General features: G+C 42.6%; 4 protein-coding genes across 8 annotated transcripts in view; 2 read left to right on the forward strand and 2 right to left on the reverse strand.

Moving 5' to 3' along the window:
* The first annotated feature begins 719 nt into the window (after positions 1–719).
* ankrd22 (ankyrin repeat domain 22) lies at positions 720–37,296 on the forward strand. The gene is made up of 6 exons (XM_069900635.1): positions 720–857; positions 13,119–13,304; positions 18,103–18,210; positions 29,209–29,286; positions 30,794–30,892; positions 34,680–37,296. The coding sequence occupies exons 1-6, from the start codon at positions 837–839 to the stop codon at positions 34,755–34,757; spliced, it is 570 nt and encodes a 189-aa protein (XP_069756736.1). The 5' UTR covers positions 720–836; the 3' UTR covers positions 34,758–37,296.
* Positions 37,104–84,329, reverse strand: lipf (lipase, gastric). Of its 3 annotated transcripts, none has more exons than XM_069900632.1 (11): positions 84,135–84,329; positions 78,999–79,054; positions 76,454–76,574; positions 74,760–74,901; positions 62,026–62,224; positions 61,019–61,128; positions 48,661–48,797; positions 46,674–46,820; positions 44,805–44,876; positions 42,064–42,135; positions 37,104–38,899 (listed from the first exon to the last, which is right to left on the reverse strand). In XM_069900632.1, the coding sequence occupies exons 3-11, from the start codon at positions 76,565–76,567 to the stop codon at positions 38,666–38,668; spliced, it is 1,227 nt and encodes a 408-aa protein (XP_069756733.1). In that variant the 5' UTR covers positions 76,568–76,574; positions 78,999–79,054; positions 84,135–84,329; the 3' UTR covers positions 37,104–38,665. The 3 variants fall into 3 exon arrangements, with proteins under 3 accessions (XP_069756733.1, XP_069756735.1, XP_069756734.1); XM_069900634.1 differs by having other exon boundaries at positions 74,781–74,901; positions 84,135–84,328; XM_069900633.1 differs by lacking the exon at positions 84,135–84,329 and adding an exon at positions 84,048–84,068.
* On the reverse strand, positions 83,185–84,280 carry LOC138743793 (uncharacterized). The gene is made up of 2 exons (XM_069899398.1): positions 84,257–84,280; positions 83,185–84,219 (listed from the first exon to the last, which is right to left on the reverse strand). The coding sequence occupies exons 1-2, from the start codon at positions 84,278–84,280 to the stop codon at positions 83,185–83,187; spliced, it is 1,059 nt and encodes a 352-aa protein (XP_069755499.1).
* Positions 84,330–124,692: 40,363 nt separating the features above from the next.
* Positions 124,693–144,179, forward strand: part of rnls (renalase, FAD-dependent amine oxidase) — a 157,212-nt gene continuing 137,725 nt past the window's right edge. Inside the window, exon 1 of one of the 3 annotated variants that reach the window (XM_069900638.1) lies at positions 124,693–124,748. Coding sequence is in view for 1 of the 3 variants with exons in the window: in XM_069900636.1 (XP_069756737.1) it covers positions 128,537–128,654 (118 nt within the window). In the remaining 2 variants the exon portion in view is untranslated. Of the gene's footprint in view, positions 124,749–128,487; positions 128,655–138,846; positions 138,934–144,179 lie in introns of those variants that run through there. The other 2 variants (XM_069900636.1, XM_069900637.1) reach the window with 2 other exon arrangements.

The raw sequence follows: 144,179 nt of genomic DNA on the forward strand, positions 1-144,179 counted from the left end.
GGGATCAAGCCCCACCCGGTCGGGTGTCAATCACCCTCCGGGATAGAAGCCTGCTCTGGCCTCCCGAGGCCTCACACAGAGTTGCTGCAGCCACAGCCAGCCTGGCTCTGCGGAAGTCTTTGTGGATTAAAGCCTGTTGTACAGTCTTTACCTTGTGTGTGTCTGATTCTGGCTAACAGTGCACCACAGTGGGGTCATGTGAAAGGCCATGGGTGGTGAGCTTGAGAGTGTGACTCAGAGTGGAAAGGGTTGGCTACGGGGAGGTTGCTTTTGTTGCAGACGGAGAGGAGGAGCTGGGCGAAGCGGCCGGTCTCTGGGACGGAGAGAAGGCCCACAGGGGATGGACCGGATGCAGTAAACGAGTTCTTTGGAGGCACAGGTGAAGTGTTGCTTCACCTGAAAGGTGTGTTTGGGACCGTGGCGAGGGAGGAGATGCGGGCACAGGTGTGACACCTCCTGACAGCCACAGTTCTGAAGGTTCCCATTGTTGTCATTTCAGATCCATTGGCTGCAAATGTTATTGACAAGAGTTCAGTCTGGTCGGAAGATCCGGGGCGAGGTTCATGATGCAAAAAAATCGAGGAGGCCAATGAACGGAATGAAGCTCGTCCCTTCGCATTCCCATTCCCAAACGAACCCTGCTCAGCTCTCCGGAACCTGAACTAGAACCAGGGTCCAATAGACGAGCTGCGAGCTCACAGGTACTCCTCCCTCCCTCCCTCCCTCCCCCACTTTCTGGTTGCCTCCCACGCTGGGACGAAGCGCACAGGACGGGTGTGGGCGAAGGGGGGAGCAGTGCCCATCCGTCTCTTCCCCACAGCCAGTCCGGGACACAGATGGGAATCCTCTACTCGGAGGTAAGTGCTGAAGGACGGGACCGGACCGGACCGGGCGGGTGCCGAAAGGTGCGAGCGTCTGATGCTGGAAAATGACGGGAGCAAGACATTGATGGACGGTTTTTACTTTCCCAACTTTTTCACGGTGCTTGCTGGAAGTTGGGCACTTTGGTCGCGTCGGTAGACCTGTATCAATTGGGTGTCATCGCTCTCCTGGGCGTGGGCCGGCGGGGAGAGAGACCGGACCTTGTGGGTGGTTCCCAGGTTAACGCTGGAAGGAGAAGTGACGGCGTTGTTTCTTCTGCTGGGTTCGGAAGCAGGTGGGGGGGAAAACAAGGTGTGACCAAGTTGGGGGGGGGGAGGAGGGGGAACAAGTGTGACCAAGTTGGGGGGGGGGGAGAGGGGGAACAAGTGTGACCAAGTTGGGGGGGGGGAGAGGGGGAACAAGTGTGACCAAGTTGGGGGGGGGAGGAGGGGGAACAAGTGTGACCAAGTTGGGGGGGGGGAGAGGGGGAACAAGTGTGACCAAGTTGGGGGGGGGGAGAGGGGGAACAAGGTGTGACCAAGTTGGGGGGGGGGAGGAGGGGGAACAAGTGTGACCAAGTTGGGGGGGGGGGAGAGGGGGAACAAGGTGTGACCAAGTTGGGGGGTGAGGAGGGGGAACAAGTGTGACCAAGTTGGGGGGGGGGAGAGGGGGAACAAGTGTGACCAAGTTGGGGGGGAGAGGGGGAACAAGGTGTGACCAAGTTGGGGGGGGGAGAGGGGGAACAAGTGTGACCAAGTTGGGGGGGGAGAGGGGGAACAAGGTGTGACCAAGTTGGGGGGGGGGAGAGGAGGAGGGGGAACAAGTGTGACCAAGTTGGGGGGGGGGAGGAGGGGGAACAAGTGTGACCAAGTTGGGGGGGGGAGAGGGGGAACAAGTGTGACCAAGTTGGGGGGGGGGGAGAGGGGGAACAAGTGTGACCAAGTTGGGGGGGGGGAGAGGGGGAACAAGGTGTGACCAAGTTGGGGGGGGAGGGGGAACAAGGTGTGACCAAGTTTGGGAGGGGGAGAGGGGGAACAAGGTGTGACCAAGTTGGGGGGAGAGGGGAGAACAAGGTGCGACCGGGGGGAGGGGGAGAACAAGGTGCGACCGGGGGGAGGGGGAGAACAAGGTGCGACCGGGGGGAGGGGGAGAACAAGGTGCGACCGGGGGGAGGGGGAGAACAAGGTGCGACCGGGGGGAGGGGGAGAACAAGGTGCGACCGGGGGGAGGGGGAGAACAAGGTGCGACCGGGGGGAGGGGGAGAACAAGGTGCGACCGGGGGGAGGGGGAGAACAAGGTGCGACCGGGGGGAGGGGGAGAACAAGGTGCGACCGGGGGGAGGGGGAGAACAAGGTGCGACCGGGGGGAGGGGGAGAACAAGGTGCGACCGGGGGGAGGGGGAGAACAAGGTGCGACCGGGGGGAGGGGGAGAACAAGGTGCGACCGGGGGGAGGGGGAGAACAAGGTGCGACCGGGGGGAGGGGGAGAACAAGGTGCGACCGGGGGGAGGGGGAGAACAAGGTGCGACCGGGGGGAGGGGGAGAACAAGGTGCGACCGGGGGGAGGGGGAGAACAAGGTGCGACCGGGGGGAGGGGGAGAACAAGGTGCGACCGGGGGGAGGGGGAGAACAAGGTGCGACCGGGGGGAGGGGGAGAACAAGGTGCGACCGGGGGGAGGGGGAGAACAAGGTGCGACCGGGGGGAGGGGGAGAACAAGGTGCGACCGGGGGGAGGGGGAGAACAAGGTGCGACCGGGGGGAGGGGGAGAACAAGGTGCGACCGGGGGGAGGGGGAGAACAAGGTGCGACCGGGGGGAGGGGGAGAACAAGGTGCGACCGGGGGGAGGGGGAGAACAAGGTGCGACCGGGGGGAGGGGGAGAACAAGGTGCGACCGGGGGGAGGGGGAGAACAAGGTGCGACCGGGGGGAGGGGGAGAACAAGGTGCGACCGGGGGGAGGGGGAGAACAAGGTGCGACCGGGGGGAGGGGGAGAACAAGGTGCGACCGGGGGGAGGGGGAGAACAAGGTGCGACCGGGGGGAGGGGGAGAACATGGTGCGACCGGGGGGAGGGGGAGAACAAGGTGCGACCGGGGGGAGGGGGAGAACAAGGTGCGACCGGGGGGAGGGGGAGAACAAGGTGCGACCGGGGGGAGGGGGAGAACAAGGTGCGACCAAGGGGAGGGGGGGGGGGAAACAAGGTGCGACCAGGGGGAGGGGGGGAAACAAGGTGCGACCAGGGGAGGGGGGGAAAACAAGGTGCGACCAGGAGGAGGGGCAAACCAAGGTGTGACCAGGGGGAGGGGAAACCATGGTGTGACCAAGGGGAGGCGGTAACAAGGTGTGACCAGAATGAGGAACTATGCATTATTCAGAAAATGGCCCCATCAGCGATTTCGGGTGAAATTGAACATACTGTGTTGGGGAATAACGTGTTGTTGGGGCAGAAAATCACTACAGAGGGTCAATTGCCCAGCCTTCAAATTCCTCTGACCTACGATAATGGTTCCCAACCTTTTTCTTTCTGTTCACATTCCACTTTAAGTAATCCCTATGTAGTAAGTGGTCTGTGACGAGTAAGGGATTGCTTAAGGTGGGATGTGAGTGGGAGGGGAAGGTTGGGAATCACTGCTCTGACCCAATTGTTACTGAAATATTTTGCTTGAGAAAAATTGTCATTGGCCCATTTCCTTTGGAGTCATGAAACTGTGCACATAACGAGTCAATTAGGTAAGATTAAAACAGTGGTTTTCAAACTTTTTCTTTCCACCCACATACCACTTTAAACAATCCCTCACTAATCACAGAGCACTAATGGCATAGGGAATACTTAAAGTGGTATGTGAGTAGATTTTGCTGACATGGCCAGTATTTTCATTGGTTTGTGAGGACCCTGGTGAATTGGTGCCTTGGGCCACTGCTGTTCTTCTGCTGAAGGGGCTGGCTGGGCAAGGAAAATGTACAACTAAAATTTTGTGATGCTGTGAGTATTTCCAGGATCTCAGTGAGGTGTGAGTGGATGTGGAGTATTCTGGTTCCAGTTCACCTGCTGCTTGTGTGCTTCTTGGCAGCCATGATCATGGGTTGGTGGGTGTGGAGTTGAGCACTGTAGATGACAAGATGCTACAAAGTTGGAGGGAGTGGATGTTTATGGTGGTGAATTCTCCAGGATAGATATTCATCCAGGCATATAGAAAGTACTTTGTAAAAACACAATTCTGGAGAAACTCAGTGGGTCAAGCAGTGTACTTTATATAGCAAAGATAAAGATTCATAATCAATGTTTTGAACTTGAGCCCTTCAGCAAGGTATGACAAAGTGTAACCAGGCACCCGAACAAAATGGTTGGTGGGGGGGTGGGTGGTAGAGGTGCTCAAGTTTGAAATTTTGGTATGAATCTTTACCTTTGCTATATAGAGTACTGTTTGACCTGCTAAGCTTCTCCAACATTGCAGACATGAATGAAGTGAAAACACAGACTTTCATGTTTTAATCGTGTAGAGTACTTCGTCAATTTCCCAGCTCGTGTATTCTAGCCACTGGATTTGGTGATCTGAACATGCTGCAAGCTTGTCCAAATAAGTGTCTGGATAATGGTGATGCTTTCCCATTCCAAACCACTTGATGTTCGTGGTTTGGAGTGGGGAAACAATTGGTTACAATGGTGCAACTGATGTCAAGGATAGGTGGTGGGTGAAAGTAGTCATTGTCTGCCACTGGTGCGGTGTGAATGGTACTTTAGATTAATGAGCAAGTAGTTTGATTGAAGGCCTTTGTTAAGAGCATATGAAGCAAGAGTAGAAGATCTGGCCCATTGAGTCTGCTCGGCCATCCAGTAAAATCAGATCCATTTGCCTGCCTGTTCCAATAACCTTAATACTCATTCAAAAACCAATCTATTGTAATTAATATTTAACATGTTGCGCTCTCTCTCTCTCTTTTGCTAAAGATCTGATTCTTTCAGTCAGTAGAGGGATTTGTTGGGGGATATGAGTGTTGGTGACCTTGAGTATTTTTATCACTGTCGTCTTGTGTAATAATAGTTTGTTGTGGTTCACAAGCAGGAGACTACTAAGCCTCTTCAGGGTACTAAACCTGGCCAATCTGTGCCTCAGCATGTTTCATAACTCTTGAAGCTAATTTTTCTTGCACTCTTCCATTTTTGTTGATTTTTTTTTTTAGTTGAGAGGAGAGCATTGCTCAAGTCATCTCCATGTAATCTGTAACTTCTGCCCTAAATTGTCCAATGCACAACATCTCCCTCACATGACGCTTTGACTCATTTCTGTGAGATTCTCCCTTTCCAGTTGGAGCCTGCTCCTGCAATCCTCTGACTTTAAGGTAGGAATGCTATGAAGTCATTTTACCTCAGGAATATCCTTCAGCCCACTGAGCTGGTCATTGTAAATATGTCCAGTGCTGAGAGGTGAGAGTATTCTTAAATGTTGAAGGCTTTGTTTTCAATGTTCATTTAACATGTGTGGATGGGTCACGTCTCCAGAATGGAGGACCATCGCCTTCCCAAGATCGTGTTCTATGGCAAGCTCTCCGAGAGAGAGGTGCACCAAAGAAGAGGTACAAGGACTGCTTAAAGAAATCTCTTGGTGGCTGCCACATTGACCACCGCCAGTGGGCTGATAACGCCTCAAACCGTGCATCTTGGCGCCTCACAGTTCGGCGGGCAGCAACCTCCTTTGAAGAAGACCGCAGAGCCCACCTCACTGACAAAAGGCAAAGGAGGAAACACCCAACCCCAACCAACCAATTTTCCCTTGCAACCGCTGCAATCGTGTCTGCCTGTCCCGCATCGGACTTGTCAGCCACAAACGAGCCTGCAGCTGACATGGACTTTTTACCCCCTCCATAAATCTTCGTCCGCGAAGCCAAGCCAAAGAAGAAAGAAGAAAAAAGATAACTTCCCTCAACCCATAACTTTTTTAATTCAGCAAAGCCTTTAGATTTTAAACTATTAAATGTTGATAAATGGAGAGAGGTGTTGGTGAACTGCCCACTTGCTTGAGCTTTGTGTAAAGGTGCCCAGTGAGCAAAAGCTGTGAGAAATGATACTTGTGCACAAAATTGCAGTTGTGGATTGAAATGTGATGTGTTAGTTTAATTTTGCATAATAGCTGATGATGTGTCACTTGCTACTAGGAAATATCAAGATGTAGCTTGCAAAATAGCAACATGTCTCAGAATGGTTACTTAACAATCATAATCCTACAACTGGGGGCCCATCATTTAAATAAATGTTTTGAATTAATTCTCGAGGCAAAGAGTTGTTAGCATAGAGTCCACAGCTGGTCACTTTTGATGTTGAACTTTTGACCACTTGCAGACTGGAGTTTTGAGCATTTCTAACAATAGTGCTAAATGGATTGTTGACTGTACAATTTTGTCTGAGGTGCCCTTTGTTTTGGATTACCGGAGAAGGTATAAAGGAATGAATGGAGCAAACTCATTGAATTGAACCAGTCTCAAAAACCTCCCTAAAAGCACATGATGTGCCACTCAGTGGCATAGCTAGGGGGAGCAACCACTTACCCCCCCACCCCCACCGGCACATTCTTTGGAGGTGCCACCTTTTTGAGTTGTGTGCTTGCGGCTCTCTCTCTGTGGTGCACTTGCACTGGTGGCCCACCGAGTGGTGTGTCGCGGGAGGAAGGGCAGTGAGTGCACAGTTCGGGGGGGAGGGGGTGCCACTTTTGGGAAATGTACTCGGGGGGAGCGGTCTGGCCACTGGCATCTGGGGAGGAATCGCTCTGAATCTATTTATTTCTCCTTGGCTTTCAAAATTATGATATGTTAGTGATAAAGGGTGTAAGTGTAAATTGTTTTTTAATAAATAATACGTTGGAAGAGTGGACAGAACAAAAATTATAAGCTACCCACGAATTTTGTGTTGTTTACAAGCAAACAAAACTTGGCACAGAGTAACATATTTTGTTAAGATTTTATTCTCTACATTGAAGTACATTACTTTAAGTAACTGGTCTTTTGTGCGCACGTAAATTCACTGCGTTCACACACAAACAGGGAAGAGTGGTTGCGTGCCTTTTTATGTGCTCACTTCCCCTAATGCCAGAATCTGGCAATGCCCATGGTGCCACTAACTTATTGAAGGGGAAGAAAATTGCTCGTTGGCTAACATGGTCACAAACACTTTGTAAGTTTATAAACTCAGACAAGCAGTCTTTGGATATTGTGAACAAGGAAAAATATTAATTAATTCAATGCCGATGCAATCCTGAAGAAGGTTCGCCAGTAGCTATAGTTTGTGAGGAGTTTGAGGAGACTTGGTCTGTTATCAAAGACTCTCAAAAAATTTCTGCAGGTGCATCATGGAAAGCATTCTGTCTGGTTGCATCACTGTCTGGTATGGAGGCGCCAATGCACAGGACAGGAAAAAAAAACTCCAGAGAGTTGTTAACTCATGGGCTCCAGACTTTACTCCATCGAGGACATTGACAAGAGGTGGTGTCCTGAGAAAGCAGCCTCTATCTTCAAGGACCCCCACCACCCAGGCCATGTCCTCTTCACTCTGCTACTATCAGGAAGCGGTTACAGGAGCCTGAGGACGTGCGCTCAGTGGCACAAGGACAGTATTTTCCCCATGGCCTTCAGATTTCTGAATGGACCTCTGACACTACCTCACTTTATCTTGTTGCACTTAAGATCTTTAATCCATTCACCATGCAATAGACACCTAGTTATTTGAATTGTAGCAGAGGATATGTTCAAATTGCTTCGTGTTCCCATGTAGCTTATTCCTCTCTATACCAAAGATCCTTCTTATGGAGGAGTAAAACATGATTTACTTCAATCACAGTGACTGCAGGCTTTCATGTTTTTCTCCTGTCTACTGCATAACTCCTGGAGAGATGCCGACCCTGAAGTTTTCCTTTGCTCCCCAAAGGGAGTTCTGTGGGGTTCGCTCTCTCACTACTCCCCAGCTGTAATCCCTGCTGCTCTCAAGCTCTTCCTCTATGCCCACTTCTACAGTCTCCCCGTCCCGTTCAAGACCCCTTCTCTGGCGTGCCCTTCCTCCCTTATCCACCTATTGCCTTCTGCCTGTGGGGCCCTGCCTCTCACCCCCCCCCCCTACTATTTTGTTCAGGTGACAGCTCACATTTTCATCATGCCTTGATGAGGGACTCAAACCCAAAACATTGATATTGGTTAGGCATCTCTACATTTGCTACATAAACTACAGTGTTTGATCTGAGTTTCTCCAGCATTGTGTTTTTCACATTCTTATTCTTATGACTGTTCTCAATTCTGTTTCCCAAGCCTTTTCAATCCTGCTTTGGAGAAGTACAGGATTCTTGCCCTTATTTAAGGGCAAGGGTTCAAACTTCACCAAAGCCTTGTGTAATACTGATGAAAGTGAGGCTCATTCTTGTAATAAGACTCTAAACCAGCCTGCCTTCCTGCTTAGATGTTTACATGGTTAAGACAAATTTAGACGTACATACAGCGCAGTAACAGGCCATTTTGCCCCAGGAGTCCGTGGCGCCCAATTTAGACCTATTTAACCTACACCCCTGGTGTGTTTCAAACAATGCTAGAAAACCTGAGCCCCGGGGAAAGACACAGGGAGAACATACAAACTACTTTCAGACAGCGTGGGATTCAAATGCAGTTCCTGATTGCTGGCACTGTAAAGGCATTGTGCCAACTGGGCCATCCTATTATTACTTGGAGAGCAGAACATGCTCTGACCAGTCAGTCGCCCCTCAACCAAATTCTTCTAACCCAGGGTTCTCAACCTTTTTCTTTCCACTCACATACCACTTTAATGCTCCCTATGCTATAGGTGCTCTGTGATTAGTAAGGGATTGATTAAGGTGGTATGTGATGGAAAGAAAAAGTTTGAAAAATCACCCCATTGACTCGTTATGTGCACGGTTTCATAACTCCAAAGGAAATGAGCCAATGACAATTTTTCTCAAGCAAAATATTTTAGTAACAATTGGGTCTAGAGCAGTGGTTCTCATCCTACCCTTTCCACTCACATATCACCTTAAGCAATCCCTGATTAATTACAGAGCACCGATTACTTAAAGGTGTGTGTGAGTGGAAAGAAAAAAGGTTGAAAACCACTGGTCTAACCGTAAACTACCCCAGGACCTCCAAAAATTATGTCTGCATTTCTATTAACATTTCACTTTTTCTCTTGTATTAACTGCAACTATTTACTTACCTATCTTTTGTATTTATTACCCTTTTTCTGTCCTGGAATCCTGTGGTAATTTAACTTGTACTGTTGTAGTTGGTGAATCCTGAGTGGCTGCAGAAGGTAATCATTTCAGTACATCTGCACTTTGAATTTGTGTATCTGACAATAAACTTGCCATCCCTCGAAATAACTATGAATCTCTCTGCTGATTTTGTGAGCAAATTGGCCTCTGCATTTGCGACAAAACAGTGTTTTATTTTTCAAAAAGCATTTTGCTGCCCTTTTGAAATTGCCCAGGGACAACTTTAGAATATTCAAGGACTTCCATTTCACCAAGCTGCCCTTGACTTTTCCCACTGGGCCTTTTTTTTTTGGTAACTTCCTATTTGTGGTACTTTTTGTAATTGTGAATCAGCTTTTGGCCACATTTGTCTGCTTAGATGTAATTGGGTGTGTTAAACATTGTATTTCTAACTGTCTTGATTTTCTTTGTCAATCTTTTTATTGGTTTTAATACATAGGTACATATAGTAGTAATAAAGTAAGTTAATATCAAGTTACAAGTATTAATAACGATAAATAAGGTGCATAATGAACCCATGAGTATTCAATGAAAAAAAGTAAAAGGGAAAAAAAAATTATTAACTAATAATCAAACCCTCCTCTGAGGGTTTCTGGCCAAGTTAAGGAATCCACAATTATGGGGTCATTTTCTTTTTTTTAAGAAAAACAGATGAATAATCTACAAATTTTGAAAGTAATTGAGCAAAGGACCCCAAAGAGAGAGAGAGAGAGAGAGTTAAGATTTGTTGCAGTAGCAGAACATGTAATTATTTTCTAGAGAAGGACATGCCATCACATCTGATAACCATAGAGTATGAGTAGGATGGACATCTCGGCAAAATGGCCCTTCTAGCAATGAGGGGAACAAAAGCCACTACATGGGATTGTGGAAAAAGTCAGTATTAAATCCACTGGCCCCACTCACTCCATAAATAGCAATGAAAGGTCCAGGAGTCAAACTAATATTAAGAACTAACAATAAAGTGAAAAATGCGCCTTGCCAAAAATTAAAGAGAGAAGGACAAAGCCAAAACACATGACACAACATGCCTTCTTACACATTTTTCACATTTAGAGGTAATATTAGGATAAAATTTATCTAACTGAACCTTTGAAAAGTGGGCTTGATGGACTGCTTTAAATTGAATTAGTGCCTAGCACAAGGAGATGATGAGTGAACATGTTTCAAAATAGAATCCGATGTAGTTTTGGCAAGTGGTGGTTGAAAGCCTTGTTCCCATAATTTCTTAATAGCACCCAGGGAACTATCCCTAGATCTTCCCTAGAGGAGTTCGTAAACGGCAGAAAGCAATGTTATATGATTAGGTTTAAAGTTATATACTTCCCAAATCAAGTTAAAATCTAAATCCTGGGGAAGCCTCAATGTAAAGAATTTAAGAAGGTCCTAATCCATAAATAACAAAACAAAATGATGTTTGGGTATTTTAAAATTTAATAGATAATTGTTCAACAGAAGCCAAGTGTTGGTCGATTATACAAATCTAGAAAAAAAGATTGGATAGCTAAGCTTAGCCATTGAGTATAACCAGTATCTTAGACCGAAGGTAGGAAAAAGGAAATGTGTAGAATAGGGCGGATACTTTGGAATCAATGGTAATGTGCTTTTCCCTTGCTTTGTGTGGTACCTTCAGGTTATTGTTTCTGCCCTATGTACTTTACCAAGACTTGTAATTTTTCAGTTTCCATTTCACTTCCTTGCCTTGTTCTGCATTGTTAACTTTTTTAATTGAGCCTCTGAATCTAATAACATTTATGTTCATTGTTTTGTTTAGATGATGGTTAATTGATACAAACAGTGACTATGGATATTCTCCAACTGATTTTTAACAAAGCCCTTGCCCTACCTTTGCATTCCCCTTTTATGAGGAGACCAATTACCTCCCAGTATAGACTTTTTCAAAATACTTCCACTTGAAGTATACTAGTTGCTATTTTTCTTGTTCCAACTTTAATTTTTGATTCCTCTACCATTAACCTGCAGCTTGGTATAAAACTTCGATGGCACATAATGCCTAGCAAATAACTTGTTCTTTATCATCTATTTCCTCCTCCTCAAGTGACATTTCCGTACACTGTAAAACTCTAATCGGGCACGCTTGTAACTTTATCAGACTAGAAGATTTTCTGGACCATCAACACTCTCTTTAAATTAACAGTATTGTATAATTCAGTGTTTTTTTAAATTTTAATGAAGCACGGGAAGTGGAACTCCCAGAAATGGGAAGAGACCACGGCCAGTGAGTCAGATGCCAGTGGCATTGAGTGTATAATTCTAATTCTAGATGTTGTCAGAGTGTTCTCTCTTCACTTTGCCAGTAAAATGTGACTCTGGTTAATATTTTTCATATTTTTATTTGTACCAATGGCCTTTAAGATATTAAAACATCCTAACCTATTCTATTATAATCTGTATTGAATGTGTATAATAAAACATGGATTCAATTTAATCTGAGGCTTAACAGTCATAACCCAACCCCTGTGATAGTACAGATCTATCACCAATGTACATAGTGTATATAGTTACTGTATCTAGACTGTGCTTACAGCGATTGGCTGAGAGCTAAGCCACACCTATTGTTTGGGCCTTAAAGGGTTGTGTCCCTAGCCAGGTCGGATCATTCCGGACTGGTCGGCCACCTGTGAAGAGCTCCGGTCTTTTGCTAATAAAAGCCTTGGTTTGGATCAACAAGTCTTTGGTTCTTTCGACGAGCTCTACAACCCCTTAAAACACTTTTTTTTCCAGTTGGGTGTGTCTGTATTGAGAAACAATGGAAAACGTTTTCCTTGATATTTGAATCGTTGCTGTGATAAATGAATTTGAATCAGTAAAGGAAATTGAACTTAATGGAGCATTGTTGGGAGAGCTGAAATGAATTTACTTGATCTACGCCAGATTCTATAGTATTACCCAATTTCTAGACCATGTGATTTTTTTTTTTGGTCTGAGGAATTATTCTGGTTTCTGAATGAAGACGGCCAATAGAGTTAAAATAGGGAACAATTGTTGTAATGCTGTGTCTGTTCCTAGGATTGTGGAAATGGATAAGAGGAACAGAAGTCAAAAGAGCTTTTTATTGCCTCTGGATTTTGCAACACGGTGGATTTAAGACGAACTTTTTCATGAATAGCAAAGACAATTGAATGTTGTGCTTTCTTGTTTAAAGAACAGACCCATCTTGTATTTCTTCTTTGGCTTGGCTTCGCGGACGAAGATTTATGGAGGGTGCACAAATGCTCTATAGTTAAACTGATTTAGATGTCAATTTGCAAGTTGGAAGGGCTCCAGATCCCCCATCTTCTGGTGAGAGGAATGGACCTTGGGGTGGTGGGGGGGCAAGGGGAGAGAAAAGGAAGGACACAAGAACCAGTGATCAACTGTGGTTCATAACTTGTGCTGCTTCCTATTGCTTTTTTAAAGTTTCATAACTTTTTTTGTTTCCCGTAGTAAAAGTAGAAAATAAAATCAGAATGCTGGAAATCTGCAATAGCTTCTGTGGAGGGGTGAGGGTATGATAATGTTTCAGGCAAAACATTTTTAAATGAAACCTTTATCTTTTTTCATACAAACATGATCTGGCTGGCAGTTTCCCAACACTATAATCTGCATAATTTTGAGATTCATACCAATACATTTACACTTTAATGCTGCAGGTTATTGCCTTTACTTTCTGGAGGAAGAGAATTGGCAAGAATGTTTACTTACTCTTGCCACAGATACCTTCTGACCTGAATATTTCTAGTATTTGCATTTTTTAAATTTCAGCTTTCAAGCATTCTGCATGTGTCTTGCTTTTTTTTTAAAAAAACTCAGTTGCAACTTCAAGAGGAAAATGAAAGTATTTGTAATCTTCTTTGGCTTGGCTTCGCGGACGAAGATTTATGGAGGGGTAATGTCCACGTCAGCTGCAGGCTCGTTTGTGGCTGACAAGTCATGAAATACATGTGAACAAAACAATAGCACAGTGATGCTAATCTGTTTTTCTGTACTGCTCCACAGCCCATCTGCCAAGCAGCATATCAGAATGATTTTAGAGAGCTGAAGGAACTGCTGCTAGTAAACGATGTGAACCAACAAGATGCACGCTATGGAGACACCCCACTAATTGCTGCTTGCAGGGCAGGCAGGGTTGAAATTGTGCGATATCTACTGAGAAAAGAAGCTGATGTCAATCTCAGGAACAAGGTGATTTGTCTGTATGTGTCTGGACTTGTAAATGCTTTTGCACATTCTCGCTGCTGTAGGCTCTGTGGAATGTTTCTTGTTAACCCAATAAGATACATATCTTACATAGTTTTACCTGCAGATTCCTTTGCTTGGGCTAGTTTGTGTGTGTTGACCTGATTTCAGGTGCACACTTGATGAACTCTTCATTTTAGATTTCCTTAACCATTATGTAATTTTCAACCTTTTTTTCTCACCTCACATGTTTTTTTTTTGGACGGGGGAAACAATGGGATTCTTCATCAAATCCATCAATTCTTTCATAGTTGTTTCTCTGGCCTCAGCAGGTTGCTCATTAAGCTATGTGTAGGAGCTCCCACAATCCTGAGATAAACTGCTATAAACATTGTTTACAGCAAAGAAATTTAATAGCAGCTCCCATACACCTCCCCTACTTGATTAAAGAAAAAAAAAATCACACCATTTGCAACATTTCACTTAAAAGTGTGCATAAGAAGTCATTTTACTCTGTCCCTTCCTGGTGTGTGCGATCAACTCAAAATTGGTGTCTGTCAAAGATTGGGCCGTAACACTAAGATAACTCCTCCATTTACAATGGCCCCCTGATAGCTCCAAGCAAAACTAAGTGCAGTTCAAGTACCCCTTATCCGAAATACTTGGGACCAGAAATTTCTATTGGATTTTGTTTTTTTTATGGAGTTTGGAACAATTGAACTAAGCAGGACAATAGCAACAGCAGAATAAACAACAACGATTAAACCACAACAGCAGGCTTTTTAAGTGCCAACTTGAAGCAACAAGTGGAAAATTCACGTGAGATAATGTTTAGTACGGCTAAAAAAAGCCTTGCTCTCTGCTTACAAAAGAAGACCACCTCCCTACTGCTGCCGCCGGTCCCCGACCACCTCTGGTCCCCAACCACCTCCCCCACCGCAAGTCTGAGGTGACCTCCAATTTGGATGGCACCACACCAGATGCTGAGAATGGAGTTGCCTTCACCGACTCTGGCAGCAGCAGATGCTGAAGGATTTGGACCCGATTCCGTTTTGCATCTTTCTGGCCAGGAGGAAAGATTTCATTTAAAAAAAAACTATTATTGTAATCAAACTGGTGCCAACAGAGCGTCAGAGCCCCACATAGGCAAGTCAGGTGTTGAGTTCTTTTTCCACTTGGCGCTAAACAAAAAAATGTCAGTTTTTGGATCTTCTCTGTTTTCTTTAGATAAGGGGTACTTGGTCTGTACATGCAGGTTAATTGGATGTAAATTGGGCCGCATGGACACGTGGGCTGAAATGGGTTGTTATATGCTAAAGGTCTAAATTTTTTTTTAAACTACTTGGGCCAAGGAAAGGATTAGTTGGGAAGCTTAGGCTTTGCTAACATCGAGCATATTCTTTGCACTCCTTTTGTCTTTGTGGCCACTCTTTCAAATCCCTTAAGCCTATTTTAAAATATTTTTTTCCAAATGTGGCCTGCAAAATTTGGCTCTGCTTTTGTTTATGGGTGAATAATAGGCATCTGATGGATGGGTGCACAATTGTGATAGGAACCATGGCAGTGATTCCGGGGATGTGGGTAGATTACACCCACCAGAAGAATGGGGAGTAGACCAAGAGTGAAATTGGTCTGATATGAAACTCCTTTGTCACCAGTGCTGGCAAACTTCAATCCAGTTCTCCCAGCAGGTCCTTGATCTCTCTACTGAACAATCACTTGCTGATTTAATTTCTGCAGACTTCTGTTACAATTTTGGGAACACTTTCTAAGATAATTTTTAAAGTTGTTGATGTCCACAGGGAGTGTTCTGGCAGCTGCTGAGGCACTTTGGCCCAATTTCAACACTTCTACACAGAGCAGATTCTCTCCAGCATGAATGGATATTCCTCTGGGGGTGTTTTGTTGAAATGAGGAAAGGGAGTACATGATGGAGGAGTAAGCAAGCTCCCAGCAGGGGTCTAGATATTAACCAAGTGCTGGGGTCAATTGTTCAGATAGGGGAAGAGCAATATTCATGCTTCAATAAGAAATTCTTTGCTGAATTCTCACCAGTGCATGCATGTGTATAGGTTTATGAGAGGGCGTAGACAGTGGCAGCCAGCATCTCTCTTTTCCCCCCCAGGGAAGGAAAGTTTAGGGGAGATCTAGAAGAAAGTTTTCCTCCCGCCCACGCCCAGGCCCACGCCCACACAGAGTGGTGGGTGCCAGGAATGCATTACCAGGAGTAGTGGTGGAGGCTGGTACAATAGGGAGATTTGAAAGACTTGAAGGTGGGCACATGAATTGTAAGCAAAATAGAGGCTTGTGAGGTGGGGAAGAGGTAGATGAATGGTGAAGTAGTTAGTGTGCAGGTCGGCACAACATTGACTGTACAGTTCTATGTTTTAACAAGGATCATATTGCCCATAGTTATTAGGTGCCCATGAACCTTGGTGGTTATGGCTGCTTGCAATCTGAAGCCATTTTCATTGCCATTTCCTGCTCACTGCTCGACCTGCCTTTCCTTGGCAAGGGAGAATGAAGTCGGGTCTGAATAGGGAGCAAGCAGAGGGGTGGCTCAGTGTCCCTGCCTCCTGATGAGCCCACTCGGGACTAGGCAGAGAGCACTGAGGCAGGTGTGGAGAGCGAGAGGAGCGGTTTTGACGGTGGTGGGCAGTGTGAGCAAGGAGCGAGGGGACCCAGATTGGAGCCAGGTCAGTTACAGGATTATGAGTGGAGCATTGGTCATGCCAGATTCCCATCAAGATCCCACTGTTGTGTTGGAATTACATTTTAAATTTTGTTTGCTTGTAATATCAGTGCTAAAGTTGATTAAACATGCTGGTGTTTTCTGTGAATATTTTTTTCGTATGGATTCACAAAAGGACTGGGGCATAGTGACTTTTATTGGCAAGCTGTGTGTATGGCATGCAAAACTAAGTTTTCCACTGTAACTCTGCACCTGTGTCAATAAACATTTTAATCTGGGTGACATCAAAAGGGGCCTTTTGAATGTATCCACACCATTTTCAGTTGCTCGATGTCAATTCTGCTGTGCATCAAAACCAAAGGGCTTTCCCTACCTCCATAGTACTGTCTGTGTGTGGCCACTGGTAGCATGTGCTTTAGATCATGGAGAGGAGGTAGATATGTACCTGGCCTTTCAGACCTGTTCCACCCTTTGTGTTCCCGACTGACCGTTTACCTCAGTACCATTTCTCTGCAAAATCCCCTTATTACTTGGAGGGTGGAGTGCTGCTTTGCAACATCCTGCAGGCTCTTGAACACTGGCACCTAAAGCAAAAAGACTGAGTTTCATTGGAGCACTTGAATGCAATGGAAGTTGCGCTGGCCATCGGACTCAGCATAATTGTGTCTGAATCGATTTGAAAGGCCTACCACTTATTGAAAAGGAATGCTTATGGAATTTTTGCAATATCTTGTGTCAACTTGAGGTTCTTGTTTTATGTTACACAGGACTTTGAGCAAGCATGTAAATTCCCTGTTGCTCATATCCAAGTGCCTCTCCTTTGACTACCTTACTTCAGAGGAGAGTAAAGTTGGGTGTGGTTTTTTAAAACCTTAACAGCACTGCTGTACCCTTTACCCAGGTGTCTATTAAAATGAAGATTCTGCCTCCAACCTAACTTCACTATGATGTAAGGTGTCAGTATCTGAGCTGTTAGCTTTGAACATCAAATCAAATGACATTTTGCCTTCCTCTTAATTATCTTGACATATAACCCCAGCCTGACCTGATGGTAGAACTTACTTGATTTAAAGGAGGGAGGGAGAGCGGGAGAGAAAGCCATGCAAAAACAAGGTTGCAATGAGTGCGGTGCTGGTGATGAGGTGGCATTGGAGAAGTGTGCTTCTGGCAGCTTGAAGGCCTGAGAGGTTGTGCGATGTAAGGAAGAGATCTGCGTGCCTAGCACCTGCAATCACGTCAACCCCTCAGTTGGCTTCGACGCTGTTTTGTCTGGTAGGTCTCACTGCTACAGTAGATTGGCTGGTCGTTGAACAATGACACGCAGAATTTGTGCATTTGGTGGGAGATGGGATTTGACAATGCATTGATCATGTGCATGAGATTATTGAATGTCCTGTAATGCTATTTTTATGTCCTTGATCACACTCCATGTATTTAGCTATCACAGCTGTCTCACTGCAATGAACAGAAAACAAAAGTAGGTATCCTGTTCACATCAGAAACAATGGATGCAGTTAACTGTGATATTGAGTTTATCATATGCATTATACAATGTACACGTACACCAAAATCCAAACTGGTACTTGATACGTGTGCGTAAAACCTACAAAAATAGATTTAAAAAAAACTAGAACGCAATGCATAATTTAATTAAAAAGGGATAATAAATATGAACAATTGATTATTAATATTTGCTGTTCTCCAAGTGCAAAACAAAGTGCCTTGATTCCCAAAGCCTATTTTCAGGGGTCAGTAGGGGTTTGTGTTAATTTGTCCCTTGATTTCCTCATCCCACTCCTGAGTTCTTTCTGAACAGGAATCTCTTCCTGCACTCTGCAGAATACTTTGCATTACAATGACCAACTTGGTCCTAGTGTGTGGGGGGAGTGGGGGGGGAAATGTTTAGCACAGCTCAGGCCTGTGTATCAATAAGACTTCCACATCAACCCTCTGACCCTACTACTCTGCAATTTTCCATAATTACATGAAATTCGATGCTAATTGTGGAAAGCTGCCTGCAGTGTTAGAAAATCAAATAAAATGATATGCATGTATATTTTTTACTAAGTTTTTGTTTCCTCACTGACTTGACTTTCTTTTTTAATTTTAAAGAAGGAACGAACGTGTTTGCATTATGCCGTAAGGAGAAGATTAATTTTTCTGGACTATCTGCTAATTATCATCTTGATGCCTGTTTTGCTTCTGGGCTACATTATAATGGTGAGTATTAGGATGACTTTTCTTTGTAGTAATAATTAGTGTTGTCTCTATTTAAGTTGCAGCGTATCTACCTTCCAACTTCCAGTGCATTAATTTGCTGTGGTGGTGCATGTAGCATAGGGGTTCTCAACCATTTTCTTTCCACTCACATTCCACTTTACGTATTCCCTACTGCCATAGGTGCTCGGTGATTAGTAAGGGATTGCTTAAAGTGTATGTGAGTGGAATGAAAAAGTTTGAAAACCTGTTTTAATCGTACCTCATTGACTCGTTATGTGCACGGATTCATAACGCCAAAGGAAATGGGCCAATGACAATTTTTCTCAAGCAAAATATTTCAGTAACCATTGGGCCTCGAGCAGTGAATCTCAGCCTTCCCTTCCCACTCATATCTTCTTCTTTGGCTTGGCTTCGCAGATGAAGATTTATGGAGGGGTATGTCCACGTCTGCTGCAGGCTCGTTGGTGACTGACAAGTCTGATGCGGGGCAGGCAGGCACGGTTGCAAGGGAAAATTGGTTGGTTGGGTGTTGGGTTTTTCCTCCTTTGTCTTTTGTCAGTGAGGTGGGCTCTGCGGTCTTCTTCAAAGGAGGTTGGTGCCCGCCGAACTGTGAGGCACCAAGATGCACGGTTGGAGGCGAGATCAGCTCACTGGCGGTGGTCAATGTGGGAGGCACCAAGAGATTTCTTTAAGCAGTCCTTGTACCTCTTCTTTGGTGCACCTCTGTCTCAGTGGCCAGTGGAGAGCTCGCCATAGAACACGATCTTAGGAAGGCGATGGTCCTCCATTCTGGAGACGTGACCCACCCAGCGCAGTTGGGTCTTCAGCAGGATAATTACAGAGCACCGATGACATAGGGATCACTGAAAAGTGGTATGTGAGTGGAAAGATAAAGGATGAAAACCACTGATGTATCAGGCACTATGCAGCAAGGCACATATATGAATGCTTTTCACTTGAGGTTTTTTTTTTCTTGCATAAACTACTTTGCAAGGTCTTTGTTATAATGTATATATAAAAAAAAAATCTGCAATATGACTATTCGGAAATCCTGATGTTCAGGCATTTGACTCACCTCTCGTGTGGTATTACCATAAAACACAAACCTTTCACTTTTTTTTTCTCTTCCTTTTTTTTCAATTTTTTATTTTTCACACCATAAATCACATTAACCATGATACACACTTTTTCCTTTTCACACATATACAGTGTCATTTTCTCCCCCCCCCCTCCCTCCTCCCATCCCACCCTCCCTACCTCCCCCCTCCCGTCCATTTAAGGTACAAAATCTAGGATACATTAAACCAGTCAAACAATGTTGTCATTCAATAAAAATACACAAGAAATTCCACTGAGTCCATTCTTTTAATTTCCTTTTCCTTCCGTTAACTTAGGTAGTGATTGTCCCCGGTAGATTTTCGCTATTGTGTTTCATGTAGGGCTCCCATATTTGTTCGAATATTTCAATATTATTTCTTAAACTATATGTTATTTTTTCTAATGGAATTCTTTGGCTTGGCTTCGCGGACGAAGATTTATGGAGGGGGTAAAAAGTCCACGTCAGCTGCAGGCTCGTTTGTGGCTGACAAGTCCGATGCGGGACAGGCAGACACGATTGCAGCGGTTGCAGGGGAAAATTGGTTGGTTGGGGTTGGGTGTTGGGTTTTTCCTCCTTTGCCTTTTGTCAGTGAGGTGGGCTCTGCGGTCTTCTTCAAAGGAGGTTGCTGCCCGCCAAACTGTGAGGCGCCAAGATGCACGGTTTGAGGTGTTATCAGCCCACTGGCGGTGGTCAATGTGGCAGGCACCAAGAGATTTCTTTAGGCAGTCCTTGTACCTTTTCTTTGGTGCACCTCTGTCACGGTGGCCAGTGGAGAGCTCGCCATATAACACGATCTTGGGAAGGCGATGGTCCTCCATTCTGGAGACGTGACCCATCCAGCGCAGCTGGATCTTCAGCAGCGTGGACTCGATGCTGTCGACATCTGCCATCTCGAGTACTTCGACGTTAGGGATGTAAGCGCTCCAATGGATGTTGAGGATGGAGCGGAGACAACGCTGGTGGAAGCGTTCTAGGAGCCGTAGGTGGTGCCGGTAGAGGACCCATGATTCGGAGCCGAACAGGAGTGTGGGTATGACAACGGCTCTGTATACGCTTATCTTTGTGAGGTTTTTCAGTTGGTTGTTTTTCCAGACTCTTTTGTGTAGTCTTCCAAAGGCGCTATTTGCCTTGGCGAGTCTGTTGTCTATCTCATTGTCGATCCTTGCATCTGATGAAATGGTGCAGCCGAGATAGGTAAACTGGTTGACCGTTTTGAGTTTTGTGTGCCTGATGGAGATGTGGGGGGGCTGGTAGTCATGGTGGGGAGCTGGCTGATGGAGGACCTCAGTTTTCTTCAGGCTGACTTCCAGGCCAAACATTTTGGCAAAGCAGGACGTCAAGCGCTGAAGAGCTGGCTCTGAATGGGCAACTAAAGCGGCATCGTCTGCAAAGAGTAGTTCACGGACAAGTTTCTCTTGTGTCTTGGTGTGAGCTTGCAGGCGCCTCAGATTGAAGAGACTGCCATCCGTGCGGTACCAGATGTAAACAGCGTCTTCATTGTTGGGGTCTTTCATGGCTTGGTTCAGCATCATGCTGAAGAAGATTGAAAAGAGGGTTGGTGCGAGAACACAGCCTTGCTTCACGCCATTGTTAATGGAGAATGGTTGAGAGAGCTCATTGCTGTATCTGACCCGACCTTGTTGGTTTTCGTGCAGTTGGATAATCATGTTGAGGAACTTTGGGGGACATCCGATGCGCTCTAGTATTTGCCAAAGCCCTTTCCTGCTCACGGTGTCGAAGGCTTTGGTGAGGTCAACAAAGGTGATGTAGAGTCCTTTGTTTTGTTCTCTGCACTTTTCTTGGAGCTGTCTGAGGGCAAAGACCATGTCAGTGGTTCCTCTGTTTGCGCGAAAGCAAACCCCAGAAAGAGGTTCAATGTTGGAAACCTGCAGTCAGACGAAGCGAGAGGAAACTTCCAGGCAAACCTCAAAGCAAAGCTCGACGATGCAACCCGCCTCACGGACCCGTCCCCTGAAACCCTCTGGGATCAGTTGAAGACTACCATACTGCAATCCACTGAAGAGGTACTGGGCTTCTCCTCCAGGAAAAACAAGGACTGGTTTGACGGAAACAGCCAGGAAATCCAGGAGCTGCTGGCAAAGAAGCGAGCTGCCCACCAGGCTCACCTTACAAAGCCGTCCTGTCCAGAGAAGAAACAAGCCTTCCGTCGCGCATGCAGCCATCTTCAGCACAAACTCCGGGAGATCCAAAATGAGTGGTGGACTAGCCTCGCCAAACGAACCCAGCTCAGTGCGGACAATGGCGACTTCAGGGGTTTCTACAAGGCTCTAAAGGCTGTGTACGGCCCCTCACCCCAAGTCCAAAGCCCGCTGCGCAGCTCAGACAGCAAAGTCCTCCTCAGCGACAAGATCTCCATCCTCAACCGATGGTCAGAACACTTCCAATCTCATTTCAGTGCCAACCGCTCAGTCCAAGATTCCGCCCTGCTCCAGCTCCCTCAACAGCCCCTAAGGCTAGAGCTGGATGAGGTTCCCACCCTGGATGAGACATATAAGGCAATCGAACAACTGAAAAGTGGCAAAGCAGCAGGTATGGATGGACTCCCCCCAGAAGTCTGGAAGGCTGGCGGCAAAACTCTGCATGCCAAACTGCATGAGTTTTTCATGCTTTGTTGGGACCAAGGTAAACTGCCTCAGGATCTTCGTGATGCCACCATCATCACCCTGTACAAAAACAAAGGCGAGAAATCAGACTGCTCAAACTACAGGGGAATCACGTTGCTCTCCATTGCAGGCAAAATCTTCGCTAGGATTCTACTAAATAGAATAATACCTAGTGTCGCCGAGAATATTCTCCCAGAATCACAGTGCGGCTAATGGAATACATTTATTCATTTCTATATACCATTGTTGTATTTTCAAATTATCTTCCAATTTCCAGGTTGACATAATACATTTTTTTGCTACGGCTAGAGCTATCTTAACAAATCTTTTTTGTGCATCCTCCAAATCAATTCCAAATTCTTTGTTTTTTATGTTACTTAGGAGGAAGATCTCTGGATTCTTTGGTATATTGTTTTCTGTTATTTTATTTAATATCTGATTTAGATCTTCCCAAAATTTTTCTACTTTCTCACATGTCCAGATTGCATGAATTGTTGTTCCCATTTCTTTTTTACATCGAAAACATCTATCAGATACTATTGGGTCCCATTTATTTAACTTTTGAGGTGTAATGTATAGCCTGTGTATCCAGTTATATTGTATCATACGTAACCTCGTATTTATTGTATTTCTCATCGTTCCAGAGCATAACTTCTCCCATGTTTCCTTTTTTATCTTTATATTTAAATCTTGTTCCCATTTTTGTTTAGTTTTACCATTTGTTTCCTCATTCTCCTTTTCTTGGAGTTTAATATACATATTTGTTATAAATCTTTTGATTATCATTGTATCTGTAATCACATATTCAAAGTTACTTCCCTCTGGCAAACTCAAACTGCTTCCTAATTTATCCTTCAAGTAGGATCTCAATTGGTAATATGCCAGTGCTGTATCTTGAGTTATGTTGTATTTATCTTTCATTTGTTCAAAGGATAATAATCTATTTCCTGAAAAACAATTTTCTATTCTTTTAATCCCTTTTTTCTCCCATTCTCTAAAGGAACAAACCTTTCACTTTGAAGCAATTGTCAATATTCTGAATTTTGGCAGTGGGAGAAAGATCATTCTATATATATATATCTTGACAATGGCAGCTGTACAAAATGTTGATTGGAACTGGGAGAGTTGGAAGAAATAATGTAAATATTCTAAATATAATGAAAAGAGAAATGGTCCAAATGGGATCCAATAAACAGTAGGTGGAAGGAGAATTCTGCCTAATGGCACCTTTGTTCACACACTCAGCACCTGGCATTTTAATTTTTAAATTAATTTTAAAATATTAAAAATGTGCAGCATGGTAGAAGCCAATTCCAGCCATTTAAATCTGAGCCACCCAATTACACCTAATTTAATCTATAACCCCATGTGTTTTGGAGGGTGAGAGGAAACCAGAGCACCTGGGACAGACCCTCGCGGAGGCTGGGAGAACATACAAGCTCCTTGCACACAGCGTCAGATTCGAACCTGGGTTGCTGGCACTGTAATAATGTCACGCTATCCGCCACTCTAACCTCATTATTGCTACCTCCCTTAAACTGAGTGAGATCTTGACTGCTCTAATGAGATGGACATTTCTTAAATTATATCAACCAAAAATAAAATGATATTGGATCTGGTATCTGTCCCACCCAGCTGTGTTGATGGGTTCCACCTGCAGCTGTTGCCTTGTTGATAGAATCACCAAGAGGCAATGGCAGATTAACCACCACCCGAGACCCTAGGCTGAATTTTAGTAAGGCCCGCACCTCCAGGATCAGCGTCATGGTGGGGGTATTCGTGACCATGCCTCTACTCACCAACTTCTAATCCTCTTGCTCTCTCACACGCACTTGGAGTTGTGCGTGCCACAGCTTGTTGTTTGGTTTAGTGGAATTTTTCTATGCTCTGTAAACTTGAGGACAAATATGTGTTGTGGTGGTAAATGTAATTTTGGAAGAAAATAGGGCGGGTGGCGTGGGGAGGGGTAATGACTTATAATCAGTTGTAGTTCCAATGCTTGTGTTTTAAATGGAAGATTCGGCTATTTAAATTGAAGCTTATGCCCACTCACATCTTAAGATGATTTTGTGTGGGTGTGCGTCATGTCAGTTTCAATCTTTAAAGCTGTCCTATGCGTTATCGCCCTTTTTGGGTTAGTCTTTTCGCTGTTCATGTTGGAGATGTCATTATTCTCCATGGACGCTCTCTGAGCCACGAGGCCCCTCCAGCTTTTCCCAGGCAGCGGACTGACTGAGCTCCCCCTCCCTTCCTGCCCATGACAAGCCGAGAACCTCTGACCCCGGACGGCACGAGCCTTGACTGAGCGACTAGAGGAGAAGTTCAACTTCACTAATATGTACTTAGTACTATATAACATCCATAAATAAAAAATATCACGAAGACAAGTTCGATGAATCGATGATAACAGATCTTGTATTCCACATTATTATCCATCATAATTTGGTCACATCGTGCTCTTTCTTTGCTGCACAGATTATTTCGATTAAGTTGTTGAGGTGTTCACTTCGTTTATGGAAAAACAAGTGACTTGTTGGGACAGGAGAGGGGTCAGGTGGATGCTGGAATATAACAAGGAAGAGTTTAGGAGTCTGGCCCCCTCGAGTCCCAACGAGCACGACCCGGGCTGGCAGCAGGCACTGAACTAGCCTTGTAACCTATCCCAGAAGTGGCACTGGTAGTTTGATGCCTCAGTTGCTGGCCCGGCGTCATGTCATGCTCGTCGGGACTCTTTCCCCACCTCCTCCACCTTCCCGAGCACCAAACTATTAGATTTTTAACATCTCTCTGAGTGAATTGGATGTTGAAAATCTAATAGTTTGGTGGTGGGAGGAACTGAGGAAGGTGGAGGATTGGGGAGTGTGTGCTGGTCTGCCACTGTGACCTCAGTGAGGTGACCTCTCAGTCAATCACAGCGGTGCCCACCAGAGTGCCGCTAAATACTTAAGTGTCTGCCTCCGAATGCTCTCGAGGGGCAAGTTGAGCTGCTTTTCAACCTGTGGCCCCCTCCCCAATCATCCTCGATTCCTCCACCTTCCCACCAAACTATTAGATTTTTAACATCCAATTCGATTGGAGTCTGGTCATCCATTCGCAATCATCTCACACACTGGACACATCACCCATCGAAATGCCGCAAAAAAAATGCAAATCTTCATCATGATCCTGCCAGCAGCTCCCATGAGCCACTGCGCGCACCTCACCCCGGCAATGGCGCAGCGCGGACTCTGGCCACGGCCACATTTCCGCCGGCTTCTTCTGCGCAGGTGGCGATGCATTAAGTAGAGACCAGGCAGCAGGTGTCTACCCTTAAATGAACAGCTGAAGCCTAGGGGCTTACCCTTACCCTTCAGGCCCCAAGGCTTCAGCACCTACTCAGCCTAATGGTTTATCTGCCACTGCTAAGAGCCACAGCTGTTGGCACCTGCAGTGTGCTCAATATCAGGCAGAATGAACATTCTGGAAAACTGCACCAGTGGCATCACTTGGGTTGGTGTCACCCAGTGCAGTTACCACCCTGGACTTCCTCCTGTACAAGATCATACCCAATCCTTAGTCATGTTTTTTGAACCGATGTTACTCAGGAAATCGTCGTTCCCATGCATCACTGAATGTAATGGCAATAGTAGTGAGATAAACAACTAGCAAAATTAAAATTACATCTTTAAATTACAATATCTTATGCACAACCTAAATTTATTTCAAATACTAATGATCACAATATTGTAGCTAAAACACCAGAAATTTTGACAAAAGTAGCGACTATAAGAATACCAGCAACAACGAAAACAACAGCGCATGCTTGTAGCGTGTGCAGACAAAACCATGTGATTTAAAGCGTCATTGTAATTGGGTAATAATAACAGCTCTGACCAGAGTGCATTAAAAGGTTTAAAAAGCAAATTAACATCGAGTTTTCGTCTTGTAGGTATATTGATACATGTAAGCTGGGCTAACGAAAAATGTTTTTGTTAGTTCTACAGGGATATTTTTATAAAAATAAGAAATTTTTGCTGAAACACTGCACAAAAATTTTATAGACATTCACTTTGGTGTCACCCCCTCCGATGGTGTCACCTGATGCGGTCCACACCCCCTAGTGACGCCAGTAAAATGCACCATTAAAATTATAAATTTAGACCTACAACAGAGCAACATGCCCTAACAGCCCACAAGCTTGTGATGTCCAATTAACCTACACAGCTGCAGAGCACAAAGCTATATCCAGCGGATGGACAACATGCTTCAGGCATATAAAATCATGAAGTGCACCATGTCGATGAAAATTCATTTTCTGCATTATTCGCACTTGGACATCTGCCCTGCTAATCTTGGTGCAGTCACTGACAAACATGGTGAAGGGTTTCTCCAGGACATTGTGATCATGGAAAAGAAGCATCATGGCAACTAGAATCCATCAATGCTGGCTGACTATCGTTGGACACTGACATGAGAGGCATCTGATGCAGAGTGCAAACTAAAATCAATGGTAAAACATTTTTAAGTCAGTTGAACTAACACAATGTGTCAGCATCATTATGCAAAATGTTTCTCCAAATTACTATGCGATACAAAGATAATTTCAGATTTGCTGTATCAGTTTGAAGTTGTCTATCATAATCCCTATTTTTTTCCCCCAGGAAGAAAACCCTTTGTGGGAGAAAAAAATTGTTGTCCAGTGTAATTTACAAAATTGCTTCAATTAAGGTTGAGAATCAATTTAGATATTAGAGAATTACACACACAAAAAAGAATCTACATGGCAGCTTTAAACAGAAGTGTCACCGTGAGTTCAATAGTTGAGCCACAGTGATATCTTGGGGTAGATGACCAAGAGATGTGTCGAGGAGGCTGTATTGACATTTCTCCAGAGGGGAAATGAAAGTGGAGCAGTTTAGGGAGGCCTTCTATAGATTGGGGTTTTGGAACCTGAAACTTAACAATGAAAAAGGAAGGATATGGGGATCATTGGATGGCCTGAATTCAAAGAGCATGGAGATTTCTTGGGTGGGGGAATCCCAAGTCAGAAACAAACTAACCAGCTGTACACTTCACAATGTTACGTACATGTGCTGTATAATGCTCTCCCATGCAATCAGGAAGGCAAAGTGTGAGTATGCACAGTGAAGCAACAGACAACTGTGTGACACCAGCAACGTGAGGCGTATGTGACGGGGTATACAAATCATAACTGACTACAAGTCGGTGACGATGATTACCTATGTTGTCAGGTTGAATACCTTCTATGCTTGATTTGATGAGGAAAAACAATGTGACCCCCCCCCCAAAAAAAAAATAGCCTCTCCTTCCCCTGAAGGAGATCTGCATAGCACCCCGCATAGCAGCTGAAGTTAGAAGGATCCTATCTAGGATGAGAGCCCGCGCAAAGCAGCTAAACCAGACAGCCTCCCTGGTAAGGTACTGAAGGTCCTAACTGACATCTTTAACATTTCAATGCAGCAGTCCATTGTCCCTGCAGGATTCAAGGCAGCCATCATCATCCTGGTGTCTCAGAGAGCATCATTAACTGGTCTAAACAACTACTGGCCAGTGGTACTGAGCTCTGCAATCATGAAGTGCTTTGAGTGAGTGGTAATGGATCGCTTCAAATCATTACCTTCCAGCGACAGTGGACCTTTTCCAGTTTGCATACTGTCCAAACCGGTCCATAGCTGATGCTAAAATAAGAACATAATGTTGGAGAAACTCCTCAGGTCAAAAAGTGCCCTTGATGAAGGGCTCAAGCCCAAAATGTCATATCTTGATGAAGGGTCCAGCTTGAATGGTCAGTTATGTAATTTTATCTTGCTACATAAAGGACTCTGTTTGACCTGAGTTTCTCCAGCATTTTGTTTTACTTCAACTCTGGTGTCTGCAGACTTTCGTGTTTTACTTCCCATAGATGATGTATTGACCTTCCATTCCATCCTGACCTATCTAGAAAATGGTGCCTCATGCTGTCGTTCATTGACTTCTGCTCAGCATTCAACACAGTCTTCGCTTTGGCCCACTGTCCCTCTCGGCAACTGGATTCCTTGACAAAAGACCATAGTCAGTCCGGGTTGGTAGCGGAACCTCAAGTCCCATCACCTCAGTGGCCTTCTACCATTCATGTCGCTGACTCACAACTGAGCTGCCAGATTATGTTCTAACAGAATCAGCAAGTTTGTAGATGATAGCAGTTGGCCTCCTCGGCAACAGTGATGAGTCTGCTTACAGAGAGGTTGACTGGTTTGTAAAATGGTGCAAGATCAATGACCTGTCTCAATGTTGACAAGGCAAAGGAGATGATTGTGGACTTCAGGAGGATGAAGGTCAATCACTCTCCATTACATATACTTAGTTCTGTTGTGGCCATAGTGGAGAGCACAAAGTTCCTTGATGGACCTATGTCCTGCACCCACGCCACCCCATTAGTCAGAAAGGCACAACAGCACCGACACTTACAAAGGAGGTTGAGGGGAGTAAGGCTACTGACCCCCTCTTGACAGCCTTTTACAGGAGCATAATTGAACATGTCTAGCTGCATCTTTGTGTAGTTTGGTGGCTGCAAAGCATCAAGCAGGGAGTGGATATGTTCTTTGGAAAGGAAAATCACAATCAAAACTGCTCTGCTAAAGAACATCCCTATCCTACCCCCTGGAATCAATGAATGTATCATGGAGTTCATTTCCCTCTTAAGTCCCAGCATATCACCATTGCCAGTGTCTGCTTCAACTGTCATGAGTTCAGACAAAGACGAGGAAAGTTTCTTTGAGCACCTGGCCTAGACTATTCAGAAACCAGCGACAAACTTGTCATCTTGGGAGACTTCAATGCGGGTGGGGATAGATAGCGACAACTGGGAGACATGGAGTGGGAAAATCAACAGTAATGGCCTGCTGGCTTTTGAGTAAGTGTGCTGAACACGACCCGTGCATCATTAACACGATGTTCAGACTTGCAAACAAGTACAAAACCACTTGGATAATAAACTTCAAATAGTTAACTTAAAAATAGTTTGGGCTTTTTAACTGGGGGCACTTCTTTTCTGTGTACTCTAAGTTAATGCAGGTATTTAAGAATCAAAGCTAGCCACATGTGGTCTACAAACGCAACGAGTGGGTTCCCTTTTATTGAAATGGGACCTCCGTATTTTCAACATTGCAGTCACGACTAAGGAGAAAGTTGTTGATTCATCCTGAGAAGTAACAAGGTGGTAAATAAATTTTTGCATATAGGTAGAGCAAGTACAAATTGTATTGATCATTATTTGCTTAATTTTCTTTTGCACAGGAATCAAAGAAAAGACGCAATGAAACATTGATCAAGATATTGCTGAACGCTAAAGTGGATGTAAATGCAACAGACCATGTAAGGAATAGTTCATTTTGGCATATTATGTTCATTTGAATTGGTTTCACCCAATTCCATCGCGCTGGCTCTTGGACAATCATCTAGTCCTTTCATTGGGTCTTTAGTTCCAATTTATTTTTTAAATGTAAGTAGGCTTGTACCTTGATGCCTTGCAGAAGGGGAAAAAGGAATGATTCGAACTGATCTGAAGCCCATTTGAGAAAATCTTGGAAGAAATGTTAATTCTGAGAAACAATTTTCTTCGAAATGTAGCTTCCACTCTGTCGGCAAAATTGGGACTGTTCTCTCTTTTGAAATTGTTCTCCCCAGCACCAAGGTCACTGGCTTTTCCCCTTCCTCCAGTCCCTCTGGCATTTAACTTTTTTCTTGCCTCCAGGCATTGCTTTCTTTTTGCTCTCCTAAATTGTACTTCTGCTGTAGTTCCTTCAATTTGCAAAAACCCTCATCTCTGATTCCCATATTGCAACTGGTTATTATTGAAATGGGGCCTCCCTATTTCCAATGTTATTGCTTGGTGGTCAGGACAAAGCAGAAAGCTGCTTTTTCATTCTGAGTTGTAACAAAGTGGTAATAAAGATTTGGGTCTTGTTTGCAGATGCAGTAAGTACAAATTACCACATATCTTCCTTGTTCAGTGGCCTCAGTTACTGGTTCTTCCTGTGGTGTTTCCCAACACTTCTGTGCATTTGATTTTTTTTGTTCTAAAGGGTTAATTTCTAAAGTGTGACCTATCATAAACACACATCTCCTCACTTGTCAGATAGACTGCATCTCCTGAGAAAACTGAAGAGGGCAAGGCTACCAGCCACTTTCACATCAATCTTCTCCAGGAACTCTATCACTGCAGAGAATTGATTTGGAGGTCAATCCACACGACCAAAAGAGTAGTAGAGGGGATCAATGGGGGTTCCCTCCCCCCCCCCCCCCACCCCAATCGATGTGATCAACCAGAATTATTGTCTGAAGACAGCGTGAAAAGACCCTTATCACCCCACACACAGCATCTTTCAACTACTCTCATCAGGAGTATCACCAGCAGGAATAGCTTCTTCCCAAAGGCAGTCAGAGTGCTGAATAGCTAAAGAACTGCTCACACTAACCATCTGAAGCACTAATCTTACTAAACAATATTTATTTTTATACATGTATATTTGTCCTGCGTATGCATTGTTTGTCTGTATGTGGTTTATGTCTGGTTGTGTGCCTGCAAATTTTGCACCAAGGACCAGAGAATGCGGTTTCGTAGGGTTGTACTTGTGCAGTTGGATAATTTTAAAAGTGTGGAATTGAACTTGAACTTCATTCCAAAATTTGTCTCCATCAAAATCTATTGTACGTGTGTGTGTGTGTGTGTGTGTGTGTGTGTGTGTGTGTGTGTGTGTGTGTGTGTGTGTGTGTGTGTGTGTGTGTGTGTGTGTGTGTGTGTGTGTGTGTGTGTGTGTGCGTGCGTGCGTGCGTGCGCGCGTGTATTTGTATTTAACATTAGCTCTCAATCTCATTACAGCAAGGTAACTCAGCTCTTCATTATGCTTGCCAAATGAAAAATCAACGGATTGTTTCCATTCTCATTAAAGCAAATGCAGATGCATCCATTGCCAATAAGGTAAGTATTTTATACATTCCATGCTGCACCATTGAATTCTAATATTAGATCACAAGTTTAATTGTTGTGTATATTTTAACGGAGGATGCAGAGTTGGGAAACCTCTTACTCTTTCTTCCCCACCCCACCTTCTCTACACTATCTTGCCCAATATGAAGATCCATTTAATTAAATTTGGGGGTAAAAACCTAGAAAATTTCATTCAGATACATTGTGCTTAGAATTGAACTTGGCCAACTAGGGCACCAATATCAATCAAAGCCAATTTTTTACCCCATATTAGATGCCATAGGAGCTTCTGAAATAATTGATAAACCCAAAAGTCATTGATGTGCAATTTTAGAACATTATAGGAAGACTGGGTCTTTGGCCACCTCATCCATGCCAAGTAATTTTCCTAGAACATTATGGCACTGAAACAGGCCTCTTTGGTCCTTCTAGTCTGTGCCAAATCATTTATTTCTGCTTAGTCCCACTGATCTGCACCCAGTCCATTAGCCTTCCAAACCTCTCCCATCCATGGACTTGTCCAAATGCCTCTTAAATGTTAAAATTGAGCCTGCATTCACCACTTCAGCTGGAAGCTCATTCCCCACCCCCACCACACTCTGTAAAGAAAGTATCCCCTCACAATCCCCTAAACCTTTCCCCTTTCACTCTTAAACCATGTCCTTTGGTTTGTATCTCACCTATCCTCAGTGGGAAGCCTATCTACACTTTCTGTCTATCCCCCTCATAATTTTAAAGACCTCAATCAAATCTCCCCTCATTCTGCTATGTTTCAGGCTATAAAATTCTAATCAGTTTAACCTGTCCCTGTAAATCAGTCCCTGATGTCCAGGCAACACCCTGGTAAATAAACTCTGCACTCTTTCTTGTATCTTTCCTGTAGTGAAGTGACCAAAACTGCACATAATACTCCAAATGTGGCCTCACCAATGTCTTGTACAATTTTAACATAACATCCCAATTCCTGTAATCAATACTTTATGATTCAATCCATAGCTATTCAAGTAATTGAATATCCATTCTCTTAGAACACCTTCCAATAATTTACCTACTACTGACGTCAAGGTCACCGGCCTATAATTCCTAGGGTTACTTTTGAAGGCTTTTTTAAACAACAGAACAACGTGAGCTACCTTCCCATCCTCTGGCACCACATCTGTAGCTAAGGACATTTTAAATATTTCTGCCAGAGCTCCTGCAATTTTTACACTAACCTCCCTCAAAGCCCGAGGTAATATCTTGTCAGGTTCTGAGGATTTATCCACCTTTATTTGCTTTAAGCCAACAGGCACTTCCTCCTCTTTAACCTGTATTGGTTCCATAAGCTCTCTGCTTATTTTCCTTACTTTCCACAACTCTGTGCCCTTTTCCAGAGTGAATACTGATGGGGGGGGGGGGGGGAGGCATTTAAGACCTCTCATATCTCTTTGTCTCCATACAAAGCTGACCACTCTGACCTTCAAGGGGATCTATTTTGTCCCTTTTGCTCTTAATATACCTGTAGAAACCCTTAGGATTTTCCTCCACATTGTCTGCCAAAGCAACCTCATGCCTTCCTGATTCTTTTGAGGTTTTTCTTGCATTTTTTTGTACTCCTCAAGTACCTCATTTGCTCCATGTTGCCTATACTGTTATACACCTTGCAAAACAGTTCCCCAATATTCCTTGAAAACCGAGGTTCCCTATGCCTTCTAATTATTCCTTTGATCCTGACCAGAACGTACAAACTCTGTACTCTCAATCTTTCACCTTTGAACGTCCTCTACTTACCCCACACAGAAATAATTTATCCAGATCCACGCATTCTAGATCCTTTCTCATTTCTTCAAAATTGGCCTTTCTCCAATTTAGAATCACACCCAATGCCCAGACCTAGCCTTTCTCCATAAATAGCTGGCATTATGATCACAGGACCCAAAATGTTCCCCAACACATACTTCTGTCACCTCACCTGTCTCATTCCCTTGTCTTTAGCCACGTGTTAAGCTGCACTATCCTCCTATTTCTAACCTCACTAGCATGTAGCACAGATGGCAATCCTGAGATCACAACCCAGGAGGTCCTGTCCTTCAACTAGGTGCTCAACCCCCCCTGAAATCACCTTGCAGGACCTCTTCACCCTTCCTACCCACGTCATTACTCCCCACATGGACCACAACATCTGACTGCTCACCCTTCCTCCTGAGAATGCCATGAACTCTATCTGAGATACCTCGGACCCTGGCACCAGGGAGGCCACATACTATTCGCGATACCCGATCTCTCTTCCACTGTACCTCTTATCTGTCCCCAAAACTACAGCTCACCTCTTCTCCTCCCTCCCCTTCTTAGCCACAGGACCAGAATTTGTGCTAGAGAACTGATCTGTGGTTTGTCCCTGGTAGGTTTCCCCCACCAACAGTATCCAAAATGGTATACTTGTTACTGAGGGGGGCAGCCACATGGGGTGCCCTGCACTGCCTGCCTGTTCACTTTCCCTCTCCTGTCACCCATCTACCCTCCTCCTGCTCTCCTATCACCCTCTCTGCCTCCCGAATGATTTGGAGTTCTTCCAACTCCACCTCCAATTCCTTAACTTGGATGGTCAGGAGGCAGCAGCTGGATTCTCTTCTCGCTGATGAAGTTGTCAGGGATACTGACAACCCACATTAGGAAAATTGTTGAGAGGTAAATCCTTGTTTATGTACCTGTTAATAAAATAGACACAGCATATAGTGTGGTATATAAATTCTGTGGTCATGTTTCTGGTGTTTAAGGCTTGCAAGGGAAATTGGACACATTTTGCATATGTAAATATCCTACTACCAATTTTGAAATATTTCACCAAGTTCTCTGCATTGAGGGTAGATGTCTCTTTTGGCATAACCATGGCTACCTTCAGCTCCCTGGATTCTTTTGAGGTAAATGTTGCGTGTGTGTGGAGAGAGGAACTTCTTAATATGAAAGCAGAAAGGCCCTTCCTAGGTTGTTGACTGGCAATTCTGTGGATTGTCACAAGTCATTTACCAGCCAGCACCTGAATGTTACCCTTGCATCATTGTCTGCTGAGCTGCCGATCGAATTGAACATACTCATTTTGGTGTGTCCCTTCACTTAACTGGGGAAACAACACTTTTTTTGAACTCCAAGTTATTGTGTATTGTGTTAACATAATTTATACTCATGGTGTATTAATGTACCTCTGAAGCTGCAGCAAACTAGAAGTTTGCAACTCTATGTTGTACTTGTGTATGTGACAAGCTCTTATCAGTTTTGACCTTTTTCTAACTGAAGGTTATAGAAACATCTGAGGATTGTTAGCCTCCACTCTCAGGAAGTGTTCAATGAACTTTAATCTCCAATAAACTATCCTGTTGAGGAAGAACTTTCTCTACCAGGGCTGCTAAAACGTTTTCAAACATGATCTTTTGGATGAACTCAGTGGGTAAGACAGCATCAGTGCATGCAAAAGAATGGTTGAGGAGTCTTGGCTTCAAAATGGCGACCATACTTTTTCTCCCACTGATGCTGCTTGACCTGCCAAGGTTCTCTAGCAGTTTGTACTTGGGTTTTGATACCTGCCTTTGCAGTGTCCTGTGTAAAGCTAAAATTGAAACACTTAAATAGAGTCCTCAGAATACTAAGTATAAATCAAGTACGTTTTCATTGGGTCTTTTAATTCAAGCACTGTGAATCATTACACTGCCCTTTTTGGAATAAGTGTCATGAATTATCTGTAGAGTTGCTTACTGGTTCATTAAGTAAACTGTTGGAAATATTGATTGGATTTCTTTTCTAGAATGGAGAAACTCCTCTGGATATTGCTACAAAATTGAAGTTTCCAAAAATTGTGGCTGAGCTGCGGAAAGAATCCTAGAGGTTTTTGAAATCTGTTTGTACGCAGCAGATGAATAACTCTTTTTTACATCTTTACATAAGTGGAGATTCTGACTTTACATGCAATTGAATTTGATGCAGTGTTAACTGACACCACGTGGAGCCAAGTGATTATGTATTCTTTTCCCACTCCAGAGATTTGAACACAAACTAGACATATTTTGGAGCAATCCTGAAGGACTATTACTAACTTTTAGATAAGACACTAAACCTATCCTCTTGGGTGGACAAAGATACAAGGGAACCATTTTAAAAATGAGGATTTCCATGGAGCAGTAATAGTTTTTTTTAAACAACTTCATAGCAATTTCTTTCTTCACTTCATTGCTGTTTAATTGAGCAACGATGTGGCTGCAAAATATTTTAAAAAAAATAAAAGCATTCATAATGAGTCCTGGGATAGTTTAGGTGCCACACCAGTGAAACATCTTTCAGGGTGCCTCTTGGTTTATTCAGTTGAAAAATTATGGCTGATATCTAAAGCTGAACCATCTCAATCATGTGGCACCAATAACTAAATTTGTCAAACCTGTCAGTTACTTATGAATGCTTTCACCTTAGAAGTGAAAATATAAGGGGAACTGGCCAGCTTTAATTTCATTGCAATAAATTCTTGTTATATCAAGACTAAATGATCAAAAATTTATTATCCTGTCATTTTCAAAAAACTATTTCATGTCTATTTCTAACATTGAAAGACCTTTCCATTTGTAGAGTGTTAACTATACTTCTGTCAGTGTGAAACTTTGTTTCTAGTGTGTCCAAACTGTGTGGAGCAATTGCAATGTTAGGAAATTTGAGTCTTTCTTTTGCATTACTAGAGTTAAATTCTAATTTATAATGCTACTTGAGAACCTGTTCGAGAAGGTGCACATGGCATCATGAAAAGTTGTAAATTCATTTGTGGGGTTGACTGGGATGCTGCGCAGAAATTTAACTTTCTGGCTTTGAGAAAAAATGACGGCAAGAATTAGCAAAGGGCTGTTTGGCAACTATATACTGAATTACTGGTCATCACTCATCTTTTACCTTTCACCACTTTCCTAACCCCATAATCCTTTGATTAGCATACCATCCACAATCATTTGTCAGAAGTATACTGAAACTCTTCAGCTCTTTTGACGAGTGAACTCCTAAAGGTTTTGTCCCCTGCGTGTCAGATTGCAATTTCCAGAAACAAGGCATCATCATCCCTGCATCTGTCTGGTGAAGCCCTGTCAGAAATAATTATTATAATCTCAAGTGCCTCAATTTTAGAATGTAGAAGAGAATATAAATCCAGTCTGCTGAATCTATATGCTTTCTACCATCGCAGAGTCAATCAGGTGATCTTTGGTAACTGTACAGCACTCACAAGTCTGTCCTCCTTTATCCTGGGGATCCAGACCTATACATTATGTGTAAAGGTTGTCTCACCAAAGGCACATATAAATGATCTCTACGCTTGAAACCAAATCCTTTATTGCAAAGGCAAGTAGACCATTTGCCTCCTTAATTCACATATGCACAACTTGTGTACAAAGATACCATGTTTCTCAACTTTAGGAAAAAAAAAGCATGAAATATTTAAAAATAAATTACCTCATTTTGCTGCAGTGTTGTTAAGGCAGGACTGTTGGAATAGCAGTTAGCGCAATACCTTTACTGCTCCAGTGATTGGGACTGGGGTTCAAATCCCGCTGTCTGTAAGGAGTTTGTATTTCCTTCCCATGTCTGCATGGGTTTCCCCCGGGGGGCTCTGATTTCCTCCATTGTTCAAAACTTACCAGAGGATGTAGGTTAATTGGGTGTAAACATTGGCAGCACAGACTTGTGGGTTGAGATGGCCTGATACTGTGCTGGATGTCTAAATTTAAATTTTTAATTTGTTTGACCTATCACGATCTCCCTCAACCCTCCCTGCATCCTCTTTACAGCACTTGGCATTTGATCTTCTCTAGCCAAAATCAATGATTATAGATTGTGAACTGGGACCTTGAACAGTCCATTTTGTCAAGGTTTCTCAACTTTTTTTGTTCATTAATTTTCCATTCATGTTATTGCAACACTCTCTAGTGTTTTCTAATTTAACAGTCTCATTTAGCACACTGTCTCCTGAATGCCCAGATACACAACTAAGTAGGTCATGGTGAATCAGTTGTAATGTACAACTTCAAACACCAACTGATTTTTAACAAGCATAGATTCTTAAATTTTATAAATAGAAAGCACATCAACTCCCAAATATTGCTCAATTTTTGTTCAAAGTGTAATACATTGTAACAGCAAGAAGACAGTGACAAGCCAAGTTGCATAAATGTTTCAAATGAGAAGCAGTCACTTTCAGAACGGTCAAAATTCAGATTTATTGTGTGGTCATTCATCTGCTTTTAACCACTTCATTCAACACCATAACAATTATACTCAAGGTATTGTGACTATTCAAAATTTACCTTTGCTTTGAACTTTGGCTGAGTGCCGACAGATACTCTAGCCCTGAATGTTCCAATGTAAATAAAATAAATTATACACAATTACAATGTCCTGGCAATTGGAGTTCACAGTTAATCCACAAGCATTAAAAATTACAAAATTGTCACTGTAGCTGATTTTATAAAATAATGTCATTAGTGAACATTAAAAAAAAACACCACATTCCAGTCAGTTCACTTCACATATATATTAGTTTACATGGTTTTGTAAATATCGGTAAACCCAAATGAGGCTGTGTTCCCTGGATGTTGGATTATCAATCTGTAAAATACTCTATTCCATTTTCCTGCAATGTGTTCACAGAAGCACAAACTCAGCATTGCTCATGGATTCACATCGCTATGAATTCAAATGGTGTCATTAAAAATAGATTTAAAATTAGACTCAAATCAGCAACTGTACAATCCCACACACCTTTTACATTTAGGACATTAACTAAACCTGGGCTCAACCCCACTCAAGTGTTTGTGGAAATTCCAATATTTTAATTGAACAATATTAGTAAACTGATTTTTAAATTTTACCATTTACTGACTTTAAACGAGGTGTGGATTGTCCCATGCCACCAGTTGACATCAAACATGAAGACCAAATTCAATAATCGAAAATAAATTTAGCCAAATTTAAACTTGTGACACAAGTTTCAAAACGCAGAATTGGTTTTAAAAAAATTTAGTGAACACTGTTTCATCACTGTGCTATCTCAAAGGAAGAGAAACAATAATTATATCTGAAATTAAGGCCTCTCAGGAATTCAGTGCTTTGATTTGCACATCTGAAACGCTTAATGCCTCATGGCAGACGTACCATTATGAGCCCTGCTTTGATTCAGAGAGCTATTCAGTCTGGACCAGAAAAGAACATTTACCAGAATGTGGTGTTTTTAAAGAATATTTACCAGGAGAAAACTTTTTTTTTTTAAAAAAGGGCTATATTTAACACAATTAGTCTAAAGTCTCAGTAGAACAGCTTGGCTGCATAAAAATAAAAACTTTTAAAAATTCATTTTGTCAGTTTCTACAACTAATAGTAAAGATTTTTATTCCCTCTGGGATCATTTCCAGATAACATTATCTGCCAGTGATGAATCACATCATAGCCTAATATTATCCCCATGACCATCAGGTTACCTGGACATAGGATTGGACACACATTCACCTCTTGCTTAAACACAGCCACAGTCTCTTTGGCTTGGCTTCGCGGACGAAGATTTATGGAGGGGGTACACAGCCACAATTTGGGCATTAAATTACCAAAGCTTTAATTAAAAATCTAGTATAGTCTCTTTTAAAAAAAAAAAATTATCGAAGACCAATCAATAGTCCAAGTGTTGCAATTGGAATGTAAAAAAAATACACAAAACATCAAATAGAGTGATTCCAGTTTTAAAGTGGTTTATCGCACACTGTTTTGCGTTCATTGATACTTTCTCATGATATCAATGATTTCCTTGTACAAACGATTTGGAGCATCCAGGCCCCAGATGAAATCCAGATGTTCCCAATCTGGGATTTGCTTGTGGAAGAGAAGTTTGGGGATTTTCCTCAGTAACATTTTCACATCACTGGGATCAGCCAGCCAATCGTGGCCTCCTGACCAGAGAGCAGTGGGAATATCCATCTGTTTTATGTTGTACAGAGGTGGCATTGTCTGTTCAAAAGAAGTGAAAGATTAGAATTAAGTCATTCTGGTTAAAACACAGAATTTGTACCGTTAATTTCTAGCACAAGTGCACTACATTGGCAGGCGATACAGCTGAGACAAGGTGATGCCCCTCATGGTGAATCAAAGTATTTGTGTAACTCTCCAGAGGACAATTAAACTGATGAAGTTGGAAGCAATCTGCACATCCCAACCTTCTCGGGTGCAGGAAACGGATGAACCGAGATAAAGATGATTAAAATCAACAAGAAAACTCAGTGTTTTCATGGTAAAATTCATAAATGTTAAATGCAAGGATACTCAGATTGCTTGTTTAATCCTTTGTTCTGGTTCTTAAGATTTTAAAGTTTATAATTTTATGACCTACAGCATCTAGGTTTGCTTGAGTTGCTTAACTGAGACTCTAAACACAAAACAGCTATATTATCCTGCAGATAAGAAGCTGTACACTAAAGGCCAATTTGTGAAGCGTGTGGGCAGAGTTCGGAGGACAAGATAACATGAAATAGATCCCAATCTTTCCCTCCCTACACAGTTCGACTGTTCCATCTATCAGGGTTTTAATACTAGTTAAAATTAAAAGCCATCACATTTTTCACACATTACAGCAAGCTGGTGTGTCACTGCAACGGACACAAATCTCTGAACAATGCCACTGATAAGCTCGTCTCCAGATGACTGACTAATGTGTCACATGATCTGGTATTAAGGGCCAGATGCAAAGACAATGACTTCAAATTAGATGAATCCCCAGACTCCAGCATTTGCAGAGGTTGAGAGGCTGGGCTTGTGGAGGGCCTTGTGCCACTGGATTATGGGATTGGTCACCACCTGAGCTGGTAACATGCACTGCTGTGGTTATTGACTGGATGCACCTGTACTTCTTTCCAGTTGGGATAATCCCTAACACCACCTCCACCCCCATACAAGGACACATGGTTTTCCAACTCAATCACTCGGGAGAATAGGTATCCTTTTTAAAAAAAAATTAAACCTGTAATCACTAAGAACGCATGAAATATCAAGGGACAAAATTAATAGTTGTTTATCACTTAGTCATTAAGAGAGTAGGGATGACTTGCATAAAGTATGGAAAAAAAAACATTAATGACTTAACATTAAACTGGCTTGTCAAGAAGAAAGTAATTACAGATATGTTGGATTGGATTCAACCAGATTTTGATCTAAAGAATGACTTCTAGCAACATAAAGGACAACTGATTCAGGCACAATGGGATATCACCATCTACATGTTGTCTTCCATATCATACTCTATCCTTGCTTGGAAATGTATCATCGGCTCCTCATTGTTGCTAGGTATAAATCTTGGAACTGCATATTCAATAGCTCCGTACAGTTGCTTCATAAAAAGGACTCCAACAGTGCAGACTGAGAGCGTACCACCACCTTCTCAAAGTTAAATTGGGAAAGGCACTAAATGCTGGCCAAGCCTGTGATACCCAGATCCTAAAAGATGACAATCAAATGATGCCAAACATATCAGAAAACTGATGACCAGTTTCATTCTGGTTAGAAATTTATTTTAACTATTATACAAAAAAAAAGTTGCATGTGTGAGCGGGGTTGACTCCATATACCAAGAAATTCTACTCCACCAGTAAAGTTACTATAGAATGGTGCAGATAAAGGACCCTTTGACTATTTTGGCTGGTATTGCACAAGTTTAGTTACATCCAAGTCCTGAATATTTCAGATGGCAAATAGGTGTCCTTCAGATAGCCTTTCTCAGGGATGGACGAAGGCGGTGACAGCCCCGATTTGGGTGAAGAGAGATCAGAACAACTGATGTTGGGAGAGAAATTGAGGGGTGGGAGTTTGTGGGGAGGGATAGGAATTGCAGTTCAGAAAAGGCAGCAGTGTCTACAAGTTTTGGTGAAGAGAAGGCCCAAGGTCAAAGGTAAGTAATTTACAAACCTGCAAGTCTCTTCAGTTTGACAGAGATAAGACCATGCTATTCCAGAAGGACCATAACAATGTCTTAATAGGGATTTAAGGTGCTGAATTTCAGATTGTGCGATCCTGATATCAAATTTATGCTGGTGTTAAAACAGTGACGATGGCAGGCGGTGGTCAGAAATCACCCGTACCTGGTCATCAAGCCTATTCTACTCCCTCTCCATGAAAATTCAAATACATTTCACAGCGAGTTAACAGCATGCGAAATTTGTATCAATTCAACTGATTTGCCAGTCTGTGGAGGTATGTTGGTCAGCAACATTCCTGGGATTTGTTAAATCATACATGTGTGGATATTCTGACAGTGATGTCAATTTTGAAGAATAATAAATGTTATAGATTAGTTTTTATGACATCGGCTGAAATCAGATAAATCTTTCAGGTACTTTTTTTTTAAGAAAAAAAAGCATTCCACCTGGTCAGGTTTTAAATTAAAACCATTTGGATGGAACAGAGTATTTTTAGAACTGGAGTTAAATTCCTTCAAGATTCTATGCTTTTCTTATTAGATAATTTATTAGGAGTAAGACCAAAAATTAAATTTAACTAGTTTCAAAAGGAATTTACACTTGCAAGAAAATATGTGGCAGTAACATGGAAATCCAATACATATTTGGGATTGGACAGATGGCATGTTGAAATACGTAGTTGTATACCTTTCGAGATTACATAATTTTAGAAATAGATATGATTTATTGAAGATTTGGAGCAATTTGTAGGTATTAATTTATAAAAGATATCTCCCTAGACCTCTGAGAACTTTATCAGCTCCTTGGAGTTAATTAATTAATATGTATTTGGTCAAGGTACAAGTTTGCTAAAATTATGGGAAATTTAATAACGAGACGTGTTCTTCTAACTTCTAACTTTTCTCTTAATTTCTTACTTTTTAAGTTACTCTTTCCTTTTCTGGGGTTATTATGGGGGGTGGGTGTGGGAAAGGGGAATATATATGGATGCATTTTAGTTACAAGATTGATATATTCAGTACTTTATATATGTACTTGATATATGTGTGGAATGGAAATAAAATATTTTGGAGAATAATGCTGCCTTCACTGTTATAATTGTAAAGTCTAGTGTTTGTATAAATGACCAGAACATGCAGGAAACAGAATGCAACATACATAAAGGCATCACTTTTTTTCCTCCATGAGTAGTTTCTGGTACAGTACCTCATTATAGTGAGCCATATTTTTATCTTCAGAACCCCAGTCATAAGCCTGAAATTGTCCAGTTTTCACATCCTGAAAAACAAATGAAGATTGTTCATAACCCAGATGCCAGGAATTTCAAATGCAGAAAGGCTCATCTTATGCAAACAGATAATTAATATTTTCTGGTGTGAAATGGACAATAACTATTGTAGGTCATTTGACTTTGCTTTAGAAATTTCTCCAAGATGTGAATCACCCCTGTTTCATAATATGCGCAGTGCAGGGTGAAAAAGTGTTGATATCTTCTCCCATGAGCATTTGTAGGACCCGTGCTCTTCCAGCTTGAAACTGAGTCATGCCAGATAAGGCAGTCAATCAGCTTTCGTTCTTCCAGTAATGATAACCCCTCACTCCAGTTCTGTAATCCATTGTACTCCCATTATTCCTTCCCCAAACTTGTAATTGCCCCAATGCTGCAACACCCCATCAGAAGATCCAAGCCTAAACCCCCCCGCCCCCTGATCTGTGCATCGACCCTCTGACCATTCATTACAGCACATCCCATCAGTGAACAATCACAGGGTCACAGCACTGGCTGGATTGGACCCACATGATCTTCAGTGACATCCTTTCAGAAGATTGCAGATTAATCTGAAAATAAAAAGGCATCTTTTCATGCCAAAGTGTGCAAAAGCTCACTAATTTGAATTTTGGTCCTCAATAACCAAACTGGCCTTGGCAGCCAAAGACTTTCCCAATCCTCTGCGCATATATTTTTAAAAAAATATTGGGACAAAAAAAAAGCACGTCGTCTATGTCACATCCCACCTCTTTAATCCCAATCCTTTCCCTGCTGGGGCAGATTGTTTCATTTCCTTTATTCCGAAGGGGTGAAATTATATCTGTGTACCTATAGGTTTCAGATAGGGTTGCCACACTCTTAACAAATGCATCATATTTCCTCCTTATATTGTACGCGATTTTCTCCAGGGGAATGCAACTCTGCATCCCCATCGTGTGGTATTTAGTTGGGAGTCGGACTTCCACGTGCCCGCTATACACTTCCTGGCTACGACAAGTCAACTTTCATGAACTGAATTTGGTATTTGGACAGTTTAAAACTTAGGTTCCCAATATCTCCCAGAAGTTACAACTCCAGATCCTGTGGAAATTTCACCTTTGTAAATTTTTTTCAGAATGTCCCCCAGAAGGACCTCACCTTTGATCTCCAGGTTGAATGGATAAAGGTTCTAATCTCCACACCGCACCTAAAGCACATTTCCAAGATTTCTGATTTAGATGTATGTAATTTTTTGTGGTGTGAGGTACAGTTGATGCAGGAAATTGTATTGCACCAAGTTGTACCTGGCATTAATAACTGCTGTCATGCTGTCCAGACATAGGTCTGGCCACCATTGCTTATGGATTGTTGGGGCCAAGTTAGATTCCAACCTTTCCCTCGACCTGTGTAAGCCTGGTTTCGGGCCCTCACTTTGGAATACGAAATACATTATAGAGATAAAATTACACATATTCCACCTTTGAATTAGAATCTCCATGTCACTACACATGGGCAGGGTCATAGATGGTCCAAATTTGTCCCTTAAAAAAGATCTTTCTTGCAGATAGCAGAAGAATGTCCCCGATAGACAAATCATATTTATCCCTCAATTGCTTGAATGACATGAGCTGCCCTCGCTTGTAACAATCCTCAATACCACCTGATCCCTTTCTGGCACCAGGTGTCCAGGATCTTATCGTCCAGAGTCATGCATATTAAGTTGTTCTGGGGACCCCTGCATTGTTGAGGGGGAAGGATGTTTTTAAAATCTTTCTCCTGCTGTTGATGGCTTCATTGCCAAACATCACTGGATAAGGCAGAGCTGAAATCCTCATTGAATCAGGCTTGATAGTATTCGTGGGGCAGCAGTCACTATTATATAGATTGTGGAGACTCCTGCTGACAGTCTACAATGCTTCACGGATGCCTTGCTTTCAGCTGACTATCTCACTGGACACAATTGTAATGCTATGGAATATAATGAAGGCCACCCTCAATGTAAAGATGGCACTTTGTCCATTAGAGGTCAGTGCAGTGATCACTCCTACCAAAGTTCACATGGAGAAATTAACCTATAACAAGTGTATTGGTGAGGTCGTGACTAAAGGGGTCCATTCACTATGTGCTAGAGAGCCAATGCAGCACACATGTTGGTCTCATCTTGGCCAGCTGAATCACTGTCATGGAGTCCGAGACACGTCATTTTGCAGGTAGGTTCTTGGTTTTCAAATCATCTTCACTGCCAATATCTTCAGAGTCTATTCAAGCACATCCAATCACCTCTCCCTTCTCCCACAATCTAATGTCCGACACCTCGTACCTGCCTGCTTTGTAATGCTCCTCCATTGCCTCAGAGCCTAACCCAATTGTTGGTTCACTCTTCCCAACACACACATTTGCCCTTAAAACATGCATTAAAGTCCCCAAACCAACTAGATTCCTCCCTACGTAATGCAGCCATCCCACCACCTCCCTTCCCACTCAACCCTAATAATCCATGACCTCTGTGCAAAGCTTGGCCTAATTATAGAGGATGAATTGTTACTCGGGGCAGGCAAGATCTTTGCTACTCGCAAGGAAACAAGTGCAGCCTCCACAATATCTCTTCTTCAGGCAACATGGAACTTCTAGGCCATTGTCTTCATGCACCAACAATTGCAATAAATAAGAATAATGATGAGACATTCCGAGTTTGTACCTGGCTCCAGTGGATAATATTTTGGACAGAGGTTCCAGCCGGACAGTGTGCTGAATAGATTGGGATTCTGCTCTGGAAAACATACGAAATACCAAGAAGTGAATCCACTAAACATGTAGGATACATACTTTGAATTATGATAATAGAAACAGGTCGAAATCAAAGAATGTGCTTTTCATCTGATGGTTGCTCTAGTATCCAGCAGTCATTGGGAGAGAAAAAAAAACTCCAAACAGGATACACGCAAACTCAGCTCCACTGATTGCCATGCCAGCACCATCTTAAAATCACTGCAAATTGTGTATGTATATAGATATGGTAAATTGCCAAACTTGTAAGATTTTATACTTTTGTGTTTGGCAGACACTTCATCATTATAGAAGGGGCAGATGTACTTTTATTTAGAGCATCTCTACAACAGTGTTAGAGCACTGCATGGTGAATCAGTAATTGGGTGCATTTTAGGCACAAGTCATGAGCACTTCCTGGTTTAAACCAGGATGCAAGACAGGCAAGTAAAATTATCAACTCCAAAAAAGTGTTGTTTATTATTAAAGAGCTGCATAGTAACAATGCAATCCAACTGTTATGAAATCCCTATGGCTTGGCATCTGACTCACTGTGCCTTGCTACCTTTTCACTCATGAGAACCACTGCTCCCTGACCCATCCTATTCCCTTGCCGACACGTCTGTCCATGGTTTCATGCACTGCTGGACTAAGGCCATCTGCAATTGGAGGAACAACACCTCATCTTCTGCCTGGGTATTCTCCAACCAGATGGCATTATTATCAACTTTTCCATTTCCGTTAAGCCACCCCTCCCTTCTTCCCCCTGTCACCTTTCCCCCAGCTCTGACTCTCCTTTTCCCCCTCTCTTTTCACAGAGCCAAAATCAATTCTCATCTTTCCTCATCATATTTAATTAACATCTTTTGATTGTTGGTCTGGACTCCTCCTTCCCCTCCCATTCTTCTTCCTATCACTCCCAATCTTTATTCAGGCACCTGCCTGATTTTTGCTTATTCCCTGAAGAAGGGTTCAGATCCAAAATGTCAGTAATATATCTTTACCTCCTATGGACGCTGCAAGACCGGATGAGTTCTTCCATCGCTTACTGTGTATTTTTACCACCATCACAGCGTCTTCAGACTTCAGTGTTTCACTGCATTCACTGGGGCCACTGTTCCTATGTTCACCTTCCACTCCACTCACTCGGGCCCATTTCTGCACCCCCTTTCCTGTCCCTGGGGTCCCTGTTCCGTGCTCCCTTTCCACTCATTGTCCCCTGTTCCTGCATTTCCCTTCCACCATCTAGGGTTCCTATTTTTGCCCTCCCTTTCCACTTCCTAGGGCACTGTTCCTGTGCTCCCTTTCCACTCACTGGGGCCCATTTTCCCACCTTCTCTTTAAATATTCCAATTTTAAAATAATTTTCTCATACATTTAAAAAAATATATTACACAGTATTTACGGAAATAGCATCCAATAGATTAGAAAATCTTCCGGACCAGCATCTGAGCTTGTTTATTTAAAATTTAAATTTAGACATATAGCTCGGTAAAAGGCCCTTTCAGTCCACAAGCCCAATGACACCCAATCGACCTACATCCCCTTGTACATTTTTTTTTTTGAACGGTGAGAGAAAACCGGAGCCCCTGGAGAAAACCCACGCAGGCACGGGGAAAACGTACAAACTCCTTATTAACAGCGCAGGAATTGAACCCCAGTCCCAATTGTTGGCACTGTAACAGTGTTGTGCTAACCGTACAGCCCCATTTATGTTAACGGTAAATGATAAAAATGTAAAGATTTTGCTTATTTTCAGATTCAACATTTATTCCAGCTTTCAAACTTCTGTCATGCTTACCATGTTGAGGTTCTTCACATTGAATCCACTTATTAAAAAGAATACATTGCCACACAGCTCCTCAATCACAAAACGATTACATATGTGCGTAGCAAGCCACGTTATTATCTCAGTCTGCGGAAGGAAATCCCGAGTTCCAAATATTTCCTGAAAACCAAAACAAATGACAAAAAAAAAATTTATCACCAACAACATCTGTTAGGCATGTTCAGTGGCGACAATAGAGAGGGGTGCCATTCCTACTGGGGACCTTCTTCCAATCATTTACATAGATTTCAGCACAGTGCTCTGAGAAAGCGGGTGTAAGTGAATCCATGCGAAGTCATTCACTTGAATGACTGCTGGACAGATAGATCATCATGATGTTGCCCTTTTCTTTTCACTGAAACTGGTGGAGTTCAGCAGTACCTTTACCACATGTTTTGTGGCCATAACTTTGTTTTTTTTCCCCCCCACGGGATTTGCGGAGAATCAGTGTCCAAGGCCTCACAGCTGCAAACCCACCAATCCCTTCCCCTATCTTTAATCATCCCACAGATTAGGTTAATTGGACAGTGAAAAGGGCAGAAGATGGACAAACAGAGCCAGAGGTTCTCAATCTTTTTCTTTCCACTCACGTACCACTAAGTAATCCCGATGCTCTGCGATGAGTAAGGGAGTGTTTAAGGTGGGATGTGGGTGGGAAGAATCACTGCTCTAGACCCAATTGTCGCTGAAATATTTTGCTCGAGAAAAACTGGCATTGGCTGAGTACTACTACCATTTTCTAGCTTTGAATTAGGACCATCAAATATGCAGGATTTTTAAAAAAGCATTTACTGTGTAACTCAAAGGGAAGAGAATAAAAGTGAAATATTTATAATTGTCCAGATATTTTTGGATCTTGCACAAAATTACTTCAGTCTGAATTGACCACCGTCCATTTCTGGAACTCTGACGTTAACCCCAACTGATTCCATCTGCTCCAAATCCCTCAGGCAACTTTCTACATCATCTTAAGGGTGACTGTCCCCTCCTAGACTTCCCAATAAATCCTCAGTCCAATTTTTCTCATGCTCAGTGGCTTTCCCCACTTCGCAGAAGCATCAATGCAATTTCACGGGCTCCACTGGTCTCTGCCACCCATCTTGGGACAACTGGAGGGCAGGCCAATGAGCTTGTACTTTAACTCGATTAATAAGTCAAATCTGCAACAATCTCAGCCAAGGTTACCTCGAGTCCTTCTGGCAAATCTGTAGTGATGGTCCTCCACGTGGATTGGATTGGTATGAGGCAAGAAGAGGATGGAAAGTGATGAGGGTTGTTTTGATTGGTAGGTTAATTGAGAAACTGTAAATTTGCAAGAGCAGGAGAATTGTGTGGAGAAGTTAATGACATGAGAGGGGGTAAAAAAAATCAATGGGATTAGCATAGTTTCAATGCTTGAAGGTGTGTGGAGATACAATACACAATAGGTGGTGGAGTAGGCCAATTGGCCCGTCGAGCCAGCATTGCCATTTATCTGATCATGGCTGATCTTTCTCTTTCAATAACCAATCCAAACCCTCAACTCCCCTGCCCACAAGAGCCTAATCCAACTCTTTTAAATCTATCCAGTGAATCTGCCCCCCACAACGCTCTGAGTCAATGCATTCCACAGATCCACAACTCTCTGGGTAAAAAAAAATTCTCCTAATTTCTGTCTTAAATGGCCTTCCCTACAGTGAGCTGAAGAGCCTATTTCTGTGCTTTATGACTCTATGAACCCGTAATTTAACCACAATCATCAAGCCCTGTGCATAATATCAAATGAACAGCAAATAATAGTTTTTAGGCTTTATTCAGGCATGCTCTGGTTGCAACTAGATGACCTCTCCCCTTTCTCCACAGAACCTGTGAAATGGCAAGTTTAATTGCCTCAAAAATTGTCAAGGTGCATTCAAAACCCAAGAACCCCTCTTTCCCAGTCACGAATACTCTCTTAGCAAGACGAAAAGTAAACACTTACTCTAATAAGAAATTCTGGAAATTCACCAAGTTTTACCAATGGGCTGGTAGCATATTTAACTGTAGCGACAGGGGCCAGGCCAAAAAATACTTTAATCTTCTTTGCTAGCTCAGGCATTTTAGAGAAGGCAATAAAACCTGCGTGAGGGAGAACAGAATATTATGAGATAACTGAATAGCATTGCTAAAACTCTCAGTTTTTTTTCCGGGATTTGTGCACAAACTGAAGGCACCCATTTTAAGAGTTCCAAAAGCATGTAGTTGCAGAATTGGCAATGAGGTTAGCAGCAGTCATCATTATAGTGGAAGATATCTGACAGTAATGCCTGGATTATGTATTGTGCATGGTAAGATGCTGAAATCAGTAACTGCTTCAGTTGTTCCACACTCCTCACATGAAGCATTATTGCAGCCATGTGCAACATAATCTGCAGAAAACACACAAACACCAAGCTTTTCTTGTTGAAGAACCGCAAACTGCCATTTTTCATTCCAGCAGATGTAAAAAAAACTTTTAATGATGTAGTAAGACATCTTGACAATTTTTTGCTCAATGAAGTCCAATTCTGTACGTCTGGATTCTCAATCCCACAGAATCTTTAGTGGACTAACTGATTCACAAGTAATGAGAATTACACACAGGTCAGAGAGAAGAGTTTAAAAAGGAGTGTTTGCGGGCTTGTCATTTTAGAGGACCAATTGATTTGCAAGGAAAGAGTTATTCACAGGTTGGGGAGAAGAGACTAAAAACAAATGTTCACAGGGCTTGGCACTTTAGTGGACTAATCAAAATCGCGCATTATTATCACGGACAAGTGAAAGTAAAGCGGAGCAGTGATTGTTGGTGGCCAAGGTGTGAATGGCCCACTGTGGAAGTGGAGAGTTAGAGGCCCTGGCTCGAGAGGCTTCAGCGAGCAGAGGCCGAGGACATGCAATAGGTAAGGTCAAGTAAAATCTCTTTGCAATAACCCAAAGTAGGTAGTGCAGATGGCAGCGGTGTGCTTCATTGCTGCCTGCAGGAAATCTGGGACAGTGTAAGAGGTGCATCCAACCACAGTTCTTTACAGATTGCGTTAGGGAGCAGATGCTGGGTGAACCTGTGCCACATGCCAGTGAAGGCAGTTAAGGTTGAAGAGTTGGTAAAGGGAGCACGGGTTCAATTTCGTGGATCATTGGGATCTCTTCTGGAGTCTAGTACAAAAAGGATGGGTTGCACCTGAATGGGAGGGTGACTAATACCCTGGTGGGCAGAATTGCTAGAGCTGTTGGGGATGTTTAAACTAGTTTGGAAAAAGGATGGGTATCAAAATGAGGGGGCAGTAAATAGGGAAGAAGATGCATAAGATGGGACCAAGACAGGTCAGATCAGATGACCTGAGAAATGACAGCAGTTCGAATTTAAAAAGGGGCAAGGTAGCAGCAAGAAGTTGATCGGAGGGAGAAACTGAGTATCCCTATAAAAGTGTCAGGCTGTGTAGCAGAGCGGTCATCGAGGGAGCGGTAAGGCTTTGGTTCAACAGGCTTCGGCGAGAACAAGTAAGAGGTGAGGAATAGTCCTATTTGAGGAACAAAAAGGATTCAGCAGGTAGGCACAGGTAAGAGCCGGTTTATTTAAGTTGGGGAATATTTTGGGACCGGTGATCATAATGCCATTAGTTTAAGTTAATTATGGAGAAGGATAGGAGTCCGAGCCTCAGGTTGAGATTCTAAATTGGAGAACGGCCAATTTTGAGAAAATGAGAAAGCATCTAGAATGCGTGGATTGGGACGTTGTTTTCGGGCAAAGATGTGCGAGGTAAGTAGAGGACCTTCAAAGGGTGAAATTGAGAGTACAGAGTTTGTATGTTCCTGTCAGATTAGCAGGTTAGCCTTAGGTTCCAAGGGATATTGGGGATCTGGTTTGTAAGGTGTATAACAGGTACAGGCAACATGAAGCAAATGAGGTACTTGAGGAGTATTAAAAAAATGCAAGAAAAACCTCAAGAAATAAATCAGGACGACTAAAAGAAGATACGAAGTTGCTTTGGCAGACAATATACAGGTATATTAAGAGCAAAAGGACAGGAGGGACAAAATTGGCCCCGTTAAGATCAGTGGTCAGCTTTGTATGGAGCCAAAAGAGATGGGAGAGGTCCTTAATGTTTTTCTCTATTAATTCAGGAAAAGGGCACACAGTTGTGAGAAGTAATGAAAACAAGCAGAGAGCGCATGGAACCTACACAGATTAAAGAGGAGGAGATGCTTAATGTCTTAAAACAAATAAAGGTAGATAAATCCCCAGGGCCTGACAAGATATTCCCTCAGACTTTGAGAGAGGTTAGTGTAAAAATTGCAGGGGCTCTGGCAGAAATATTCCTTAGCTACAAATGTGGTGCCATAGGATGGGAGGGGAGCTCACGTTGTTTCGTTGTTTAAAAAAAGGCTTCAAAAGTAACCCTGGGAATTATAGGTCAGTGAGACTGACATCAGTAGCAGATAAATTATTGGAATGATATACAATTATTTGTATAGCCATGGAATGATTAGGATAGTCAACGTGGCTTGGTGCATGAAAGGTTGTGTTTATCCAATCTTACAGAAGTTTTCGAGTTTACCTGGAAAGTTGACGAAGGAAAGGCTAGGGATTTTGTCTACAAGGACTTTAGTAAAGCCTTTGACAAGGTCCTGCATGGGAGTTGTCAGGAAGGTTCAGATGCTAGATATTCACGGTGAAGTAGTGAACTGGATTGATAGTGGCTGGAAGGGAGAAGCCAGAGAGCAGTGGAAGATTAACGATTAGGCTCACTCAGCTAAAGCCAAGGGGCCCAGAAGGGAAGGAGCCCCAAGAGCAAAAAAAGTTTTAATTGAGTGTTACACGTGAAGGATATTTCAGTACTTTTGCCAATATTTTTATCCATATCTGGCATATTACAAAAATTGCAAATATTATTTTGTTTTCTAAATTAGGCTCCAAACAAATAAACATTCAGATGTTTTTAGGACTTCATACTGCAGCCGTGACATTGTATTTACCATGACAATGTTATCATGAGTTGGCATTAGCATGCACTTATACTGGTTAAAGAAGCCTGTTAGAACACGAATGCCAGTACTAAGAAATCTATAAAATATGACTAAACGGAAACGTTCCTTTACTAAGTCCATGTTTTACCGCACCCTTACAAATGGCAAGAAAATCAGAAGTTGGATGTGCTATTCTCCAAGAACAGGTAAAGCATTGTTTTAACTGTAAACTGTTTGCAAGTGAAGACAATGCTTGATTACTCAACAGTACCAGTTAGAGAATGATTACGTGAATGCATTTCTGGAGTGGATTGTTACTACAATTAAATTTCTTGTTTATGCATGTTGTACATTACACAAAATACGATACAAGTTGATTAACGTAACTTAATGTCTCTTTATTCTATTCAACGAAGGGTGGGGCAGGGGTGGGGCAAGGTCAGGAGGAGCCCTACTAAAGATCAGCCTAGGGGCCTGGGTGGTAGTTAATCTGTCACTTCCAGAGAGTAGTGGTGGGTAATTGCTTCCAAGACTGGAGGCCTGTGACTAGTGATGTGCCTTGGGGATTGGTGCTGGAACCATTGTTGTTTGCCATCTATATCGATGTTAAACTGGATCAGCACGTTTGCAGATGACACTAAGATTGGTGGTGTTGTGGACGGTGAAGGAGGTTTTCAAAACTTGCAGAGGGATCTGGACCTATTGGGAAAATGGGCTGGAAAAATGGCAGATGGAATTTAATCCAGACAAGTGTGAGATGTTGCATTTTGGAAAGACATACATATTAAATATTAAGGCACTGTGGAATGCTATAAAAGAGGGATCTGAGAATACAGATACATAATTCCCTGAAAGTGGCTTACAGAAGGAAACTATGAAGGTCATTAGGAGGGAAAATGTGAAGTTGGAAAGGAAGGTAGCAAATAATATCAAAAAGGATACCAAAAACTTTTTGTTTTGAAAGTACATGAAGAGGAAAAATGAATCAATAGTGGATATGGACTGACAGAAAATAACACTGGAGAAATTGTAAAATAAGAGACAAGGAGGGGCCAGGGGAATTGAATGAATACTGTGGGCAACATTAGCAGTATTACCGGACTTTCGAAGGTGTCAGGCAAGAGAAGCGAGTGCAGTCACGATCATCAGAGAGAAATCGCTTGCGAAGCTGAAATGTCTAGGGCTAGATAATTCTCCTAGACTAGATAGAGTGCACCCTCAGGTTCTGAAAAAGTAGCTGTAGAGATTGTGGAGGCATTGGAAATGATCGTCCAAGAATCAATAGATTCTGGCATGGTTCCAGAGGACAGGAAAATTGCAAAGGATACTCACAATTTAAAATGGGAGGGAGGTAGCAGAAAAGAAATTACAGACCTGTAAGCCTAACATAGGTGGGTGGGAAGTTGTAGGAGTCGATAGTCAATAATGAGATTATGGATTACCTGAGAGGTACTCCTCTACCATGGTAAGATAGGCCAAAGTCAGTATGGTTTCCTTAAGGGAAAACCTTGACTGATAAACCTACTGCAATTTTTTTTGTTGCGGAAACCAGGCTAAACAAAGGAGGTGCAGTGGATGTTGTATATTTGGATTTTCAAGGATTTTGACAAAGTGCCGCACACGAGGCTGCTTAACAAGATGAGAAAGTCTGGAATTATATGAAAGATACTAGCATGGGTAGAGCATTGGATGACCAGCAGAAAACAGAGGGATTCTATTCTAGTTAGCTACTGGTTACCAGTGGTATTCCATGTGGGTCCATGTTGGGGGCCACTTCTTTTTCTGTCGTACGTTAATGAATTGGATTGTGGAATAAATGGATTTGTGGCTATGTTTGCAGATCCTAAAAAGATAGGTGGAGGTAGTGAGGAGAAAATGGAGAGGCTGCAGAGAGACTTCAATAGCTTAGCAGAATGGCCAAAGAAGTGGTAAATGACATACAATGTTGGAAAGTGTCCAGTCATGTACTTTGGTGGAAGGAACAAAAGGGCCGACTATTATCTGGATGGGGAGAAAATTCAAAGGCACAATACCAGAAAGGTTAACCTCCCGATTGTCAGTGGTGAAGAAGGCATTAAATATAATGCTGGCATTTATATCTAGAGGAATGGAATACAAGAGCAGGGGTGTGATGTTGAGGCTTTATGTGGCACTGGTGAGGCCTCATTTGCAGTACAGTTTTGGGCTCCTTGTTTAAAACAGGATGCTCTGGCATTGGAGGGAGTTCAGAGAAGATCCACAAGAATGATTCCTGAAATGAAGGGATTAGCATATGAGGAACATTTGACGGCTCCTGAACTTGTTCCTTGGAGTTCAGAAGAATACGGGGGTGGGGGAGCCCCATAGAATAATTTCTAATGTTGAAAGGCCTGGACAGGATAGTTTTTCCCATGGTAGAGGAGCCCAGGAAATGAGGGCACAACTTCAGGACTGAAGTTGCTAACTAGAATAGAATCCCAATGAAAATGCAGAGAAATTTCTTTATCTAGAAAGTGGCGAACCTCTGGAATTTGCTATCATGGTCACTGTGGAGGCCAAGCCATTGGGTGTATTTAAGAAAGAGATAGCTAGATATCCGAATGATCAGGGATCAAAGGTTATGGGAAGAAGGCAGGAGGTGAGTGGGAAGATGGATCAGACTCGATGAGCCAAATAGCCTACTCCGCCACCTTCCGGTCTAAAAATCCATTTCAAAATTCTTCATCTATTGAGAATAATTAAAATTCAATTTATTTAATTTTCAAATATATTTTTGTTTCTGTCTTAATCCTATATCCTTTATTTCACAGTCTGCAAAATATTTTATATATAAAAAGGGAATATTGTGCCCTCTATTTTGATGTCTGTGACAAATCTTTAATAAGGTTGGTTTCTCACCCTGCTTGATCATAAACACTGATACAACTCTAATAAAACAACTTTCTTTGTGGTCAGGAGCTAGTTCAGCAAAAGGCTCGGTTTCACTTATTTTAAATAATGGGCAATGGATGTCCATTAGCAACCAAATTTCTTCCTGTTAGTCCTCCATACAAAATTATGAGCTTAGATTATATTCACACCATCTACCATATCTTCAAGGGTATTGTACAGTATCTATTTTTTTTTTTTTTAGAACTCGTTCCTCCATGGTATGTTTTATAGAGTGAGCAGTGTCAATATTAATTTTGGTAGTTGATAATTTGTTTTATTCCTTTCTACGTGAATCTTCTTCCAAATGTTGAGCAGATGGTGCAGTTCTGGTGAATTCCTATGTTGCACCAGCTTTTCATCCCACTTATATAGTATATGTTCAGGTACCTTCTCCCCTATTTTATCTAGCTCTAATCTGGTCCAATCTGATTTTTCCCTTGTTTGATAAAAATCTGATAGGTATCTTAATTGTGCTGCTCTATAATAATTCTTAAAGTTTGGTAGCTGTAAGCCCCCTTGTTTGTACCATTCTGTTAATTTATCTAGTGCTATCCTCGGTTTCCCCCCTTTCCATAAGAATTTCCTTATTATTTTCTTTAGCTCCTTGAAGAATTTCTCTGTTAGGTGAATTGGTAATGATTGAAATAGGTATTTTATCCTTGGGAAGATATTCATTTTAATGAAATTTACCCTTCCTATCAGCGTTAGTGGTAAGTCTTTCCAATGCTCTAAGTCGTCTTGTAATTTCTTCATTAATGGCTGATAATTTAGTTTGTATAGATGGCCTAGATTATTATCTAGTTAAATACCTAGGTATCGGATTGCTTGTGTTTGCCATCTAAATGGTGATTCTTTCTTAAACTTTGTGAAATCCACATTATTCACTGGCATTGCTTCACTTTTATTTGTGTTGATCTTGTACCCCGATACTTCTCCATATTCCTTCAATTTCTTATGTAATTCTTTTATTGATATTTCCGGTTCTGTTAAGTATACTATTACGTCATCTGCAAATAGACCGATTTTATATTCCTCTCTTTTATTTTTATCCCATTTATTTTATTTTCTGTTCTTATCAGTTCTGCCAGTGGTTCCATAGCTAACACGAACAGTGAGGGAGATAGTGGACATCCCTGCCTAGTTGACCTGCTTAATTTAAATTGATTTGATATATATCCATTTACTGTCACCTTCGCCATTGGTCCCTTATATAATGCTTTAATCCAATTAATATATTTCTCTGGTAGGTTGAACCTCTGTAGTACTTTGAATAAATAATTCTATTCTACTCTGTCAAAGGTTTTCTCTGCGTCTAAGGCAACTACCACTGTTGCCGTCTTGTTTCCTTGTACTGCATAGTTTAAGTTAATTAACTTACAGATATTGTCCTTTGTTCGTCTTTTCTTAAATCCAGTTTGATCTAGTTTTACTATTTTTGGTACACAGTCGGCCAATCTGCTAATAGTTTAGCTATTATCTTATAATCTGTGTTAAGTAGAGATATTGGTCTATATGATGTTGGTGTTAGTGGATCTTTCCCCATCTTTGGTATTACTGTAATTATTGCTGTTTTGCATGAATCTGGCATGTTTTGTGTTTCTTCAATCTGGTTCATTACTTCCAGGAGAGGAGGAATTAATAAGTCTTTAAATGTTTTATAGAATTCTATTGGGAGTCCATCCTCTCCCGGTGTTTTATTGTTCGGTAGTTTTTTTAATATATCCTGTATTTCCTCTATTTCAAATGATTTTATTAATTTATTTTGCACCTCTTCTTGCAATTTTGGATAACCTTTCCTTTAGAGAATGGGAGAGAAAAGGGATCAGAAGAATAGAAAATTGTTTTTCGGAAAATAAATTATTATCTTTTGAACAAATGAAGGACAAATATGGCATAACTCACAGTACAATGTTTGCATACCACCAACTGAAAACCTACTTGAAGGACAAACTGGATTGGAAAGAGCTCATAGAGCCTTAAGAAGAAGGCCTCTGCCTGGTCAATCACCGAGACCCGTGATAATTCAATGCTTGAATTATTTGGACAGAGAAACAATACTTCGTCTAGCAGTGCAAAATGCGAGACAACGACAAGCTCCATTAATGATTCAGAATAGTAGTTTTTTTTAAATCCCGATTTGAGCCAAGAGGTTATTCAGCGTCGGCATCGATTTAATTCAGTTAAAGAAGTTTTGTGGTGTAAAGGCTATAAGTCTACTTTTCGCTATCCAGCAGTGTTGAAGGTGTTTTGTGGAGACTTTCAATCTCGGTTTTTGGAGAATGAGCGTGAGGCAATGATTTTTGCTGATTTGTTACCAGATGTACGAGGACAAAGATGTAGTCCACCATTGTCTCCTAAAGAAAAATCTGGTTGTTCTGGAAATGGAAGAAATGGTAGAAATGGGAATGGAAAGAGTCTAGTTTCTCCTGAAATGGGGTCGCCGAGTTTGGAATCTCTTGGATGAATAGAAGAACTTTCTTATTCTTACTTTATTTTTATGTTAATATGATATTTTGTTGTTATTCTTTGTTTGGCTGGGGAGGGAGAGATTTGCTCTATGTTCTATTAGTCATCAACCACTGGTGGGTGATCCACACCCAAGATTGGTTTAGGGATTACTACCTTTTGGTAGTTTTTTTATGGTTTTTTTTTTTACTTTATCTTTTTTTCTATTTTTTTCATTTTTATTTTATTTAGCCTTTAATTTGTGGTTTCTTATTATCCTATTGGAGTTGTTTTGAGTTTTTATATATAGATATTATTAGTTCTTAGTAATATTAGTAGATATGTCAAAGTTGAGGTTTGCTACTTTTAATGTTCAAGATTTAAATCAATCAATTTTTGTTTAGATGGAATGTAAATTTGTTACAGCAATATAATGTGCCTATATTAAAACATTTAATAAAGTTATGGACAAAGAAAAAGAAAATGATAGATATTAGTGGTGAATTGTCGGCCTTGACTCCATTGTATAATAATCAACTTATTTCTTTCTCAATACATAATCGAAGTTTATTACATTGGAGATTTAAAGGTGTGGAAAATTTGGGAGATTATTTTAAAGGTAAATTTTTTATCTTTTGATCAGATGAGGGACAGTTATGGTATTGATAAGAATTCTTTGTTTCTTTATTATCAAATTCGATCTTTGGTAAAGCATGTGTTTGGCTGAGATATGATTTTACCTGAAGGGTTATATTTCAGTTATGTATTAAATATTACAGGATATAAATTTCAATTTGCTTTTGTATATTTAGCATTATCTGTAGCGAAAAAATGTAAGTGGAAAGATACGAATGATTGATATTAATAGATGGCATAATGAGATGAAATATTGTTTAATAATGAAAAATCATATGTTTTGCGTGATAATTATAGTTTTTTTAATTAATAAGTGGTTGTTATATTCAGAATATTTACATTTTGATTTACATTGATTAGATCTTAATATGTATGCATAATTTTTCTTTATTTTTTTTCTCTTTTTATGGCTCTCCTTAGGAGAGTTGGCTGAAGGGGGGGGGTTCTCTTTTTTCTTTTATATATATAAAATTTATCATTCATGTTTAAGTTTATTGTTATGTATGTTACTGAAGATCCAGCTGCGCTGGATGGGTCACGTCCCCAGAATGGAGGACCATCGCCTTCCCAAGATCGTATTATATGGCGAGCTCTCCACTGGCCACCGTGACAGAGGTGCACCAGGGAAAAGGTACAAGGACTGCCTAAAGAGATCTCTTGGTGCCTGCCACATTGACCACCGCCAGTGGGCTGATAACGCCTCAAACCGTGCATCTTGGCGCCTCACAGTTTGGCGGGCAGCAGCCTCCTTTGAAGAAGACCGCAGAGCCCACCTCACTGACAAAAGGCAAAGGAGGAAAAACCCAACACCCAACCCCAACCAACCAATTTTCCCTTGCAACCGCTGCAATCGTGTCTGCCTGTCCCGCATCGGACTGGTCAGCCACAAACGAGCCTGCAGCTGACGTGGACTTTTTACCCCCTCCATAAATCTTCGTCCGCGAAGCCAAGCCAAAGAAAAAAAATATTTTGAACGAATAAATAAAGTTTTAAAAGGACAAATTGGGAAGCAGGCTGAGGTTACCAGAAGGAAGCAATTTTGAATATGTGATTACAGACACAATGATAATTAAAAGATTTGTAACAAACATGTACATCAAACTGCAAGAGAAAGAGAACGACGAAACAAGCTGTAAACCCAAACAAAAATAGGAACAAGATCTAAACATAAAGATAAAGAATGAAATGTGGGAAAAGTTATGGTCCGGAACTATGAGAAATACAATAAACATGAGGTTACGCATGATTCAATATAATTGGTGACACAGGCTACACGCCATGCCCCAAAAGTTAAATAAATGGGACCCAACAGTATCAGACAGATGTATTCGCTGTAAGAAGGAAACGGGAACAACAGAACATGCAATTTGGGCATGTGAGAAAGTGGAAAAGTTTTGGGAAGATCTAAACCAGGTATTAAATAAAATCACAAAAAGCAACATACCAAAAAATCCAGAGATCTTTCTTCTAAGTAATATAAGAAGTAAAGAACTTGGACTCGATTTGTATGGAGCACAAAAAAGATTTATTATGATAGCCTTCGCGATAGCAAAAAAATGTATAATGTCAACTTGGAAATTAGAAGATAGCCTGAGAATACAGCAATGGTACATAGAAATGAATAGATGTACTCCATTGGAAAAAATAACATATAAGAAATAACATCACAGTATTTGAACAAATTTGGGAACCGTACATGGAACACAACAGAGGACCTCCACCACCTAAAATGACAGAAGGAGAAGACGACGAAATGAACTGTCCCAGTATGTAAAAGTAGAATGACACAAATTTCTTGTTTATTTTCATTGTGTGATGACATTGTTTAATAGGTTTAATGTATCGTATATGTTGAACGTTTACTGGGTGGGGAGGGGGGTGTGAAGGAGGGAGGGAAGGGAGGGGGTGTGAAGGAGGGAGGGAAGGGAGGGGGGAAAAGGGGAGAAAATGACACTGTGTATATTCAAGAGGGAAATGTTTGTGTGTATTTTGGTCAGTATGGTTCATAGTGTGAAAAATTTAAAAAATTTAAAAAAGAGTGAGCAGTGAAAACCATGGGAGTGGCCTTGTTCCTATTCACTCATGCACCGATGCAGTGCAATAGCATCGAGTTTCCTTTCTTCTCATTTCGCATGGAACCACTGAAGCAGCGGCTGAATTTCAAAACATAACTTTGTCCATACACAAGGCAGATTTCCTGTCAGATTCCCACCACTATAAGGATGAGAATCAACAGTCTCACTGCAATTCCTGGACCTAGATGCTTAAAACAATCCAATCAATGTTGCTCTTGCTTACAGCCTACATGTCCATAGTTTTTCCCTTGGATTCTTTTGCCACTTGTACAACATGGCAAATTTACGATAGCCAATTAGCTTATCGGCATGGCTTTCAAATGTGGAGGAAACAGGAGAGCCTGTGGGGAAAAAAACCACCCAATCATAGGGTGAATGTGTTTCCTCTATGCCACCAACACCCAAGTTCAGGATTAAAACTGGGTGCCTGGAGCGGAAGCAGCAGAAATAACTGCCATGCTACCAAACCTGAACCACAGAGGCCACAAACACCTATGCTGTGATCGGAATTAAAGCCATTACACACCAGCTTGCTAGTGGTGCCAAAACTTTATGGAACTCCTAAAAATCCATAGCTGTCCTACATGGCCACTGGTATTGATTTAGAGGAGATGAATAAATTTAAAAATAAAAGCAATTTTAAAAGAGAGATTTGGAAAAAGATAGAACTGGATTAAATGAGAACAAGTGGGCCTTTGAGGTTGTCAAAGTGATTTTTAAAGTAAGAGGATTTGGTTGTTTCGATTTTTGAAGTGTAAGGTACTTAAAAATTCCTTGTTCATGTTGATCTTTTTTTAAATAAGCTTTTGTCATTTACAGACTTTAACCAAACTTTAGCTTGGCATTTTTCTTTTAGATTTTTTTGGACTGCTTGAATGTTTTAACTCATGGCAGCTGTGACACTTCTCTTAAGATAGGGCTTACACAAATAGAAAAATGCCTTATTTCTTTCACCAAGGAAATGTTGTCTGACCTGCTTCCATCTCCAGCAGTTTGTCTTTATTTAAAATTTCCAGTCACTGAAGTTCTTGCTGCTATTTTGGCCCAGGTAACGATCAATAACATTTCTTTTGATGGGCAGGACTTAAGGAACCAAATCCCTTCCTACTCAACTCAAAGACAGATCAATGCCCTTCCAAGTTTCCAAAGGTTTTGATAAATGTAATGTCATTATGCATCCAACTTTACTTCTTTTGAACTTAACTAATTCAATTCAAACCTGTGCTCCTTTGCACATAATAATATAAAATGTAGACAAAATGTATCGACCAACTTGGGCAAACAACTTACCAATTGTTGTTCCTTGAGAATGACCAACATAATACAATTGATCTTCCTTCGTCTTTTTGAGGATGAAGTCTATCACTGCTGGTAAATCCTTGGTGGCCATTTCATCAAAGCTTAAGACACAATCCAACATTACATAGAATTAACACACATATACGCATCCTTTGATGGGAAAATCTAAAAATCAGGCACAATTTTAATCAAATCACAATGTATCAATGACAATACAAATTTTGACAGGAGTCTTAATGGCAGGCCCACACGATCCCATTACAAAGTATCTTTGCATGGCAAAGGGCCTTGCCATCAAGGATTTCCCCAGAAGCATCATTCAACGGAAGCTCAAGTTTATTTTGGGTTGCAGTAGCACTTGCAGACAACTCGTTGCTGTCTGCAAATTATGTCCAAATAAATAATTTGGATTGTGGTGAATATTTGCAGTGGGTCAGCAGAGCACAGAATAGCAGTGCAGCACAGCAACAGTAGTTGGATTGTGGCCAAGATGGTGGGATCTCACCTCACGATGGGATGAGACCACATAATTAAACTGAACAGCAAACTGTGAAAAATCTTGAAAATAAGATGTCAAACCAAGACCAAGCCAGTCTTTTCAAGTGGGATGTAAATGGTTCTCTGGTCCTGATCCAAGAAAAACACAAATTCTCTTGTGATTCCAGAATATAGTCACCATTTCCACTGTAGAAAATGGCTGCGTTTTTTTTGCCTCCACTACACATCTGCTACCAGATTCTGAACAATATTTTATAGAAGTATTTGTATAAAAGATCAGACAATAAGAAGTTAGTTTTGAGATAGCTGTAAATAAGGTGCTTTGTTATATAAACCTGAACAAGTGAAGCTCAAAAGTACTAAAAATACTCATGCATTTCAATTTTCTTTTTTTTAAAATGGAAAACCTATTCAAATACACAATACAAACCAGTTATCTATCAAGTCACATACGGTTAGAAAGCATGCAGAGATGAAAGTTAATCAAAAATATTTGTTACCTAAACTTCCAGAAGGCATCCTTGTAAACTGGAATACTTTTGTGCTTTCTGGACCAAGTATTTCCTCTGCTGTTTCCAATCCAGACGTCATAACCAGCATCCGCTAGTACAAACCCCAGGCTATTGTGGGCCATGTTTGTGACCCAGTTGCTTCCGGCGGCCAGTAAGCCATGCTGTAGAAATACTACTGGCCGAGATCCTATAAAAATAAAGAACAACTTCAATGACGTCAAGCAAACAATTAAAGGGAAAAGAAACTTGCACACTTCACTATACATTTTCCCAAGAAACATACAAGATTAAACCATGTGATTTTGAATAATGGCATCACATGCCCAGCTACATAGGACAATGAAGATTTTGATTCCTTAACACTTTTATGTGTATTTTATGTAATCGTGAAAATCACTAAATATTCCTATCACATTTTATAGCTATAACCTATTTTGTGATTTCCTGTCACATTTTAAATCTACTACATGGCCCACAAAGCAACCTGTTTTGTTCAGTCCAAGCAGACCTGGGCCTGCACTCAGTGCAGGTGCTATGCAACTGTTGTCTGAGGCCTGGGCCTGCACTCAAACAAGTTGTTGAGAATTTTCTTGGTCACTTCAGAGCACTAAACTATATCCAGCTGATTGCCAACATGTTTCATACATATAAAGCCATGAAAGTCATTGAAAATTCACTTTCTGCATTCACACTTGGACTTTTTCCCTGCTGATCTTGGTGCAGTCAGTGACGAATGTGGTGAAAGGTTTCGCCAGGACATTGTGACCGTGAAAAAGTGGTATCAGGGCAACTGGAAATCATCAATACTGGCCGACTATTGTTGGACACGGACACGAGCAGCATCAAATGCTGAACACAAACGAAAATCAGGGGCAAAACATTTTAGGTCAGTTGAACTAACATGCAATTAAACGTGCTACTCCAACTTCCTACTTGATACAGCAAATCTGAAATTATCTTGTGATCATATTAGTTCTCTATCATAATCTCCATTTTTTCTTCCAAGCGCTATTACTCTTCATTTCCAGTGTATTACTCTTTTGTTAAATTATTAATCTGGCCATTTCTTAATACCTGATTAGCCAAGCAGCTGAAAGAACATAGAAAACAAAGCACAATACAGGCCACTTGGCCCACAAAGTTGTGCCGAACATGACCCTACCGTAGAAATTACTAGATTTTCCCATAGCCCTCTATTTTACTAGTCTCCATGTACTTATCTAAAAGTCTCTTAAAGAAACCTTACCTATCTGCTTTCACTACTGTTGTCATGCACCCACCACTTTCTGCATAAAAAACTTACCCCTGAAATCTCCTCTGTACCTAGTACCTAGCACCTTAAACAGTGTCCTTTCGTGGCAACCATTTCAGCCCTGGGGAAAAAACTTCTGGCTTCTACACAGTCAATACCTCTCATCAGGTCACCTCTCGTCCTCCGCCGCTCCAAGGAGAGAAGACCGAGTTCACTCAACCTGTTTTCACAAGGCATGCTCTCTAAACCAGGCAACATCCTTGTAAATTTCCTCTGCACCTTTCTATGGCTTCCACATCCTTCCAGTAGTGAGGTGAACAGAACTGTACTGTGTGCAGTGGGGTTTGGCCAGGGTCCTATATAGCTGCAATATTATCTTTCGGCTCCCAAATTCAATCCCACGATTAATGAAGGCCAATACATTGTATCCCTTCTTAACCGCAGAATCAACCTACGCAGCTGCTTTGAGTGTCCTACGATGAAGGTATTGGGCAATACTCTTTCAAGGCCATTAAAAATACCAAAAAAACAGAATGACTTTGGAGAGCTCGAAGGGGGCATGAGAACCCCAAGGCATTCTATGCTTATATGAAGCACAGAAGTATGCAATGATGAAGGTGGACCACTAAAGGATAGAGAAGGCAATGTGCCTGGAGGAGGCTGGGGAGGTCCTAATTGAATACCTTGCTTCAGTATTCACAAGAGAAAAGGACTTTGATCAGGATGATGTCAGAATAGAGCAGGCTTGTGAGCTGGACAAAGTTGAGATTAAGGAAAAGGAAGTGTTGGATCTTAAAAATATTAAGATTGAAAAGTCCCCTAGACTGGGCGTGGGCGCGATCTACCACAGGCTGCTGAGGGAGGACAGGGAAGAGATAGGTGCAGCAGTGGTAATGATCTTTGAGGACTCTTTGGGCACAGGGGAGGTGTCAGAGCATTGGAGAAAGGCAAATGTAGTTCCCTTGTTATAAAAAGATAATAGGGGGAATCCTGGGAATTAAAGAGGGCAGTCTAACCTCTGTGGTGTGCAAACTATTGGAGAGGATTCATAAAGATAGGATCTATGAGCATTTGGAGATGTATCGTCAACTCAAGGATAATCAGCATGGCTTTCTGAAGGGAAGGTCATGCCTCAAAACCCACTGAGTTTTGTGGAGGTAAAAAAAAATTAATGAGTGTAGGGTGATAGATGTGGTGTACACGGATTTTAGTAAGGTATTTGACAAGGTCCCTCATTTTTTAGGGCTGTGTGGATAAAAAATTGCCTTGCTTGTCGAAAGCAGAGAGTAGTAGTGGAAGGAAAGTATTCTGCCTGGTGGACAGGGACTAGTGGAGCACCACAGGGGTCTGTTCCGGGGATCCCCTGCTCTTTGTGATCTTTATAAATGACCTAGATGACGAGGCAGAAGAATGGGTCAGTACGTTTGCGAATGATACGAAAATTGGAGGGGTTGTGGATGGAGCTGAAAGTTGTTATGGGTTACAAGAGGATCTAGAGAGGATGCAGAATTAACGGAATACATAACCAAATCAAAAGGAAGAGGCTGTTTAATTTACTGAAGAAAGAAAAAAATGATATAGCATTCGTGCAGGAAACACATCTAACTGAAGTGGAACACAAGTAAAGAGAGACTGGGTAGGGCACGTAATGGCAGCATCATATAATTCAGAAGCTAGAGGAGTAGCTATATTAATCAATAAAAATGTACCAATCAAAATAGAGGAGGAAATAATAGATCCAGCAGGGAGGTATATAATGATAAAGTGTCAGATATATTCAGAATTTTGGAATTTGCTCAATGTATATGCACCTAATGAAGAGGATCAAAAATTTATGCAAGATATCTTTTTGAAGATTGCAGATATGCAGGGGAATATACTGATAGGAGGGGACTTTAACCTTTATTTGGACTCAAAGATGGATAAAACTGGAAAAAAGACTAGTAGAAAGAACAAAGTATCCAAATTTATGGTTAAATCGATGCAGGAAATGCAACTTTTGGATATATGGAGGAGACAACACCCAAAGGAGAAGGAATACTCATATTATTCGGGTAGACATAAAACATACTCAAGGATAGACCTGTTCCTGTTGTCAGCCCACATCCAAGGGAGTGTTAGAAAACGGAATGTAAAGCTAGATTGTTATCGGATTACTCACGCAATAGAGCTGGAGGACATATCACCGAGAACGTATAGATGGAGATTAAACTCCATGCCTCTTAAAAGACAGGATATTAGAGAATTCATTGAGCACAAAATTAAAATGTACTTTGAAAAAAATACGGAATCAATGGAAGATAAATTTATACTATGGGATGCAATGAAAGCCTTCACCAGAGGGCAGATAATAAGTTATGTAACTAAGATGAAGAAGTACTACAGTCGGGAAATAGAACAGCTGGAAAGGGAAATAACAAGTACAGAAAAAGAATTAGCAACAAGGGAAGATCCAACAAAAAGAGGAGAATTGGCGGACAAAAAAATAAAATACGAAACACTAAAAATGTACACTGTGGAAAAGGACATAATGAAGACAAAGCAGAAGTATTATGAGCTAGGAGAAAAAAAACGCACAAAATACTAGCTTGACAGCTTAAAACAGAACAAACTAAAAGAACGGTATTGGCATCAAGGAAAAAGGACAAACTAATTACATATAACCCAATGGAGATCAATGAAAACTTCAAGGAATTCTACGAGCAATTATAATCGAACTGAGAACGAAGGGAAAGAAGACAAAATAGATGAGTTTCTAGCTAAAATTGAACTACCAAAATTGCAAGAAGAGGAGCAAAACAAATTAATAAAATCATTTGAAATAGAGGAAATACAGGATATATTAAAAAAATTACTAAACAATAAAACACCAGGAGAGGACAGACTCCCAATAGAATTCTACAAAACATTTAATGACTTATTAATTCCTCCTCTCCTGGAAGTAATGAACCAGATTGAAGAAACACAAAACATGCCAGATTCATGCAAAACAGCAATAATTACAGTAATACCAAAGATGGGGAAAGATCCACTAACACCAGCATCATATAGACCAATATCTTTACTTAACACAGATTATAAGATAATAGCTAAACTATTAGCAAACAGATTGGCTGACTGTGTACCAAAAATAGTAAAATTAGATCAAACTGGATTTATGAAGAAAAGATGAACAACAGACAATATCTGTAAGTTAATTAACTTAATTCATGCAGTACAAGGAAACAAGATGCCAACAGTTGCCTTAGATGCAGAAAAAGCCTTTGACAGAGTAGAATGGAATTATTTATTCAAAGTACTACAGAGGTTCAACCTACCAGAGAAATATATTAATTGGATTAAAGCATTATATAAGGGACCAATGGCGAAGGTGACAGTAAATGGATATATATCAAATCAATTTAAATTAAGCAGGTCAACTAGGCAGGGATGTCCACTATCTCCCTCACTGTTCGCATTAGCTATAGAACCATTGAGAGAACTGATAAGAACAGAAAATAAAATAAGAGGGATAAAAATAAAGGAGAAGGAATATAAAATTAGTCTATTTGCAGATGATGTCATAGTATACTAACAGAACCAGAATTATCAATAAAAAAATTGCATAAGAAATTGAAGGAATATGGAGAAGTATCGGCGTACAAGATCAACACAAATAAAAGTGAAGCGATGCCAATGAATAATGTGGATTTCAAAATTTAAAAAAGAATCTCCATTTAAATGGCAAACACAAGCAATCCGATACCTAGGTATTTAACTAGATAATAATCTAGGCCATCTGTACAACTTAAATTATCAGCCATTAATGAAGAAATTACAAGATGACTTAGAACATTGGAAAGATTTACCACTAACACTGATAGGAAGGGTAAAATGCTTTAAAATGAGCATCTTCCCAAGGATACAACACCTATTTCAATCGTTACCAATTCACCTAACAGAGAAATTCTTCAAGGAGCTAAAGAAAATAAGAAGGAAATTCTCATGGAAAGGGGGGAAACCAAGGATGGCGCTAGATAAATTAACAGAATGGTACAAACAAAGCAGCTTACAGCTACCAAACTTTAAGAATTATTATAGAGCAGCACAATTAAGATACCTATCAGATTTTTATCAAACAAGGGAAAAACCAGATTGGACCAGATTAGAGCTAGGTAAAATAGGGGAGAAGGTACCTGAACATATACTATATAAGTGGGATGAAAAGCTGGTGAAACACAGGAATTCACCAGTACTGCACCATCTGCTCAACATTTGGAAGAAGATTAACTTAGAAAGGAAAAAAACAAATTATCATCTACCAAAATTAATATTGATGCAAAACCAACTAATCCCTTTCACAATAGATAACCTTTCCTTTAGAGAATGGGAGAGAAAAGGGATCAAAAGAATAGAAAATTGTTTTTCAGGAAATAAATTATTATCTTTTGAACAAATGAAGTACAAATATGGTATAACTCATGGTACGATGTTTGCATACCACCAACTGAAAACCTACTTGAAGGACAAATTGGGAAGCAGGCGGAGGTTACTAGAAGGAAGCAATTTTGAATATGTGATTACAGACACAATGATAATTAAAAGATTTATAACAAACATGTACATCAAACTGCAAGAAAAAGGGAACGATGAAATAAGCTGTAAACCCAAACAAAAGTGGGAACAAGATCTAAACATAAAGATAAAAAATGAAACATGGGAAAAGCTATGCTCCGGAACTATGAAAAATACAATAAACACGAGGTTACGCATGATACAATATAATTGGTTACACAGGCTATACATCACGCCCCAAAAGTTAAATAAATGGGACCCAACAGTATCAGATAGATGTTTTCGCTGTAAGAAGGAAACGGGAACAACAGAACATGCAATTTGGGCATGTGAGAAAGTGGAAAATTTTTGGGAAGATCAAAATCACAAAAAAATAACATACCAAAAAATCCAGAGATCTTTCTTCCAAGTAATACAAGAAGTAAAGAACTTGGCCTCGATTTGGATGAAGCACAAAAAAATATTTATCATGATAGCCTTAGCTGTAGCAAAAAAATATAATGTCAACCTGGAAATCAGAAGATATCCTGAGAATAAAGCAATGGTACATAGAAATGAATAAATGTATTCCATTGGAAAAAATTAACATACAATATAAGAAATAACATCACAGTATTCAAACAAATTTGGGAACCGTACATGGAACACAACGGAGAAGTCCTACCGCAGACCTCCACCCCCTAAAATGATAGAATAAGAAGACAAAATGAACTGACCCAGTGTGTAAAAGTAGATGACACAATTTTCTTGTTTATTTTCATTGTGTGATGACATTGTTTAATGACATTGTTTAATGGGTTTAATTTATCGTATATGTTGAACGTTTACTGGGTGGAGAGGGAGGGTGGGAAGGAGGGGGGGGGAAGGGGAGAAAATGACACAGTGTATATTCAAGAGGGAAATGTTTGTGTATTTTGGTCAATATGGTTCATAGAGTGAAAAATTAAAAAAAATTTTAAAAAGAGAACCACCCCCCCCCCCCCACATCATCTCCCAAGTTCCGATGAGTGCAGGCCAAGCGCTTTCAAATGCTCCTCATATGATAACCTTTTCATCCCTCTGAACCCGCTCCAATGTCAGCACATCCCTTGTTAAATGAGGAGCCCAAAAATGCTCACGATACTCCAAGTGAGGGCTCACCTTGTGCCTTACAATACAGGAATGCAGTTGAAAACAAAACACATTTGCTCTTGAATGAATGGTTAAGCATTCTGCCAAGCTATGTACAATAACGCTCTGCCAGATTTACCCAAACCAAGATTTGCCACTTAAAATCGTGGATATGTTTCTTGAAACTACAATTATATATTATTTTCTTCAGACAATTCAAAAGCAAAAACACCAAGATCTGCCTCGCTAAATAAATTAGATAATCTTACATTTTCTTCTTTCTTTCTTTGGCTTGGCTTCGCGGACGAAGATTTATGGAGGGGGTAAATGTCCACGTCAGCTGCAGGCTCGTTTGTGGCTGACAAGTCCGATGCGGGACAGGCAGACACGGTTGCAGCGGTTACAGGGGAAAATTGGTTGGTTGGGGTTGGGTGTTGGGTTTTTCCTCCTTTGCCTTTTGTCAGTGAGGTGGGCTCTGCGGTCTTCTTCAAAGGAGGTTGCTGCCCGCCAAACTGTGAGGCGCCAAGATGCACAGTTTGTGGCGATATCAGCCCACTGGCGGTGGTCAATGTGGCAGGCACCAAGAGATTTCTTTAGGCAGTCCTTGTACCTTTTCTTTGGTGCACCTCTGTCACGGTGGCCAGTGGAGAGCTCGCCATATAACACGATCTTGGGAAGGCGATGGTCCTCCATTCTGGAGACGTGACCCACCCAGCGCAGCTGGATCTTCAGCAGCGTGGACTCGATGCTGTCAACCTCTGCCATCTCGAGTACTTTGACGTTAGGGATGAAAGCGCTCCAATGAATGTTGAGGATGGAGCGGAGACAACAAAGGACTCTACATCACCTTTGTTGACCTCACCAAAGCCTTCGACACCGTGAGCAGGAAAGGGCTTTGGCAAATACTAGAGCGCATCGGATGCCCCCCAAAGTTCCTCAACATGATTATCCAACTGCACGAAAACCAACAAGGTCGGATCAGATACAGCAATGAGCTCTCTGAACCCTTCTCCATTAACAATGGCGTGAAGCAAGGCTGTGTTCTCGCACCAACCCTCTTTTCAATCTTCTTCAGCATGATGCTGAACCAAGCCATGAAAGACCCCAACAATGAAGACGCTGTTTACATCCGGTACCGCACGGATGGCAGTCTCTTCAATCTGAGGCGCCTGCAAGCTCACAGCAAGACACAAGAGAAACTTGTCCGTGAACTACTCTTTGCAGACGATGCCGCTTTTGTTGCCCATTCAGAGCCAGCTCTTCAGCGCTTGACGTCCTGTTTTGCGGAAACTGCCAAAATGTTTGGCCTGGAAGTCAGCCTGAAGAAAACTGAGGTCCTCCATCAGCCAGCCCCCCCACATCTCCATCGGGCACACAAAACTCAAAACGGTCAACCAGTTTACCTATCTCGGCTGCACCATTTCATCAGATGCAAGGATCGACAACGAGATAGACAACAGACTCGCCAAGGCAAATAGCGCCTTTGGAAGACTACACAAAAGAGTCTGGAAAAACAACCAACTGAAAAACCTCACAAAGATAAGCGTATACAGAGCCGTTGTCATACCCACACTCCTGTTCGGCTCCGAATCATGGGACCTCTACCGGCATCACCTACGGCTCCTAGAACGCTTCCACCAGCGTTGTCTTACATTTTAAAATTTTGAGATACAGCATGATGACAGGCCCTTCCGGCTCATGAGTATGTGCTGTCCAAAGGTATTAATTAACCTACAGAACCTGTCGGCTTTTGGAGGGTGGGAGGAAACAGGAGCAGCTGGAGGAAACCCACGCCATTACAGGGAGAACATACAAACTCCTTATGGACAGTGGCAGATCCAAATCAGAGTCACTGGCTCTGTACCACAACACTACCTGTGCTGCAAAGCCAGTGATGACCCAAGTACAGTGTGGGAAATTTTCTTTGACATTACTTCTTCATTTATAAAATGGCAGTTCAAAGTTAAACGACAAACTACAGAAAGCTTGTGGATTAAAACACACTTCAATAGTGGAACTTCAGGAACTGTATGCTTTATATCAGCATTCTCAAATTTCTTTTTTGCCCCCTTTGGACTCCGCTCAAAATGTATGGGCCCCCTTCCCTGTGAAGCAGTCAAGTTTTAGTTGGTTTCTTCCATACTTCTCACTACCGACTGCACAGAAACAAAATATTTCAGTCCGTGCCCCCCCCCCTTAAAAATGCTGTGACCCTAGGGCCCACATTGAGAATGGCTGCTTTATAACCAAACTACATTGATGCAATGGCCTAGACCTTTTAAAAACCATGTTTTTAAACAGTTTTCATTTTGCAAGTTTGTGCAGTCATGATGTTAGCAGCACCTCCAACTTCAACAGTGACACTCGGGAACAGAAATGCACACAGTGGATGAACCAAAACGCTTTGCCTATCCCACCCACTTCCCTTCCCCGCCCACAAGTTTTCATTTAAATTATTAACAGAAAACTGTTCCATCTGAGCGGCTCAGCTGACCTTAATGTCTCCCCAAATCACACTAATAATGTTGGGACATCTATTGTCATACACAGATCAACAATGTACAAATGCACTGAAATTCTTGCTTGTTGCAACACAGGTATGCAAGATACACTGACAAATAAGTGTTAAATTAAATTACCACGAGAGAAAAAAAGATAATAAATGTAATAGGATAAATAGTCACAGTTACTGCAAGAAAAATGTTACAGAACAGGTGCTCCTCAATGTACAATGGGGCTGCGTTCTGGCAATCCCATCGCAAGTCGATAAAAACTACCGCACCTACCATTTTTTAATAATTAAATTTTGAATATCTTTATTCAACACTTAAAAAGGCCATTAATGTACGCAGCTGAAAGCTCACTGGGCATGAAGAATGTTTGAAGCATTGAACTAAAATTAATTGCTGGATGGTGGAGAACAGCGGAACCATGTAAATCATAAGCGCGGGAACAGATCGGATTTGAACCATTGTAATTTCAAAAAAAGTCATGTTAGTCCGCTGTAAATAGGAGAGCACCTGTAGTGCAGAAAGGTCCTGCAGAAGCATTACAATTGTATCCCTTTCCCAGCAGATAATATTTCAAGGTGCAAATCAGTTTTGCAATTAGCCATAATGGAACATAGGAGATAGGGCTTCTACACGATGACCTTTGTACATAACTACTTATAAAACACTTGCACCAGTGAATCTGAAAACGGAACAATCCTTTGACCAGTTGACCTGAACTACATTTCAAGGTGGCTACTGTGTGCACATTTCCTCTTTTCATACCGTTTTGAAATCTATTTTGGTCATATTCACCCTCGAAGCATGCAGTTTCTGTTCTCATTGGAAACTAATGTTTCTTCTGTTTTGTTGGATCGTAATGACCAAGTCCACGTTCTTGCAAACGCAACCAGCCTCTCCTCCATTGACCCTAGCCATTTTCACACTGCAGGTGAGCAGTCACCCTACTTTGTCCCGGTGAAATTCCCAGGAATTCAGGACCTCCCGGGCTTTTCACACCGCAGTCCAAATTCCCGGGAATTTGCCCTCCTTGGCAATTTAGCCCCCCCACCCCAACTGATGACACGTACTCATAGGAGCTCACCCTCTGACCATCCATTGCTCACCCGCCCACTCTCCCCCATCGGCACACACCACTCCCTCCCTGCATTTTGACATGTCGTGATGGTGCCACAATGCAGAATGAATGGCCATCTTCGTTTCCCATAATCCCTCACGCAGCTGGAACCGTTCTGGGAAATCCAGCTGCGTGAGGGATTATGGTTAATGAGTACGGCCATTCATCCCACATTGCGCTGCCGTCGCAACATGCTGAAGTGGCCCGCTCTTTCAGGAGTCATGAATCCTTTAATTTTAAATCACCTACAAGCTGCACAAGTGCTGACATCACGAGGATCCCCCTGCTCTGTCATTGGCCTTTTCACACCGCAGGGAGAGGGTGGTCCGAGAAAATTTCTTGTAAATCTTCATTTTACTCCAAGGTGTGGAAAGGTTTTCTGTCTATGCCTCAGCAGCCAACAATAATAAAGGATCCATCCCACACTCTTTGCCCACCCCCCCCCCCACAACCTCCCCCTCCCATCAGGCAGAAGATACACCAGATACAAGGGCAGCTTCTTTCCTTGTTCGCAGACACTTAAACAGATCTCAAACACACAAAAAGGTGATCTCTTGTTCTCACAAAACTACCTCAATGGGGTCTTTGTGCTGTTTTAATAGTGCTTTACTCCGTAACACTTTAGTTTTATTTTGCAATACCTGCTTGTATTTAACCACAACGTGACTTGTCAGTTAGCTTAAAAAACAAATATTTTCATGTGCAGTGTATCTGTATACAAGGCAAATATAAAGAAGTCAATTAAATGTTTGCAGGTTCCATCAGCTTTCCTATACTGTGTAAATACAAACATTCTACTACAGGTACAGTAAAACTCCTGTTATCTGGAATTTAAGCAACCGGCAGCCTTGAGCAACCAGCAAAAAAAATGCAGAAAATAAATAGGTAAACAAACATGGAAGCTTAAATTTGATGCATCTCACCATTAGATCACCAATCAAGCAACACAATCTCAAGCAACTGAAAAATTCACTTATTCAGCATCTATCGATCCTCATAGGTGCCGGATATCCAAAGGGGGGAAGGGGTTAACTGTATTACCATTTGACTGTGGATAACTTAAACCTGACCCTGCCCTTGATGTGGTGAGTTCCCTACACAACTCCTAGTTGTGATTACAGGAAAAAAAATGGAGTTGGGAAAGATGTCACTTGCCATCTTTATGGAGTTCACCTCTTCAGGGGGTAGAGTGTGGCTTTTGTTCTTTCACTCCATGTTACTTATTTATTTACAGGGTAAACACAGTACCACAAAATTCAAACTTTTTTTTACAATACAAGGTGTTTTCAAGTTAATTGTGGCATACATCAAGGAGCAGTGAGAAAGTTGATTTTGCAAGCTACCTAATCTACCAACATTACAGAAGTGCAGAGTTACAGAGAGAGAGCTCAGTTAGCACAGAGCAAAGACAACATGATTCTACTCACAGAATACACAAAAGTGCTGGAGAAACTCAGCAGGTAACGCAGTATTTATAGGAAGTAAGGGGTTTTGGCCCTGGGACCATTGATAAGGTATGTGCAAAAAGTAGGCAGGCATCTGAATAAAAAGGTGGGGGGAAGGAGAGAAGAGGGAGGAGGCACGAGCTCAGGATTACAGATAAAGAGGATATAGGTGGATATAGATGAGAGGGTAGAAGAGAAAAAAGCTGAAAAATGATAGAGGAGGGGGTAGCTCTGAATTTAGAGCAAAGGCAGTAGGAGGAAAGGAGACAAGAGGCATAGGGAAAGAGAGAGACGGGAGGGGAAGAGGCTTCATTTATGAGAGGCTCATTCAGGAGTTCGATAATGGCAGGAGAAACTTGTGAATCTGGGGGATATATTGGCTATTATTATCATCATTGAGAGAGACAGAGAGAGGGGCCAGGTTGGAATGAGTCTTTTAATATGCTGGATGCTTTTCCAAGGTATCAAAATGCATAGATGGAATCAATGGAGGGGAGAGGGGAAAATATATGATGGTCCTAGTTGCAGTCACAACTCTCTGCAGTTTCTTGCAGTCTTGGTGGGAAAAGTTCCTCTACCACAGGGTCCATTATCAGTTCAAATTGTACACCCCCTTACTCCCGTGCTTACCGCACTATCTTCACGTCCAGCCCCACTTGCTTTATTTCATAGCCTTGTATCAAAGCAGAGGCACTTTTTAAACTTCAATCTACCAAGTTTAATAATTAAGATACCAAGTGGCATCTTGTGGTGACCTTGATTTTCCTTAGGTTCATTAGCTCCATGGGGAATTCTGTTCACAGCAAGGATATAGCCATCTGAAGTCGTCACTTCATACTCCTCACTAGGATAACCACGGTAGGAGATGAGCTGAGCCTACAACAATAAAACAGCACAAGCCAGTCTGTTATTTTTCAAGCAAACGGTAGCCCAACCAAGTGAAAATGGAAAATACAAACAAAAATATTGACCTGGTCAGAGCCACCAAGAAGCATCGATCACTCAAAGTGATCGAGTAAAAAAAAACTTTAAAAATAAATCAAATTGGATTTCTGAAAATGCTGCCTGAACTTCTACCATTTTCTGGTTTTGAATCAGCTCGTTAGAACATGCAGGATTTTAAAAAAATTATGGTGTAAATCAAAGGCAATTAAACTGCGACATTTATAACTGTTAGATATTTGTTGATCCTGTGCAGACTTACTTTAGTTTGAATTTGTTGATCCTGTGCAGACTTACTTTAGTTTGAATTGACCACCATCCATTTCTGGGAATTCTGCCACTGACCCCGACTGACCTCATCTGCTTTGTTGAAACACTCAGGCAACTTTCCACATCACTGTCCCCTCCTGGACTTCCCCAGTAAATCCTGGGTCTAATTTTCTCATGGTTCGGTGGCTTGCCCTACTTTGCAGAAGCAATTTTCACTGGCCTCCACTGCCACCCAATCTTGGGACAACTGAAAGGCAGGCCAATTAGCTTGCCCTTTATCTGACAACAGAATAAACAAGCCAATACTGGAAGAATCTCAGCCAAGGTGATCTCAAGTCACTCTGGCAACTCTTGTGATTGTCCCCAATGTGGATTGGATTGGTATGTGGCAAGAAGAAGCTGGAAAGTGTTGAGAGTGATTTTAAATAATAAAACAGAAATCCAAAAATAAATTGTGAGGAATTTAAAATGAAAAGCTACATTCCACACAATGGAAAAAAAATTGGATTTGAGAATCTGATTACATTACAGTGACTACAAGGACTTAGGGAAGGTTTTTCCAACCAGAGTGAACATACCAGCTATGAATTTAGCAGTAGCGTTTCTTTTGTGTTGGCTTTACTTGAGCTAGGTCAATTGTAACCTACAGAGCTATAAATGGCTTCACTGTAAAACCATTCATTCAGTGGCCACTGTTATGTACCTAGAGATGTTTTACTAGTTTAATGGTACGTTTCCTTTAGTAGCTGGCTGCAATGATTGGATTTCCCAAGCCAAATACTAGTAGCTGCAAAAACTTGCAATGGATTACTGTCAGTTTCAACCAAGCATTTCAAGGAAAACCACAAAACATTGTTCTTTGAAGATAGCAGTATTCACTCCTCGCTCACTGTCATAACTAGCGATAGGATGAACCAAAATTCAGTACCTCCATCCACTTTATACTTTCTATTTTGTACAACTGGTACTAAAGCCTTCAAGACAATGAAGGAAGCAGAAAAAAAAAACACTAGGGAAAATAATTCTGTCTGAATTTCTACTACAGTTACCCCAAAATCTTAGATTCACTAGAACTCCAGTACAAAATATTTTTGAAAACATCCATTACAATGATTGTATAACACATTCAAAAAGAACAAAACACTAAAACAAAAACTGGACATCGATATCAAGCGATATTATCAGCTAGTTAGATTAACGCAAGAACTTGACTTACAATATTCATAAAGGCTTCAGGATCCACATGTGATTCATCATAAAAACCATCCAATCGCAGCCAAACACCTCCAATTTGTATTAAAAATAGCAGTGCAAAAGATGATAGGCTCATCTTCAGTCTGTAGAAAAGAGACAAACTGGATTATTAATTATGAAAGCACATGCCAGATTCACTTGCACCGAGATTGACGTTAAAAAAAACTGAAGCTGGCTAAATCACGCATCAGGGAAACCAGGCCTGCATCCCACAGAGTGTGCATCGACCAACTTCTGTTCATTACAAGTAATCCAACCAGAAGGGAGAAACAGCTTGGAGCAGAAATAAAAAAGCTTTATACAATTTGAATTCCATTTTATCAAATGTTCTAAAAGTTGGGAGAGATTCAATTCAAACTCAAAAGAGAGCTTAAATATTGGAAAATAAAGTTTTTAAAAAATGTTTATGTATGAAGAACTAATTAGTAGAAACACAGTTAGTGTAGCGGTTAGCACAACGCTGTTACAGCGCCAGCGATTGGAATTCAAATCTGGTGCAATCTGAAAGGAGTTTATACGTACTCCCCATGTCGGCGCAGATTTCCTCTGAGGGCTCTGGTTTCTTTTCACTCTCCAAAACATACCAGGGGCTGCAAGTCAATTCGGCAGCATGGGCACGTGGGCGGAAAAAGGCCTGAACTCTGCTGCATGTCTAAATTTTAAAATCTCAATTTAAAGTAATAACTTGTTCAAAAGATAACGCGGGCACAGAGCCTGAATGCTGCCTTCAGAACAATATTTACTCTTCCAATTCGAGGAACTAATATTTGAAGGACTGTTTACAACTTGATGAGCTTTTAAGATTCCTTAAGGGGAAGATGAGATAAAGGGAGCATTTACATTAACTGGGACATCAGGTTGCAGCCACTATCAATGAATGGGCTACACTTCCAGAATCAAATGCAACCCAAGGAAAACTATGCTGTATAATAGAAGATAAACAAAATAATGCTGAATTGTCTCTTACGAAACAAAAATTACAATACAGCTGCAAACATAATCCAGTTTTGGAAAAAAAAACAATGAAAATGCAAAAACTATAAACAGCTTGAATCACAGTACTTGCTATCAATTCCATTGGGCAAACATTGTTAGGAAATACCTGCATTTATCTAAGTCAAACAGGAATTTAAGTTGCTTCAGCTGCAACCTGAATGGGTAAAAAGGGGAAATTTCTCAACATATTTATGTAAAACCTGAGAAACAAAATTCTAATCAGTGATTCAAGGATATTAAGCTTATTTTGACTCCAAAAATGTACACATAAACTCCAGTTCATTACTAAATTTTGAAAAGGAGAAAAAATTCTGGCACTTTTGTAACTGGATATGGAAGATAACAAAATAATTAGTACTGTTATTTTGAAAACAAATGTATGGTGTATGTATGCAGCAAATTACATTCTGCCATTACTAAAATATACATTTGCTCTACATATTCTTTGACAATCATGAATTAGGGGAATAATCCAAAACACCTTCATATTACAAAACAGACAGGTCGTGACAGTTCTTTAGAACAGACACAATTTGTTCTACTTCCATCCTTTCCCCACCATCCTACTGCTCATAGCAACAAAGAAAAGAGCAAGGCAATGCCTCTTCAAGCCTGTTCGACCCTTCAATATGATCATCAATCCCAATGTCATACCGATCGATGCCTTTTGCACCTAGATATTTGCAACTATCTTGGGTAGACAATTTGGTTGATGTGGTCAAGTTGGGCCAAAGGGCTTATTTCTGTGTAAAAAAGGGTTACGACTCTACATGCATCTACTATATCTTAAATAGATTGAGTGATTTGATCTCCACAGCCCACTGTAATAAATTCCACAGATTCATCACCCTCTGAGTGAAGCAATTTCTCCTCTTACCCTCTAACCAACGTTCCCTCTAATTTTTAGTAGTCAGTGTGCACAAAAATCTTATATGCAATTTTTTTTTCCTGTGACAAAAGTATGTGTGCACTGAATGCTTGTGTAAATGTAAACTTGAAATTGTTTCAAGATAAATTTTGGCACAGCCTATCTCTCGTTGCTAAAAATGTATTGGCATATTTTAATATAATTTAAGTATGATTGCATTATATTTTTGCACATAATGATTCAATAAGTATAATATTTACATTATTTTAGTTAACTAACCTTTTGTGTACACATTTAATTTCCTTTGCGCGCTGGTTACAAAATGTGTTCGTGCACAGCTTAGTGGGAACAGTGCCGTAACTCAATATTGTGACCCTCTTCTCAAAACACTAGCCAGGAAAAACATCCTTCATGTATCATCTACCTAGCCTGTCCGAATGTTATGTTTTAATGAATTTCCCTTGTTTTCTGCACTCCAGTGAATTGCTCATGCCGAATCTCTCCTCATGCAGCAATCCTGACATCCCAGGAACCAGTTATCCAGTTTGTACACCATACTTCAGAGGATAAAATAGGCAGAAGTTCTACAATAGGTTATTCAAAGCAACTGCAACATTTTAAGCAGTTAAAAATTACATAATACCTTTAGTTCCAAAGATTATTTGGGAAATTTAAGTGGAAAAGTCCAACTTTGTTTATCTGCAAAAGAAAGATAACACTGTAAATAGAACCTGTTCACCACGCTTTACAGGAGAGAGGTCAAAACAAAGATTGGAGAATTCAAGAGAAAAACCGGTTTCTCATCAGACACAACCCTTGAACAAAACGAGGCAAATTTTCCTCTAGAAATAAACAGTATGCATAACAACTGTATCTCCAACATCTCCATTAACATCAGCACAACTCAGAGCTGCGTTCTTAGCCCCCTGCTCAACTCACTGTACAGATCGACTATGTGGCTCCATACATCAACACCATCTACAAATTTGCTGACAATACATGGTAGTGGTTGTTGAAAAGGTTGGGGGGGGGGGGGGGAAGGAGGATAAGTCAGCACACAGGAAGGAGATTGAAAACTTGGCCGAATGGTTTACTAATAACAACCTTACACTCAATATCACCAAAACCAAGAAGCTGATTGTAGACTTCAGGAGGGGAAAACCAGAGGTGTAAGATCCAGTGGTCAGAATCAGAATTTTTTGTCACGAACAAGTCACGAAATTCGGTGTGTTGTGGCAGCGTCACAGTGCGGACATTAAGATTATAACCATTTTACCACATTATTATAAAAAAAATTAAAATAATAGTGAACGAAAAGTAAGGCAGTGTCTTTGGTTCATTGATTATTCAGGAATCTGATGGCAGCGGGGAAGAAGCTGTCCTTGTACTGCTGAGTGCTCGTCTTTAGGCTCCTGTACCTTTTCCCCGATGGTAGCAGAGTGAAGAGGGTGTGGCCTGCGAGGGATTTGAAGATAGAGGCCGATTTATTAAGACACTTGCCTCATGTAGATGTCTTCGATGGAGTGAAACCTGATGTCTGTGACGTCTGAACTTTGAACCAACATCTGTTCAATATTTAGAAAGTTTTTGAGGCAAAATTTTATCTTAATCTTCTGCACGGCCTGATATCCTCTCAATCCAAATGTCTCACATTGTTAAAACAAAGCATTCTTGACAGCTAATGTTCATCCCTCGAGGCAGCAAGGTGGGGGGGGGGGAGGGGGGGACAGCATAACAAGGCAGCGGGGCCAGGTGGAATTTCCAACAATTAAGATTATACATGTTTCCCTCAACAATTTTAAATTACATCTGCCCACTGTTGAAGAGTGCAGACCTCACACTTCCACGATGTTACTCGAAATCTCTATTCAGCATAATCTTCTCCGTTCTCAAATCAAAAACCTCTCCTGACTCTGTGTAACATTTTGCCTACTCGTTTTTACTCCTCACAATCTTAGAAATAATGATCATGGTATCTAAGAATACTTTTGGGGAAAAATATAATTTCCCATAATATCTATAAGCAATATCAGATCTTGCATTATAATTTATTATCCTATCCATCAATCTTTTGAGGTTTTGTGGTAATAATTCAGTGAAATAACAGAACAATCATAAAATTCATAAATGGACACTTTAATGCATCTTACAGGGCTTAGGAACCCCGATGCAGTCCCAGTGAGGGTGGGTGGGGGGTGGGGGGGAGGCGTGGGAGAGAGGATGCAGTTGGGGGAATTGTGGTGGTGGGGTGTAGCTCAGTGTGCACGATGTTACACCAGCAGGGGTGCCTCAGATCCACAGATGTCATCTTGGGGAGGAAAGGGACAGTCAGGACCTTGGATGCTATCCTGGGGAGGAAGGGGGTGATGAGGATCCCAGATGCTGCCTTGTGGGGGTGGGGGAAGGGAAGCAGTCAGGACCCTGATGCTGCCTTGGGAGGAAGGGGTGGTCAGAACCCTGGGCCCTGTCCCAGAGAGGAAGGGGGTGGTGAGAATCCCAGATGCTGTCTTGGGGGGGTGGGGTGGGAGCAGGGACAGGATGATGTCTTGGGGTGGTGGGGGATCAAGATCCAGGATGCTGAGGGGGGGGTGGAGAAGGGATGGGCAGGGGAAGTTCAAGTTCCTAGACATTGCCCCAGGAGGTAGGGGAAGGAGGTCCACAAACTTCTGCAGGGGACAATAAATTCCCTGAATACTGCCAGGGTGGGAACTCAGCATCCTTGCCTTTGCAACAGGAGATGGTTCAGAATCCCTAGGCAGGGTTAGTTCAAGGATCCCAAAAATCATTGGTCTAAGTAAATTCACAATGCTTGGCAGTTTCAACTTGGGAGACTGTCCCTTTCACACTGCTGATTACACGTGGGTTGAACCAGGTAATTTACTGGGTCCGTACCAGTAAATTATGGCGAGCTCTCTACTGGCCACCGAGACAGAGGTGCACCAAAGAAGAGGTACAAGGACTGCCTAAAGAAAGCTCTTGGTGCCTGCCACATTGACCACCGCCAGTGGGCTGATATCGCCTCAAACCGTGCATCTTGGTGCCTCCTTTGAAGAAGACCGCAGAGTCCACCTCACTATCAAAAGACAAAGGAGGAAAAACCCAACACCCAACCCCAATATTCCCTTGCAACCGCTGCAACCATGTCTGCTGTCCCGCATCGGACTTGTCAGCCACAAACGAGCCTGCAGCTGACATGGACATTACCCCTCCATAAATCTTCGTCCGCGAAGCCAAGCCAAAGAAGAAAGAAGAACCAGGTAATCGCACAGTGTGATGTGTCCCAACCTGGCAGGGTGAGTTAAATTCAACCAGGCTCTGACACTTGGATGGGGCAAGTCAGAGTCCCGGCAAGTTAATTCGCTAATTGCCTTCTGGTACATTTAATGGAGAGTTAGGAACACAGTACAAGGCACGCTTGCTTTCATCGCACTGGGCATGAAGTACAGCTACAGGGAAGTCATGTTGCAGGTGCATAAAACTTTGGTTAGACAATAAAATTAGCAGTATGTGCATTTTTGGCCACTATAGGAAGGATATGGAGGCTCTGTAGAAATTGGCCAGGATGTTTTAGTTAATTTGTCACAATGCAAACAGACCAACAGTTTATCTCTCGCTGTGTAAAGAGCACAATTTACAGAATGTAGGATAACAATGAAAAGGAAGATCAATTAACACTAAGATATTAGCAGCTTGAGAGCACATCAGCACCTCTACTTCCTCAGGAGATGGCAGAGTTTTGCCAATGACATTGGAAACCCTGGCAAATTTCTACAGATCAGTGTTGGAAAGTGTGCTGACCAGCTGCAACATGTTCTGGCATGGGAACACCAATCTTCTTTCTTTGGCTTGGCTTCGCGGACGAAGATTTATGGAGGGGGTAAAAGTCCACGTCAGCTGCAGGCTCGTTTGTGGCTGACAAGTCCGATGCGGGACAGGCAGACACGGTTGCAGCGGTTGCAGGGGAAAATTGGTTGGTTGGGGTTGGGTGTTGGGTTTTTCCTCCTTTGCCTTTTGTCAGTGAGGTGGGCTCTGCGGTCTTCTTCAAAGGAGGTTGCTGCCCGCCAAACTGTGAGGCGCCAAGATGCACGGTTTGAGGCGTTATCAGCCCACTGGCGGTGGTCAATGTGGCAGGCACCAAGAGATTTCTTTAGGCAGTCCTTGTACCTTTTCTTTGGTGCACCTCTGTCACGGTGGCCAGTGGAGAGCTCGCCATATAACTCGATCTTGGGAAGGCGATGGTCCTCCATTCTGGAGACGTGACCCATCCAGCGCAGCTGGATCTTCAGCAGCGTGGACCCAAGCAAAGAGCCCTGAAAAAATCAGTGGACATCACAGGCAAAATCTTCCACACCAGGTGCATCTACAGGAAATGGCAGCAGCAATCATCAAGGATCCACATCACCACCCCAACCACACACTCTGTTCTCGCTACCACGATCAGGATAGAAGAGGTCTAGGTGCCACAAGACTGGCCCCACCAGGTTCAGGAACAGCTGCTACCCCTCCACCATCAGACTCCTCAAGGACAAACTCAATCAAGGACTCATTAAAGGACTCTTACTTGTGCACTTTATTGATTTTATTCTGAATTAGTTTGTTTACATTTCTTTATAATGTGTACCTGAGTCAGGCTTTTTTTTGCACTGCCAATATTTGTTAACTCTGCCTCACCTGGAAGAAAACGAATCTCAGGGTTGTATGATGTCATGTATGTACTCTAATACAAAGTCTGAGATTTCAGGTGAGAAAAGATTGGTGAATCTTTTTTTTACATAGAGATTGGTCTGAGCCTGAAAAGCGATGCCAGAGGAAGCAAGTCATATGCAATGTCAGGATGCATTCAGATACAGGAATGGAGGAGGACAGTTGGCGGCCGGGGCAGAGCTGGAGGGGGATAGTTGGCGGCCGGGGCAGAGCTGGAGGGGGATAGTTGGCGGCCGGGGCAGAACTGGAGGGGGACAGTTGGCGGCCGGGGCAGAACTGGAGGGGGACAGTTGGCGGCCGGGGCAGAACTGGAGGGGGACAGTTGGCGGCCGGGGCAGAGCTGGACGGGGACAGTTGGCGGCCGGGGCAGAGCTGGTCGGGGACAGTTGGCGGCCGGGGCAGAGCTGGACGGGGATAGTTGGCGGCCGGGGCAGAACTGGAGGGGGATAGTTGGCGGCCGGGGCAGAACTGGAGGGGGACAGTTGGCGGCCGGGACAGAGCTGGATGGGGATAGTTGGCGTCCGGGGCAGAGTTGGTCGGGGACAGTTGGCGGCCGGGGCAGAACTGGAGGGGGACAGTTGGCGGCCGGGACAGAGCTGGATGGGGGACAGTTGGCGGCCGGGGCAGAGCTGGATGGGGGACAGTTGGCGGCCGGGGCAGAGCTGGAGGGGGATAGTTGGCGGCCGGGGCAGAACTGGAGGGGGACAGTTGGCGGCCGGGGCAGAACTGGAGGGGGACAGTTGGCGGCCGGGGCAGAACTGGAGGGGGACAGTTGGCGGCCGGGACAGAGCTGGATGGGGGACAGTTGGCGGCCGGGGCAGAGCTGGTCGGGGACAGTTGGCGGCCGGGGCAGAGCTGGAGGGGGATAGTTGGCGGCCGGGGCAGAGCTGGTCGGGGACAGTTGGCGGCCGGGGCAGAGCTGGAGGCCGAAGCGACTGATCTCTCACTTGACCCAGTCCCGGCTCCTCCTGCTCCTGGGATAAATTACCGGATGATGCCGAACTCCTTCCAGAGTCCGGCCAAGCAACTTTTTCTCGACCTTCTCTCCCCATTTCCCGGCGCAACAACCTCTTACCAGCCAGGCGCGGGCGGAAGATCCCGGACCGGGGCGCGGCGGTTGAAGATCGGTCGTCCGGGCTCGGGTGCGAACTCCAGCCGCCCTAATCACATGCGGAAGGAGCGGGACGGGACTCGGACCGGCGGGCGGGCGGGCGGCCGCATGCTCCCCTTCCACTCGCCCCGCCCTTCCACTCGCCCCGCCCCCCCGCTCGATCCTGCATCATGCCATGTCGCGGCCAATCAGAGCGTTCCACTGGATTCCCCCTTATTACGTCACAAACAGCAGAAGATAGATACATCTTGATACTGGAAAGTATTGAGCCAGTGCAAGTGTGTGAGGGCTTTCCCATGAGTGCCTTGTAAATGGGCAACTTGGAAGGGTCCGACCCGGCTCCCTGCCCTACCTCGGAGGGAACCCAGTTAAACTGACCCAGGTCGCGTTCACTGGCGGCTCGAACACCAAAATGGCCCACCCGGTCACTCCTGTGACTGGAGTCGCGGATAAACCCCGGCTGAAGCGTCTGCGGTGATCGGTTAGGGGGGGGGGGGGAGGTTGGTGGAAAAGGGTCGCTACCAGGGCCCGGGATGGAGTGGGGGGGGGTCCCTGCTGCGGGGTAGAGAGCAGAGGGGCCGCTGCCGCGGATTGGGGGGGGGGGGGGGTGAGGGGTGGTGGAGCGCGATTGACTGTGGGGGGGGGGGGGAATGGGAGAGACTTTATCGCGGGGGTGGGATTCCCCTTGCAATCGCCGCAATTTACTGGGGCTATTTCCCCTCAGCTTAAAAGGTGCTGGAGGCACCTTTGACCCACTAATCGCACCTGGGTCCCAGGAGGGCTACCCAGGTGCTGCAGTTTAAAAGCACCTACTGTGCAGCCCAGGATGTGCACCCTGTATTGTGCAAGACGTTGCCTCCTATGTGGTGCACTGTTTGCCAGAATCAGACACACAAGGTAAAGACTGTACAACAGGCTTTAATCCACAAAGACTTCCACAGAGCCAGGCTGGCTGTGGCTGCAGCAACTCTGTGCAGGCCTCGGGAGGCCAGCACAGGCTAATATCCTAGAGGGTGATTAACATCCAACGGGGTGGGGCTTGATCCCTTCAGGCCAACTGATTGACAGCAGGCCAGGTGTTGTCCTGTCCCCTTACACTCTTGCAGGTACAGAGGTTGCCCCCTGCAGTAGGCTGGCGGTACACTCCTGCAGGAACAGAGGTTGCCCCCTGCAGTAGGCCGGCGGTACACTCCTGCAGGTACAGAGGTTGCCTCCTGCAGTAGGCCGGCGGTACACTCCTGCAGGTACAGAGGTTGCCCCCTGCAGTAGGCCGGCGGTACACTCCTGCAGGTACACAGGTTGCCCCCTGCAGTAGTCTGGTGATGTACCACCACATCCTGTACTATAATAAAACTGCACACATGGTTGTGAGCGTGCAACTACAATGTATGTGTCACTTGCGAATAAAATTGCATGTGTACTTTACGCTTTGCAGGAGCCTGTCGGCGATACATCTTTATACTAGAAATGAGCCTGTGTTGATAGACGTGCAGGGTTTTTTGTGACACCAGTCGTTGCCGTCGAGTTTGGCATTCATCCCTAATTGCTCTTGCAGGCCAGTAGTGAATTGCTATTTTAAACCATTTGCAGGTCTTGTGCTTAACACTGTATTAAATCACATGAGGGAACATGATTTTATGAAAGAGATTTCAAATGAATGATTTTTTTTCAAGATTATTTTATTGTCATGTAATAAAATAGAAAATATAATGTCACACAAAATTTCCTTTAGTCTATCATAAGGCAGGCAAAGATTTGCTATCAGCAGAAGTTGCCCAGCCATAGAAAGAGAAGCAAAATTAATTTAGACCTACAGCACAGTCACAGGCCATTTTGGCCCAGAAGTATGTACCAGGGAGGTAGGTTCATTGGGTGGCGAGGATTCGGGGGCTGAAATGGCCTGTGACTGTTCTATATGCCAAAATTAAAAGGTTGGCCACCCCTTTCTAAACCATCAGCAACCTGAGCAAACGTCTGACACAATCAGGAAGCCTCCAGCACACTGCGCATCCTCTCGCTTGTTGGTTCCTCACCTTGCCTAACCAACAGCCTCAGAGTCTCTCACTGGTCCATCACCGTCCTCTGGGTTGCCTTAAATAGAGAGGGGGACGTCTCACTGTTTTTTGGTGCCCTGCAACCTCTCATGGCTGTGGTCGATCATAGGCACCGCCATCTTGAGGCCAGACTCCGCGGTCACATGATTTTAAAATAAACCACCGGCAGGTCATTTAAAACCTGTATGGAGCCGTTAGCAGTTAGACTGGGCAGTTAGACCCCATGGTGGGAGTGGGGGGGGGGGGTGTGCTGTTCTCCATAAGTCCATACCAACAGCATCACCATTTTCTTCCACATCAGCATGGAATATAATTTGGAAGGTGCAATTGCTGGCATTCTCTTGCACCTGCTGACTTAGTTCAAAGTGCACATTTATTGTCAGAGTATATACATTACACCATACAATTCTGAGGTTATTTTTCCCGCAGGCCAGGCAGAATTTCTACTCATCAGAATCCGAACTGTACTCAAGAAGAAAGACGCATATTCATGAGATAAATGTAAACAAAGAAAGAAATGTAAACAAACTGCAATACAGAAGGAAAATAAATAATCACAAACTTATTTAAGGACTAAGTCTGATGGTGGAGGTGTAGTGCTCCTGAAGCTGGTTCTGTGAGTCTTTTGGCACCAACTAACTCATTCATTATAGCAGCAGTGAGAACAGAGCCTGCCCTGTGTGGTGTAGATCCTTGATGATTGCTGATGCTCTCCGATGGTAGCATTCCACGTGGATTTTCTAGACGGTGGAGAGAGGTTTGACTGTGATGTACTGGGAGTGCGACCACTACCTTTTGCAGGGCTTTCCGCTCAGAGCTAGTGGTGCCCCCACATCAGGCAGTGATGCAGCTGGTCACCACACTTTCCACCGCCCATCTGTAGAAATTTGCCAGGGTTTCCGATGTCTTGCCAAACATCCGCAAACTCCTGAGGAAGTAGAGGTGTTCTTCTTGGTGGTGAAGCCTCTGATGGGTTTGTAGAGAGTGCACTCTCTAACGAAGGTGTGTGAGCAGAAATGAGTGAGGGATTATGTGCCAATTGAGAAGGCTCCTTTGTTCTGAATGTCATTGAGCTCCTGAATGACACGAGTCCTACTTAAGATGCAGTCATTCAAGCAAAGGGGAAATTATGTTGAATATGACATTAATAAAAGAAAAACTTTGTGGAGGGAAGCTAAGAGGTGAGTCATTCATTGCAGAATAGCATTTTGTAACTGATTTCGTTAGTAATCTGGTAAATGGTAATTTCCCCAGGAAGTTGAGGATTGTGCATTCAGGCACTTATGTGCAATTGAATGACAAGGAGGGTTGGTTTAACATTCCAGAAGCAGGGTTTAAACACTCTGTGGTTTTGACCCCAAATATCAACTGTTCATTTCGTTTCATGGATATCTCCTGACCTGCTGAGATCCATCAGCAGTTGGCCCTTTTTTTGTGTTGGTCATTTACCTGACATTTGGGGCACTAATACTACCTCTCAACGCGAGCCTGAATTTTGTCCAAGGCAGACAATACGTACCTGCTCATTACTTCAGTTATCTGAGGAATTGCGCATGGAACTGAACTCAAGATGACATAGGAACATAGGAAGTAGGAACAGGAGTAGGCCAAAAATGGCCCATCGAGCCTGCTCCGCCATTCAATACGATCATGGCTGATCTAATTTATGACCTAACTCCACCTATCTGCCTTCTCCCCATATCCTCTAATTCCTCCATCATGTAAAAATTTATCTAACCGAATTTTAAATCTGTCTAATGAAGCAGCCTCAACCATTTCCCTGGATAGAGAATTCCAAACACTCACTACTCTCTGGGAAAAACTATTTTTCATCATCTACTCCCCGGAATCTTGAGACTGTGTCCTCTCATTTTAGTTTCCCCGGCCAACTCAAAAAATCTTCCTACATCTATCCTATCCATACCCTTCATAATCCTATATGTTTCTATAAGATCTCCTCTCATTCTTCTGAACTCGAGCGAATACAATCCTAGACGATTTAATCTTTCATCATAAGTCAACCCCTTCATCCCAGGGATCAACCTAGTAAACCTCCTCTGGACCGTCTCCAAAGCCAGTATATCCTTCCTCAAATATGGAGACCAGAACTGGACACAGTACTCCAGGTGCGGTCTCACCAGTACCTTGTACAGTTGCAACATGACCTCCCTACTCCTGAATTCAATTCCTCTAGCGATGAAGGCCAACATTCCATTTGCCTTCTTAATAACCTGCTGCACCTGCAACCCAACTTTTTGCGATTCATGCACAAGCACTCCCAAGTCCCTCTGCACAACAGCATGCTGTAGTTTTTCACCCTTTAAATAATATTCAGCTCTTTTATTTTTCTTTCCAAAGTGGATAACCTCACACTTACTAACATTGTACTCCATCTGCCAGACCTTTGCCCACTCATCCAGCTTAACTCTATCCCTCTGCAGACTCTCCACATCCTCATTACAATTTGCTCTTCCACTCAATTTGGTGTCATCCGCAAACTTGGTTACACCACATTTTGTCCCCTCCTCCAAGTCATCAATGTAAATGATGAACAGTTGTGGGCCTAACACTGACCCCTGACCATCAGTAATGTTTTCACATCTGACTTATGATGGCCAGCAGATAAAATGGAAGATAGGAACATGTGGATGGAATGGTGAAGACATTGTTTAGCTTATGCCCTTAGGCAGAGTTAAGACATCGGTTTGTAACTGTACAAGAAATTGGATAGACCACAGTTGGAACACTTTACTACTGAAAGGATGAAGTAGCACTAGAATGAGTGCAGAGAACATTCACCAGGATGTGGCCGAGATTGGCGGGCATTTGTTACAAGGAAAAGATTAGATAGGCTGGGATTGTTCTTACTAGAGATTTGAGGGGTGACATTAATGAGGACTATTCTATAAAGTTTAATTTAGAGATACCGCACAGTAACCAGCTCTTGCAGCCCACAAGCCTGTGCCGCCCAAATGCACCCATATGACCAATCAACTACAAAGCCTGTATGTCTTTGAAACATGGGAGGATACCAGGGCACCTGGAGGAAATCTACATAGACACAGAGCGGGCATACAAACTCCTTACAGACAGTGGTGGATTCAGATCTGGGCCGCTGTGGCTGTAATAGCCACCATAAGAGGCTTAGGTCGAGTATGTCGTCACAATCTTTTCTCAAAGGAAGGGGTTTCTGAAACAAGATGGGATTTAGGTGAGAGGGGAAAGATTTAAAAGCGATACGAGGGGCAAGTTTTTCAGGTAGCGGATGTATCGAACAAGTTGCCGGAGGAAATGGTAGCGACATGTTCAATTGTCATTTAACATAGATAGGAAGGGATTAGAGAGAAAATGGACCAAATGCAGGAAAATGGGATTAGTATTTAGAGGCATCTCAGTCACCACAGATGAGTCTGTGCTGTACAACTCTATAACCTTTTTTTAATTCAGTTCCTTTCTCAATGAAAAATTAATTTTCTGTCAGCTTTCCTAATTACTTTTTCCTGTATTCTGAAACCAGCCCTCTCCAGAGAATAGTTTAAAAAGTGTAAATAAAAAAGCTGTAAGTTTAAAAAGTAGACGAATCAACCGTTAAACTTTGAAGGAAAAGAAAGAAGGTGGCTCCGAAGAAAGAAAGAGTCGTGTCGAATAGTAAAGAAAAGCCAAAGAAATTGGCAGAAAACAGAAGAGAAGGCCTTACCTGCACTCTAGAACCGGGAGCTCTACTGGGTAAGGCAGCCCGAACCCCAGGACCAGCCGGTGAGCAGTGACGGGGAGAAGCGTTGCAAGGCAGGCTCCAGCAATGGCTGTCGGAGTTGGAATGAGGAATGCCAATGCGCATGCGCGAGGAGTTGCATTCCAAGCAAGACACTCAAGAAAGTGGACACCAGCAGCAAGCTACTGCAAGCCCAACAGAGAGCAATGCAGGAGAAATGGCCCTGGAAGCAGGCTTCACAACAAGTGAAGACATGGAGCAAGAAGAAAAAGATTTGGAAGAGACAAGAAGGATACAGAAGAAAATTAAAGGTAAAAGCCAAAAACAAATGGTAGGCATAAATTCTTCTTTGGCTTGGCTTCGCGGACGAAGATTTATGGAGGGGGTAAAAAGTCCACGTCAGCTGCAGGCTCGTTTGTGGCTGACAAGTCCGATGCGGGACAGGCAGACACGATTGCAGCGGTTGCAAGGGAAAATTGGTTGGTTGGGGTTGGGTGTTGGGTTTTTCCTCCTTTGCCTTTTGTCAGTGAGGTGGGCTCTGCGGTCTTCTTCAAAGGAGGTTGCTGCCCGCCAAACTGTGAGGCGCCAAGATGCACGGTTTGAGGCGTTATCAGCCCACTGGCGGTGGTCAATGTGGCAGGCACCAAGAGATTTCTTTAGGCAGTCCTTGTACCTTTTCTTTGGTGCACCTCTGTCACGGTGGCCAGTGGAGAGCTCGCCATATAACACGATCTTGGGAAGGCGATGGTCCTCCATTCTGGAGACGTGACCCATCCAGCGCAGCTGGATCTTCAGCAGCGTGGACTCGATGCTGTCGACCTCTGCCATCTCGAGTACTTCGACGTTAGGGGTGTAAGCGCTCCAATGGATGTTGAGGATGGAGCGGAGACAACGCTGGTGGAAGCGTTCTAGGAGCCGTAGGTGGTGCCGGTAAAGGACCCATGATTCGGAGCCGAACAGGAGTGTGGGTATGACAACGGCTCTGTATACGCTTATCTTTGTGAGGTTTTTCAGTTGGTTGTTTTTCCAGACTCTTTTGTGTAGTCTTCCAAAGGCGCTATTTGCCTTGGCGAGTCTGTTGTCTATCTCATTGTCGATCCTTGCATCTGATGAAATGGTGCAGCCGAGATAGGTAAACTGGTTGACCGTTTTGAGTTTTGTGTGCCCGATGGAGATGTGGGGGGGCTGGTAGTCATGGTGGGGAGCTGGCTGATGGAGGACCTCAGTTTTCTTCAGGCTGACTTCCAGGCATAAAGTAGTTTGATGAAAAATGGAAACTTTGATGTCTGAGATTAAAGTCAATAGAGAATGGGTATTAGAAAGAGATACAAAAATTCAACAGATGAAAAATGTATTAATGGATATGAAGAAACAATGTGAAGAAGTAGAAGAGAGAGTGAAAGGTGTGGAACTGGAAATGACTGTTTTAAAGGAAAAAGTGGAAGCAAGGAATAAAGAGGTCACGAAGCCACAGAATTTATTGGCCCAGAAAATGGACATTCTTGTAAACTTCAGGAGAGGTAATAATATAAAAATAGTGGGCCTGAAAGAAGGTGTGGGAGATACGGATAGAAAAGGATTTCTAAAACAATGGATCCTGCAAATTCTAGAGACTGAAGAACTTCAGGAAGCGATGGAAATTGAAAGAACTCTCAGAGCTTTGGCTCCGAAACTGCAGTCACAGCAAAAGCCACACTCCATTCTGCTTAAATTATGAAGATATCTGACAAGGGAAAAAATATTGGTGCGGGAGGCCAGAAGAACAAAAAAAATTAAGGGTCAATGGGAACAAAATATTTTTCTACCCAGATATAAGCTTTGAACTTTTAAAGAAGCGCAAGGAGTTTAACCCAATAAAAGGCATTATAGAGAAAAGGTTACAATTTTGTCTTGTGACACCCGCAGTGTTAAAAATATTTATCCCGGGTGGATAAAATAGGCTGTTTGATGACCCGGAAAAGGCTCGGTTTTCCATGGAACATCTGCCAAATATTCAACAAGGAAAAGAATATTAAAAGGCAGTTAAAAATAATAATACGTCGAAAGAACCAAAGACTTGTTCATCCAAACCAAGGCTTTTATTAACTAAAAGACTGGAGTATATCCCAAGTAGGTCGACCAGTCCTGGTCTGGGTAGGAGCAATCCTTTAAGAGCTGCCAGTAGGTGTGGCTACACTCTCAGCCAATCACAGTCATCCTACACTACCATCTGTACATATACACATTGGTGATAGAATCTGTACTATCAAAATATGTAAATATGTTTAGAGGTTAATAGTTTGAGTAATAGATGGATTATATGAAAGCTTTGTTTAAGTCTTCAGAAAAATATGTTGTAAATTCTCTGAGGGAGCGCTGGGGTTGGGGAGGGACTGTCTGCTGTAAAATCAGTTGACAATTGTGTTTTATACCACAGCCCGCAAAGTTAAGGGTGGTGTGGTTGTCCTACAGGCCAGCAAGGGCAACTCAAATAGAGGGGTTTTCTCTACGCTTTTCTTTCTTCAGTTTCTTAGTCTTCTTATGGTTCTTAATTTTTCTCAAGGTGCTTGTGTCATCACGTGTAGTAAAATATATTAACTTTCAAGAGCATGGTTGGAGTGGAAGAGAACTGGAGGATCTGAGAAAACATGGGCTAACAGAATGAATATTAATGGAATCCATAACCAAATTAAAAGAAAAAGATTATTGACATCACTAAAAAAATTAAAAAACAGATATAGCATTTGTACAGGAAACACATTTAACAGAAGCTGAACATCTTAAATTGAAAAGAGACTGCATAGGTCATGTGTTAGCCTCATCTTACAACTTGAAGGCTGTTGGGGGGATGTAGTTATTTTAATTAATAAAAAAATTGCCTATTAAAATAGAAAAAGTAGTTACAACCCCAGCTGGGGTATGCCATAGAGTATCCTGGAACTTATTCAATGTAAATTAGTCTTTGCCTAACAAAGACTATCAGAAATTTATGCACTACATCTTTTTTTACAGTTATTGGATACACAAGGGCATATCTTACTGGGTGGAGACTTTAATTTCAGCTTTGATTGTTATTAGATAAAACTGGGAAAATTACCAAAAAAAATAAAGCAGCTAAATTCACATTAAGTTCAATGCAGGATATAAAAATAATAAACATATGAAGGAAACAACACCCAAAAGTCATAGATGATTCATATTATTCTAACAGGCATAAGATTTACTGCAGGATTGATATGTTTTTACTGTCTGTCCAAGTACAAGGGAGAGTTCAAAATGTTGAATATAAAGCAAGACTGTTATCAGATCACTCACCCTTATGGTTGATAATTGCTCTGGAGGATACTCCAACTAAAGGATATAGATGGAGACTTAACCCATGCTGCTAAAAAGACAAGATTTTAGGGTATTTATAGAACAACAAATTAAAATATGTTATGATATAAATGCTAACTCTGTATCGGATAAATTTATATTATGGGATGTAATGAAAGCCTTTATTAGAGGGCAAATAATAAGTTATACAACCAAAATTTAAAAAAAGAACATTGCCAAGAAATAGAACAATTAGAAAAAGATACAAGTCTAGAGAAAGATTTAATGAAAGGAGAAGATATGGAAAAAAAGACAATTGGCAGAGAAAAAATTGAAATATGATACGTTTCAAACATCAAGTGGAAAAAACAATGAAAACAAAACAAAGGTATTATGAATTAGGAGAGAAAACTCACAACATTTTTGGCTTGGTAGTTGAAGAGAGCAAGCAGCAAGAACTATTGGAGCAACAAGGAAGGGAAATAATCAGATATCATATAAACCACAAGAGATTAATGAAAATTTCAGAAGATGTTATAAGCAATTATATCAAACCAAAGTCCTAGATAAGAATACGGAAATAGATATATTTTTGTCGAATATCGAGTTATCTCAATTAGATTTGGAAGAACAATGTAAATTAGCAAATCCCCTGAACGTAACGGAAGTTTATGACACATTAATGACTTTACTAAATATTAAAGTATCAGGTGAAGATGTATTCCCCAGAGAATTCTGCAAAACTTTTAATAAGTTACTAATCCTGCCCTTTTCTAGATGTAATATAACAGGTGGAAGAAAGTCCGAATATGCCTGAATCTTGTAAAACAGCAATAATTTCAGTAATTCCAGAAACAGGGAAAGACCCTTTTTCACCATCTTCATACAGACCAATTTCCTTATTAAATACTGATTATAAATTAATAGCAAAACTATTACCAAATGAATTAGTGAATTGCTTACCACAGTTGGTGACATCAGATCAGACAGGATTTGTTAAGAATAGAAGGGCAGCAGATAAAGTATGTAAATTTATCAATCTGATAAATACGGCACATGTAAATAAAGAACTAACTGTGGCAGTAGCTCTAGATGCAGAGAAGGCCTTTGACAGGCTGGAATGTAGCTTCAAAGTACTACAGAAATTTAAATTACTGGAAAAAATTATTAATTGGATTAAACCTCTATATAATATCCCTAAGTGTTAACTAATGGGTAAATTTCAGATTATTTCAAATTGAGTAGGTTAACAAGACAGGGATGTCCACTATCTCCTTCCCTTTTTGCCTTGGCAGAAACACTGGTAGAATTGATAAGGAAAGACAGAATGATAAAGGGAATAATTAAAGAGGAAGAATTTAAAATTAGTTTATTTGCAGACAATATTATTGTATACTTAACACATCCCGAAGAATCAATAGGAGGCTACATACCAAATTGAAAGAATATGGGGTGATTTCAGGGTATAAAGTCAACACTGATAAAAGTGAAGTGATGCCAATCAATACAGCAGACTATACAAGATGTTAAAAAAAATCTCCAAGCAATATTGCAGTTCCAAGCAATATGTTATCTAGGCATCAGAATAGATAACAATTTAAATCATTTTTTTAAGATAAACTATCAGCCATTAATGAAAAAAAATACCAGAGTCGTCTCAGGATTTGAACATCCACAGGTGGATGTCCTATGGACATTCCATAGGAGTTTCCTTGTTTGGTAAGGTTGATGAATGCCAATATATAAAGGTTGAAGTTGTTCATGACATTTTTTGTGCACTTGTTGCATTGTGAAGATCATGTTGATTGCTCCACGTGATGGTCTAAAACCAGCTTGTGTCTCTGGAAAGATCTTCTTGGCTAAAGGCTTGAACCGGTTATTCATGATAAGGGTGAGGGTCCTTCCTGCTGACGCTAACAGGGAAACTCCACAATAGTATCCACATTCATATCGATGGCCTATCCTTTTGTAGATGGTAATGATTTCTAAGCCTATTCGTGCATTTGTTTGATGTGTACTTCATGTTACACTCCAAGAAGCACATGATACTTCACAAATCAGCCAATTAGTTCCAATGGCATGAAAACCATGACAATTGGAGCTGATTTGTTGCACCCTTCATCTGTCTTCACAGCCATCAAGTTCAAAGTAACTTTGTCTGCCTATTCCATCTTTGAAGACTTGGTTGGATTGTTCTTTATCAGGGACCTCACCCTCTACCTTACTGCCATAGGTAGCCCTACCAGTAGCATAGCCCCATACGGCATCACTCTCAGGACCATACAAGCTTCTCCACCACCATAAGGTGACAATCCACAAAGAGTTAAAAATATTTATGTTTTTGCATATAAATTACACTAATTGTATTTGTTACAAAACAATTCATGCAATGGGCAAAGAGTTGTTTTGAGTGGGTAGAGAGTGGTATGTGAGTGGGTAGGGAAGGTCGAGAATCACTGCTCCAGACCCAATTGTTACTGAAATATTTTGCTGGAGAAAAATTGTCATTGGCCTATGTCCTTTGGAGTTATGAAACTGTGCACATAACAAGTCAATTGGGTACAATTAAAATAGTGGTTTTCAAACTTTTTCTTTCCATCCACATACCACCTTAAGCAATCCCTTACTAATCGCAGAGCACCTATGGCATTGGGAATACTTAAAGGGGGATGTGAGTGGAAAGAAAAAGGTTGAGAACCACTTGCCTAAGGCTATCGGGGAAGAATATGATGTGTTGTTCCTCAGGTTTATTTTGGCCTCACCCTGATAGTGAATGAGGCTCTGAAATATCCAACAGCACAGTACAGAAGCTCAACTACCAACATGCCTCCAAACTTACACTGCTGACTGAGTGAGGAAACAGGTTTGGTAAGTCTCAAAGGCAAGGACTAGGAATACAGTTTTGATGTAGGGAAGGATTTTATTTACAGAAGGCAAATGTGGGAAAAGGGCAGCTGATGCAGAGCGCGCACACACACACACACACACACACACACACACACACACACACACACACACACACAATGAGCTGAGCTGGGAGATACAATGATCAGGGAAAAATCACTATGATGCCCTACCACTCCTTGACTCAGTGCAGGCACGGCTCTGTGCTACAAGGGACATTAATCCCAACCCTTTTAACAGTGCACATCTCACCAACAGTTTCTCCAGCACCCTTCCACATTTCTAGGCCTGGAGTGAAGCAGGGTGGTCCCAAACTGGCAAAAAGAGATAGCAAAGAGCTCATGGCACCTTGATAGTGCTGAAGGGACGAGCCCACATCATTTACTGGGGGCCAATAGCTCAGTGGCAGGAGGGTTAATCTAATTACAACAGTCAATGGCCCAAGGCCAAGTACAGGCAGGCTCCAGGTTTTTTACATGGAGCCAACAGCAAGATGTGCACTAATGGATGGGGTGGAACTAAACCTTGATTGGCAGCTGGTGTGTCTGCCAACTAGGTAGGGGGCAGTGCTGTCACGTGACAGTCACAACCCTTCCCAACACACTGACAAAACTTCAACTGCCAAAGTTGAGAGTATTTAATTATTCTTTTTTTTCTAAGGAACTTTAGGTAAGTCCATAACTGCTGATTGTTGGGACAAGGTTTGAGGAGTCAGGGTTTGAAATTTACATCACCTGGCCTTTCCTAACGATGACTGTGAACAAGCCCTTAACAAGCTCATTGTGATCTGAGACCTTGGTGAAAGTTATCTGACAGCTCAGATCTCTTGGGGTGCCCAAACTTTTGCATGGTGCCCCTTTCCGATTTTCACCCACTCTAAAATTGTACAAAACAAAAATAATACACTAAACTTGCTTAAAATGTTGAAAAGAAATATGTCATCTTTATGACTTTTAGAGATCAGGTCATCTTTTACTCGCTTAAATTTTGACCAGGATGCCCAGACTTTTACAATGGATGGCACCAACAGAGTGGAAGCAAAGGGTAACTTTCTGTGACTCTAATACCAAAGCAAAAAAGAAACCCAGCTTCAGTGTTTTTTTTTCCCCTTATTGAAATCAGAAGGGTTGTGGATCTTGTGCTGGTTTATTGTAACACAGGATACGAGAGGTACCTTTCCCCCTTCCTCCTGAAACAGAAAGTTGAGGAAGATGGATCTCTGCCATTTGACTCCATGGCAAAGGACTTTGATGGATATTGTGCACCTATTACGGACCAACATTTTGAACTTCCACAGACAAGTCATGGACTGTTTTCCATTGAATGAAAAAATATTAACAATTCGGTCATCATAGAAAAACATAGAAAGAAACTCAGTGGATACACGTGATCCATTCAGATAAAACGGAGCACCACGACCATTCATCCATCCCTTGCTCCACCCCCTCTGCCCACCAACCATCATTTAACTTAATCAGTGAGAAAATGTATAAAACCAAGGGGGAATAACCAAGTCGACAGGTTCATAAATGATTTTCTGACTCTGCCTAATCCCAACCCTTTTCTGCCTGACTTCTGGGTTCAGGAGCCGGAGACCTGGTTTGGCCACGCAGAGGCCCAGTTTCACCTCCGCCAGATTTCATCCGACACGACCAAATTCTACCATGTGGTCGCCGCCCTGGACCAGGCCACCACCAAAAGTGTGCTGCACCTCATTCAGTCCAGCAGCCAGCAATGAAGCACCTCCACAGATCCACAGCTTCTGTTATCACTTCCTTCATCAATGACCAGCGATATCTTCAGGAATTCACTCAGCTCCTTTTTCCAAGTGTTGCAATGGATCCAAAACTAATGCATTTTGATATTCTGTTCTCTGTGAAAATAACGACTGTTGGCTGGTGATGTTTTGTACCGTGCCCCTGTGTGGTTCATGATTTCTATACTGATTGCAACTTGCAGAAATTCTTGCCCAAGTTAACAGGGTCAGGCACTCTCTGCAGGTCATAATCCTAGAGGGAGAATTGAGACTTCTTCTTTCTCGTGATGATTATTTTGAAAGTCGATAGCTCCAGAATAAATGATCTTGTCATGGGAATCTTGTGATAGGAGAAGCAGATTATTGCAAGGCACAAAACAAGCTTTATCAAACACATGATGGTGATGCCCTGACTTGCCTGCAGGGTTACATACACCCAATACCCAATAGTTCGAAGAGAGACATTGCATTCCATATTTTCCTATGTTTTACCTAACAAAACTGTTTGCTTTTCAAAATATTAAGTTTAATAGAAAATACCCTATGTACATAGTCTTCTAATTATAACATAGATCATCTCATACACATACACGAAAATTATAAATCAGAGGTATAACTATGATTATTTACTTAATTTATCCCACTCAAAACATCAAATTCTATGATTATATTGAATGATGTTAATCCATTGCTCAAAGCATAGCTAAAATTAATGATGTGTAGAAAATAGATAAGATATAATTAAGATCCTGTGGCGGCATTCCACTAGGCAGGCGAACCGGTCTCACTTGTAATCCACGCGGCGGGGCAGCCGGCCAAAATGGCGCCGTCAGAGTTTCCCCTTCTTCTCAGCACTAGGCTCAGAAGCCCGCGCTGGGGGAGCACATGATGCCAGGGTGACGTCGGCGCCCCCCAGCGCGGTTCTCAGCCAGGTCCGGACTGGGAGTATAAGTCCAGTCCAGCAGCCAGCAATAAACCAGTTTTCTGCTCACTGAGCTCAACCCATCTGGTTGTGTGTTCTTTCGGTAGCAGTGTAGCTGCCGTTACAATTGGTGACCCCGACTGGTTCAAACGTCTTTGAACCCAACATGAGCGAACCTGGGATCAGTGCTATAGCTGTCAAGCTGCCTGACTTCTGGGTTCAGGAGCCGGAGACCTGGTTTGGCCACGCAGAGGCCCAGTTTCACCTCCGCCAGATTTCATCCGACACGACCAAATTCTACCATGTGGTCGCCGCCCTGGACCAGGCCACCACCAAAAGTGTGCTGCACCTCATTCAGCACCCACCCGCCGAAGACAAATACAGGACTATCAAGTGAGTGCTCACCAGATCCCTCAGACTATCCAGGTGTCAGCGTGCCGCTCGGATGCTGCACCTCGATACCTTGGGGGACAGGTCCCTGGTGGAGCTGATGGACGAGATGCTTGCGCTCATGGGTGATCACACCAACTTCCCACTCTGAGCGAATTTTCCTCGACTATCTGCCTGACGACATCCAGCCATTACTGGCCCAAGAGAACTTTACTGACCCAAGGAAGATTGCTCAGAAGGCCCAATTGCTATGGCTTGAGCGATTCCCAGAGGGCTTGGTGGTCCAGCAGTTCACGAGGCATGGGCGTGACCATGCCAAGCCTGCCCCTAGTGCTGCGGTAGAACACCCATCCCCTGCAGGGGCCACCAAGAGCATAACCAGGGGCATGGCATCCACTCCTGGCCTCTGCTTCTACCACCAGCACTGGCGAGCCAAGGCTCGGAAGTGTTATCAGACCTGCTCATTCCAGCGAAATGAACAGTCCAGCTGCTGTTAATGGCTGCGGCAGCTGGCCAAGGACACAGCCTCCTCTACCTGTGGGACTCAATCAGCGGCTGATGCTTCCTCATCGACACTGGGGCCCAGATCAGTGTCATCCCAGCCACGGCCATCGAGTCCAGGAACCGACCTCAAGGACCTCCCCTCCATGCAGTCAACTCAACAGAGATCTGGACATATGGGAACAAGACAGTCAACTTGCAGATCGGCCGGCGAATGTTCTTGTGGAGGTTCACTGCCTCGTCCCTTCCAACCGCCATCCTGGGTGCTGACTTCCTCCTTGCCCACGGCCTGCTGGTGAACATTCAAGGTAAGCACCTGGTAGATGCCCAGACTTTTCAGGCCGTTTGCCTCGACGCCTCCCGCACAGAGCAGCCGCAGATGGCCACGATCAGCACGCCCAGAGACGAGTTCCAGTGAATCCCGGATGAGTTCCCAGCCCTCCTCAGGCCACAGTTCTCCACTGCCTGACCATTAACCCAGCCAAGTGCTAGTTCGGGAAAGAGTCCATGCAGTTCCTGGGCCATACCATCACAGGCGAAGGAGCCATGCCCACAGCTACGATGGTTGCTGCTATCAAGGAGTTCCCATGCCCAGATAACCTCAAGGGGCTGCAGGAGTTCGCGGGTATGGTCAACTTCTATAACCGATTCATCCCAGGAGCCGCATGCATCATGCAGCCACTATTTGCCCTCATCACAGCCAAGCACAAAACACTCACCTGGACCCCAGATGCCTGCAGTGCATTCGAGGCCACCAAGGATGCCCTCGCGAAGGCTACCATACTCGCCCACCCACACACCCACCTGCATATGGCGCTCTCCGTCGACGCCTCTGCCGCAGTCATCAGTGCTGTTCTGGAGCAGCAGGTGAATGGACAGTGGAAGCCGCTGGCATTCTTCAGCCAGCTTCTCCACCCACCAGAGCGCAAGTATAGCACTTTCAACCATGAGTTACTGCGCATGTTCCTGACGGTGCGACAATTCCACTATTTCTTGGAGGGGAAGACTTTTACCATCTTCACTGACCATAAATCCCTCACTCAGGCACTCACAATGGCAAAGGATCCCTGGTCGGCCTGCCAGCAGCGTCACCTCTACTTTGTGTCGGATTTTACCACCAACATTCGGCACAAGGTGGTCACCGATGCACTCTCACGACCGGCCATCTGCGTGCTGACACCCGTCCTCAACTTCGACCAGCTTGCCTGGGACCAGAAGTCCGACGACGAGACGCGAGCCTTCAGGACTACTATCACGGGCCTGTGGTTCCAAGACTTCCTGACTCCTAGCAGCGAAGGCACCATCCTGTGTGATGTCTCCATGGGCACCCCACGGCCAGTGATTCCCCAGCAGTGGCACAGGCAAGTCTTCCATCATATCCATGACCTTTTGCACCCGTCCATCGGGTCCATGGTCCATATGGTGGCAGAGTGATTCATCTGGCATGGGCTGTGGAAGCAGATAATGGGCTGGGCCAGAACATGCATCCATTGCCAGATGTCCAAGATGCACAGGCACCAGGGCACCCGTACAAGAGTTCGAGCACTTCCAGGAATGGTTTAGCCACATTCATGTGGACATAGTCGGGCCTTTACCAGTTTCCTGGGGCAGCCATCACCCGTTCATGATGGTAGACCGCACCACTCGTTGGCCAGAGGTGATCCCGATGCCGGACGCCTCCACGGACTCCTGCTTCCGAGTGCTGTTGCACGGTTGAGTCGTCCGGTTCGGCGTTCCGAATCACCTCACCAGTGATCGGGGCACCCAGTTCACCTCTGCGATCCGGGCACAGCTCACCAACAGGTTGGGGATAGAGCTACACTGCACCACGGCCTATCACATGCAGGCAATGGGCTGGTCAAGCGGCTGCACCGCCACCTTAAGTCGGAACTTATGGCCCGACTCACTGGTCCTGACTGGGTGGTTGAACTGGCTTGGGTGCTCCTGGGCATCAGCTCCATGCCCAAGGAGGATCTGCAGGCATCATCAGCTGAGCTGGTCTATGGCGCACCGCTGGCACTGCCCGGTGAGTTCATCAACGCGCCTCACAACCCCCAGTGGTCACTGCACAAGCTACTTCCCCACCTCCGGGCCCACTTGGACTCCTTAGCGCCCCCACCGCCACCCAGACATGGCACACGGCCGTCTTATGTTCCCAGCGAGCTGCACTTCGCAGAGTACATTTTTATTTGGCGGGGCCCGCCCGTGGCCCCTCTGCAGAGACCTTACGAGGGGCCGTACAGGGTTGTCCAGTATTTAGGATCTATGCTCACGCTGGACATCGGCGGCAGGCGGGAGCTGTTTACTGTGGACAGGCTGAAGCCAGCTCACCTCGTCCCCACCGAACCAGTGATTGTGGCCCAGCCCAAGAAGCAAGGCCGCCCAGCTAAAAAGGACATTAGCACTGGTTCTGGGGGAGGGGGTGCTGTGTGGCGGCATGCCACTAGCAAACCAGTCCTGCTTGTAATCCACGTGGCGGGGCAGCCGGCCAAAATGGCGCCGTCGGGGGTTTCCCCTTCTTCTCAGCACCGGGCTCAGAAGCCCATGCAGGGAGACCACGTGACGTCGGTGCCCCCCAGCGCGGTTCTCAGCCAGGTCCGGGCAGGGAGTATAAGTTCAGCCCGGCAGCCAGCAATAAATCAGTTTTCTGCTCACTGAACTCAACCCGTCTGGTTGTGTGTTCTTTCAGTAGCAGTGTAGCTGCCGCTACAATTCTCTTATTTTTAAAGAAAAGGATTTTAGACTTCCAATCCATGCAAGAATTTAAATGAACATAATTCCTGCTGATCAGGGTATGGTTCACAGAAATATTTTAATGAGATTCAACACATTGTGTTTAACCCAACAGTGGAGGGGGTGTTCAGTGTGTAAAGTGTCAGTACAGATGGTACTCTCAGTTTGTGCAACCTGTCAGTGCAGATGTGTTCTCAGTATGTAACCTCAACAATATGTAATGTAACAGGGGAAATGGTGTTCACAGTGTCAGAGAGGTGGTGTTCATATTGTGTAACCTGTCAATGGGGTGGTGTTCACAATATGTAACTTGTTAATGGTCCACCCCAGTGGCACTCAACCTTTTTCTTTCCACTCACATACCACTTTAAGTAATCCTTATGCCATCGGTGCTCTGTGATTAGTAAGGGATTGTTTAAGGTGGTATGTAAGGTGGAAAAGAAGGTTGAGAATCTCTGCTCTAAACCCAATTGTTACTGAAATATTTTGCTTGAGAAAAATTGTCATTGGCCCATTTCCTTTGGAGTTATGAAACCGTGCATAAAACGAGTCAATTAGGTATGATTAAAAAAGTGGTTTTCAACCTTTTTCTTTCTGCCCACATACCACCTTTAGCAATCCCTTACTAATCACAGAGCACCTATGGCATAGGGAATACTTAAAGTGGTATGTGCGTGGAAAGAAAAAGGTTGAGAACCACTGGTTCACCCTGACCAGACCTGCACGGTTCCAGACAGGAAAATCTCTGATAGCCTCATGCTGCTCAGGGACTCTATTGTCTACGAGCTGGACCTGGGTGGTGAATGCCTGCCTGGTCAGCTTAGACCAGGAGAAAGCTTTTGACTGGATTTTCACACACGTGATAGATATACTCTTCAAAATGGGCTTTGGGGAGGGAATTTGGAATTGGATTAAACTGCTCTACACAGACATTTGTAATGTAGTCCAAATCAAAGGGTGGGAAATAGATAGCTTCCTCATCAAGTCTAGAGTTAGGTAAGACTGCCCTCTGTCTCCAGTCTTATTTGTGTGTTGTATATTCCTTTGCAAAGCCATCAGGAAGGACACATAAGAGGAGTGACGTTGCCAAGCATCAGAGGCACCCAGGTCAAGGCCTCTCTGTACATGGATTACGTCATGATCTTCTGTTCAAATACATGATCAGCCTGGAGACAGACTGGCATATGTGGGCAATTCGAGTCTGCATCAGGTGCCAGGGTTAACCAAAAGAAGAGTGAGGCAATACTCTTCGGTAACTGGCCCGACCGGTCAACCATCCCCTTCACAGTCAGATCTAATTACCTGAATGGGCTGGGGATCTGGTTTGGAGGGGCTGAGGCATGCAATAAGAATTAATTGATGTAGATGGCTAAGGTCCACCATAAATTGGGACTGTGGACCCAATTCGATAATAGGGGGAAAACTTGGTCATCAGGTGCGAGGTGCTCTCGGTGCTGCTGTACGTGGCACAGGTGTGATTCACCAAAGCAGATTCATTTGGGGTTCCAAAATGAATAGGGTCAGAAGGAGCACCATGTACAAGTCACCGGAAAATGGGGCAAGGGTCTACCCAACCTGGCGCTCATCCGGATGACCTCTTTGGTGTGTGGCTGCATCAATCTGGGCATGGAACCAAGGGTATGAGGGCACCAAGTGCCGCTATGTGCTGAGGTTCTACCCATCTCAGGTGTTGTGAAGGATAGACCTGGCTCTGTAACCATGCCATGTCCCAGTTAGCTGGATGGTGCGGCACTACCTATCCTTCGTGGAAAAGCTTTTCCAGGACAACACCTTTGACCACAAGGTGATTAGGCAGTGGTGAACCCAGAATTCCCTGCAGAAACTGAGAGAGGAGGATGTGATAGATCTAGTGGGATGGTTTCCTGACCAGACCATCAGGGTCATCTGGCATAATGCCCCATTGGTAGGGCTCACTAACAAGCCCCAGGACTTGGCCTGGCTGGCAGTGAGAGAAGCCCTCCTAGTAGATCCTTCCTGCATGACTGAAACGCCACCCTCCACGCACACTTTCCTCGGGACCACTGCGGTGGGGTAGAGACTGTTGCCCACCTCTTTGCCAAAAGCAGATTCACGAGGAGGGTCTTGTCATGGTTCATCCCCGGCAGCAGCCTGAAAGAGGACACCCTGATTTACAGACTGTTCCTGAGGACACACTCTGAGCCCAACATCCAGAACTGCTGGAAGACCATCAACTCGGTGAAAGACAACCTTTGGTCAGCCCGAAACCTGTTGGTCTTACAGCACGCTAAGATGTCAGTCTGGGAATGCTGTCGACTGGCACATTCCAAGCTGCAGGAGTATGTGCTGAGGGTCACACTGAGGCTTGGTGCAGCCAACGCAAGGGCACTGTGGGGAAGCAGTACAGTTTAGAGCCCACCCCCCCCCCCCATTACTGAGTTCTGAGGGGAAGTTTCTCTAACCAACAGAGGAGGGAAGAAGAAGATGCCACAGGGATGATAACGAAGCATTAATGAAGGTAAAATGTATCGTGATAACATAGGAACATAGGAAGTAGGAACAGGAGTAGGCCAAAAATGGCCCATCGAGCCTGCTCCGCCATTCAATACGATCATGGCTGATCTAATTTATGACCTAGCTCCACCTACCTGCCTTCTCCCCATATAAGATGAATATCACCATTTAAAAATTATTTGAACAGTTCCTTTTTCCTGTATTGTAAATAATTTACGGGATATGATGGAAACAATGAACGTAAATCCTTGAACAGTTTCTTTCCTGTATTGGATATAATTTATTATGAACATCATGAATAAAGTATATTTTTGGAAAAATAATTGTCAGTGGAAGTGGCATTCAGAGAGTGTAACCTGTCAGTGGATGTGGCGCTCAGTGTGTAACCTGTTAATGAGATGGCATTCACAGTGTGTATGCAACCTATCAAAGTATGTGGTGTTTATAATGTGCAACTTGTCAGTGAAGGAGGTGTTCACAGTGTGTAACCCTATCAATGGAAGTGGTGTTCACAGTGTGTAACCCTATCAATAGATATAGTGTTCACAACGTGTAACCTGTCAGTGGAGATGTCGTTCACGATGTGTAACCTGTGGCCATGGTGTTCACAGAGTGTAACCTGTCAGTGAGAAGGTGTTCACAGTGTGTAACCCTATCAATGGAAGTGGTGTTCACAGTGTGTAACCCTATCAATGGATATGGTGTTCACAACGTGTTACCTGTCAGTGGTGATGTCGTTCATGATGTGTAACCTGTGGCCATGGTGTTCACAGTGTGTAACCTGTCAGTGAGAAGGTGTACACAGTGCGTAACCCACCTGTTGACATCATGTTCACAGTGTGTACCCTGTCAATGAGATGGAATTCACAACGCCCAACCCATGTGGTTGACACATGTAATGCTCCTCTCTGCACCAGACGAGCTCCACCAGATTCTCTGAGCAAGGGCACGAATGGCTGGGCTGCCTTTCACCATTTTGCCCACTGTTCCAGTAGAATGGCAGTGTTTGTGAAGTCTCTACTTCAATTGGACAGAGGTTAGTGGTCCTGTGCCTTCCCGCATAAGCATCTGTTATTGCTTGGACATAATGTATGAAAACCAAAGTATCTGTCATCATGCATCCTACCTGTGCCAATGGTAGCTACAGGTAGTGGGATACATGGAGCCAGTGACTTCCTCTGAGGAAGGGTTTCCACCCCTCTCCTTTTGCATGATTTTATGGGAAGATCAAACCTGTGTGCGACATTAGAGAACAAACAATGTGAAGCTGGAGAAAGCAGATCAGGCTGCATCCAAGGGTAGAAATGGACAGTCAATGCTTTAGGTGGGGGCCTTTTATCAAGACTCCATTCTACTGTTGGATGCCGACTAACCCTCTAAGTCCCTTCACCTTCTCAGTTCCAGCTTGTGCAATTTTTCTATTTCGCGAAGAGATTAAAGGCATGAATTGTAACTTCCGAGGGAATATTGAAGATGCTCATTATACATGAAACCATTTTCACTTTTTTTAAAAAACATTTTAAAGGGCGTTGCACAATGCCTTTACAAAGCCAGAGATCAGGACCAGGGTTCAAATCCCACACTGCCTATAAGGAGTTTGTGCGTTCTCCCTGTGTCTATATTGGTTTCCCCGGGGGCTCCGGTTTCCTCCCACCGTTCAAAATGTACTGGGGGGTGAAGGTTAATTGGGTGTATTTGGGCAGCATGGACTTGTGGGCTGAAATGGTCTGTTCCCATGCCGTATATCTACATTTAAATTATCACTAGCGTCCAGTCTGATCTCTTGTATATAATGAGGCTACATCGAATGGAACTATGAGCACCCCATCAACCTACCATATGATTTTCAGTGATTATGTTTTGGTCTGCTCGTGATCTCCTTGACTGCCTTCTGGTTGAGGGTTGTAAGTTCATTGTGTTTTCCTTGTAAGACCATGCAGGAGAATAAAATACTTTGTTGAATGGAAAACTTATAATAAGCCAGAAGATTGAAGGGATCACCTGGGAATTATTTCTTTGTGATGAACGAGAGACTTTAACTGAACCAAATGGCAATTGTACAAGACTCTGATTTAGGGGATGGAAGCATAAAGCGAATTTCTGTCAGAATGAAGGGGATGAAGTGCAGGCTTGAGAGCAGGGGAATAAGTGTTGACCTCTGCAAATTTTCATGTGCACTTTATAGTGCAGGGGGTTCACATGCATGTACAGCTTTAAGTTCAAGGAAGGTTTGTATTGCGAGCACTCCAGCAAGTCAACACTAGTATGCATACAATTGTACAAAGTGAAAGAGCAAGAGTGTGAAAAGGCTTACACCACAAGAGCAACATGTGATCACTATTTGTAAAGTTCATTCGAGAGCCTGAATGCTGTGAAGAAGAAATAGTCTATGAGCCTGTTGATGTGTAATTTACATACTTGACTCTTCTCCCTGACAGGAGGAGGAAGAAGGGGGGGGGGGGGGTGTGGCCAGGGTAGGATGGGTCCTTCGGTATGGTGGCTGCCTTTCAAAGGCCACAAAAAGTATAGATGGAATTCTTGGAGGGCTGGGTTTTGTGTGACGATCTGAGTTGCATTCACCACCTTTTGTATGCTCTTGGGTGGAGCAGTTCCCATACCACAATGGGATGCATCGAGCTAGGTCGCTTTCCAGTAGAGGCTAGTAAGGGACCTAAGGAAGTAGAGCAGGGGTAGCAGAAACAGGCTTGAGGCAAAAGGTGCATTGGAATGTGCCAAACAGAAAATGTGAGGAACAAATGCAGATCCAAACATATGAAAGGCAGTACATACAGGCCCATGTGCAGGAGAGCTTGTGAAGGCCCACAAGTATTTGTCCACATGCAGACCTAAGCACAGATCAAGTCCAGGTCAAAGTGCAGGAGAAAAAGCATGGTTCTGAGAGCTGGAGTGCACATTGCAGTGCACGGGCAAACCTGGCTGCAATAGTGCTGGCACAGATTCGAGTTCCCTGGAATGCTTTCTTTGGGTGAAACATTCAGCACAGGGAATCAAAGGGTTGGGATGCCTGGAGAATTTAAGTAACAATTTGCACTATACAACTTTGCAGCATGACATGCACCTGGCTTGGGATGTTTCATTCAACCGTTTCTCCAGGCAATACAACTGACAACTGAGAACAGTAAGCTGCAAAACTATAATAAATGAGGCACTCATCTGAGTCATGCCATTTTTGTGTCTTTCTTTGCTCTGGAAGATATCATTTACAAATAGAATATTAAATTATTGTCTGGAAAGACAAATACACAATTTGGATACGGCAACAAATTAATAAATGGGATTATCTTCAAAAATTAATACCAATGACATTAGGAAAAAACATCCTGGACCCTTGCCATCATAAAGGGATCAAGTGTATCGAGGATTGTTCTGAACAAGGACAATTTAGGACATTTGAACAGCTAAAAATTAGATATGATTTGTCAAATAGAACCTTCTTCTGCTCTCTTCAATTATGATCTTTTTGAAGTGCTGGTTTAGAACCAGTCCTGACCTGCCAATGTGTCATGACATTGTAGGCTCTTCTTCCGAAGGGGATCACAAATAAATTTATATTTAAGATTTATTTCCTATCTGAAATTGCACAAATCGAGGGAAAGGTGGGAGACGGACTCGGGGAAAAGGATTCAAGAACAATATTGGTCAAAGTTATGCTCTGATAATATGACATCATTTATTAATGTCAGATATAGATTGGTCCAATTTTATGCACCAATTACATCTTACACTGCAAAAATTACACAGGTTTAAAATCTGAAATTCCGGACACGTGTTTTAGGTGGACTTGTCAGCCACAAACGAGCCTGCAGCTGACGTGGACTTTTTACCACCTCCATAAATCTTCGTCCGCGAAGCCAAGCCAAAGAAGAAGAAGAAGAGGTTGGAACATTAATACATTCAACCTGGCTCTGTGTGAAAGTAAGATCCTTTCGATATGAAATTTTGTCAAAAATTATAGAAGTGGACTTTCCTTTGGAACCAGAACTGTATTTATTGAACAATCTTATGGTTATTGGCACAAAACTGTCAAAATATCAAATACAGTTCGTGAGGATTGCACTAGCGGTAGCCAGATATATTTCTACATCTACTTATTACTCGCTGGAACATGGAAATGCAAAATTGTGTCCCCTTGGAATAATATCACATAAACTTAGAAAGAAATACAGGGTATGACGTGTTTGTTAAAATATGGCAACATTTTTTGATTCATACTGGCTTTTTTCTAACTTTTACTTTGCAAATTATTTATTACTGAATATTATTTTCTGTATTACACATTCAGTTTGTTGGCATTTATTTCTTCATTTGCATTTTCTCTTTTGTATATGTATCTTTTCTTTTTTTAATTTTTTAAATTTTTCACACTATGAACCATATTAATCAAAATACACACTAACATTTCCCTCTTGAATATACACAGTGTCATTTTCTCCCCTTTTTCCCCCCTCCCTTCCAACCCCATTAAACGTTCAACATATACAATACAATAAACCCATTAAACAATGTCATCACACAATGAAAATAAACAAGAAAATTGTGTCATCTACTTTTACTTCTTCTCATTCTATAATTTTATAATTTCTATAATTTTAGGGGGTGGAGGTCCACGGTTGGCCCTCTCTGTTATGTTCCATGTACGGCTCCCAAATTTGTTCAAATAATGTGATTTTATTTTTTAAATTATATGTTATTTTTTTACAATGGAATACAATTATTCATTTCCATCTACCATTGCTGTACTCTCAGGCTTTCTTCTGATTTCCAAGTTTACATTATACATTTTTTTGGTACAGCTAAGGCTATCATAATAAATCTTTTTTGCGCATCATCCAGATTAAAGCCTAATTCTTTACCCAGAATACCCCAAAATTTTTCACTTTCTCACATGCCCAAATTGCATGTATTGTTGTTCCCGTTTCCTTCTTACAGCAAAAACATCTATCTGATACTTTTGGATCCCATTTATTTAACTTTTGGGGTGTGGTGTACAGCCTGTGTAACCAATTATATTGTATCATGCGTAACCTCATATTTATTATATTTATCATAGTTCCGAAGCATAGCTTTTCCCATATTTCATTTCTTATCTTTATGTTTAGATCTTGTTCCCACTTTTGTTTGGGTTTATAGCTTATTTCATCATTTTCTTTCTCTTGCAGCTTGATGTACATGTTTGTTATAAATCTTTTAATTATCATTGTGTCTGTAATCACATATTCAAAGCTGCTTCCTTCTGGTAACCTCAGTCTGCTTCCCAGTTTGTCCTTCAAGTAGGTTTTCAGTTGGTGGTATGCAAACATTGTACCATGAGTTATACCATATTTGTACTTCATTTGTTCAAATGATAATAAATTATTTCCCAAATAACAATTTTCTATTCTTTTAATTCCTTTTCTCTCCCATTCTCTAAAGGAAAGGTTATCTATTGTGAAAGGGATTAGTTGATTTTGCATCAATAATAATTTTGGTAGTTGGTAATTTGTTTTTTTCCCTTTCTACGTGAATCTTCTTCCAAATGTTGAGCAGATGGTGCAATACTGGTGAACTTCTATATTGCACCAGTTTTTCATCCCATTTATAAAGTATATGTTCTGGTACCTTCTCCCTTATTTTATCTAGCTCTATCTTGGTCCAATCTGGTTTTTCCCTTGTTTGATAAAAATCTGATAGATATCTTAATTGTGCTGCTCTATAATGATTTTTAAAGTTTGGTAGCTGCAAACCACCTTGTTTGTACCATTCTGTTAATTTATCTAACTCAATCCTCGGTTTCCCCCCTTTCTGTCAGAATGTCCTTATTTTTCTCTTTAGTTCATTAAAGAATTTCTCTGTTAAGGGAATTGGTAACAATTGAAATAAGTATTGTATCCTTGGGAAGACATTCATTTTAATGCAATTTAGCCTCCCTATCAATGTTAGCAGTAATTCTTTCCAATGTTCTAAGTCTTCCTGCAATTTCTTTATTAGTGGCTGATAATTTAATTTGTACAAGTGGCTTAAATTATTATCTAACCTAATACCTAGGTATTGGATTGCTTGTGTTTGCCATTTAAATGGTGATTCTTATATAAACTCTGTGTAATCCGCATTATTCATTGGCATCGCTTCACTTTTATTTGCATTGATCTTGTGCCCCGGTATTTCTCCACATTCCTTCAATTTCTTATGTAGTTCTTTTACTGATATTTCTAGTTCTGTTAAGTATACTATGATGTTATCTGCAAATAAACTGATTTTATACTCCTTCTCATTTATTTTTATCCCTTTTATTTTATTTTCTGTTCTTATCAGTTCTGCCAATGCTTCTATTGCTCAAGTGAACAGTGAGGGAGATAGTGGACATCCCTGCCTAGTTGACCTGCTTAATTTAAATTGGTTCAATATTTATCCATTTACTGTTACCTTCGCCATTGGTCCCTTATATAATGCTTTAATCCAATTAATATATTTTTCTGATAGGTTGAACCTCTGTAATACTTTGAATAAATAATTCCATTCTACCCTGTCAAAGGCTTTCTCTGCATCTAAAGTAACAGCCACTGTTGGCATCTTATTTCCTTGTATTGCATGGATTAAGTTAATGAACTTACAGACATTGTCCATTGTCCGTCTTTTCTTAATAAATCCAGTTTGATCTAGTTTTACTATTTTTGGTACAGTCACCCAATCTGCTTTCTAATAGTTTTGCTATTATCTTATAATCTGAGTTAAGTAGAGATATTGGTCTATAGGATGCTGTGTTAGGGGATCTTTCCCAGTCTTTGGTATTACTGTAATTATTGCTGTTTTACATGAATCTGGCAAGTTTTGTGTTTCTTCTATCTGGTTCATTACTTCTAGGCGAGGAGGAATTAGTAACTCTTTAAATGTTTTATAGAATTCTATTGGGAATCTGTCCTCTCCAGGTGTTTTATTGTTCGGTAGCTTTTTTAATATATCCTGTAATTCCTCTATTTCAAATGGTTTTATCAATTTGTTTTGCTCCTCTTCTTGCAATTTTGGTAGTTCAATTTTAGCTAGAAACTCATCTATTTTGTCTTCTTTCCCTTTGTTCTCAGTTCAGTATAATTGCTCGTAGAATTCCTTGAAGTTTTCATTGATCTCTGTTGGGTTACATGTAATTTGTTTGTCCTTTTTCCTTGATGCCAATACCGTTCTTTTAGCTTGTTCTGTTTTAAGCTGCCAAGCTAGTATTTTATGCGTTTTTTTTCTCCTAGCTCATAATACTTCTGCTTTATTTTCATTATGTTCTTCTCCACCTTATACGTTTTTAGTGTTTTGTATTTTATTTTTTTGTCCACCAATTCTCTTCTTTTTTTTGCATCTTCCCTTATTGCTAGTTCTTTTTCTATACTTACTATTTCCCTTTCCAGCTGTTCTATTTCCCGATTGTAGTCCTTTTTCATCTTAGTTACATAACTTATTATCTGCCCTCTGATGAAGGCTTTCATTGCATCCCATAATATAAATTTGTTTTTCACTGATTCCGTATTTATTTCAAAGTACATTTTAATTTGGTGCTCAATAAATTCTCTAAAATCCTGTCTTTTAAGTAGCATGGAGTTTAATCTCCATCTATATGTTCTTGGTGGGATGTCCTCCAGTTCTATTGCTAATAACAGGGGTGAGTGATTAGATAACAATCTAGCTTTATATTCCATTTGCCTAACTCTCCCTTGGATATGGGCTGACAACAGAAACAGGTCAATCCTTGAGTATGTTTTATGTCTACTCGAATAATATGAGTATTCCTTCTCCTTTGGGTGTTGTCTCCTCCATATATCCAAAAGATGCATTTCCTGCATTGATTTAACCATAAATTTTGGTACTTTGTTCTTTTTGCTAGTCTTTTGTCCAGTTTTATCCACCTTTGAATCAAAATTAAGGTTAAAGATCCCTCCTATCAATATATTCCCCTGCGTGTCTACAATCTTTTTTTTTTTTCGAAATTTATTTATAGTATCTCCATACATTCATTTCAAATTGACTTAGTATAATATTACATAATAGATACTAAATAAGTTTGAAATTTTCACCCCCCCCCCCCACCTCCCCTAACCCCTTAGGAAACCACCTTAATTCCCAAAAACCCAAATAGGTGTGGTATAAACCACAAGTGGCATATGACTTTCAGGAGTAGAAGTACCACCCCCTCCCCCCCCCCTAGGCAGACAAAATACACGTATAAACCGAAAAATCATCATTTCTTATATCCATAAAACCCCGGTCCATCAATTTAACCAATCTTATTCATAAACTCTTTTTTTTGAAAATCCAAACTTGATATTAAATTTTGCACCCTTTCCACCCTCCCAACACTGAGTTAAACATTGTTTACAATCAATAAAAGCTTTTTTTAAAATTTTTTTTTCAAGTCTTCCTGAATTTCATCCACTGAATTAAAACACCTCTGAACATCCCAGTTCAACACCGAATCTTCCATTCTTCTCAGTCTCAAGTTGAATTTGTAGCTTACTTTCAAAAAAAGTTTTTTTCAAATCTTTTAAAATTTTCTTGAACATAATTCCTTCGGTCTTGATCTTCTAAAGCATCAATGTTATTCATAAGTTCTTTCTTCTGTGTTTCCTAATTTAATACCAAATTTTCCACTTTGTCAATCTTCTCAATGTTAAGTTGAAATTATTGTTTATTTTCAAGAAAAACTTATTCAAAATTTTTAACTCTTCTTGGACATTGCTCCTTCTACTTTAATTTTATAAATCATCAATCTTGTTCATAGTTTCTTTCTACTGAATTTCCAAATTTAATAATAAAGTTTCCGTTTTTTCCAATTTTCTCAATATTAAACTGATCTTGTTGTTTAGTTTAAAAAAAACCTTTTCAAAACTATTAAAATCTGTTTGCAATGTATGCATACTCACAGATAATAAATTCACTCTTTCAATATTCCATCCAAAAAAAAAATCACTGATAAACCTTATTGCAGGTCAAGGAGTTCCATATATATGTTTATCTTCAGAAAATATTTCAAATATTTCAAATCAACATTCGTCGCCATCTTTCAAAAAGGAGACCCAAATCAACTTTAATAAGTTCTGTTCTTGAGAAAATTCCAGCACCAACTCCAGCTCTGTCTGGGCAAATAGGTCAAATTTCTTCCAAAGTCAAAGAATGTAATTTTGTTCTGTATTTATAGATAATAAATTCATCCTTCCGATATTCCATCCAAAAAAAATCACTAATAAACTTTAATGTTATCTGGATTTTTAAAACTCACGGGCAACCAATGCCAATTACTGCAATTTATCTTCATAAAAGATTTCAAATCAATATTCATCACCATCTTTCAGAGGGGTATCCAAGGCTAGCTTATCCGACAGTCCAATTATTGAGCTCCGTTCTTAAGAAAATTCCAGCCTTGACTCCGTGGTTCTGTCTGGGCAAGTAGGCCGAGTTTCTTCCAAAGTCGGAGAGTGTAGTTTTGTTCTGTATTTGAACTCTATTTTCCTTAATCTTTGTTGCCATTTTAAACATCTTTCAGAGGAGTGTCCAAGGCCAGCTTATCCGACAATCCAATTAATGAGCTCCGTTCTTAAGAAAATTCTAGCCTTGACTCTGTGGTTCTGTCTGGGCAAGTAGGCCGAGTTTCTTCCAAAGTCGGAGAGTGTAGTTTTGTTCTGTATTTGAACTCTATTTTCCTTAATCTTTGTTACCATTTTAAACTAAAAACAATTGATAAACAAAACAAAGACTTTTAACAGAAAAGAAATATTCTTAAAACGGGTATTTATATAACTGCCTGGGGGAGACCGGGAATGCACGTCCGCTCCCTACGCCATCTTGCCACGCCCCCCACGTGTCTACAATCTTAAAAAAAAATCTTGCATGAATTTTTGATCTTCTTCATTAGGTTCATATATATTGACTAAATTCCAGAGTTCTGAATATATCTGACACTTTATCATTACATATCTCCCTGCTGGATCTATTATTTCCTCCTCTATTTTGATTGGTACTTTTTTATTGATTAATATAGCTACACCTCTGGCTTTTGAGTTATATGATGCTGCCATTATGTGCCCTACCCAGTCTCTCCTTAATTTATTATGTACCCCTTCAGTTAGATGCATTTCCTGCACGAATGCTATATCTATTTTTTCTTTTTTCAGCAAATTTAATAGCCTCTTCCTTTTTATTTGGTTATGTATTCCATTAATATTTATAGTCATATAGTTCAACATGGCCATCTCATACTCTGATTACATCTCATTTCCACTTCCTCACCACCACCTTTTCCCCACTTTCATTTCTCACTTTTCTTTTTTTGTACACACTGTATCTAAAATATAAAATATTTCAACCATTCCCACATCTAAAATTCCCTTAACCCCAAGTGTTCCCCCCCCACCTCTGAGTCGCCCCTCATCCCTTGACGGGCAACCACAACTCGGTTCTCCATTTGGACTGCGAACTCGTTCGCGTCAACTGATTTCGCAGTGACCATTATTCTTTCCCACCCAACCCACTCCATAAAAGATTTTTATCTTCACATTACAACAAAGTTCCCCCTTTCTTCTCTTTCTTTTTATTATTTTTAAAATTTGTTAACCCCTCCTCTCTTTTTTCCCCCCTTCTCCCTTACTTCCCTTTTCTTCCCTCTTTTAGTTTTTACTTGTACATTATTTTTACATCTTTATATGTAGTTTGTTGTCATTCTTCATTCTTGTTACATCTCTTCATTTCTCTTTCTGTCTTGCAGGCATTCTGAAAATTCTCATGCTTTCTCCGGATCCGAGAACAGTCTGTTTTGCTGCCCCAGGATAACTATTTTAAACACCGCTGGATATCTTAACAAAGATTTATAGCTTTTTTTCCATCGGATCGATTTTGCTGCATTAAACTCCTTCCTCTTCTTTAGGAGCTCAAAACTTATGTCTGGGGAGAAAAAAAATTGACCTTTGTATTCCAGTGGTTTCTTGCTTCTCTAATTTTATTCATAGCCTTCTCCAATATATTTTCTCTTGTCATGTATCTCAGAAATTTTACTAAAACGGATCTTGGTTTTTGTTGTGACTGTGGTTTCGGAGCTAGTGTTCTGTGTGCCCTTTCTATTTCCATTCCTTCCTGCATTTCTGGCATTCCCAAGACTTTTGGGATCCATTCTTTTATAAATTCTTTCATATCTTTGCCTTCTTCATCTTCCTTAAGGCCTGCTATCTTTATATTGTTTCACCTACTATAGTTTTCCATTATATCCATCTTCTGAGCTAACAACTTTTTTGTCACTTTCTTCCAATTTTCTTTTTAACTCATTCACTTCCATTTCTACCACCATTACACGTTCTTCCACATTTTCTAATCCTTTGCCTACATCTGTTATGACCAACTCTATTCTACTCACTTTTTCTTCTGTACTTTTCATTTTTCTTTTCATTTCACTAAATTCTTGTGTCAACCATTCTTTTAATGCTTTCATTTATTCTTGAAATTTTTTTTTAATCTATGTACTGTCCATTCATTTTACCTTCTATTCCTCTGTGCAGAGCTTGGTGTTCTTCTTCTTCTGTGTCTGCTCTGGGGTTTGTATCTGTGTCTCTTCCGACTTTCTTGTTGAGCTGCTTGTCTCAGTTTGTTGGGTATTTTTTTTCATGCTTTCTTGATGTTGGTCCTCTTCTTCTGGGCTGGTTATCTATTGGGCCTTCTGCTTCTGTTTTTCTTTCTCATCCCCCCCTTTCCCGTTGCTTTCTTTTTCTTCCAGCTGGGAGCCCTGTTGGGCATCTTTCAGCTGTTCGTGCTGTGTAGTTTCACTCCACATCTGGTCCCCCCTCCCATCGGTGTTCTTCTTGTCCTTGTTGTACACAGTTGCGCACCTCTGTTTGGCTCAGTGAGCCATTTTTGCAGTCCTGCAGTTGGTGGGTCGCGACCCTGCGGGGTCTCCACTAACCTCGGGAAGCGGGCTCCTCTTTCCACGGCGGGTCCCTGCTTTTTCATGCAGGTAAGGCCTTCTCCTTTCTCTTCCGGCACATTTCCTTCTTTTTTCCCGTTGTTGTGGGTTTTTCTTTCTTAGGTGCCATTTTCTTCACACCTTTATCTTTTATTTGTTGTGTTCTGTGTATCTGGCTGGAGCTTTGCTTTTTCTTCACTTTTTTTCTTCTTTTCTGGAGAGGGCTGGTATTCTCCTACTGGCCACTACTCCATCACATGACTCCTCGATTCATACTGGCTTAAGGATATAATTAACTTCCCCAAAATGTTTAAATAATATAGTTAGGTTAATAGCATTGAATTTCTGAAGTTCAAGATATGGACTAATTAATGAAGGCAGCTCAAACACCCCTTCTTTTTATATTAGCAGTGGGGTGGGGGGGGGGGGGTGGTGAGATTTGGGCAATCAAAGAAACTCTGTAATTTTAAAATACTATTTATATGATGTATGTAATAATGTTCTATATGTCTTGGAAAAATTAAAATAAAATATTTTTTTAAAAAAGGAGGTACAGGAGCATGAAAATCAGTTTTAAATTTGTAATCAAACAATTCACATGTGATTAAAGTGCACATTCCAGATTGTATTAACGGTTATTAGTATGCATTTTGGTTTGACCATGTAGAAATTACAGCACATTTTATACATAGTTCTTTTATTTCAAGGAACCATAATATTTGGGAGTAGGTCATTGCGGTCAGTATTTTGTTGTCTAACCCTTGCATACAATGACTACTTGAAGCCCGAGTATCTTCTCTGGTAATGCTCTGCCAGGCCTCCACTACAGCCATCTTCAGCTCCTGCTTGTTTCCGGGGCTTGCCTCCTTCACCCTCTTCCCCACATGGAAAGCATGCTTGATTGGATTTAGATTGGGTGACTGACTGAATTTTCCAGTTTTTAGCTTTAAAAAATCTCCTTTGTTGCTTTAGCAGTATGTTTGGGATCATTCTCTTGCTGTAGGATGAAGTGCCATCCAATGAGTTTGGAGTCATTTGCTCGAACTTGAGCAGATAAGATGTTTCTGAATTCATTTTGCTCCGGCCATCAGCAGTTACACCATCAATGAAGATCAGTGCGCCAGTACCTGTGGCAGCCAGACATGCCCAGGCCATAACACCCCCATGACCGTGTACATGACCGTGTCATGACCGTGTACAGCAATGATCTCAGCTCTCTAGTACGCTCTTTCTTCTTAATAATGTTCCGAACAGTTGATTTTGGTAATCCTAAGGTTTAGGCGATATCTCTATTTTATTTTGGCTTTTCGGCCTCATAATGACTTATTTGACTTTCATTAGCGTAACTCTGGTCCTCGTGAAGAAAGGTGACAACTACAAAGATGATTAAAAGCTTAGAAGCAAACTTAGCTCTCCTTTTTCCTGCTCCAATGAAGCAATTAAACATACCAGAGTACTCACAAATGCCTGTAAAGCTAAACGTCCCAATGCTTAAAAAGTGCTGTAATTTCTATATGGTCAAATCAAAATGTATACAAATAACCTTGAATAACATCTGGAATGTACACTTTAATCACATGTGAAGAGTTTTGAATATAAATTTAAAACTGTGGAACACAAGGGCAAATAACATTAAAAAGTTTCTTTGTCCTTTTATATGCATAAAAAACTTTAAATATATCTTTATGAGCATGTTATGGTTATGTATCTCTCTCTCTCACACACACACACACACACACACACACACACACACACACACACACACACACACACACACACACACACACACACACACACACACACCGGAGAAATACTGCTTCATCTGGATGTACAGTCAGATGATATTAAACTTGAAAAGTTCATGCTCAAGCTAATGATTCTTTCCCACTCCTGCTGAAATTGCTTCCACCCTGAAAGGTTAGCTGCTTCTCCATTCCCAAAATTCCCAAATGCAGGAATGCCTGATCTGCTGAGCATTTCTGTTTTTGGTTCGGATATCTTGCCTTCGTAGCATTTTGCACTGACGCCCCTGAGGCTCAGCTGAGGGGAAATTTCGAAGTTGTCTGACGACAGTCAGCAGTGTACACAACACATATCGGCGGTCTGTGCTTAAGGCCCTATCTGAACAGTGAAAATGACAGATTCCATTATCGGGCCTCGAGTACAGCGGGAAGGATCCAGCTAACTGTGGACCCATTTACTGGCCCCGTCTTAGCCACTGTGGGAACTGCCTATCTCCTCAAGACCTCACCCACTGCCAGACCAGTCTCTGAAACCAATCCCTCCAGCCAAACCGATCACATCGTTGAACAAGTACAGCAATGATCTCAGTGCACGAAGGGATGTTCACCGTGGTGGAACACTTCACCTAATCATTAAAGAGCACGATTCAAATGTGATAGTACAGATTCTATCATCAATGTGTATAAGTACATATGTAGAGATGGTAGTGTAGGATGACTGTGATTGGCTGAGAGTGTAGCCACACCTACTGGGAGGTCTTAAAGGATTGCTCCGAGCAGATCATGTCATTCTGGACTGGTCGACCTACTTGTGATATGCTCTAGTCTTTTACTTAATAAAAGCCTTGGTTTGGATCAACAAGTCTTTGGTTCTTTCGAAGCACATTACAATTTTCTTAACTAAAAGACTGGAGCATATCACAAGTAGGTCGACCAGGAACACGCCGACGCTGCCAACTGGGGATCCGACGCTGCCATCCGGGGACCCGACACCGCTGACCACCCCCCCCGCTGACCGCCCCAACGCCGAAGGCATGCAGCGACCCCCAACACTTACCTTTGGCTGCAGGCAGCAACACCACCTCCCTGACACTTTTTTCAGGCCCAACTATTTGCGTGATGTCATCACGCACACGTTGTGTGACGTCATCACGCAGGACTCCACTGTCCCCATTACAAGTCTCTGCATTAGTAGCCCTTGACCAGGACTTCCCCCAAGCCCTCACAAAAGCAATGGAACTGATTAAAGTGCATGGACAGTATACTACTTGCTTATTTGACTCAGGGTCAACTGACAGTTTTATCCACCCAGACCTGGCCCACTGTTGTGGACTAGCTATTCTCCCCACTGCACAGAGAATTTAATTGGCGACCAGATTGCTCTCGACTGGAGTAAAGGGGTACTGTGTGGCGACCCTGAAAGTCTAGGGCATCATGTTCACATATTTCAAACTATTAGTCCTTCCCCAATTGTGTGCCCCTGCTCTGCTGGGACTGGATTTACAGTGCCAATTTCAAACCATTTCCCTGCACTTTGGTTGGCCTCACGCTCTGCTCTCTGTCTGTAACCACTCCACCCTGGAAACCTCCTGCCAGCGGCAGCCCGACCCACCTTCCCCCGCGCCCCGGGGCCTCACCTGTAGTCTCTCCACCCTCCAAGTTGCTCCGCCAGCACTTTTCGCAAATCTCACCCTTGGCTGGAAGCCTGTGGCCACCAAAAGCCAGCAATATAGTTCTGAACACAGAAAATTTATTACAAATGAGGTGCGCAGACTGCTGGATGAGGGCATTATCGAACCTAGCTCGAGTCCATGGAGGGCCCAGGTAGTGGTTGTTAAAAATGGGGAGAAGCCGTGGATGGTGGTTGACTACAGCCAGACAATCAACCGCTTCACGCTTCTGAATGCGTACCCCCTCCCACGGATCATGGATGTGGTGAATCAGATCACCATATTTTCCATCATTGACTTACGTTCGGCCTATCATCAACTCCTGATCCGCCGAGAAGATGGACTTTTCACGGCCTTCGAAGTGAATGGGCAGCTGTATCAATTCCTCAGGGTACCCTTTGGGGTCACAAGTGGCGTCGCGGACTTCCAGCGGGAAACAAACCGGATGGTGGACAGAATGGGCTGACTGCTACTTTCCCGTATCTGGACAATGTCACCATCTGCAGCCATGAAATGGAGGATCATGATGCCAACCTTGAGAAATTTTTTCAGACTGCAATTCGGCTGAACTTGACCTACAATTTCGACAAGTGTGTCTTCCAAACCACTTGGCTCGCAATTCTGGGTTGTGTGGTGGAGAACGGGGTGGTCATGCCAGACCCTGACTGCATGCGTCCCCTCATGGACTTCCCCCCCCCCCCCCCCCCCACACCCAGAAGGCACTCAGATGCTGCCTGGCCTTTTTCTCTTACTATGCCCAATGGGTTCCACACTATGCCGAAAAGGCACGGCCACTCATCAAGACCACCTCCTTCCCCCTGTCAACTGAAGCCAGAGCGGCCTTTGACCGCATCAAATCAGACATCGCTGCTGCAACACTGCACGCCATCGATGAGTCCATTCCATTCCAAGTCGAGAGCGATGCGTCTGACTTTGCACTGGCAGCCACTTTGAACCAGGCCAGCTGGTAGCCTTCTTCTCCAGAACCCTCCAGGGTCCTGAGAGCCGACACTCCTCTGTCAAGAAGGAGGCCCAGGCCATAGTCGAGGCAGTACGTCGTTGGAGACACTACCTCACTGGCAGGCGGTTTACGCTGCTGACCGACCAATGTGCAATCTCCTTCATGTTTAGCAATACCCAGCAAGGTAAGATCAAGAATGACAAAATTGCCAGGTGGAGAATCGAGCTCTCCACCTTTAATTATGACATACTATATCGGCCAGGTAAACTCAAACGACCTGCCAGATGCGCTCTCCAGGGGGACTTGTGCCAACATACAACTGGACAGGTTGCAGAAACTCCATGAGGAGCTCTGTCATCCAGGGGTCACTAGGTTCACGCACTTTGTCAAATCTCGCAATCTGCTCTAAACGGTCGAGATTTGCTCTATGACCCGGGCCTGCCCAGTGTGTAGTGAGTGTAAGCCCCACTTCTTCCGTCTGGAGAATACCCACATCATCAAAGCCACCCGTCCCTTTGAGCGTCTCAGCGTAGACTTCAAGGGGCCTCTACCATCGACCAACCGTAACACCTACATCCTTACGGCCATCGATGAGTACTCCCACTTCCCGTTCACTGTGCCCTGCTGAGACATGACTGCCTCCTCAATTATAGAGGCCCTGCACAGCATCTTCACCATCTTCGGATAGCCCAGTTACATCCACAGTGATAGGGAGTCCTCGTTTATGAGCGCGGAGCTGAGGCAGTACCTTCTGGAGCGTGGTATTGCTTCAAGCAGGACCACCAGCTACAACCCACGTGGTAATGGGCAAGTCGAAAGAGAAAATGCCACCGTCTGGAAAGCGGTTACATGCCCTCCAGTCCAAAGGTCTCCCCACCTCTCGCTGGCAGGATGTGCTCACTAGTGCCCTACACTCCATCCGCTCCCTCCAATGCACTGCGACCGATGCCACCCCCCATGAAAGGATGTTCTCTTTCCTGAGGGAATCCGAGTCGGGTACGACCATACCAGTGTTGCTCACGGTTCCCGGACCAGTCATCTTACGACACCATGTCTGGTACTCTAAGAATGACCCCTTGGTTGACCGAGTGACTCTGCTCCATGCGAACCCGCATAATGCCTACGTTGAGTACCCGGATGGACGTGAGGACACAGTCTCGGTAAGGGACCTAGCCCAAGCCAGATCAGACACAGCAATGCCTTTAACCCAACCTCCCCTATTCCTTCTCCCTCAGGTCATGTGCTTGAACAGAGTGACCAGCACCACTCCACCAGCTCAGGTCAGACTGTCGACAACGCCATTGGGGAATTGAGCAAAGCAGTGGCCGCACCCTACGGGCATGCTGGCGACACGACTCCGGTGACCCCAATCCCGGCACCACGGCGGTCACGCCAGATGGTCAGACCCCCTGACCAGTACAGCCCCTAACCTCCATTCACCCTGGGGTTGGTTCTCAAAGAAGGGGTGAATGTGATAGTACAGATTCTATCACTAATGTGTATATGTACATATGTACAGATTGTTGTGGAGAATGACTGTCATTCGCTGAGAGTGTAGCCGCACCTACTGGCAGGTCTTAAAGGATTACTCCTAGCCAGACCAGGTCATTCTGGACTGGTCGACCTCTTGTGATTGCTCCAGTCTTTTAGTTAATAAAAGCCTTGGTTTGGATCAACAAGTCTTTGGTTCTTTCGACATGCATTACATCAAACATTTCAGAGAAATCTACATTTGCTTCACCCTGTCTGATTGCGACTCTATGAACAGTTTCCACAACTTCTCCATGTCCCACCTCTGGAAACTAATATTCCCTCCCGACTTTTGCAAATTACTGCAGATGTGAGCTTAGTGAGCAGCTCATAAAATATATTGCCACCACGGATTTTTCCTTCCTTGTCCTCAACTCACTCACACATTTGAAGTTCATCCCACCATTTAGAAAAGGTTTAAGTTATCTCAATGATAGCAATTGCAAAGGTAACAGCATAGTTGGACAACACAATACAAAAATATAACAGGGATCAGAGGGCAACGTTCACCAAGGATGGAAGTTGTTGCAAGTAAAACATGACACATAATTTAAAGCTAACCGCAGAATGGTCCATGTTATAATTGTTGCAATGTACAAAGGTTGCAAAAAAACATTCTGGTACTGCAAATTGCACATTGTAGGAACAAAACTATATGCAATCTGCAGGAGGAATTAATTGGGTCATGGTATGAGTGGAAGGCAAAGTTGGTCGACATTTCAAGCCTAAACCCTTTATTGATACTGGGGTATGTAGCAGAGAAGCCAATGCAAAGAGGACAGGGTTTGAGGTAAGAGACAGGGCCCCATGGAATAGGTGAACCTGTTGCAGGTGAAACATGATGAGCAGAGGGAGTTGATTGGCAGATGCCAAACAAAGAGATGGAAGACAGTCTGGTTGGAAGAGCATGCAGATGAATAAGGCTTTAACTCAGTGGTTCTCAGTCTTTTTCTTTCCACTCACAGACCACTTTAAATAATCCCTATGCCATTGGTGCTCTGTGATTAGTAAGGGATTGCTTTAAGTGGTCTGTGAGTGGTAGAAAATCACTGCTCTAAACCCAATTGTTTTTAAAATACTTTGCTGGAGAAAAATTGTCAAACGCCCACCAGGGCTAATGGCTGCATGCGTACAATAGTGACCATCAGATGATATCCCAGCATTGTGTACCTCACAGCATCTCTCTCAGTTGGCATTCGGTAAACGCGCATTATTCAAAAAAAATCTAAGAAATTCTCATGCTGGATTAAACCATTATTGTATTAAACCCCCAAAATGGCTGTACAGGTATACAACTTCTACATGCCATGCTAAATATGCCCAACTTACATCCATTTCAAGATCTGACTGGTCGGTCAGAACAGAACTCGGACGCATGTCGGGGAATGGCTGTAATTGTCTTTTTTTTTAAAAAAAACTTAATTGCAGGAAATCTAAGAAAAACTAAAAGGTTTGCAAAACCTTAGCAATTCAGGCTGAGTGGAAAGAGAAATAATTGACATTTCACATCAAAAGACCCTTCATCCTTCAGAGAATAAATCTATTACTGACTAAGGTCACAGTTTACTGATTCTGGAGCTCCAGTTGCCATTAAACAAGGTGAATTTCCCATTGAATTCTAATATTATACATCGATTTGGAAAAAGCACAAAAATAAAATGCAGTGTGCAGTGTTCCATCTGCTGTAAATCAGTTTTAAAAAAAGACAGTTTAAAGATTTGGTGTTGGAAATATAGACCGTCTTTGAGGGAAAGAAGTAAGAATAATTTCCTGTTATGGGCCTTTTTCAGCTGCAGTCCAGTTGCACGTTAAAAACCATGGTCTAAAAATATAAAATTCTGAGGGTAAAACTGCGCAGAAGTGAAATAAGAAGCATTTCCTGAATAACATTTTCTGGAAATTGTGGAAGTGCTGGGAACCAATTGCTGCAGAAATCTGGAGGAGGTTGCAGGAGGAGATGGATGGGAGACTAGGAGAGAAAAATGCTGAGGTGAGAGGGGGAGGGTGGTAGATCTCTGAATGGAGAGGGAAGGGGTGGGTGAGGAAAGGAAACAAAGGGATAGGGCAAGATAGGTTTAACAAAAGCTGGAGATGTCATTTAATGCCGTCTGGTGGGAGAGTGCCCGGATGGAATATTAGATTTCCATTCAGAAGGCCACCCCTCTCCCTATCACGTCTCAGCTATCTACTTTTCTACCCTTCCACCCATATCCACTTGCCAGTTAGCCTGTACTTCTCCCCTGCCCCATCCTCCCTTCACTCCTCTCCTCCTCCGATCTTTTTATTCAGGAACCTTCCTGCTTTTTGATCAGAATCAGAATTTATTGTCACGAAATTCAGTGTTTTGCAGTTGCATCACAGTGAATCATTTATATACACCACCTTACAACAGTAATTTTTTTAAAAATAGTGCGCAAAAAAATAAGGCAGTGTCTTTGGTTCACTGATTATTCAGGAATCTGATGGCAGTGGGGAAGAGGCTGTCCTTGAGCCACTTTAGGCTCTTGTACCTTTTCCCCTATGGTAGCAGAGTGAAGAGGGCATGGCCTGGGTGGTGGAGGATAGAGGCTGCTTTTTTAAGACACAGCCTCATGTAGGTGTCCTCGATGGAGTGAAGTCTGGTGCCTGTGATGTTGCAGACTGAGTTAACCACCCTCTGGAGTTTATACTTGTCCAGAGATTTGGTACAAATACTTGTCCAGTGATGCAACCAGCCAGAATGCTATCCGCGCTACATCTGTAGACATTACTAGAGTCTTCGGTGACATACTGAATCTCCTCAAACACCTTACAAAGGGAAAAGGGAAGGGAGGGAGAATGTTGTAGGTGGATGAAATTATGGAGGATAACGAGTTGGATGATAGGTAAGGACTTGTTGAGTCTGGGGGTAGAGGGGGCTAAGGCAGATGAGCAGGAAATGGAGAAGATATGGGTGAAGAGTGAGTTGATGGTGATGGAAGGGAAGCCACGTTTGTGGATGAAGGTGGACATTTCAGGTAATCTGAGATGGAGAAATGGAGAGAATCCTTGAAGGGGACTTGGTGTGAGGATGTGTAGTCAAGGTAGTTGTGGAAGTTGGTGGATTTGTAAAATATATCAGTGAAAGCTTCTCTCCTGAGATGGAGACAGAGAGATCAAGAAAGGGGAGAGTGTTGATGGAGATGGATCGGGTGAGTTTGAGATTGGGGTGGAAGTTGGCTGTGAAGTGAATGAAGTCATGGGTGCATAAAGTAGACTGATGTAGACGTCAATATAGTGGAAGAAGAGTTGAGGGGCTTTGCCTGTGTAGGCATGAGGCATGGATTGTTCCACAAAGCCCACAAACAGACAGGTATAAATGGAACCCCTTTATTTTGAAGGAAGTGAGGTGAGTCAAAGGAGAAATTATTAAGAGTGAGAACAAGTTCTGCCAGGTGGGGGATGGTGGTGGTGGAGGGGGACTGGTTGGGGCTCTTGTAAAGAAAGAAACAAAATGCTTTGAGTCCTTCTGTGGTGGGGGTAGGGGTGTATAGGAATTGGACATCAATAGTAAAAATAAGGCGGTCCAGTTCAAGGAATCTAAAGTCACTGAAGAGATGGAGGCATGTGAGGTATCGTAGATGTAGGTGGGGAGCGATTGGACCAGGGGAGAAAAGATAGAACCATACTAGTTCGGTGAGCCAAGAGCAAGCAGAAAGAATGGGTTTTCCCTGATGATTGGGTTCATGTATCTTGACTAAAAGTTAGAACTGGGCAATGAGGGGATGGGAAACAATGAGATTGGAGGCCGTGGGAGGAAGATGACCAGAAGTGATGAGGTTGGAGATGATGTTGGAAACGGTGGAGTGATGAGCTGTGGTGGGGTCATGTGAAAGGGGTAAATAGGAAGAAAAGTCTGAGAGCTGTGCCTGACCTTGGCAAGGTAGAAGTCAGTGCGCTAGATCACAACAGCACGACCGTTGCTGGTGGGTTTGATAGTGAGGTTGGGATTGTTGCGGAGAGAGTGGAGGGCAGAGTGTTCAGAGAAGGTGAGATTAAATAAGAGAAGGGGGTGGTGAAGTTGAAGACTTGGCAGTAATTGGAAATAAAAAGATCTAAAACAAGCAGCTGATCTGGACAAGGTGACCTGGGATGTCCAATTCTTTGCTTTGGACATTGGCACAATATTTCAATATAGTGGCATAGACAGGACAAATAAAGAAAAAGTGTCTTTGTCCCAAACATTATGGAGGACATTGTAATTTTGGGAGCATGAGAGTGGGACGCAGAATTGAAATGGTTGGCCACTGGGAGATTTTTTAAAATTACAATCTTCACTCGATGTAACTGAAAATATTGCAATCACATACATTCTGTTTGCAGTTGTCCAGAGATTTTTAAAAAAATCTCTTAACTAAAATGGCACAATTGCATTATTTACTTATTGGCAATCTACAGCAAGATTTTTTTTCTTATCTCGCCAGTACACAAATCTGAAGTGAGAAATGTAGAGTTCTCAGGCTGCCTTGTAAAAGAATAACGTGTAACGTAGTTGGTTGCAATTCTTTCTCATCAGAGCTGTGAGCATCAATAATTCTATCCCAAGGCTCCTTCTCGCATCACAAATGACCCTGACGAGAAACGGTGATGGACCATTTCTCACCATGGATGCTGTCTGACCAACTCAGTCCCTCCAGCTTCTCATTTATTTTTCTTTTTACAATAGTCTGGCCTGCTCATTTAAAATGTAGTCCGTCACTTTTCTTCCAATTTAACTGCGCTGGTTGCTGCTTCGTTAACTCAGTTTCTCTCGACACTATTTAAATTCCTGAGACATCAATTGCTGTTCAACGACTGTACAAAGCACCCTAACACCATCCACCGCCATCCTTTCCTTAGCCTGTCTGTGCCTGGCCTTCCACCATGGACATATCGCCAGCAGACTAATCGGAGCTAATCCTCTCGATTGGCCTCTTACTCTCTGTACCCATAAAAAAGTACCAAGGTCCATTGCCTGCATCCATAGACCTAAACTGGGCTACGTGGTCAGCGCATGACCCCAGTAAGATGGGTTTGAATCCCATTGCGACCTGCACCTTCTTCCCGGTTTCCTCACACCCTCCCAAAACGTAAGGGGCTGGTAGTTTCATTGGATATAATTAGGTGGTACAGTTTCAGTAACTGCCTTAAATTTAAGATTCTCACCTTGTGTTCTTACCTCGAGGGCAGCGGATCTCCACCTTCCCCCCCCCCCCCCACTCACATACCCCTTTAAGTATTCCCTGGGCCATAGGTGCTCTGTGATTAGTAAGGGATTGCTTAAGGTGGGAAAGAAAAAGGTTGAAAACCACTGTTTTAATCAGAGCCCAATTGACTCGTTATGTGCACCCCAAAGGAAATGGGCCAAGGACAATTTTTCACGATGCAAACATTCAATTGGGTCGAGGGCAGTGATCTCATCCTTCCCTTCCCACTCAAGTACCACCTTTACTAATCACAGCACCGAATATTTAAGGTGGTCTGTGAGTGGCAAGGGATGGAGACCCACCTGAGCCTGACCCCCCAGTTCCTGGCCACTGCTGGACCGATGTGCCCGCGGATGCACATTCAGCGATTCTGGGCGCCGAGGGGCGATGTCGGGTGCTTTGGGGGGCAGGGATGTATCGGCTGGACACTCCGTGTAACGTGTTCGGAGTTCACGAGTGTCTGTGACGTGTCCGGCCAGGAGTGAGTGGCCGTCGCGGCGCGTGTTGGAAATCCCGGGCAACGCTTTGCTCGGCCGGGAAGAGCTGCTCCAAAAGCCGCTCGCCGACACCGACCATGGCCCGGATTCTCATCGTCGGGGCCGGGCTGACGGGCAGCCTGTGTGCGACCCTCCTGCGAAGAGAGATGAAGGACAAGCCGCACGTTGTGGTGTGGGAGAAAGCGAGAGGCGCAGGTGAGTGCGGAGGGCGACCAGGTGACCGGCGGCCCATTGCTACATGGAGGGGCGGAGCCTTCTCCCCGCGGCCGCCTCGAGAGAGGACTTTCACACTGCAGCTGCTCCATCCCGGCGCCAGGGGGCGTCTGGGCACTGCCAAGCAGAGGGCGAGGGCCTCTCACTGCAGGGACTTCAGGTTTAAACCTTCACCTGGTCCCATTTTAATTAAATTCCATTTTGCTGAAAAAGAGAGAAAACCAAAATGTACATTCAGAGGAATAAAACTCACTCTGGCAAGATTTTACACCATTGCACTGCCTCACCACCTGTAACATCTAATATTGCATCTGGGTACCCTCCAACTGGATGGTGTTGTAAGAAGTGCCGTTGGAGTTGGCAAAGTAGGCTCGAGACAAAAGTTGAGAACAAAGAACATTTATTTACATTTACAACGTTGCAAGGTTGGGTACTCTCCCCCTACCTCGGGAAAGTACACCGAGAGCGGGAAGCTTCTTTGTTTTTATACATTTTTCAATTCACCTCCCCTTACATTTTTCTTACATTTATTCTTCTTGGATTGGTTTGGCACTTTTCCCTATTCGCCTGACTCTTGACTGACTCCGACTTTCTCCTATCCTGTACTCACGCCTCCTTTCCCCACCCCCTATTAAACAAGCCCTTTGTGTGTATGTGCATATTTCTATATCTCCTTAAATTCCTCTGTTATCTTGTCTACTTTTTCATGCGCCTTTTTACACAAAGGACATTTTAGCTATTTCCTTGCTTTTTCTACCTTCTATAACTGTTTCTAAAATCCTACAGTATCACTCCCCCTCTCTCCTTTTTTTCCTCCCCCTGTTTGTTGGTGTGCTCTCTTATGTTATCCACCTGTTGCCTCCTGCCTGTGCTCCTCCCCCAGCCTCTTTCTCGACTGTTTTATTCAGACACCTCCCTACATTTTGCTTATGACGACAGGAAGGTCTCAAAATGTTGATTAGGTCTCTTTATCTTTGCGATATAAAGTACGCCGTTTGACCCCCCTGAGTTTTCCCAGTATTTTTAATGCACTTTCAAAGAGTGGATTTGAACTTAAATAGTCTGAAGGGCTGTGTTGTTTAGCTCTTCAAAGTAATTTATTATGAAGTTCCTTTTAGTATGAAGTGTGTATGTATTTAAAAAAAATAATCTGCATTGATTGCAGTGTTTCACTAACTCAAAACACTATATTTGCAGTCATTGTTGGTATGAAATGTCCTTAGTGAGCAGGATTAAAAGGAAATCCCAAGACATTTCATATTTGCATTGAAAACAAATGGATGATGAGGGAGAGGATATACTGTTTGGAGTCAAAGTGGACAAGATACTACATTACTTTGTATCAGTGTTTACCAAGGGAAAGGACATTGAAGGTGATAGGGGGCATAATGTGGAGAATGTTTATATACAAGGGCATTTTGAGATCCAGAAAGCTGATGATGGGTCTTTTGAGGAACATTAATGTGGACAATTCTCTTGGGCCTGATGGGACATGTTGGAAGAGGCAAGTGAAGAGATTGCTGGAGACCCGACAAAGATCTTTGCATCCTCATTCGTGACAGGAGAGGGCCCAGCAGTCTGGAGAGTGGATAATATTGTACATTCCTTCAAGAAGAATAAAGGATAATCCAGGAAAATATAGGCTAGTAAACCTCACATCAATGGTAGGGAAAGGATATGTAGCAATATAGTTTGTGCACATTTTGAAAGCCGTAGTCAGACTGCAGATTGTCAACATGATTTTTGAGAGAGGCACCTCACATCTTACCAACTTGAGTTTTTTGATGATGTGATGATAATGGTTGATGGGGTTACAGCAGTTTATTTATTTATTAATTTATTTATTTTTCCTGGGTGATTTTGAAAGTTGGGTGGGGGCCCTAGTTGGTTGGGCGGGAGAGTTTAAAAAGAGAAGGACAGCTCACCTTGCTGTTCACTTGGTGAAGAGCCTTCAGCCAGGTGAGTCTGGTGACTACTGGTAATTGATTATTGTGGGAGGGATTAATTGGGTAATTAAGTAAATTGGCAGGATCCAATAAAAAGGAGGGTTCTCCCAAGGAGCAGCCCAGTGAAGGAATGGGACTTCAAGGCTTTGGCAGGCAGAGGATGAGGTAAGGTGTTTTTTAAGTTTATCTAAATTATTCTAATTTAAATTGAAGAGCAGGTGATGGAGGCAGTTAGGGCAGTTGAGTGCTCCAATTGCAGGGTGTGGGAGGTCAGGGACAGCACAGATGTTCCTGATGACTACACCTGCAAAGGTGCATCCAGTTGTAACTCATGGAAGATTGGGTTAGGGAACTGGAGTTGCAGCTGGATGAACTGTGGATCATACGGGAGGCAGAGGTGGTGATAGTTAGGAGTTGTGGGGTGGCAGTCATCCCTAGCAGTCAAGAGTCAGGAAAATGGGTGACTGTGAGGAAAGGGAAAGGACAGGTAGTGCAGAGTACCCCTGTGGATCTTCCCCTCAACAACAAGTATACTGCTTTTTTTTTTGGGGGGGGAAACGATCTACAGGGGGATAACTCATGGAGGTTGGGTCTCTGGCAGAGGAGCTGGACCCTTGGCTGAGAAAGGAAAGGGGGGGGGAGAAACAGTTGGGCTATTATAGTTGGGGACTCGTTGGTTAGGGGACCAGATGGGAGGTTTGCTGGATGAAATTGGGGATCCCAGTTGGTATGTTGCCTGCCAGGGTCAGGGATGTCTCTGATCGGGTCCACAGCATTCTGGAGGGGGAAGGTAAGCAGCCAGAAGTCGTGGTCCATGTGAGGACCAATGACGTAGTTAGAAGTGGGGATGACGTTTTGAAAAGGGATTGCATAGAGTTAGGGAAAAAGTTGAAAAGCAGAACCTCAAGGATGGCAATCTCTATTGGGATCTTTTCTGGGGCAAGTCAGACCTGTACCAAAGGGACGGACTGGATTTGAACTGGAGTGGGACCAATATCCTGGCAGGCAGGTTTTCTAGAGCTTTTGGGGAAGGTTTAAACTAGTTTGGTGGGGGGTGGGAATTGGAATGAGAGTGCAGAGAGTAGGGAGAACACCTAGACTGGTGGGAATGGAATGAAGATACAAAAGAGGAAGGAGGGAGGAAGGTAAAGGTAGTTGGTAAGAAAAGGAGTATATGTTGAGGACAGTCTCTCAAGTGCATATATTTTAATGCAAGAAGCAGAGTAAATAAAGAGGATGAGATTAAGGCATGGATGGCCACATGGATATACGATATTGTGGCCATCAGTGAAACTTGGTTGCAGGAAGGGCATGTTTGGAAGTTAAATATTCCAGGATTCTGTTGTTTTATACATGATGGAAGAGGGGGGATAAAAGGTGGAGGAGTTGCATTGTTTATTAGAACATTACAGCAATGCTGTAACAGTTGTTTGGTGGGATTGTCTAGCGAGGTTATTTGGGTGGAATTGAGGAATGGCAGAGGCATGAATGCATTAATGGAAGTGTATTATAGATTACCAAATGGCCTGAGGGAATTAGAGGAGCACATTTGTATATGTGTAATAAACAAGGTGGTAGATGTGGGAGATTTCAACTTTCTGAACATTAACTGGGACACCCATACAGTAAGAGGGCTGGATGGGGTAGAGTTTGTTAAGTGTGTTCAGGAAAGCTTTCTGAATCAATACATAGATAAACTGACTCAAGAAGGTGCAGTATTGGATCTCCTATTAGGGAATGAGGTAGGTCAGGTGACAGAGGTTTGTGTTGGGGAACACTTTGGATCTCGTGATCACAATACTATTAGTTTTAGGCTAACTCCAAGAAAAGTGCAGAGAACAAAACAAAGGACTCTACATCACCTTTGTTGACCTCACCAAAGCCTTCGACACCGTGAGCAGGAAAGGGCTTTGGCAAATACTAGAGCGCATCGGATGTCCCCCAAAGTTCCTCAACATGATTATCCAACTGCACGAAAACCAACAAGGTCGGGTCAGATACAGCAATGAGCTCTCTGAACCCTTCTCCATTAACAATGGCGTGAAGCAAGGCTGTGTTCTCGCACCAACCCTCTTTTCAATCTTCTTCAGCATGATGCTGAACCAAGCCATGAAAGACCCCAACAATGAAGACGCTGTTTACATCCGGTACCGCACGGATGGCAGTCTCTTCAATCTGAGGCGCCTGCAAGCTCACACCAAGACACAAGAGAAACTTGTCCGTGAACTACTCTTTGCAGATGATGCCGCTTTAGTTGCCCATTCAGAGCCAGCTCTTCAGCGCTTGACGTCCTGCTTTGCGGAAACTGCCAAAATGTTTGGCCTGGAAGTCAGCCTGAAGAAAACTGAGGTCCTCCATCAGCCAGCTCCCCACCATGACTACCAGCCCCCCCACATCTCCATCGGGCACACAAAACTCAAAACGGTCAACCAGTTTACCTATCTCGGCTGCACCATTTCATCAGATGCAACGATCGACAATGAGATAGACAACAGACTCGCCAAGGCAAATAGCGCCTTTGGAAGACTACACAAAAGAGTCTGGAAAAACAACCAACTGAAAAACCTCACAAAGATAAGTGTATACAGAGCCGTTGTCATACCCACACTCCTGTTCGGCTCCGAATCATGGGTCCTCTACCGGCACCACCTACGGCTCCTAGAATGCTTCCACCAGCGTTGTCTCCGCTCCATCCTCAACATCCATTGGAGCGCTTTCATCCCTAACGTCGAAGTACTCGAGATGGCAGAGGTCGACAGCAACGAGTCCACGCTGCTGAAGATCCAGCTGCGCTGGGTGGGTCACGTCTCCAGAATGGAGGACCATCGCCTTCCCAAGATCGTGTTATATGGCGAGCTCTCCACTGGCCACCGTGACAGAGGTGCACCAAAGAAAAGGTACAAGGACTGCCTAAAGAAATCTCTTGGTGCCTGCCACATTGACCACCGCCAGTGGGCTGATAATGCCTCAAACCGTGCATCTTGGCGCCTCACAGTTTGGCGGGCAGCAACCTCCTTTGAAGAAGACCGCAGAGCCCACCTCACTGACAAAAGGCAAAGGAGGAAAAGCCCAACACCCAACCCCAACCAACCAATTTTCCCTTGCAACCGCTGCAATCGTGTCTGCCTGTCCCGCATCGGACTTGTCAGCCACAAACGAGCCTGCAGCTGACGTGGACTTTTTACCCCCTCCATAAATCTTCGTCCGCGAAGCCAAGCCAAAGAAAGAAGTAATGGAAAAGAATAGAGGTGAGCCAAAGGTTGAGATTCTTGATTGGAAGAAAGCAAATTTTGAGGGGATGAGAAAAAATTTGGAGGGTGTGGATTGGGATACTTTCAGGGAAGAATGTAGTGGATAAATGGAGGATATTCAAAGGAGAAGTTCTGAGAGAGCAGAGTTAGTTTTTACCCCTGTGAGGATTAAAGGAAAGGTTAGAAACTGTAAGGAGCCTTGGTTTTCAAAAGAGATTGGGAACTTGGTTTGGAGGAAGAGGGATGTGTACAACAGGTATAAACAGCAAGGAAGGGATGAACTGCTTGAGGAATACAAAGAGAGTATTAAAAAAAACCCAAAAAAACAAATAAATAAATAAATTGATAAATAGAAATAAATCTTAAGGAGGAAATTAGAACAGCTAACAGGAGATATGAAACTGCTTTGGCAGGAAAAGTAAAAATAAATCCAAAAGGTTTCTATAGGTACATTAAAAGTAAAAGAATACTGATGGATAAAATTGGACCCCTTGAAGGTGAGGGGGTGTGAGAAGCCAGAGGAGATGGGTGAAATTTTAAATGATTTTTTTTCTTCAGTATTCAATAAAGAAAATAATATTGAGCCAGATGAAGTGAGGAAATATAGTAGGGAGCTCCTGGATAATAAAAGAATTAATGAGGAGGTAGTGTTGGCTGTATTGAAAAAAATCAAGGTAGATAAATCTCCAGGTCCTGACAAAATATTCCCTAGGACCCTGGAGGAGGTTAGTGAACAAATAGTGGGGGCCTTGACCGAAACATTTAAAATGTCACTGGCTATGGGGGAAATGCTGGAGGGTGGCTCTTGTTGATCTGCTGTTCAAAAGAGGATCCAAAAGTAGCCCTGGTAATTATAGGCCTGTAAGTCTGATATCGGTGGTGGGTAAATTAATGGAAAGTGTTCTTAGAGATGGTATATACAACTATTTGGAAAGACTGGGATTGATTTGGAGTAGTCAGCATGGTTTTGTATGTGGTAGATCATGCCTAACAAATCTTGTAGAGTTTTTTGAGGAGGTTATTTAAAAGGTTGATATGGGGAAGGCAGGTGGATGTTGTTTATTTGGACTTGAGAAAGGCTTTTGACAAGGTTTCCCCATAAGAGGTTAGTAAGGAAGGTGGAAGCATTTGGTATTAATGAAGTAGTGAGATGGATTCAACAATGGTTGGATGGTAGATGCCAGAGTAGCGGTGGAAAATTGTTTGTCGAATTGGAGGCCGGTGTCGTGTGGAGTGCCTCAGGGATCAGTACTGGGTCCACTGCTGTTTGTCGTGTATGTTAACGATCTAGATGATAGGGTGGCAAATTGGATTAGTAAATTTGTAGATGATACAAGATTGGCAGTGTTGTGGAAGATTATCAAATCTTGCAGGGTGATATAGGACAGTTAGAAGAGTGGGCTGAAAGATGGCAGATGGAGTTTAATACTGATAAATGTGAGGTGCTACATTTTGGTAGGACTAATCAAAATAGGCCATACATATTAAATGGTAGATGCTTGAGGAGTGCAGTGAACAAAGGTATTTAGGAGTTATGGTACATAATTCTCTGAAAGTTGAATCATGTGGATAGGGTGGTGAAGAAGGCATTTAGTATGTGGGCTTTCATAAATCAGAGTGTAGAATACAGGAGTTGGGATGTTGAAATTATATAAGGCATTGGTGAGGCCAAATTTGGAATATTGTGTGCAGTTTTGATCACTGGATTACAGGAAAGATATAAACAGTATAGAGTGCAGAGGAGATTTACGAGAATGTTGCCGGTGTTTCAGGGTTTGAGTTACAGGGAAAGTTTGAGCAGGCTGAGACTTCATTCTCTGGAGCGTAGAAGGTTGAGGGGTGATTTGAAAGAGGTATTCAAAATTATAAGGGGGACGGATAGTCAATGTGTACAGGCTTTTTCCACTGAGAGTGGGGGAGATTTAAAAAAAGAGACATGGATTGAGAGTAAAAGGGGAAAAGTTTAAGGGAATCGCAATGGGAAATTTCTTCACGCAGTGGTGGTAGAAGTGAGATCGATGTTAATATTCAAGGATGGGTTGGATAGGTATATGGATGGGAGAAGTGTGTAGGGTTATGGGCCAAATGCAGGTCAGTGGGACTAGTTTGGCACAGACTAGTAGGGCCAAACTGGCCTGATTCTGTGCTGTAAATGGTTATATGTTGAATACATGGACATTAGTAAATGCATTTGATAAGGTCCCTCTTGTTGGGCTGATTCAGAACATGCAGACTCATGTGCTCCATAGTGATTTAATGTAAAATGGCTGGCAGAGGGTAGCAGTGGATGGTTTGTGATTATATATAAATTACATGGATAAAAATATAGGTAATGAGTGGCTTAATAAGTTTGCAAATGATACAAAGGTTGGTGGAGTTGTGACAGTGAAGTGGGTTACCAAAGGATACAATGGTTGCAGACGATGGCAGAGAAATGGCAGATGGAGTTGAATCTGAACAAGTATGAGGCATTGCACTTATTGTTAAATTTAAATTTAGACATACAGCATGGTAACAGGTCATTTCAGCCTAATTTACACCCAAATAATTTGCATCCCTGGTATGTTTCGAACATAGGAGTTTCCCCCCCCCCCCCCCCCCCCCCCCCCCCAGACATGGGGAGAACATATAAACTCCGAATAGACAGCACAGGATTCGTACCTTGATTGCGATCTTTGGCGCTGTAAAGGCGTCGTGCTAACTGTTATGCCAACTATGCTGCCCTGTTCAAATTCAAGGGGAATTTATATAGTTAATACTAGGGCTCTTAAAGCATTGATGTGCAGAGGGTTTTGGAACAAACACAGAAATCTGCAGATGCTGTGATTGTAGGGAAAAAAAACACAGTAAATGCGGGAGGAACTCAGCTGGTCTCACAGCTTACATGGGAGGTAAAGATATATTAGGATGTTTCGGGCTTGAGCCCTTCAGGTCCTTGGATCCTTGAAAGTGGTCACACAGAGAGGGTGATAAAGAAGGCATGTTATATGCCTTGCATCATTGGGACAACATTAAATATAAAAGTAAGGAAGCAGTGTTGAAGCTGTATTAAACTTTGGTTGGGCCTCACGGAATATTGGTTGCCACACTACAGAAAGGATGTGGATGCTTTGGAAAGGGTACAGAAGAGGTTTGTCAGGATGTTGGCTAATTTAGGGGGTATGAGGTATGGGGAGAAATGTTGATTACCCTTTACTTTGGCTGCTATGTGACCTGCTGAGTTTCTGCAGCACATTTGTGTATTGCACTTGACCTTGGCATCTGCAGATATTCTTGTTTAACTGCAGGGTGCTTGAGTGAAAAAGGAGCAAGGGAGCTGGGATCTGGTATGTTCGACATCTTGTGTATCAGACTCCAAAACATTAGGATTTTCCAATTGTCAGATAATGGATTATCAGAGTTTTAAGGTGCCTCTGGAAACACACAATCCCCCAGTGTGACATATTCAATCAAACTTAACTATTTAAGAAGAGAATCCAGACTGATTTTTCAAAAACCCTTTCTTTGTCTAACCATATTTGACTTTCAACCAGGTTGATTGTTTTTTGAATATCATACAGTTTAATTGATTTCTTTAAATATATTTCATCTTGTTGCACATCTTTTCAGAGATTGAATGAGAGCGTTAGTCAGACAGAAAATTACTTATCGTGCTCTAATTCTTCCATTGTTGTAATCACAGGATGTGCAAGAACTAATGGTCTCCAATTTACAGCATCTCAAAACAAACACTTTACTAAAGTGAATCATGGGGGAACTTGTAGAAATAATAGTCGTCACAATATGCAGAGGGATCAGGAATCTGAGGAAATATTTCAGGAAAAAAGGCGCAAACATAATTATGCTACATACGCCCACTGAATCTTGGAAGGAATTCCTGGCATAGTTTAATGTTGCTCTACGATGTTTACTGGGAAGGGATTTTCACAGAGACATTAGCAATTCCATTATCTTCTAAATAATACACACCTCATGTTTGTAAGTCAGTTGTACTGCAGAATAAATCACACCCACTGAGATGTGGAAGGCTATAGAGAAGTGTTTTTTTTTTTAACTGTTAAATGTAAAATAAAACGCTAAAGCAAGATTAATGGTGAACTTGTCGCGTCTGCTACAGCAGAGCTACTGAATAAAGAGACATCCAAACTGTGTGAGGGTGAATCAGTAAACTGATTTTATTGTTTGAATTCTCCACGTTGCGCGAAGGAGACGCTCACTTCTGGTGACGTGTGCACCGACTTCGGAAGTGACATCAGTGTGTCACAGCGTCACTCCTTGGCAGGCTGTGCACCACCCGGAAGCGGGGAGCTCCCTTAGTCCACGTGGCGTCAACCACGGGCTTCTCCTCGGTAGTGAAGTGGGGCACACGCCATTTTGGGTCGACTGTCTGGTACGGCAATTCAGCCCGTCTAACCACGCAGTTGCTTAGCCCTGCTATAAACTGATGGCAAACAAATTTGTTCCCTCAATACATGCAGGAGAAAAGATATAAGAATTTAAGGGAGACCCCATTCATATTTTTAATGACAGAGAATGAGAATAACTTTGTTGTCATACACATAAATACAATGTTCAAGTTCACTGAAATTCTTGCTGCAGCCAAAGAGGTATTTTTTTTTTAAAAAAAAAATTAAAATGTTATACATTTATTACCCCCAGGTCAGAAAGAAATAATAAACACAAACAATAGATCATAAATATTCACAGTTGCAGTAAGTGCAAGAAAAAAAGAAGTGGTGATTCAATAGTGAAGACGGATCTTTTTGAGTTCCCACAGTAGTTTATGGTTCGGGTAGTTTGGGGAGATTCAAGAGCCTAACAGCTTTGTGGAAACCATTGTGTGGGGAAAATATGCTCTTGAATGTAGAGGTGCTGGACTTCAGACTTCAACAACTTGTTGAACAGAGCAGTGTGACGAGATTGTGGCCAGGGTGATAAGGATCCTTTATGATGTCAGTAGCTTCCTTGAGGCAGCGCCTCCAACTGATGTCTTCGATGGATAGGAGCTCGGAGTGTGAAAGAATAAGTTTAATGAATATGCTTAACAGAGAGTTAATGAATTAGGTGAGAATATAGTTGCCTTGTTAAAAAGTGAGAATGTGTCTGCCTTCTAACCTGACCTTCCCTGTGCTGGAGTGATGTAGTAACTAACACCAAGGACATCCTGTTTTTGCTGGCTTCTCTGCAGACACCACAAGGGAACATATTGTTGTAAAAACAGGAGTTGCCAGCTGTGTGAAACATGAGGGCTTCGCACAGACCCCTACCCAAAGGTGTATAAAATGGGATGGGTACTTTGTATGTTTTGAGTGGGGCTCAGTGTAGAGAACGAATTAATGAGCTCATTCTTTGTACCCCTCACTTCTAGTGTTATCAAGGCTGAATAAAGAAACTGTTGTATGCTTAATTGGTTCTGCTGTTTGTTTTGTTACAGCGTGGGCTAACTTTCACAGGAGCCTGTGATAGACTTGGCTATGATAGCTACTCTCTACAGCACACATCAGCCTCAGGCCCGCGGACCAAATTTGGCCCGTGATATAATTGTATTTGGCCCGCAAGATCATATCAAATACGTATTAGAGCTGGCCCGCTGGCCACCGCGCCAGTATAGTGCATGCACAGCTAATACTACAAATCCCAGAATGCTTTGCAAATGCGTCAGCCCGCTAATCGCCCCACCTCCTCTCTTTACTTTCATTAGCACCTGCGACCTGTCGCCCAACTCACATGTAATAAACCCCTTACGAAAAATGGCCAAACGAAAGACAGAAAACAGGACCTTTCAAGACAGGTGGGAGGCAGACTATATGTTCATCATTTTAAAAGACAAACCTGTTTGTCATTGAAGCAAGTTGTTATTTTTTTTGACTTGTTGGCTTGTGAAAAAAAATACATTTAAAAGGAGCTTAAAGGCTATAGAGAAATATTATTTATTGAGTATTTTATTTCTCATTTGTTAATGCTTCTTCTGGAAAGAGTTTAACCAAAACTATGATTAAACATTTATTTTAATAAGAAAAAGTTTAACATTACATATGTTGAAAGAAGAGAAAACATGCAAATCTTTTTGAAAATTTTCAATAAATATTTAGTTTGGCCCACGACTTAGTCCAAGTTTTTAATTTTGGCCCTCTGTGAATTTGAGTTTGACACCCCGCTCTACAGCCTCTGTTTCTGGGCACCAGGCTGTGATTCAACTCGTCTGTATACTTTCCTATTGAAATTTGATAAGAATATTTGGTGACATGCCAAATCTTCTCAAACTTTAGAAAGTAAAGGGACTGGTGTGCCTTCTTCACAATTGCCTTAATGTGCTGCCTGTAGGAGAGGTTTTTGGATATGAAGACTCCCAAGATACAAACCCTCTTCAGCACCATCCGATCAAGTGTGGTCCCTCGGCTTCCACTCCCTAAAATCCACAATAAGTTCCGTGCCCTTGTTGATGTTGAGAGTAAGATCTAGCACCTCCCAACCAGTTTCACAATCTCCATCCTATATTCTGACATAACTTCCCATTATTCAGCCAACAACAGTGGCATCATCAATGAATATAGAGATTATGTTGGAGCCAAACTTGGCTATGTAGTCCAGAGTGTACAGGGAATAGAGTGGGGACGAAGCATGCAGACTTGAGATTCCGCTGCGTTGAATGGTCAGTGAGGAGGAGGAGGTGATATTGCTGATCAGCACTAATTGTAGTCTGCTGATGAGCAAGATGAAATTAAATTGCAGAGGATTAAAGAAAGTATCAAATTGCTTAGTCTGATCATGTTGTTTTTCTGCTGTGATGCTGTTGAACACCAAGCTATGGTCAATGGATATCAGGCTGACATAGGTGTTCCTGTGGACCAAGTGACCTAACGCAGAGAGAAGGGCTAACGAGGTGGCTTCTGCCATCGACCTGTTGTGATAATATATAAATTGATAGGGACTCCGCTCTCTCCTGAGACGTGATTGACAGGAAGCACAGAGTCTGAATACGGGGATCATATTCTGGTTTGGCTGCCAGTTGCTGGTAGTGTTCCACAGGGATCGGTGTTAGGGTCACTTCTCTTTATGGACTAAATGGCTTTCTGGCCAAGTTTGCAGATGATACAAAGGTAAGCGGAGGAGTTGAGGAAATCTGGATGCTGCAGGAGGACTTGGACAGTTTGAGAATGGGCAGAGAATTGGCAAATGAAATTCAATGTCTACAATGTTGGAAATAAAGTGTATAGTCATGCATTTTATTAGAAGAAATAAATGGGGTGAAAATTGAAAATTCCCAGGTGCAGGATACCCTGAATGTAAACTTGCAGATTGAAATGGTGGTGAAGAGGGCAAATACAACTCTAGCATTCATTTCAAGAGGAATAGAATACAAGAGCAGGGATATGATGTTGAGGCTTTATAAGGCACTGGTGAGTCCTTAGTTGGAGTATTGTGAACAGTTTTGGCCTCCTCATTTAAGAAAGGTTGCACTGATGCTGGAGAGGGTTCAGAGGAGGTTCAGAAGGATGAATCTGGAAATGAAAGGGTGCGTTTGGCCTGTGCTCATTGAAATTTAGGAGAATGGGGGGGAAATCTCACTGAAACATTTTGAATGTTGAAAGACCTGGGCAGAGTAGATGTAGAAATTTTTTTTTCCCATGGTGGGAAAGTCTAGGACAAGAGACTACAACTTCTGGATTGGAGCATTCATTTAGAACTGAGATGCGGAGGAGTTTCTTTAGTCAGAGTGTGGCAAATCTCAGCAGCACAAGGACAGCTTCTTCCCTGCTGCCATCAGATTCCTGATTAATCAATGAACCAGAGACACTGCCTTACTCTTCATGCATATTTTGGGATTTTTAATTTATTGCTGTAAGATGGTTTTAATATGAATGTTTGCACTATAACACTGCCACAAAACACTGAATTTTGTGATTTGTTCATGACAATAAATTCTGATCTGTGGAATTTCTTGCCGTAGGCGCTTGTGAAGTTCTGTTCGTTGAGCTTATTTAAGCAGAGATAAATAGGACATCAAGGATATGAGGAGAAAGTGGGGCTGTGGGGTAAATGGATCAGCTCGTGATTGAATGGTAGGACAGACTTGATTGGTTGAATAGCCTATTTGCTCCTATGTCTTGTGGCACATAAATGGGTGGCATTTTGGTGCGCTATGGTTGAGGTGTAGGTCAATGGGACTAGGCAAAATAATGGTTCAGCACAGATGAGATGGGCCAAAGGCCCTGTTTCTGTGTAGTAGTATTCTATGAATTGATCTGCTGAATAATAAACCTCTCAAAGCAGCTCATCACAATAAATGTAAGTGCCACTTCTGATAGTCATTGAGGTAGGTCACTTTGTTTTTTCTGGGGTACTGATATGGTGGGTAATATTTTGAAGAGATATAGTTGAGAGGTTGAAAATGTCTGGGGGGGGGGGGTGGGGGGAGATGGGAAAATTCCAGCCAGGTGATCTGCACAGGATTTGAAGACACAGACAAGCACACCATCTGGACCGGTCACTTTCCGAGGAATCACCCTCCCAAAGATTCTTTCCACATCAGCCTCAGAAACTGGGAGGTCATAGTTACCTGGGGCACATGATGATGCATAATTGTTTTTCTCTTTCAAAGTGAGCTGAGAAGGTATTGAGCTCTCTGGAAGAGATGTGTCGCAGTTAATTTATTGTTTTTTTTATTTAAAAAAAATTAGATGCAGCAGGTTAACGGGCCCTTCTCGCCTGTGCCATCCAAATACACCCATGTGGCCAATTAATAGACTAACCCTGGACGTCTTTGGAACATGAAAGGAAACTGAAGCAGCCAGAGGAAACCCAAACGATTATGGGAAGAACGCACTCCACTCTAGCTGCTGATTTAAACCCTGGTTGCTGGTTTTGTAGTAGTGTTGTGCTAACGGCCACGCTAACTGTTCCAGCGCACACAGCCGAAGTAATTGTACTACATCATAGGATGAAGAAGCCCTGCGTCAGATGACGAGCGTCTCTCTGAGACTCCAGCTTAATCCGGATTTGCCTTTTCATCAATGACTTTTTGACCATTAAAATGACTTGGATTTGTAGAACACCTTGCGCAACTTCAGGATATACCACATTGCTTTACAACTGGCAAAACACTTCAATAATAATTTTAAAGTGTAACAAATTCTCACATTGCTGGTTCCCAAATTTAATAGTGTGATTTTTAAAAACCGTTAATCTTCAGTTGCAGTGGTTATGTATAAATATTATGGACAGCAGTTGGGGCAATTTCCTAGTAGTATACTCCTTGGTATGATTCTTAAGGCCCACTCACCTTCCAGTTTATTGACAGTGTTATCAATACATTTTCTTCAAGTGTAGATTGGTCTTTAGTGCAAGATGATTTGAGAGCAAGAGAAAAATGGCGTACAATTATCCAAGGTGGTGGAGAAATCGTGCCTGGAATGTGTCCAGGTCTATTCTGATGCAAAGAGATAGTTGTGAAGAAGAACATGGAGATTCACCAGAGTGGTTCTTGGTAGTGGGATTATTCTGTGTGGAGAGGCGAAGCAGCTTTGGCCTAGACAGTCCAGAATCTAGAAGTAGTCTCATTGAGGCAGCATTTTTACAGTGGTGAAGTAGGGATGATTTTTCCCACCCCCAACCTCTGTCGAGAAACAGCAGAGTAAGAGGTTGACTGTTCAGGACTGAGAAGAAGGGATCTTTATTATCCCCGGAGGATGGAACATCCTTGGAAGTTCTCCACCCAAGAGGAGGAGCAGTCACTGGAAGTATTCTAGGTGGAGAATGTTAGAATTTAGAAACACGGTCTGTGGGGTTGGTATGGGGAAGTGGCTCTGAGGTAGAAGGCCAGCTGTACTCCTTGACCAGCACGAGGAAGTGTGAGGGGTAGAATAAGTTACTGCTGCTCCCATTTGTTCAAAATAGTGATGCGGGATGTTTTATATTTGCTTGAGAGGGCAAACATTGTCTATCTGTTTGAATGTTAAGCAGCAAAAAGGTGTGCTTTGTTTCTGGTAGTAATATCTGAGTAAAATATGTTATAAAAGTGATTTTGGAAATGACTAACATTTTTGTCATTTTACCATTTGTTAAAGTAATTAAATGATGTTTGGAGAAGGAACCCATTTGTTCTAGTGTTATTTCAGTAGTCATTTGGGCCTACTGGGTGTTCCTCACCATTCCCGTCTGTTGCATCGCCAGCCCTCTGCCACACAGTGAGACAGAGATTACATTTATTTGTCACAAAATACTTAGTACATTGAGAATAGCTCTTCTGCGAAGAGACCAGCAGGTTATCACGAACATTCACACAGCTGTATCAGGAACACAATTAGCAC

The sequence above is a fragment of the Narcine bancroftii genome, chromosome 10 (genome assembly GCF_036971445.1).
Source record: "Narcine bancroftii isolate sNarBan1 chromosome 10, sNarBan1.hap1, whole genome shotgun sequence".
Taxonomy (NCBI): Eukaryota; Metazoa; Chordata; class Chondrichthyes; order Torpediniformes; family Narcinidae; genus Narcine; species Narcine bancroftii.

Coding starts and splice junctions, on each gene's coding strand:
- ankrd22 (XM_069900635.1), top strand. CDS start 837: ATGGGAATCCTCTACTCGGAG. Junction 858..13,118: donor TGGGAATCCTCTACTCGGAG/GTAAGTGCTGAA, acceptor ACTGCTCCACAG/CCCATCTGCCAAGCAGCATA. Junction 13,305..18,102: donor ATGTCAATCTCAGGAACAAG/GTGATTTGTCTG, acceptor TTAATTTTAAAG/AAGGAACGAACGTGTTTGCA.
- lipf (XM_069900632.1), bottom strand. CDS start 76,567: ATGAGCCTATCATCTTTTGCACTGCTATTTTTAATACAAATTGGAGGT. Junction 74,902..76,453: donor CTGAAGCCTTTATGAATATT/GTAAGTCAAGTT, acceptor TTATTGTTGTAG/GCTCAGCTCATCTCCTACCG. Junction 62,225..74,759: donor TCACCACAAGATGCCACTTG/GTATCTTAATTA, acceptor TTATTTTTATAG/GATCTCGGCCAGTAGTATTT.
- LOC138743793 (XM_069899398.1), bottom strand. CDS start 84,280: ATGCGGCCGCCCGCCCGCCCGCCG. Junction 84,220..84,256: donor GGCCGCCCGCCCGCCCGCCG/GTCCGAGTCCCG, acceptor GCATGTGATTAG/GGCGGCTGGAGTTCGCACCC.